The following is a 144,179-nucleotide window of genomic DNA, read 5'->3' as shown; positions in this document are numbered from 1 at the left end:
AACTACATTTCCCGTAATTCTCTGTGACAGCACAAGAAGAAAAAAAACATACATAAAAAGAAAACATACATAAAAAGAAATGGATTACAAACCAAAATGGGCCTCCTTCCATTTGAACGCACAGCAACTCTCAAGTATACTGTAAAAAGTGAACAGTTGGATTAACTTTAAAATATGTACTTCAATTAGTAACAGAAACGTTTTATTTAATTTTATTTTTAAATAAATTGTCCCTTTTAGAGCAACTTTTTAATAGGTCAAACCGACTGGTATGTTAGATCTGTAAATGTACATGGTAAATTTATTTATGTTGACTTTAAATTTGATCTGCAAAACAATAAATAGTATGATTTCACTAACAGTTAGCCACAAGCTGTTGAACATTATTTAAACACACGAGTTCAGTAGGCCTATTTGGAAGGCCTCAATATCCTTTTCTGTGCTGGTTGCACTTGCAATTGAGTATTCTTGGCACGTTGGCATATCAATTTTCCCCTGCTATAAAACGGGCATGCTAAAGAGAAACAACCCAGAACGCATCATTTTCCAGGTGTGTTTAGTACTGGCTAATTTACACCAAAAGCAGAGTGTGCCACAGCCTGCTCCAGTGGTTGCCTGCCGCTGCCTCCTGGTGGTTAAAATCATGCAACCTTAAAGTCGTATCAGTCATCAAGGTTCATTAAGCATCTACCTTTTGTTTTTTCTAATAAATGTATCAGGGTATAATAAATCAAATAGATTGATAAAAAAAAGCTTAACAAATAGCAGCAAGCCTGTAAAGACAAACAATGATTATGGTATTAAAAATGTATCCACTTATCCACATTTCTAATGAACTCTATATCAACATACAGAATAACTAACTTTTATACAGGAACAGAGCTCAACTTAGGCCTGTGCAGACATTCAGATACAGTCTTAAAAAAGACAGTAACAAATCTTTCAAAGAAGTGCACTACCCTGACCAAATCACTTTACTTCAAAAAATGTGATTCAGAATTTCGCTGTAATCACGTCCTCGTTACACCATATTGTGAAAGAAAGTGGAATAGATTGTGAAAAACAAAGTCAGTTTTGTATGGCAAGACACAATCAGGAGGAAAAGCCTCCAGAGAACGTTCACTCATCAATCAATGTATGCCATTAGTGATGTGTACTGTTCTGATTAAAGCCCACCACAGAGAGGTGTGACAGTGTGTGCTCCAGTCTACCTAAATCTCTGTCATCACGAGTCCTAATCTCAGCTGACTGAGGTTCAAGGGAAGCGCCAGCCCTCGCTCACTATAACCGGTAAGAGAGTGATTGCTTTGAGGAATTTCACAAACATTAATGCATTTACAAATAGGCAGAGTGTACAATAAAGATGTAAAGAACAACATGGAGTTCTAACATATAGATTACAATATAAAGTATAGTTTTTTTTTATTGGTAGTTGTCTACAAATATGTAAGAAGAATCTTAACCTTTTTTTTGTTCTTTTTTCATAATCATGCACTATTGACTAATGCATTAAGAACATAAGGCAAATAATGAGAGGTTCTAGACCAGTAAATGTTAAATTGATAAATAAATAAAAATATATATAATAAAATAACAATAATAATAATTCACATTTTATTCCGCATGTCACTGTCTTTTAAACATGAAAAATAAATATTATTATTATATCATCATTATTGATAATATTAATAACAATAACAACAGCAATAATAACAATAATACTGGTTATTATAATTATTATTAAATAATAATTGATTTTATGGTCACGTCGGTTCTGGAGAGACAAGGTCACTTATTTTAAAGGGGTACTTCAGCACTGGGAAGATGAATGTGTATTCAAACTGGGTCATTTATGTAGTAGAAATGTGAAATTATTTTTGAATTTGGTGCCTTCTAGACTGAGAAAAGACAGAAAATGTATTTTTGTCTCATGTGGATGAAAGACAACAACTCCCAGAATGCACTTGCTTCGCTGCCCTACGAGGCCACTCCCAAAGCCACGGCTATTGGTTATCACTTGCCCACCATTACACCGCGCCCACCGTTGTTAATTACAATAATTTCCTTCAGTTAGAGAATAGACACTACAATTAAAAACTGAACGTGTCTTTTCAATAACGTGTGAGTGAGCCGAACGAAAGTCACGTCTCAAACGCAGCAGGAGTCAGATTTCATTTATCACGAGAATAGCTGAGGTAAGCGCGACAGTCATTCACAGCGCGTGTTCAGTCTGGCGCGTTATCAGATCATGCCTATGGAAGCTTAACTTTCATAGGAATTCATTGAAGCGGCAGTGGCCGTGCGCATTTATATTCTGTGAGTGAGATCCCACCCCTATGGGCGGTTGATAACATGCGAACAGGTCCTTCTACTGGCTGTAGTCTTTAGCCTCTGGCCAAAAAATCTACAGATGACACAAAATGACGATATTTGCCTCATCGGAGGATTTTTTTCAGAAAAAAAATGCATAATTCTCTCGTCTCAGGGGGATATGAGGGGGGAAAGTACCATAATTCGAAAATACTTCCGGGTTTCTACTGATACAAATCTTAATGCTAAATCGCTAAAGTAACCCTTTAAGAAGCAAAATTTAAATTCAAGAGTTTAATTACACTAAGAATTAAACTATTTGCTGTCTGTGGGTAATTTTGAATGCTGCAGACTGTGGCATTGAAAACATTAGGTAACACTTTATTTTAGGGTTTAATTCTCGCTATTAAGTAGTTGCTTATTAACATGCATATTACTATGATATTGGCTGTTTATTAGTACTTATAAAGCATATATTAATTCCTTATTCTACATCCCCTACAATACCTAGACTTAAACGCTACAAAAACTACTAACTATTCATAAGCAGTAAATTAGGAGTTTATTGAGGCAAAAGTAGTAGTTAGGCCTAATAGTGAATGTGTTCCCCATACTAAAGTGTTACCAAACATTTTTGTTAGTGTACATTTTTGCAATTGACCTTGAATACAAAAATGTAATATTCACAGGCACAGCCAAATTAGAATGTAATCAGTGCCAAAACCTAAAATTTGAACTGATTTTCCATTTGAAAATCTGAAATCTGGCACCAGTTTTATGAAACTTGTCCTACTTTATACTTATGTTCTACCACTAAGAACAAAGAAATTAAAAAAAGTATATATACACGTCTACTGAAGAACCACATACTATCCTCTCATAAAATGATGATGCTATGCAAAGCTTAAAATAAAGCAATCCAAGCATCTCAGGAGAGCACAAACTCCAGAGGGAAAATCCAAGCACCAAAAGACTTTTCCACTAATGTCAGTTTGTAAGTCACTTTTTCAACTTTGAATTCATACATGTGTGAATGACATCTAATGTGTGTGCGCTCCGTGTACGAAGTGTCGCCACGGCGCGTGACGCACCCCAGGATTAGACAGTTCCAGCGTGGTGGGGCTTGATTGATGAGCCCATTCCAAATGTTTTCGCGTCCAAGTCAGTGGGAGTTTGAGTTGCCTTTGCGCATCTTAATACCAAACAAAACATTAGCGTCGGATTCCCAGGGCTGGCTGCCTCTCACTGGATTTCATTAGTCACCCCTCCACAGCACACAAATGCGCTGCATGGCTCCGGGACATGGAGAAGAGGGAGAGGCAGAAAGGGAGAGGAAGGGCAGGGGGCCATTAAGGGATCATCATCTCATCCGAGCTTCCCTACCGCTAAGGATCAGAGTGTTAGAGGAGGGGAAAAGACAGTAGTGTCCGATCAGCTCTGCTGTTCACTGCGAAACCTCATGAATCTGGACCAAAATGTGGATACACATGAAATTATTAATTTTAAATCAAAGGCTTCAGTTGCTATTTGTTTATTTAATTTCATGTTTTTGCAGTGCACAGACCCCCAGGATTCAGCTCACCCGTCTAAACTGCTATATTTAAACGATCCCTGCCACATATCCAACCAGCTCCATCAGGAGAAACACTGATCTCATTCCCCCACTAATGAGGGCACTCATCTGTGTGTTTGTCTCCCCTGCCTACTTTTCCTCCTGCCAAGCCTTGATGCAATTACACCCCCACATCTGCAGGGGGCTCCCTCCTCCCATCAGCACGGGGCTTTCAAGGGGCCCTGGTGCTCCTGATTCACGGTTAATCAATCATGGTGCCTGGGTAATGACGCCCCACTGCTCCCCTAATGTCTTCTGGCGGGAGCCTCTGCCGCTGGCATTGAGCTCACGCAGGCACACATATGGCCGCTCGGAGTGAGTGACAGGACCCCTTTTGCGTGTGTGGCACCCCGCACGACGGAAGCCATCAGCTACGCACATAGACACGCATGCTGACAACCACACACACACGCCTGAGGCAAGGAGGAGTGCGACTGGAGAGAGGGAGGAAATAGAGGAGAAGTGCCGCTTGGCCAATCTTCTCACGTCAAAGTGAACTGTCAAGAACAAAGCAAGTAGGGCAATGGGATATTTTCCAAAGCAACTTGGTTTGGGGAGCATTTGGAGGCCTGTGACAGAGGGTTTGTGACATTCAGAATTCAATTTAGAATATCTTTTAAAGTTACAATTCAATTCCTGAACCCGAGCAAACAGGATGCAGAATTGCAATTCAGATTTGAATATAAGGAGGTAGATGTAAAATGAACTGAAATTCACAGAAAATTATATAACTCGAATTTTTAGCTGGAAAAGCAAAATTTGTCAAGGCAAACTTTGAATATTGGCTTCACAACGCCTTGCTTGAAATTTTTAAAAAGTTTATATGCCTCATTGATAATAATAAGACATTTTTACTTCAGACCCAAAACAGCATATTAAAATGATTTCTGAAGGATCATGTGACACTGAAGACTGGAGTAATGGCTGCTGAAAATTCAGTTTTGCCATCTCAGGAATAAATAACATTTAAAAAAAATGTTTTAATAGTATTTACTGCATTTTCATTTTACTTTATTCATTAAATGAACACAGCCTTGAGTCTAGATGTACAGTCTCATTAGCGACAATTTGGCAAAATTTTGTGGGCAAAAAATGTCAATTGTCAATAATTTAGCGACGCATGTAGCCCCATTCACACAGATGTCACTTTTAAACCTGCTTTCCGGTGGTCAACGTGGAGAATTTGCGTGACCAACTTGAACATATGCAAAATCTGAGGGCAACTTTTTCGCCCTAACATGAAACTCCTGATCGGATGGATTCCTATTGAAATCACTGGATTACGTTCACGAAATTTCAGCAAGCATCAGTAAATGTGACTGCACCTTAAGACACTTACTGAGCCCTAACTTTTGAACTGTGGTGTACAGTATACGTACACTCACCTAAAGGATTATTAGGAACACCATACTAATACTGTGTTTGACCCCCTTTCGCCTTCAGAACTGCCTTAATTCTACGTAGCATTGATTCAACAAGGTGCTGAAAGCATTCTTTAGAAATGTTGGCCCATATTGATAGGATAGCATCTTGCAGTTGATGGAGATTTGTGGGATGCACATCCAGGGCACGAAGCTCCCGTTCCACCACATCCCAAAGATGCTCTATTGGGTTGAGATCTGGTGACTGTGGGGGGCATTTTAGTACAGTGAACTCATTGACATGTTCAAGAAACCAATTTGAAATGATTCAAGCTTTGTGACATGGTGCATTATCCTGCTGGAAGTAGCCATCAGAGGATGAGTACATGGTGGTCATAAAGGGAGGGACATGGTCAGAAACAATGCTCAGGTAGGCCGTGGCATTTAAACGATGCCCAATTGGCACTAAGGGGCCTAAAGTATGCCAAGAAAACATCCCCCACACCATTACACCACCACCACCAGCCTGCACAGTGGTAACAAGGCATGATGGATCCATGTTCTCGTTCTGTTTACGCCAAATTCTGACTCTACCATCTGAATGTCTCAAGAGAAATCGAGACTCAGACCAGGCAACATTTTTCCAGTCTTCAACTGTCCAATTTTGGTGAGCTTGTGCAAATTGTAGCCTCTTTTTCCTATTTGTAGTGGGAGATGAGTGGTACCCGGTGGGGTCTTCTGCTGTTGTAGCCCATCCGCCTCAAGGTTGTGCGTGTTGTGGCTTCACAAATGCTTTGCTGCATACCTCGGTTGTAACGAGTGGTTATTTCAGTCAAAGTTGCTCTTCTATCAGCTTGAATCAGTCGGCCCATTCTCCTCTGACCTCTAGCATCAACAAGGCATTTTCGCCCACAGGACTGCCGCATACTGGATGTTTTTCCCTTTTCACACCATTCTTTGTAAACCCTAGAAATGGTTGTGCGTGAAAATCCCAGTAACTGAGCAGATGTGAAATAGTCAGACCGGCCCGTCTGGCACCAACAACCATGCCACGCTCAAAATTGCTTAAATCACCTTTCTTTCCCATTCTGACATTCAGTTTGGAGTTCAGGAGATTGTCTTGACCAGGACCACACCCCTAAATGCATTGAACCAACTGCCATGTGATTGGTTGATTAGATAATTGCATTAATGAGAAATTGAACAGGTGTTCCTAATAATCCTTTAGGTGAGTGTATATAAACAAAATGTTGTTTAACAACACTTCATTGCTCAAAATGCATTACCTGCATGGAATTTCTTAGATTTTTCGGTTATTCCAAATCAAATTCTAATTCAGTTTCCTGTGGGGTGTGGTACAACATAATTCAGCTCATTAAAGGTGCAGTAAGCGATTTCTGGTAAACGCTGTTTATGTTTGAAATCCCCAAAACAAACACACCCCTACCCAAAATGATCACACCCCTATTTTGATGCATCTGCCCCTACATTCACATATGTAGGGGCAGATGCAATACAGGCAAGTTCGATTGCTCCCCCCTCCCCCTGCCCCCACCGGACTGTTCACATTATATTTTTTGGGTCTGAACCGCGGTGCATTTGCGTCATCAAAGCAGCAGCTGTATACTGTTTAAATTCAGAACCTCTAACCAATGTAATTTTCCCATGTCGTTACTTTGGTTTAAGACATGTGACTCCGCCCCCTCCAGACACATCAAGGGGGCTGAGTATCACCGGCGCTGGTCGGCCAAAACACCTTTTTGTTTTGTATGTGAATGTTGTTTTACATGAATATTATGAAATGAGTGAAGCACAAAGCTTTATTTACAAAACAAATAATAGGTTCGCAATTAAATGTTACATCGCAGCCATGGAAACATATGGATTAATGCCGAACGAGAGAAGTAGGCTTTGTGAGGCGAGCCAAATTTAAGCTTTGCCTGCATTTTACGATGTGGTCACACGATTTTCCACAAAATGTATAGGCACAATAGGCTTACTCCATTTTATTCTACTGGACATGGAATCTCTTATTTATTTTCCCAAATCTTAATTTACATCTCTCACAGGGGATTAAACATTTCTTCCTTTTGTTTGCTTTTAATTAGGACTATATTCGCATCATTTACTGTGGTAAAGTAGAAAACGGTGTAGGACAGATACATTTTACTTCAAATTCTATTTAACGCAGTTTGTGCTTGTTATTAGACTTAAGGAGCGTCAAGTTTATGCGTATAGCGCATTTCACACACACACACCGGAGATTTTTCGTTTTCGTTTTCTCTCGCAGCGCATAATCAAACAAAGCCTTAAGTTCTTGACCCTGGGGAAGATAAATGCGCTCTTCACACCTTATTACAAGTGTCAGTTTTGGAACATCAGGAGAAAACATGAAGATATTAGAAAAGCTATGCTCTCTTTCCTGCTCATGTCCCAATCCCTTTCAGCACAAAGTATGGGGAAATATAAAAGGAATATTTTTTTAACTAATATTTAACTTTCTTATATTATTTATATTACCATTATTAACTAATATTTATTTAAATGTTTTACAGGCTATAGTATGTTGTTTCACTGACGGAAGTACTAAAATAAACACGCATGCTTAAATGGCTGTTTGAGCCTCGTTTAAATTTTTTATTTTCAAAATGTAGGCTATTAAATTGAGGTGTATATATGTATGTATGTATGTGTGCGTGTGTGTGTGTACCCACCCCCCCAACCACCGCGTCACGACTGGTAGTTGGTCCATTACCACCGTGGTGGTAAAAAACTGCCACCGTCACAGCCCTAGTAGCAGTTATCTTTGTTTATAGAATCTGGATGCTCTTACTATGGTAATTGCATGTTTTACACAGTTTATTGTACAGTTAATCGGCGTTCTTGTGTGCTGCTCCACGTAAACATTCATCACTAAAGTAGCTTAGAAACTCAACAGTTATAGCACAGATTTTTCTACCTTTGAAGTAACTACAACCTACAGCTTCACAATAAGCCTAATAGAGAAACAGTGTAACTAATTCACACACACAATTGCTCTCTCATTAATTAACTCAAATAAATGTAATGGTACCGTGCTAATTTATCTGTATATGATGTTGCCTACAACAAACAGAAATCTGTAAGAAATGTTACGACCCATAGACAATCACTGCTGAAAGTGAGCCGTTTCCTTCAATTATTTTAAAATCACAAAGAAATGCACTTTCATTTATAAAAAATAAAAAAACATCCCACCTTTAATATTCGAGCATATTTACAGTACAAACCTTTAGGGCTGTGTATTGCCAAGAATCTGGCGATACAATACGTATCACGATACAGGGTTTACAATATATTACGATATCATATTTCTAATTTAAAAGAATAAAGAAAACAACCATATGCATTAAACCTGACAAGTAACTATTTTATTTAATTAATACGGTGTCATTTATATCACTAATCACTATTTTGTGCAATCTAATAGTAAAGTGACTGCAGGATTCTTTATGTGTATGTGTTTTAAAGGTTCACAGTGTCACAAATGTTGCAGCATGGATGAGGCAGAATCTGAACTTCCACAAGAGACAGCTTTATTTAACACAGGAAAAAAACAGCAACCAAACACCATAAGCAATATAACAAACATAACAACGGACAGGGAGTACAGGGAAGCGAGTCCAATATAAAGGGAGTGCAAACGACGAAGACCAGGTGCAGGGAATGCGGGGAGAGAGGGAGAGATGATGATGGAGTGAGTTCAGGTGTGGGACAGGGAGGAGTGAGTTCAGGTGTGGGACAGGGAGGATCATGAGAAATTGAGTCCAGGACAGGCGTGGATTGTAACATTACCAGGGGTGGGCGCCCTGGAGACCTACACGCAGGTGAGGGGGAGGTGCAGACAGGTACAGAGGTCTCCAGGGCGGGTCTAGGACTTCGGGCGACCATGGCGGGTCTGGAGCCTCGGGCGGCCATGGGGGGTCAGGGGTGGCAGGAATGGCTCGTGGAATGGGGAAAGTTTGTGGGCTGGAGCGGGCTCGTGGAGAACTGGAGCGGGCTCGTGGAGAACTGGAGCGGGCTCGTGGAGGACTGGAACGGGCTCGTGGAGGACTGGAGCGGGCTCGTGGAGGACTGGAGCGGGCTCGTGGAGGACTGGAGCGGGCTCGTGGAGGACTGGAGCGGGCTCGTGGAGGACTGGAGCGTTGCTCGTGGAGGACAGGAGCGGGCTCGTGGAGGACTGGAGCTACAGGTTCACTCCAAAAATCAATGAGCCAGTGGTCCTGTGGCTCTGGCGAGGTAGCGGCCATCTCCTTTGGCGGTATGGGCTTTGGGACAGGTAGGACAACTCGGGAAGACCCACTGGAGGGATATGTGGAGGAAACTGGCTGTGGGTGAACTGACCAGGCCGCGTGCTTTTCTGAGGGGACCGGACAAGGAAGACACGTTTTCTCTTGAACCTCTTCAATTTCGAAATCAGAACCATTTAAAAAAAGAAGAAACAGGCAGGTTCAATATAACGAATTGTGTCCTCGTCCAGGCCCATCAGAAAACACGCGTTAAGCGGGGCATCTGGCCAGTTCAATAAAGCTCAGAAAATTCCTCCACGTACCTCTCCAGCGGGCGACCGTCCTGCCTCAGCCCCTGCAGAACATCTCCCTTTTTTTCTGCTGAACACAAAAGAAGATATTTTGACGAATGGCGGTAACCAAACAGTTGATTGACTTCCATAGTATTCCATAAACTGTTTGGGTACCCATATTCTTCAAATTATCTTCTTTTGTGTTCAGCAGATGAAAGAAATTAAAGAATTTTCATTTTTGGGTGAACTATACCTTTAATAATATGCTTCTTATTGTCATTATAAGGCCTTGTCCACACTAATACATTTTTGTTTGAAAACGCATCGTTTCCGCATAAAAAAAAAGAAGAAGTGTGGACTGCGAACTGCAGAGCTGGAGAGCGGGAAACAATTACACATTTAGTCGTGACATTGAACCGATAAGTTTATATTGTGCCTGTTATGTGCTATTCACTTTCACACAGTTGCTTAAGATTTTTGTACACTCCAATATTGCAGTCCTGCAAAGATGACAGAAAATGTACTCGCATTTGCTGTCCTGCGGTAAAACATGAGAGCAGTTACAGTTTAAGACCAATGGTGACTGAGTGAATAAGATGATCCTGCCAGATGAATAACATGAGCACTTTATTATGTCTGTTATGTCTGTATCATCTCAGTGAGCTTTTATGAGGGTTAACGCATGCGCTGTAAGGTGGATTAGTGTGGAGAGCGTTTCAAAATGAAAACACTATTTTCAAATGTATCCGGATTAAAGTAGACGTAGCCTTAGATTTCATTCTTTATAATTACTTGTTGCCAGATCAGTTTTATTTGATATACTTAGCACATATGGATTTAATAGATTTGGTTGGATTTCCAGGCCCTTCAAAAATCAAAAAAGACAAGAAAGACTATCCAGGAAACGTAACTGAATTAGTGAGATTCAGAGCACATTTTCATTAAATCTTGTCGACTGTCTGTGTCATTGTGGCTTATACGGATGGCCCATTCAATCTGTTTGTATGAAGAGATGCTCCTCGGGCTCTAAGCATTTGTATGCAGTATATAGAATGGCAGAAGCCCATCTGTGCAGCCTAAAACCATCCTAATTTATGTTTCACACCTCTTGCTGCTGCTACACTTTGCATCTCATGGCACATTCTCTCTCTCTCTCTCTCTCTCTCTCTCTCTCTCTCTCTCTCTCTCTCTCTCTCTCTCTCTCTCTCTCTCTCTCTCATCTTTCTTTTCAGTGGCAGTGACAGTGAAGTTGCTTTGGCTGTTAAAGAGCAATCCATCATCTGTTTAGAGCGCTTCATCAACATTGTGTACATAGCAGTGCTAAAACAGAGAGGATTTATGTTGCTCAGACAGAAGCTTTTTCTAGTGCCATATGGATGAGGTATAAAATCACAAAAACCAATTAAAAGGAATAACATGCATGCATTAGGTTGTGAAAGCTGAGACAACAAAATATCACATTAGCAGCTCAAATGAGCGTGTGCTGCTCACAGTATCAGACTGAGGTATACAATACAAAAAAACCTTTCACAATCATTTTTATTCATTGTATGAAAGTCTTGCCCTTTTCTGTAGTCTTTTGATATGCATTATTTAATTTTATTGTATTGTGCTTGTTTTACTACTTTTGAGCAAGATATGAGTTACTGAGAGTCAGAATAAATTGACGAGGATTATGGACACTATGCAAGGCCTGTAGACGTATGAGGATCTACTATCAACCTACAGGAAGTTGATTTAGAGAAAGGCAGTGTCAATGGTCACTGGAAGCTTCTAAACACTGTAAGACACCATTACTCAGTAAATGAAGCCCTCCTCTGCGATCTTCAACTCACAACACAGCTAGTTGATTCAATTAATGTTCCTTCCCCCTCTGCTCTGGTGTCGACTGCAATTCCACTCGGAGCTTCCTTCCTTCAATGTTCCATGAAATTGGGCCAGATTGTTGTGTCACGTTAATTAATGTAATCCTCGTTGCATTGAGAGAGCTTCAAGTTAATAATTAGACCGTCTTGGTGACAAGATTGTATATGACATTTTAGCACAATAAATCACATCTAAGATTAATAAAGGTGTGGACGCGATTCAGCAGAGTTGTTATGCAAATGTTATGAAAAACTTTGTAGCGTTGAAGGCCATACCATATTGTCTATGCATATTCTAGTAGGCTAGCCTACATGTGTAGTTTTTTTGTGTAAATCTGTCTCACATAGCCTACCTTTTCACGTGTATGGAGAGAATACTTCGGCAGAAATGTGAACCAGTCACATCAACTGATTCAACTCTCCTCTTCTCCAACCAACACTCAATCTCATAAGCGAAAGCGACATTTTCAATAACTTTCTAGCGCCATCTGCTGGTGAGAACAGAAAATCGACACAATGTAAAAGACGTTGTATTTCACATTAACGTATTAATTGTGTTGAATGTGTATGATCAATTGAAACGTGAAACACCTTTTCTATGTAAAAAAAGAAAAGAAATTCGCATCAACAAGTTCTAATATTTGCAGTCTGAAGCTTTTTATATTATCTTTGTAGAAAATACTGGCAACGCCAAGCATGGATTAGATCGCCAGGAAATGCATCAGTAGTGTAATGCTCTGTAAGTCGCTTTGAATAAAAGCGTATGACAAATGCGTACATTTAATGCACATTCCGAAATTTGATTTAATCTAATTATTTCATATGTATTTAATGTAGCATATAGGCCTGTGATCTACAATGTTGAATAATGCTTTTTAAAGATTGTTTTTTAAACTAGTTTCTATGTTAAAGTATATTTTAAGGGTAACACTTTACAATAAGGTTTATTAGTTAACTGCATTAGTTAAAGCAATTGTTAATTTCAACATTTACTAATGCATTATTAAAATCTTGTTAACATTAGTTAATGCACTGTGAACTAACATGAACAAACCATGAACAGCTGTATTTAGATATTAACTAACGTTAACAAAGATTAACTAATGGGTAACAAAGGTGTTGTTCATGGTTAGTTAATGTTAACTAATGCATTAACTAATGTTAACTAATACAACCTTATTGTGAAGGGTTACCATTTTAAGATTTCTAAATAGTCAGACTAACTCACCTAGCTTGCTCACAGCAAAATGGCTGCCCACTAGAGTTTAGTCCACGGTTTGCCGCGTGTGTTCACTCTTCACTGCTCCTAATGTGTGCACTAACTTGGATGAGTTACATGTATTGGACCAATTCAGAGTATGTGCTACCATACTTGGCCTTCACATGCCACTTTCACTGTTGTCAATGCCCCATTTGATTAAATCGCCAATGTACTTATGGAGATACATTTTCTCACCTGAAGATAAAGCTTTAAAAACACTTTGAAATCTACCAGTCTTATTTTAAACGCTAGATGGCAGTCTTTTATCATTGAATGAGCTGCACACTAATATGGCTTTCATCTAGTTTGCACTACTGTCACTGCAAGTATTAAAATGTAATGTTTCTGTAATTAAAGAAACCACTAATCTTGCCATTTTATTATTTTTCTAAATTCTGTAGAGTTACACAAAGAATGAAGGACAACTAATATAACATTAGTAATGTAAAGTTGAATAGAGCATCGTCTACCAGTCACTAAAACATCCGGAAGAAAAAAGGCCAAAGACTGACAACACACCCCAAAGGACTGCTATCAAATTCAGAGTTTTATTAGACATTGCAGGAAGCTAGCTTCGATAGCTTTTTAGCTGCTTTGGAGGAAGAGATCAGAACAAAAAAAGACAAACCAACAAATAAGGAAACAGAACAACAGTGAACAAGAACTGGAGCGGTCGACTCTTCATGCAAGCTCCTCCTCTCCCTCTTCCTCGAACTCTCCCTCTTCTTCTGCAGTGGCGTCTTGGTACTGCTGGTACTCTGACACCAAGTCATTCATGTTGCTCTCGGCCTCCGTGAACTCCATCTCATCCATCCCCTCACCCGTGTACCAATGCAAGAAGGCCTTTCGCCTGAACATAGCGGTGAACTGTTCAGAGATACGCTTGAACAGCTCCTGGATGGCGGTGCTGTTGCCGATGAAAGTGGCTGCCATTTTGAGACCGCGAGGCGGGATGTCGCACACGGCGGTCTTGACATTGTTGGGGATCCACTCCACGAAATAGCTGCTGTTCTTGTTCTGGACATTCAGCATCTGCTCATCCACTTCCTTCATAGACATGCGGCCTCGGAAAACGGCGGCCACGGTGAGATAACGACCGTGGCGGGGGTCACAAGCAGCCATCATGTTCTTGGCGTCGAACATCTGCTGTGTGAGCTCAGGAACCGTAAGAGCTCTGTATTGCTGACTCCCTCTGCTGGTGAGGGGGGCGAAGCCCGGCATGAAGAAATGCAGACGGGGGAAAGGTACCATATTGACGGCCAGTTTGCGCAGGTCAGCATTGAGCTGGCCGGGGAAGCGCAGGCATGTGGTGACCCCACTCATTGTGGCAGACACGAGGTGGTTAAGATCGCCGTAGGTGGGCGTAGTGAGTTTGAGTGTACGGAAGCAAATGTCATATAAAGCCTCGTTGTCAATGCAATAAGTTTCATCCGTGTTCTCCACCAGTTGATGGACGGACAGCGTGGCATTGTAAGGCTCTACAACAGTGTCTGAGACTTTGGGTGAGGGCACCACGCTGAAAGTGTTCATGATGCGGTCTGGGTACTCCTCACGGATTTTGCTGATGAGGAGCGTGCCCATGCCGGACCCGGTGCCTCCTCCAAGGGAGTGGGTGAGCTGGAATCCTTGCAGGCAGTCGCAGCTTTCCGCTTCCTTACGGACCACATCAAGAACTGAGTCTACAAGCTCAGCACCTTCGGTGTAGTGACCCTTGGCCCAGTTGTTTCCAGCACCACTCTGACCTATGATTGAAAAAAAAATATGCTCATTTTGTTCAAAATTTAAACATCAAGAATTTAACGTTCAGTCAAATGGCATATAAAAACAGGCTTACCAAAGACAAAGTTATCAGGTCGGAAGACCTGCCCAAATGGTCCAGATCGCACCGAATCCATGGTTCCAGGCTCCAGGTCAACAAGAACAGCACGAGGAACATACTTTCCACCTGTCACAGTAAAGCACACATTTTCCCTCTTAATTTAAAATTTGACATGGCATTTGTTAAGTTATTATATTGCAAATGCAAACTGACCAGTGGCTTCATTGTAGTACACATTAATCCGCTCCAACTGCAGATCACTGTCTCCATGGTAAGTTCCTGTCGGGTCAATTCCGTGCTCATCACTAATCACCTCCCAAAACTGACCACAGAAGAAAAGGAGTCTAACTTATATTAACAATTTCGACACTTACGTTTTAAAGTGTTCAGGGTTGCCAAATTTCACGCGTTTGGCGTTACACTCACGCTTTCAGGCTCTGTCTCACGCTCTCACGCTGCCCAACTTAATCTCACGCCAAACTGCCAAACCTGCTTTTGATATTAAACAAAGTCTATGCTTTTAGATTTGTTTAAGTTTTAATGCGAAATTCAAACAATAAATAGCGTTTTGGCGCTAATATGGCATAACAGTTAAAGCCAGAGTGTTGAAAAACGGAGATGCGACATGCCCTCTCTCATCTCGCGGGTGCGCGCGCGGTCACGTGCTCCACGGAGCTCTCAATACTTCTAGCGCTGTGTCAATGCATTTGAATGGCTTGATACACAACATCTCCACTTCAGGTGTTTGCAGCAAGTGTTGGTAAACAGTACAGCATAGTGTGCATTGATTATTACGTCAACCATACAGGATCGTTTTATTATAGAGAGTGATGGAGATGCAACATTGTTAACATTAATGTTTTTCCTGTATTTAGCCCTCATACACTCATACACATTGATGGTCAAATGTGACCATAGGCTACACCTTAACTATTTTTCAATTGAATAAATGTTCTATATTTTAGTTCAAAAATATTAATTGAATATTTTGAGATATTTTGGTACTAAATACTATCGGTGCAATAATTATGGTCCTGACCACTTAAAATATTTCTTCTAATATTTTTCTTATTTATATTACAATTAGTATTAAGGTTGAATTAGATAATTCTTATTCAAAGAGGCAAATTAGAGTCATTTTGTGGCTTGAAAAATAATAATTTCCATTTGTAATGCCATTACCCACTGGTGCCTTTATGGCTCTTTAATCATGTATCTAATCTAGTTGCTCAAAAAAGTATTGCAGTTTTGCATTTTAATAAATATTTTGATATGATCAAACACTAGATTTCTTTAAATGGGAAATTTTAAAATGTTAATAACGTACATATCCTTATTTCCTTATATGTACAGCAGGCTATGAATTGATACTGAAATCGATATACGATATAATCTTATATGTACAGCAGGCTATGAATTGATACTGAAATCGATATAATCGTACGGTAATTGGTTAAGTAACTTACGGTAATAGTCAGGAAATTAGTTATACACACATACAGCATAAGTTAAACTAACGTCACGTCCCTCGCGACTAGCCTTCATTGGCCTAATATAGTAATCAATACACTCACTTTGGCACCGATTTGGTTCCCACATTGACCAGCTTGCAGGTGAACAATTTCCCTCATGTTGAATCGTTAAGGAAAAGGCACTTTTTACATAAAAAAAACCACACACACGTAGTTGAGTGGACCCTCTTCCACCGCGCGTCGTCCAAACTCTGCACAGCACAGCGAACGCTTTTCAGTTTTAAATAACGCCAACCTCCGCATTTAAACACAGGTGGATGAGCGAAACGTCAATCAGTCTCCGTCCGCTTTTGATTGGTCGAGGAACAAGCGCTCTCATGGAGTTTTTGCTTTTGATTGGATTAGAGATGTTGTAATCTGTTGCCAATGGTTACAACGCGGCTCACACAGAAACCGTTTTGTATTGGTAACCGAAGACGCACCTGCTTTTATCATTGAATAGAATAGTTTTTTTTTCTTCATTGAGAATCGTGTTACCAAGCACACCTACCTACACCAAACAGAGCATTGCCTGTTTGGACTTGTTAATTTGGTACATACATTACACTGAATGCGTTTGCTTAACTTAAAATGCATAGGAGTTTTCTAATTAATTATAATTTAACAACAACATAAAGCGAAAGCATTTCAACGTTGGTTATAATTACATGCACATTTACTTATGTGCTTACTTATGTGGCAAATATTCTCTTTTATTGTGGAACGGTTATGCTTTACACTATCCTGAAAAATAATTTGTTTCACATTTGGTAATTGTTAAGTCGAGGCATACACTCTAAAAAAAAAAAGGTTCTATATTGCACCAAAAATGGTTCTTGGCTCGTAATCATAGGGGAACCTTTTTTAGTGCTATATAGCACCAATTTTGGTGCTTCAGTGGTTCTTCAGCGGTTCTTCAGAGGTTCTTCAGCGGTTCTTCAGAGGTTCTTCACCGGTTCTTTGACTAAGGTGCTATATAGCACCTCTGAAGAACCGCTGAAGAACCACTGAAGCACCAAAATTGGTGCTATATAGCACTAAAAAAGGTTCCCCTATGATTACGAGCCTTTTTTTTTAGAGTGTACCAGCTCAAATTTTTCAATTAATGTTACTTATTATAAACATCTTTGGCCAATATTTAGAAGCCAAAAGGGTCCATTTTCCTATGATTTTGCATATTGTTGAACTTATGCAATTCATGGTAATATTAACCATTTTCATGTTTGATTTTATGGACTGTCAGTGGAGCGTAAACACATTGAATGAAAATATATACAAATGATTCACCAAAATGTAAAATAGTAACAAGTGGCCTATTTTGCTGTAGTGTAGCTAAGCAACACTGTCCACACCCTAACCTGCTCATTGTTTGAGATATGCATCTTTTCAAATAGAGATAACAAAAAAACGTAAAGCCTACTTCCTACAGTAAATCTTTGTATTTCCTGAATAAGATTACAATCCCTGCACCTCTATTAGTTGACCCATTCAGATAATGATCTATAGCTGTTGGTGAAAATAACTGAATGAGAGCATGAGAAAATATTTATAGTAGCCGTTGCTTTGAAATTTATATCTTTGATCCAGTTTCATCTTTCTTGAAATTGACACAAACTTGTCAATAAACACAGGCACAGACAGAAACACACACACAAATATATACATTTCAATTTCTAATACAACCAAGTCTTTGTGTAGATCAGTATTGTGCCATCCCTGAATGTCTCAGCACAAGTGGGATGTGCAGCATCATTTAATTATTTATGAGCATCAGAGGTGCAATACATCCTTATAGAGGGGATTTAGTTCATGCATCAGAAGCACACATACCGTAGGCTGAGCAAACACAAAACGGAACAGGGATAATGATGAAGGTAGAATGAATTTCCACAGCAGGACTTACGATCTTACGATTATGGTGGTTGTTGATGTATAACACAACCTTTGTATTATAATAATCAAGTCTATTCATCAGCATTTTATCAGACCACAAAAAACAGCAAAATCATGTTATTAGACCATTTTTACTTGATTAGGCACTAAACTGATTAGGCTAAATACTGTTTTAGTTGATAAAACTATAACTGTCTGAGCAACTTAACACAATACCATCAATACTACAGTTCAAAAGTTTCTTTTTTTAAAATAAATTAATACTTTCATTCAGCAAGGATGCATTAAATTGATCAATAGTGACGAGATTTCTATTTCAAATAAATGCTGTTCTTTTGAACTCTGCTTATCATGAAAAACAGGCTTTCACAAAAATATAAGCAGCAAAACGGTTACAGCTAATAAGAAGGAGAAATGTTTCTTGAGCACGAAATTAGCATAATGACTTCTGAAGGATCACATGTCACTGAATTTTGGAAAATGGCTGCTAAAAATTCAGCTTTGGCATCACAGGACTAAATGTATTAAAATAGAAAAAAGTTATTTTAAATTGTAGTGATATACTCAGCCTTGGTGAACATTCAAAAGTATTACGAATTCTTACCGGCCCCCAAAATTGAATAGTAATGTATAGGTTTCCAAGATATTAGTTATTATTTGATATTTAATAATGTGTGTCCTCTGCTCAATATGCAGAAAGACTCATCAAAATTAGGGCACTAATGTATGACTTAGGTATTCCCTCATGGATTGGGAAAGTCTGAATTTGAGAGGTTTTCTGTGTGTGTGTGTAAGGCAAAACTATGCACTGCATTATTGATTAACATTCAAAGTGTAACATCACTGGCAGCAGCTGCCTTGCATGCACACACACGCGCACGCACGCACGCACATTTTTTTAACAGAACAAAAAGCCTGGCAATAACTTTGAATAGGCAAAGTAGGGCATCAGGACGAATACTTCCCTGCAGCTTTTGACCTGAAAGTTCTTTAGTTTAGTTTAAGTTGACTAGACACATAAATATAGAATTCGTTTTTAGTCTTGTGTACCAGACAGGTTTACAGGTTATTTTGGCAAGGCTTGAGCCTGTTTTTATTTCTTTACTGTTGCTGGTGATCCCTAGGAGGAAAGATAACCTCTTCCAGCACAACAAAAACAGCTCTATAGAAACGGCAGCAGTACTGCTATAGAAACTCTCCCCACAATGAAGCCTCATTCAGTGATACAGGGGCAACTGTACTGTATATTCATGGTCAAGGAAACACAAAACAAAGATAATTTTTCTGTTTGTGGACTATTCAACAATCAACATGTATATAAAAAAAAACATTTGTTGCGTTGTCATATGTCTCTGAAAGTTAGGATAGACCCAAAAACACAATCAAGTAAAAAAATTTAACAAATGCATGGACCTGAGTAAGTCCTCAATGCCAGCCTTGCATATTGTTGGTCACTCGACACTATTTTGCATACTCCTGTTTTACAATGCAATGTTTCTTATGTTATTTTTAAAATCATACTTTTATCCCAAAGGCTAATTATATTATTGATAATGTAGTTTTATTATTTTTGTTTTGGCCAACGTTTGCTGTATTTAAACAAAACCTCAACAAGTAAGTATACCATAGTAGGTATATACATTTCAGTTTATCAGACAATTGTTTGACCTTCATGTAATTCATGAAGGAGGGCATCTATAAATGAAGATAAGAGCGTCTCATGTGTCTCCAGCAACACAATGTGATATGACACCTTGGCATTTCAGTTTTGCATTCCCGCCCAATCTCTCTGGGCCTGTGCAAGAAAAGTGATCACGTCAGATGCAAAATGTCAGTGATTTGTGTATGAAAATGCAATTTATGTGAATGTGTTTGGGGAAGAGGTAAAATACTTATTATATATATATATAAAATATATAATATTAAATTGTTGTTTTTAAAAATATTTTTTGTCATGATCATCATTCACACCATAGACTGCATTAAAGATAAATAACTACATGGACAGAACATTTGCATTCATTTAATGATGTCTTATTTAGTACAAAATATTAGGATTTTTTATTAGGATTTATCTTTCTATACATTATAAGTAATTTCCCATTTAACAAATCCTGGATCATTCAAGAGCACATACACACTATCTCTTATTACAGTGAACGAGTGGATACCATCTCAGAAAAGAATGGGAATATATACTGTATATATATATATGAACCATTAGAACAAGGTGCTTTAGAACTTTATGCTCCTTAATCTTTCTTATTCAGCAGATCACCTCCCAGCAGGTTTGACATTATCCTGGAAGTAGCCAGGGTTGGTGATGTTTCCAGAAGGTTTGTAAAAGGCCACAGTGATGAACTTGCCCTTTCCATCTGATGCCAGGCCCACCCCAACCTGGTCTGTAGACCTCCAGATCATCTGGGTGAAGTTACCTGTGCACATATAAAAGTTTTTTCAGGTATATTTTAATGATATTGTCTTTGATCCGTAATTTAACATTAACCCTTGTGTTATGTTGCGGGTCAATTTGACCCGTTTTGATTTTTAAGTTGTCAGAAATATCAGTTAACCTATGTTTTTTTTTTTTTACTTTTTCTCATTTAGGGTCATGAACGTGCATGCAAAGTTTCAACACGCTGATGTGTTTTGACATATACACACACATTTACTGTTACGTTCGTGATGTTCACGGGTCAATTTGACCCGCATATTTTAATGTTCTAAGGCAATTGTAGAGACCCAAAATAATAACATTTCTTGGTTATATTTTGTTATTTTAGTTTTTTACTAACCTATGAAGTTAAAAAAAATTGCTTTTCCCCATTTTTTCAATACAGAAATATTTTTTGTATGCCACAAATGGTAAAAATGAGCTATAATTTCTTTTTCAATCTATCTGAAATACTATCTAACCTACATTGTTTTTCTTGAAATTCTGTGACCTTTTCTCATTTAGGATCATTAACATGCATGAAAAGTTTCAACATGATAATGCGTTGTGAAATGTGCATATCAAAATTTTATACACTCTTGCTGTTTGTGGGTCAATTTGACCCATATAGGACAGCTGTTCAAAAGAAACTGTACAGACACAAAATACAAAACACTTTGTTGCATCTCAGAGCTCTTCAACTATTAACAACTTCATGAAGCAGTGTTTTGAAATCGGCCATCACTGTATAAGTCGTAAAAGTAAAGTTTAAAACAAGTTATAGAAGTTTATGAACATGAAAATATATAACATATATATATTTTTTTATTTAATATAAAATATACATTTTCAACTCTAAAACCTCAAGAAAATCAAAGCTAAATATCAGAACAAATTCTGTACCAAATTTTAGGTTGATATCTCAAAAAAAATAAAAAAGTTTTTGTGCGCAGTACCAACGTTTTCCACTAGATGACATGTAGACTCTTCGATTTCCATATATGGTTTGAGTGATCTGAACGTTACATTTTCATACTTTTCAAAATATCTATGAAGTAGACATCCTATTGAGAAGTAGTTTGGGCAGTAATGTTAATATTTGATTTGAATTCAATCTCTAAAATGCATATAAAAAAAAAACATATGGAAAGAGTCAAAACGTGCGTTATAGTTTGGTACCGCATCACACATGACGAATATATCGCTATTTATCTCCTGCTCTGTCATCACTTTTGAAAATCAGTCACCAAATATGAAAATTAGAGTCTGAAAGCTTTAAAATGCTATATAGTTGGTCAAGATTACTTTAGGTTTAGACTAAGATAGTATTGTTCTAAATGTATAAAGGCAAGTGTCCCAAGGGCCAATCTTAAAAATAAAAATAAAAATGGTTAAAAGTATTTTTATAAATTGTAAATTCAGTTATTTATTCTTTGTAATGTGTGAAAAGTATTTATATTAAAAGTTAATTGTTTGTACCTGATTGTATGTGTTTTTTCATCGTGTATTTTCATAGTGAATTGTATTGAATCCAATTAGGGTCAATTTGACCCGGATCATAAGGGGTGTAACCAGAAATCGAACAGTGCACGAGGGTTAAAGGGTTAGTTCACCCAAAAATGAAAATTCTGTCATTAATGACTTACCCTCATGTCGTTCGACACCCGTAAGACCTCCGTTCATCTTCGTAACAGAAATGAAGATATTTTAGTTGAAATCTGATGGCTCTGAAAGGCCTCCATTGGCACAATGCACTGTACACTCTCAAGACCCTTAAAAGGTACTAAAGACGTTGTTACAAAGTCCATCTCACTACAGTGGTTCTAAAATAACTTTATGAATCGGCGAGAATAGTTTTTGTGCGCAAAAAAACCCTAAATAACGACGTGATGACGATTTCAAAACACGGCATCATGAAGCTTCGAAGCGTTATGAATCAGTGAGCCGAATCAGCAGTTTGGATCGCCAAATTTCAGCAGTTTGGCGGTTTGACACGCGATCCGAATCATGATTCGACTCGCTGATTCATTACGCTTTGAAGGTTCATGATGCTGTGTTTTGAAATCGGTCATCACTATATAAGTCATTATTTAGGTTATTTTTGCACACAAAAACTATTCTCGTCGCTTTATAAAGTTATTGTAGAACCACTGTAGTGAGATGGACTTTGTAACGATGTCTTTAGTACCTTTTATGGGTCTTGAGAGTATACAGTGCATTTTGCCAATGGAGGCCTTTCTGAGCCATCAGATTTCAACTAAAATATCTTCATTTGTGTTCCGAAGATGAACGGAGGTCTTACGGGTGTCGAACGACATGAGGGTAAGTCATTAATGACAGAATTTTCATTTTTGGGTGAACTAACCCTTTAACATATACACTTGGAATCAATATTTGCCATTTTATTTTACAGCTATAACCATTGCATCTCTTCAGCTGATATGAGTGCAAAATTAATAGCCTACCAGTTCCACTCTGAAAGCCAGGGGTTGCAAAATTGTACTTCACATTTTCCTTGTACCATGATTCAGCAACCTCTTTTCCTATAGTTGAAAAAAATATGAGTTTTTCTATTAACTTCATCATTCTGGTGTGCTATAATTCTTATACAGACACATTTAACCAATTTACCTGTAGGAGACACCATGTTGGATGTCCATTTGTAAGACATAGTCTCTCCGTGACCTTTGCCGCTGTTCTTCAGGGCGTTAATGCAAATCAGATGTGCTGCCCAATCCTGAGCCTCTTTACTGAGGATGGGGCACAGCGAGAGAGGCCGTGCCCCATGTTGCCGCCGGTAATCATTTTGAGCTTCAAGCAGAGACTGACGAAACTGGGACAAGCTCTCACCTTCATCACAGGAAAAGAAAGAGCTGTTAACCCTGATGAGACTTTTGAGTTGAAACTAAGGTCTTTTTAACATCACTTTAAAAAAAAAAAACTTTTTTAGTTCGTGCACAAGCTTATCCATCAAATAGTGCTGCAAAATGAAAACAATGGACCTGACTGTGTGTCTTTTTATTTTGTTTTAATTGCAAGTGTTCCACAAAGCAGTCTTTGTAGGAGCTGATCTTCTCAAACTAATGACCAATTACTGGTAACTATACTCATTAAAACTAATAATAGTTTTTGAGTAAGGACAAGTTGGCATGAAAGGAAGCTTTTATTCAGCTACGGTCAAATAGATGCAAAACCATTAAAATGATTTAACGCCCCCAAAAAGCATGTCTTAAACCAGACGCTAATTAGCGAAATGATCTGGCTGCGTCTGTGTTCTTTCATTTGCATTTTGTCAGTAGATCACGCGTAACTTTCCACTCCCATCATCGCTTTTTTGGAATTTTGCTCTCATGAAAATTTGCCCCATTTAGTAAATCTGACCCTATATGTCATAACTGTGATGTATCAAAGCATGCTTTATTTTCGTATGTGGCAGACAATGGGCCTCCATAGTTTCTTGAGGCATTCATGTTGTCATTGCTTACCTTCTGCGCTGCTGCTCTGTGGAGACGGATTCTTAGATGGTGCTGGTCCAGAACTGTGAGATGATGAAGGTAATTGGTTTGACTTGATGCTGAGAGCACCAAGCGCTTGTCCAACTCTGTCAGCTGAACACAAAATAAATGTGTTTAAAACTTTCTGTGAATATTATACACTACGTTATATTACATATAATTTAAATATATTTAAACATACTTTATTTATATTTACACAATACAAATTGTTCATTATCACACTTTCAATATACATCTACTTTATACAATAATCATACAAAATATATTCAGTATTTTATCCCTGCACATGTAGGCATATCAGACTCACCAGTTGGGGTGGATTTGAAGTCTACTTTGGAACCTGCCGGTAGAACATTTTGTTCAAAATATCCAGCATTGCTGATGTTTCCTGCTGGGAGGTACTGACCCACCACAAAAGTTGTGTTCCCATCAGTGGCCAGTCCAACTCCCAACTCCTTCGTGTCTTTCCACACCACCTGTGTAAAGTGACCTGGAGAAACCACCAGATGTCAGAACAGAGACTAGAGCAAACTTTTAACCACTCCAGAGAGTGTTTGCAATGCAGATGGATTCACCTGTTTTGGAGGTGAATCCAGGCCTGCTGAAGTTGTAGTCCTTAATCTCACTGTACCAGCTTTCCACTGCCTCACGTCCTGTATAAAATACAAACATGCCATTTTGAAAACGTGCAAACAAGATCATGACACACAACTGGTAATGAAATGTTTGCTTCAAAATAAATGACCCAAGCTCCAATTTTATGTAAAGACTTCAAATCTAAGATTCCCGACTGAAAGGTGAGCGAGCAAAACATTAGCAAATGTTATAAACTGAGTAGCTACTAAACTCTGACCTGTGAGTTTTTTGTTAGCTGAGCTCCAAGCGTAATATACATTTTCTCCATGATCTCCATTGCTATGTTTGAGGGTCCTGATTGACAGCAGGTGTTTGGCCCACTCCTGTGCGGAGTGGCACAGGTTTTTGTTTATAGTGAGGGACGGGGCTCCATGATGTTTGCGATATGCATTGTGAGCCTGTAGGAACTCAGCTTCAAAGCTGCTGTCTGCTACAAACAAACATAAAGAGTTATTTGATGTGCAGATAGCACATCCCATGCTGACTGAAAGGATAAAGACAATTTTTCATTCTAACATCCTCAGTCATTTGTGGGTTTGGTTTTTTTCAAAAGTATTGCGGTGCACGTACATGCTCTGTTTCAGAAACCATAAAACAACAGTACAAAGAATGGACTCACATTTCATTTGCATTACGGCTAGACAGATAAATATGCCAAAAGGTACATTTTAACCACAATCCATTACTCTGTGTGTTTGCATTTGTGCAAGGAAGAGGACTGAGAAGAAAAATGCTGAGAAGAAAAGCTCCACAATTTAAAATACATTTAATGGCCATTTATTTATCATTATACTATATTTAGATGAAACAAGTTGTGTTGAATTTGAGGTACCTTACCTATATCAAACTAAACTTACCCTTTAAGCTGGTTGGCACATGAACATCCCTTCTCCCTCCTGATGGTGATATTTCAGTACTGCGAGGAACTGAGGGTGCTCTGTTTGAAGAAATGCCCGATACACCCTCCGTTGGTCCCACTTTGACAGCTGAATGTTGCCAGATATATCAAATCTTTACTATACTGTAATGAGCATAAACTATATCTAATATTTGAAGTTCTCTGTAACATTTCTCAGTAATAAAAAATATTACTATTATTTATAAAATGTAATATTAAGGATATAGAAAAAATATTCAACAAAAGTCTTCATAAATATCATGATTTGAATACGGTGAAATAACCATTCACTAGAAAGAGTACTCACTTGTACCAGTGGGCTTTAAGTCTACTTTGGAGCCTGTCGGTAGGACATTTTTTTCAAAATAACCCACATTTGTGATGTTTCCTGCTGGGAGGTACTGACCCACTACAAAAGTTGTGTTTCCATCAGTAGCCAGTCCAATCCCCACCTCTTTAGTGTCCTTCCACACCACCTGTGTGAAGTGACCTGGAGAAACCACTAGGAGTCAGTATTGTCAAAGAGACTAGTGCCAACTTAACCAATCAAATGTGTTTGCAGATGGATTCACCTGTTTTGGAGCAGAACCCAGGCCTGCCGAAGTTGTAGTCCTTAATTTCACTGTACCAGCTTTCCACTGCCTCACGTCCTGTACAAAACAAAAAGGTATGCAATTGTTTCTGCCTAAGGTCGAAACACCATAGTGTGCAATACTAATGCAATTTATTAAAAGACAACACAAATGCTTTATATATGTCCAGTTCAGTGTCTTGTAATGAAGTTAGAAAGTTTTGACAACTGCACAATGCCTGCATCTGATTATAGTGCACTCCACTTGGCAAAGAGCGGTCTGGACTGGATATGAGCGTTTATGGGACGTTTGTTTGCCCTCTTACATTTTTTTTTTGACTCATTTAGTGATTTTGAGAGCAGAAAGCTGACCTGTGAGTTTTTTGGTAGCTGAACTCCAAGCATAATACAGATTTTCGCCGTAGTCCTTGTTGCTGTGTTTGAGAGTCTTGATTGACAGCAGATGCTCCGCCCATGCCTGAGAGGAGCGGCACAGGTTTTTGTTTACGGTGAGGGACGGGGCTCCATGATGTCTGCGATACGCATTGTGAGCCTGTAGGAACTCAGCTTCAAAGCTACTGCCTGCTAGAGAAAAGCACAGTTTAATTAATAATTTGCTGAAATAAAAAAGTTTTATAAAATTAAGTGATATATTGTACAAAAGTTTATTTCAATTACTCTTAGACTCTTAGTGTAAACCATCATAGTCAGATGATTTTGGATAAACTATGTTAAAACTAAAAGGGGGAGAACGAGGAAAGCATTTTTTTTAACATTTCCTTGGGTCATCTTTTTATTTATTTTTACATTTCTCAGACACTGTATTGGAAAGCCAAAATTTGAATACAATATACCCACATCTCTCAGCTACCCACCCAAACTGTTGCAACAGTCCACAGGGACAGTTGCAACATTCATTACAATCTAATAAAATCATTCTTTAAAGCTACACTGTGTGATATTTTCCCCCATCTAGCGGTGAAAACGTATATGACCATCCAGTGAATATTAGTTTCTGTTCCTCTCAATTCCGATTTCATTTGAACTCCTACAGTGGCCGATTTAGTCCAAGATTAACATGGCTTCCAGTTATAGATATCCATAATAAAGGCTAGATGTCTCGTCCGCGCTGCTGGCCAATGGAGGTCGACGTCTGCACCTGGCGGCCATCTTGTCACAGGCAGCTCGCTCACTCGTAACATTGTTTTAATGGTGTTTGCACTTTTTAAATAACCATAACTTGCTCAATTTTCTACCGATTTTCAAACTGTTTGGTTTGTTATAAACGTCAGAGATGTAGTTATGACACTGCATACTTATGAAAAATTATTCATAATTTGTTCAAGCATCCATAATTATAGCCACGTGAATAACGTTTGTAAGAAACCAAATCATTTGTAAATCTTTCAAGATTTCAGTGAGATAAGAGTATTTGTGTTCATGCAGATCATCAGGTACCACAGAGCCCTGCATGTGACAAGATGGCCGCCGGTGATGACGTTAGAGACTCCGCCATAAGACATCTAGCCTTTATTATGGATATCTATGTCCAGTTCGACCTCGTCGACACGATGCCATCGAGTGTTAAAACGCGAAAGGCGAAGCTTGAATTTACGGGTATGTCCCTCTTTGGCTAATGTACTTTCAAGATGGAGGGGCAACATGGCGACCGGCATTCGAACCCCTCACCCGTATGTATTTTCAATGGCATATTATAAACTTACGAGAATACTTTATTACTTGAAAGAAGTAAATATATTAATGAGCAGATATATTTTTGAAAGAACTAAGTGTTTTTAGCAAAGAATAAACTAAAAAAGTTACACAGTGTAGCTTTAACATCATTTTCAGATATATTTATTTTACTTTTACTTTATTTCACAGACAGGGTCAAGTTGAATTGGCTGTGTAAAGACAAAGATTAGTAAATGAAAACATTTTGGTAAATTATTACAATACAAAATAATTTTGACTGAAATGTAATACTTCTGTGAAAGATTACTGAACTATGTGTGTTTAAGTGAATGTTGGGATATATTCTTATAAGGTAATGTGGCATCTGGCAAATGGCAAAGTGTTTTGCCTTAGATCTTTGTCCTGCTTTATGCTTCACTGTGTTTGCTGCTAACATCAGAACAGAGGGACACGCCTATCTGTTGTGCATTGCTCTCTTGTGGTTGTGGTTGTGGTAGTGTGACCAAACGTCCTGTTTTCCCAGGACATGTCATGTTTTCAAGTTCTGTCCTGGCCATGACATTACAATGTTCTATCCATACAGAGAAGGCATACTTTAAATTTATTGAAATTAATAAGGAATCTTTGATTAAACTTCGAGTATCATTTGAGTATCTCATTGCCGTGCCGAGTGTCCTGGTTTTCGGTAATCAAAATATGGTCAGCCTAGGTTGTGGCATACTGAAAACACAGAACAAATGTATGTCCAGTATAATTTTTTATTAAATAAAAAGAAAACTGTTTACTTAATAAAGGGGAGATTCCTTACTATTAACAGGGTTCTTTATTAATACATACAATTATAATTTTGTTATGTTATGACAAGCTTTTACATCAATGTTGTGTTTAGGGACACTTGCAACAGCATGTCTGCGACTGTCCCTAAATGGACAGCCATTATAAAACTTAATAAAACACAATATAGCTTTGACACATGCTAGCTATGTCTTTTAGAAGCTAAGAAAACACTGATTAAAAATGATGACTTTCAGTTCTTCACGCAAGTTTAGACAATATGACACAATTTGTTTGACTTTTTTGACTTTAAATTAATATTTTGCCGAACGAATGGTCACATGTGGCTAGCCGCTAACTGAGCATGTGTATTATGAATATCATCTCTCTAGCTCATTCCTGATTGGAGAAATAAGCCATGTAGCAACTGCCCCATTTTGCAACCCCCTGCTCTCCTACTTAAGGTAAAACTGGATATATGCTGCTAAAATGTTAAATAAATAAATTAACAAACTTAATTAATTAATAAGCTGGTACACCAAAAATAGAGAGAGCGAGTTCTAATTGGAAAATAGATTTGAGATTGAAAAAAGTTGTCTAGACTCACCTGCCATCCAAAAAGCTATGTGAGAGACTGCAAAACAAACACATCAACACAGCAGTTACACCACAGTGATAATTGTCACAGAGAAAATATCTGAACCACTCCCTTTGCATCTGTGCAGGAGAGATGTTGAATGGTGTTTCTAAATCAATATAATTACAAGAGAAAATGGAAGTGTACTCTGTTCACTTAACTAGTGTCGAGTTAGACTCCTCATAGATAGTTTTATTAAATAAAATGTGTATAAAAAAAAAACAAGAAACATCACATTCTCTCAATCTCACATTCTCAGCCATCCCAAGATATTAGTTTTATGTAATATGCATTTACATTTTGATTGATATACTTTGAAGGTTTTTTTTTAATTAAGATGTTTTCTTGAAAAGTAACCCATGTGCACTTGGAATAAGAAGTGCTTGCATTGACAACTGTGTCAGCAAATGATGACGACATACTGTACAACTAAAGTGCTCAGACTACAGCTAAATGCCAACAGATATACTTATGCATACATACTCACAGACACATTCGTATTTTTAACCTAATACACTTCTGTTTATGTTAAAATAATTAAACTAACCTAATATTTTGAGTTTGTTGTCAAAAGAACCAAGTCATTGTATGCTCTCTGTGACCCTAGGAGACTGGAATGTTGACCAGTTTGTTTTTCCACTTGACCGAATTTAACTATACCATACTTAGGGTTTGCACATAAAAAGGTTTCATTTCTGTTTTTCGTGAGTAGATGTCCGTGTGTGCTTGTGTACATGTGACAGGAAACTGCCATGGTGCTTCTCAGTCAGTCAGTGAAAGAGCAAAAAAATTTCGGTCGCAAGACTATGGTTATTCTTAAGACACATTTGAACATTAAACTTGTTGCTGGACAGCTACACTGAGCTGCAGAATAGGATATGGTTTGTGATTTGCATAGTCAGACTGCATTCAAATTAAGTGGAACTGAACTTGAAAAACCACAGAACATGCCTTAAAGAAACATTTTTGTATTTGTCTGTCTTACTAGATTGTTCTTAAGTGTGGTTTGTTTATTAGAGTGAAAACGGTTTGATGGGACATCATTATAATGAATTTGCATAGACTTAAGATTGGCAGAAACATCTCAGGTTACTCAATCTCAGGTTACTGATTGATTCACACTATTGAAAATGCAATAGCACTCGCCCGCTCGAGCAAGGGGTGGGTCCACCCACTATATAGCTCAGCACGAGCTCTATTGCCTCAGAATCTTTCTACGACGAGAGCACACCTGTAAAGACTGTGAGAAGGCTTTACACAGCAACTTGTGCATTTCCCTATTCTCGGAACCATGGTTACGTTAAATATTCCGAGACATTCCCTTTAAAGGTAGGTCTCTCGACATTGCGTCAGTAGCTGACGCTTTGAGGAACGTATAAAATCCCTGCTGTGTAAAAATCCCCAAATCTAAAATAAGAGTTGAAACGGGAATGAGCCTAAACGCATGCCATAGCAGGTAACAATAAGTAGGCAGGAGAGTGTCAAGCTCCCCCTATGTCGATCACTGGACCTAATGGAGACACTCAGCCAGTCAGCTGGCAATCGGCCAGGGCGGCGCTAGTGCCTTCAGCACCGCCCAACACAGGGCTATGGCCACGGCATTATACCAGTAAGTATGTATGAGATAACCTGGCCAACTTGCCAGAGGATCTGTTCCAGTGCGAGCAGTTTGAGGGAGCGAATTGATAAAAATGATAATGCTGCATATATCGTGTGAATGAGTAAGTGGGACAGACCACTCCTCTGAGGCAATGGCTTGCTTATGACGCATGAGTGAGAGGCCAAAAAATTCTCTGCACTCTATATGCGGCAGGCCGCTGCTCGAAAGCAGGGGGCGGCTTATATCATGTGAAGGGGTGAGGAGAATGTGGGAATTGAGCCCACAAAGCTCGATACACAAGTCCTTGTAGGCCTTCGTTGAGGGTCGTTAAACTCGTGTAGCACTGTATCTGCGTGGCCGCAGCCCAGGTAGAGAGGCAGTGGTTATCCATGCTGCTCACTGGAACTCTGCAGAGGAACGGCAGCCCAGGTACCGTCCCCTGAAGAGCGTATCTCAATGGCGGGCGATAGGTGGCCCTCGAAGACAGCATAGCCGAGTGAAGAAGAAAGATTCAGAGGCAATAGCTCTCAACACTGAGCTAAATAGCGAGTTGACCAGCCCCTTGCTGCAAGCAGCATTGACTATTTCAGTTGCAATTGTGTGATTTAATCAGGCTTTAACATTTTCAGAGAAAGGAGTTTCCCCAAAGCGTCAGCTAGTGACGCAATGTCGAGAGACCTACCTCGAAAGGAAACTGCATTACTGCGACAAACACAATTGGTGTCTAAGGCCAAAATGATTAAAGCATCAGGCAGTGCACTATTTGATTCATGCATTAGTGTCTTGTGTGTGTGATTTATTTATTTGAAAATGGATTAGGCCACTACATTGGTTGTTTTTACTGTCTAATGGTATTGGTAATCATATTGACAAATAGCTCAAAGATAGTCTTAAAAAATGCAAACATACCTGTCCTGAAGTCTCCCCAAGGCAGGAATGTCTTTCTTTAAACGCTGTCTATTTCCTCTCTTTCTCTCCTTCGCTGTATCTTGCTGACTAGCTGTGAAATCAACGTACTATATATCTGTCAAATGATGCAACGCCCCTAGACCAGGAAAGAGCACTACTGCACACACGGACCCACATTTTCAGGTTCCCTCTGAAATACACACACACACACACACACACACACACACACACACACACACACACACACACACACACACTTGTTTTTATATCATTAGACTCTCCTTAGGCATAATGGTTTTATACTAAGCTAATGATTTTTTTTTTATCCCCTAACTTTTACCCTACCCCTAAACAAACTTTCTGCATTTTTATTCAAACATTATTTCAGTGTGGTTTTAGTGCCTGACCAAATGCCCCCTTAACGTCAAACATTTGAGGTTTTATATCTTTCTGGGGACATCTGGTCCTCACAATGTAGGTTAAACAAATACACACGCACACGCACACATACACACTCATCATCACAAACTAATTTTAATTCCATTAAGAACAGGAGAACAAAGCTCTGACTTGTTCAATCTTGTGAAATTTCATATCTTCATGTCATGTTCACTCCTGCTATCTTCTCTCTTTCAGTGTTGTGCACTTGCATGTTGCGATAGCACTTCCTCTATTTGCGGCACTTCCACTGACGTTTTTGTTCCTTTTGTCACCCACAGTGAGTAGTTACAGTCAAAACATTTTTTGTCAGACAACAGATATAATTTGTTACTAGTGGATGCAGGACACTATAGTTGATGTAAGTGTGGATAGCAAAATAAAGTAAACTGTGACTTACCCAAAAGTTCTTCATACAGTGGACTACCAGTAAAATTTATAAATATTTTGGGACTAAAATTATTCAGACTTTGACATGACCATGTTTTGCTTAAGTGTTTTTTCTTTAATTGCTAATGCGACCTTTTACACCAGACTGAACAAAATGAAGCATTGCTTGGTAATTTGTTGACCTAAATTGGTATTATTACCTAAAATTAAGTATTAGTACTTAAATTTAACAGCTGATTGGTTGATTGTAATCCTTTACATACCTTTCTATCAAAGTTATCTGACATTATCAAGATGAATTTGTTCTGACACAGTTAAACTCTGAGTTCTTATCATATTTTATTACCATTTTCTAAACTATAGCGAATAAACTGTGATAATGTGAGAAAATGTTGAAGGTGTCTGAATAAATGTTGGTTTGACTGTATATCAGATACAGGTATTTTTTTAGCGCACACAAAAAACATTATAAAACAGCCCTTTGATGAACTGGCCTTCCATTCAAAATGTTCCCTCCCTTGTCTTCGGGACTGGGATCCAGCATCCCAGCAGCTCTACATACAGTAGTACAAGTAGTTTGAAGAATGGAGACCTATGATATATGGGTACTATATGAATACATTTCCACAAACCTTATGTGTCTGAACTGTGATGCAATGGGGTGTGAATGTGCTCATAACATACACTTTGCTAAAGTCTTGGGCACATTAGGTGCTTCACCAAAACATTTGTTTAAAGGTGGTTCTGTATAACCTTTATTTATTTATATCTCACAGCTAGGTCGTTCCAAGCATCTTTGAAGAGTTTCCACACCATTTGCCCAATAAGAATCTGACCTGGTTTGAGCTGATCTTGATCTGTTGTAAGTTGAAAAGCTCATTAAAGAAAAGCTAACATTTTCCCCTTAAAAAGAAAAAATTAAGACTGAAAGCAAAGAAAGTCTCTTGTAGACATACTATTAAAACATGTTTAAACATGTTTACATACTTTTGTAGTTGTCTGTTAAGCTTTAAAGGTCCTGTTCTTCGTGATCCCATTTTTCAAACTTTAGTTAGTGTGTAATGTTGCTGTTAGAGCATTTATAATACCTGTAAAATTATAAAGCTCAAAGTTCAATGCCAAGCGAGATATTTTATTTAACAGAAGTTCCCTTTCAAAGCCTACAGCGAACGGTTGGACTGGTTAGGACTACATCCTGGTACTTCCTGCTTTAATTACGTCAGTAGAGCAGTATGTCGACTAACCTCCGCCCACAAGAACACGCGAAAAAGGGGGCGTGGTCTTGTTGCTCCCGTGTGGATAAGAGGAAGTGTTGCGTTCGGTTGCGTTCGTATAGTTTGTTTGTTGCCATGTCGTCGAGACGCTGTTATTTTCATCCCGGAGTCAAGTCACCTTTGTTTGGCTTTCCCAGGGACGCTGTACTTAGAGATCATTGAGCGCATGCATCCCCGTTATGGTAAGAGGCGTGACCTTTCCGGTAACGTGCGCTCTGCGTGCGCTAAGCTGCTGTCGAATCACAACACGGGAACCGCTGGCACAATCAGAACTCGTTACGTTTTCTGAAGGAGGGACTTCATAGAACAGGGAAATCTTTCAAGCCGTTTTGAGGACAGTGAAAACAGCAGTATACAGATAAGTAAATTGTGTGAAAAATACTGTGTATTTTTACACGCGAAACATGAACACATGTTATATTGCACACTGTAAACACAATCAAAGCTTCAAAAAAACACGAAAAACGGGACCTTTAAGGTATGCATCCCTATGCGTTTCTATAGAAGTGAGGAGTAAGAAGTTCAATGGATGTAATGATAAAAACACTGTAGTATGAACATTTATACATAATATCGTTTTGTTTTTCGCTTAACACCTGTGGAAATGTATGTACACACTTCCCCTATAGGGGACATGCTAAAGGAAGTGAATAGGCTGAAGAATTTTCTTTGTGTCAAAATTAATCTTTGGTTTGCACTGTAATCCCTAATATTTACTAAACTTTTGAGTAAACTTGTTCCTTAAGATTAAGTATAATGATGTGTCGCAAAACTTAATAAAATATAAAATACACTTAATGTGGTATTCAAAATCAGAAAACTTTTTAAAAAAAAACATTTTTGAACCTTTATTGAATTTTGGACTCTCCTTAATTTACAATTACATGTTAACTGTCTTTACTGTATTAGTAGACTGTTAGGTTAGGGTTGGTAGAATAAGTTGACATGAAGTTGCAAAGTTACTTACAGTCAGTAGAATGTCTTTTGGGGAAGCATCAAAATAAAGTGCAGTCAGTCTACTTATACTTTAATGACTAAGTTGACATAGTTGCAGAGTGACTTATAGTTAATAATGTCTAAAGTGGACCATCTAAATAAAATGATATAAAAAACAAACAAAAATAATAAAATAAAATGTTAAAATATTTAATATTAAGAATATTAATAATGAATAAGAAATTATTAAAATATTTAATATTAAGAATATTAATAATGAATAAGAAATTATTAATGTAACATCTACAACATACTACTGTATATATGACAATGTGAACACTAGTGGGCAGCACAGACATATTGCTGTATGAAAGGTCTCAGCAGAAGACTTTTTTCATCTGACCAACCTCTTTTGTATGTTCTTATACACTCTAAAAAAAAAGGTTCTATATGGCACTAAAAGTGGTTCTTCGTCGTAATCATAGAGGAACCACTTTTGGTGCTATATAGCAGCATATCTTAACATGTTCTGTATATAGCACCTTAGTCAGTGGTGTTATATAGTACCTTAGTAAAAGAACCGTGAAGAACCACTGAAGCACCAAAATTGGTGCTATACAGCACTTAAAAAGGTTCCCCTGATTACGAGCCAAGACCCAATTTTAGTGCCATATAGAACCTTTTTTTTTTTTTTTTAGAGTGTATAGCTGACAAATATAGCTACCTGCTGACCCGTATAGCTACCTGTGGTTATTCTGCTAGGCCTAGGACACCTGTGTGAACTTGAGCATAACTGACACCTATCACAGAAAACTTTCTGCATTTTTACATTTTCAAAAAACATAATTTAGTATGATTTATAAGATGTTTTCTTCATGGGGATAAAAGTGTCCCCACAAGGATTTTGGATATTGCCATCTTTGTGGGTATTTTTTTGTCCCCATAATGTAATATATACCTCACACACACACACACACACACACACACACACACACACACACACACACACACACACACACACACACACACACACACACACACACACACACACACACACACACGACTGCCGAATGTCACTGTAAGGGTCATACATTGCTGATGTAAATGAACATTTTTAAAATGCAGAAAGTTTCATCCCCATATATATTGATTGACTTCTTGTCTCCTCTCCACCATTAGGCTGGTGTGTGGTTTGCATTCTGATGCAGTGTGGCTGCCGTCACATTATCCAGGTGGATGCTGCACATTGGTGGTGGTGGTGGTTGAGGAGATTCCCCCTTAAAGCTCTTTAAGTACAAGGAAAAGCACTATATAAATGTAACAAATTAATATTAATTATTATTATTGCTTATGAGTGTTTCTTGTGCTATAGTAATTTGATGAGATGCAGAAAAGAAAAAATCACAAATGACCAGGAACCAACAGGCCAAGTCTTTTAAATCAGTTCAATTAGCACTAAATGCTGGCACACTGAATTAACACTTGCAGTGCAATTAGTATACATGATTAGTATATTAGTATACATTAGTATACACTGAAGAGGTATTACATTTTGGTAATACACTGTAAAAATGAAAGGATCCTGGTGGAGCACAAAATAGTATACACACACACACACACACACCACACACACACCACACACACACACACACACACACACACACACACACACACACACACACACACACACACACACACACACACACACACACACACACACACACACACACACACACACACACACACACACACACACACACACACACACACACACACACACACACACACACACACACACACACACACACACACACACACAGGGGCATTACCTTTGGTTCACATTTTCTAGACTTATAGCTCATTATAAAGATAACCAAGAGAGATGGATGTAATTTAGTCTCTACCGCCATCTTCTACTGATCATTAGTTCAAGATGGTGTACAGCAAACTCTCACTCTTATTGGGAAGCACAGCTTCTGCAGAGGCAACCTATAGGTTGCTCAACCAATAATTTGGTCCATGTAGACCATAAAAGTAGCCTGGTTAAAACCAGACCATTCTTAGTAGTAACTGAGTTCCTTGCAGAGCAAATCTAAATTTGCTGGAAGTTGTCTAGGTTTTCCCAGGCTACCATAAAAGTTAGGCCCTGTCCACACGAACACGGGTATTTTCAAAACCGCAGCTTTTTCTACGCGGTTTGGCTGTTCGTCCACACGCAAACGCAGTATCCGGTTACTGAAACCTGACTTTTTTGAAAACTCCGGCCAGGGTGAAGTTTTTTAGAAACTCCGGTTACAGCGTTGTCGTGTAGACGGTGAAACCGGAGATTTCGGCTTGTTAAGTCGAAATGTGCGCCGTTCTCTCCTTTGTTTGACATCAGATTGTGCGCCGTTATCGCTTTTGTTTATACATGAGTGGAGTCTATGCAATGGCGGACGTAACTTTTAATAACTCTGCTAACAGCGCTTATTACATACAGATACATGCGCAGTTATCTCATTGTATTGCAGAACAGAGGCGCCAGAATACAAAAATACAACATAGTAAGGCAAGTGTGTGAAGCTTCAGTCCACTTGAGCCCTGCCCCTACAGTTACCTGTCAGTGTCACTGATTCCAAAGTAAACTTGTAGAAGGGTTTCACTGAGCCCATGGCATCCCTCAGTGCATCGGTGCCGTGGATGGGACCCATGTGGAAATCAAGCAGCCAATCATAGCGCAGTTTTGCGTTTTCATGTGGACGGAGATTTTTTTAAAACTGTGCTTGTGTGGACGCGATTGTTTTTTAAAACGGAGGAGGAAAAACTCTGGTTATAAAAATACCCGTGTACGTGTGGACTAGGCCTTAATATGCATGAAAATCCCTGGTTAAAAGCTTCAAACGACTATATAAAGCTATATTAATTTCACAGTTACATTAACCATAGCTACCAGCATTGAAATAGAAATATTTTTAGTTTGTGATAAATACAGTATTTAAACATAGATTTTTCTACTTGATATGCTTTTTAGCTGCTTGGTCAAGTCAAGTCAAGTCACCTTGAAAGTTAACCTGTATGTTAAAGTGTATTTTATGCTGTTTTCATCATTATGATGCAGCAACCAGTAGTATTTTCATCATATTATTGTGCACCTTTGAAGACAGAAGACTGACTGCATTTCTTAACTCCAATACTGCGTCAGTGCGGTAAACTCAACACTATTTTAGGGCAGTATGATGTTAATTTGAACGTGTTTATTCACTACTGCTAACATTACCTAAAGATATCAGCGAGAATGAACACACACACTGTTTTGTAAAAATGGTAGGCGGTAGGGAATAATTATGTTAACTCCACTATGAACAATTATAAATCAAAGAAGAATAGTATTTTCACTCTTATCAAGTGCGGACAAGGATCATCAATCGGAATGAATTCATTCAGTGCAGTTCTCATGCTATATATATATATATATATAGCATGAGAACTGCACTGAATGAATTCATTCCGATTGATGATCCTTGTATGTATGTATGTGTATATATATATATATATATATATATAATTTTTTTTTTTTTTTTTTTTTTTTTAATTAATTAATATTAATATATTCATATTTATATTTATATTCTCATATATATCCCGATAGCTGATGAGGGATTGTCTAGTTGACACGCTCTCTGCTGACATTCAGGGCTGTGTTTTGGTGGTGTCTAGGTGCAGGTCCACCATCTGATCTGGATATGGACTGGATTCGGCTGACAATGGTAATAAGGATGAAACAGACAGACTAACATTAGCGTATATACCATTCTTCTTAAGTTGTAACAAGTACATTGGGTGTTATATGAAGTGTTCCCAGTTCCGGTTGACCTAATTTATGCAGCCTAACAGAGTGTTCAGAGTGTTCAGAATCATATTTGCACAGTGCCTTTGTTATTGAGTATGGACTTGCAATTGGTAGATAATTTTAATATTGTTTGTTTGCTATAGGGCTCTTTTCCACAGTGTTATATTCTGCTATCATGCAAACCTCAAAATAAATTGACATGACCTGATAAATGTATTTCCTGTCTTCATATTTTTCCTTTATTTAGGACGCAGATACCAATAACCCCTAAAAATATTGAACACATTTCAGTGATAGTAATTTTTATATGTTGAGAAAGTAAACAACATCAGAAAATTAATCTTCCTAGTGACTTTGAAGTACTCTTCTAATCAGTACACATTTGATACATTAAACACACACATCACTATAACAAGCCTGTGGGCGTTTGGACACACTTAGACTCTAATTGACTGGCAATATGTGGTGTGCAAGACTGCTTCATTAAACATCACCATTGCAGTATAAACTGCTCTTGAGGCAATGGCTTTCTCAGAACATGTGCCAGAAAAACTTACTCTCTCAGCTGTGGATTTGATACACTACTTGTCAACAGCTTTTCTGATCCCCATGTGCTTCGCATTACTGTGTGTGAAGTCAGACCCCCCCCCCCCCCCCTCAATATATAACTGTGCATTTTGAAAATCTGAAATGAAGTTAGAAAAATTGTCCATTGTACATGGTGTTAAATTTTAATGTTTATTTCATCCTCCTTCCTTCTGATGGATATGGTAAACCGCTAAACACGTTTTGAGCTTGCTTGCATAATGGTTCACCCCTGGACTACTTAAAGGTGGAGCTGGGGTGGTAGGTAGATGCTGGAAATGTCAGAGATCGGTTTGTGCGATCACATCTGGCGATTGCGTAAACCACGCCAGATCGTGTACAGACCCCACACACCGGAAGTGATTACGCGCTCAAGGCTGTTGGACATAAGGGTGTATTAGAGGTAAAGATGATATAAATACTGTTTGGTTTCTCGTACAAACCGATTGTTTTGTGTCTTAAGACATCAATGTGTCGTCACGAGCCGCAGGGTTTAATTTTAATTTGTCTGTACATGTTTTCATAGATTTTGTTACCATTCACATGCATTATACGACTGACAGACTGCAACGTTTGGAGTTAAAAATCTTCATTTTTGTTCTACTGAAGAAACAAAGCCAACTATATCTTGGATGCCCTGGGGGTAAATAAGCAGATAAACATAGCATTTTCATTTTTGGGTGAACTATCCCTTTAATTGCCTTCATTAAGCCACTGGTACAGAAATGCACTGTGTCTAATAGTGCTTTTCCATTGCGTGGTACGGCTCGGCTCGACTCAGCACGACACGCTTTTCCACTGCGTGGTACGACTCGGCTCTGCTTGCTTTTCCACTGACTGCAGTAGTACCGCTTCAAGTGGGTGGGATTACGTTGTAGTTGTGCCGCCTCTACTGGCGCGACATCATCGTAAACGCGGCACAAAAAGAAACGCGCGAAACAGGAGCAATGGAGCCTATCGAAGGAATGGTGTTCTTGATTCTCGGCATGTGGATGTTTTTCACCCCACAACGAAAAAGTTTGTTTCAAAACAAAATACTGCAAAAAAACCCCAAGAGAGTATGGGAACTCCTACAACAAAGCGCAGACAACGACAGGCTTGCTCGATGGCGCACGAGGGTAAGCTAATCTTGCATTTAGTAATGATGGGTAGACCGAGGCTTTGTGAAGCACTGAAACAGTTGAAGCAAATGTGCCATATTGTTTTGAAGCTTCGAATCAATCTGACACCCATCTCTACAGCGACACCTAGTGGTCACTTGCATGTGTTGATCTGAAATAACCTTGACAATGATCCATGGAGAAAGAAAAATAGTTTTTAACATCTGTCTGTTTTGTAACCTGTAGCCTCCTCATTGTGAATGACTATAGGTTTTTTTTGGTCATGAAAAATGAAGATTAATAAAATAAATAAAGCCACAATGTGTCACATTTGTTACATAACAGTTTTATTCAAAAATATAATTTGCTCTGCTGTTGAAGGACTTAGCCGACTACATATAATTTCTCCAGCCTTTGAAAAAATCCTCTCACAAGGGACACTTGTTGCTGGCATGCACAAATATTTTTTAGCAAGTACATACAAATGAGGGACAATTACTGCTATCACAAAATCTCTCTCCTCTCACAAAAACCCACGAGGTGAAGATGGATTAACTTCACTTTTAAACTGTGGGGATTTAGGTTCATGTGTGACTGTGTGGTTTGTTCCCGCCCCTTTCAATCAAACGCAGTATCGTCAGGCGCCACCTGATGAAACACTTGGCTGGAGAACTTCAGAATGTCAGAAGAAAGTAAAAGTGTAAAAAGGAAACAGGAAATGTAAACTAAATATATACATAAATACATAAATAAAAAAAAAGAGATTAAGTTAGTGTAAACAGAAAAATGTAAACAATGTGCAAATTGTATGTAGTGCAAAAAAATACAATAAAAAATGTAAAAGTGAAAATGTCAGCGAACTTTAAACAATGTGCAAACATGCATGTAGTACAAAAGTTTCTAAAGTGAAAAAGTGCAGAAAACGGCAATTTTTTTTTATGGTTGCAGAGGTGGAAACGTATAAACCTGCTAATTTGAAGTGTCCAAAGTTCTAAACACTTTCAGACTTTAGACAAAGTGGTGTGCTGTGAATGAGAATTTGTTTTATTATTATCTACAATAATATAAAGTACTTTATGTATGCCTATCTGGTACAGCTGTGTCTATCCCTGACTGCAACCATGGTCTTTTTGGGAAGCACAGCTTTGGACAAAACGTGCTTTAAACATTTTGAAGAAAGAATGTAATCAACTGAACCATTTTTATGATTGTCAGGTTTTGTCAGTTTAAATTTCTTTAAGGCACTTTTAGTTCCTGAGCTTCTTTAAGCCAAGGACCCATTTTCTTTCTGAAGATGTAAGTGACAGATACTCATTTCTTTTCTATTTTTCTTTTCTTTTAAGAGCATATGTTCTGTCTTGTCTTTTGAAAACTTAACTGTGCACATATGCTGGTCATGGGGCAAAAAAGCTAATTAAAATTAAACTTGTGGCACACCGCACTGTGCACATACTACATGTACTTTCCTGTAAAACAAAGACAAAAGGCAATTATTATAAAATGGCTTGTTGAAATGAGGAGCTAAGGATTATAAAAATATTTTCACTTGACACAATTGTGTGGTTTTAAATATGTACCAGGAGTCCAATTATCCAAGTTTCCAATCTTTTAAAAAGGCACGTATTTGTATTTTTCCATATTTATCTTATTCTTTATTTTTTATCATGCAGTTCATTTACATAGTTTAAGTAATTTTACATTGTCAAGCCAATGTAGAGAAAAACATTATTTAATGAAATAATTTAAATAAAGCCATGCACATTTGTTTCAACTGCCAAAACACTCACCCCAGATACAAAGCAACAATAGCTTAAACAAAATTCACAAGACTAGCAAACAAAATGTATTTATATCCTTACTTGTGTATTTTTTTAACAGAGATCCCCAACTTGCTTAGCAACACCAGTTTTTTATAGTTATAAAATCCCTGAATGTGGACATGCACAGTGTATATGTAATGTAGTTTCCAGTCATCTCTACATGCTTTATGAAAATTGAACCCCCCATTGAGACTCTCAACAGTCAGCCTTCAAATAGCCCGTTTTTGATTCACCCAGTGAAGACTTACTGTCTTCCATTACCTGCTGCACAAAATGCACAGGCCATATTTTGCTGTCAGCCAACCACACACGTTTTAGTTATTACTGCCACCTCCTGCCTTATAGAAGCAGATTCAGGTTTAAAAAATCCTGCTGAAACTGTCACTAGGCAGGCAATCTTTGAAGTGGAATATGGCTAGACTAGTCAAGAGTCAGTCAATTTTTTTTCTCAAACTTATGCTGAAAGATATAGAGAACAACTGATTTCACACAATGATGCCTAGATAAAAATATCTTGTGAAGGTTAGATTTTCAGCTAAGTGGCAGCACTTTTATACTGGCTAAAGGCAAGCATATTACACCGGCCATTATGTACATTCATTTTATAATTACTTTAAAATTTTTATCCGATAAATGCAATTTTCTATAATGATTTCACAGAATGGAGGCTGTAGTGAAGCGTACGACTCAGGAAAATACTCAAACTGCCTTTAATCTAATAACACAAAAAGAAAAACCACCACGTATACATCGATGACAATGGACAAATTAACTGAAAGGAACAGGGAGAATAAATACACAGGGAAACATAATGATTTACAGCTAAACTTAATCTGTAACCATGGAGACTGTTAATACAGGTGAGCAGACAGGCAAAACCCAAACTATAACAAAACAGGACTAAACAGAACATAAACGTGATAAATGGTGACCTACCCCTGATAGACCGTTTCTTTGTTTTCTTTTTTAATGGATGTTTTTAATTGTCTTGTGACAATGGAAGTATTTCCCATTTCCATCACAACTGCAGGGATGTGCAAATGTTCCCTCCTCGCACATACACACGCGTCAGAAAATAATGGACAAATATTTGGAAAACTGCAGTTGTGGGTAAAGTTGATAAAGTTCACTGGTTCTGGCCAAAGAAACTGTCTCTTAGATGGAGCCCTGTGCACTGCTTTGCATTACTATTTGTTTTTTATTATGTTTTTTTTTCCTTGTTTTTTTTTCTCGGGGTGGCATAAGGGGCAGCATCTTCTCAGTAATGATTTTGAGATTGTGGACCCCCAGGGGTCACAAGGGAGTACTAGGGAACCAAACAGACAGAGGAGAAAAAAAGTATTTCCAGGGCTGACAACAATAAAGTGTAAACAATGTTTGGACAAATTACATTGTTCTTACAACAGCCCAGTTTTAATTGAATTAATATCTAACATTGCTCTTGTGGGTGGAAAATAGATGTGATCTCAGCTTAATGGAAAATAAAAATTTCTAGATAATATTTTAATAATTTGTTTTGTCTTTAGTAATGACGATATAAAGGCCAATTAATTCTGAAAACATGTTAATATAACAAGCTATCACACAAAAAAAATACTGTATAGGGCTTCCTCTCAAGGAGAAGCTGATATTTGTGAGTCCTTTGAATCAAAAGATTTGAAAACCCCTTCTGGTAAGCAGTAAGTGGTTTTTTGTTTTTATTGGACAAATCCCATTGATTCCATTAATTCTTTCAGTCATGTCATGTTTAGTTTCATAGCTGAATTTACATGTACCCTTATAATCCGATCGTAACCGGAGTAGCACAATCGGAACCAGGGCCGGCCCAAACCCTTATGGGGCACTAAGCAGAATTTTATTTGGGGGCCCCTCGGTGCCACCAATACGATTGACTATTGCCAATTCTTGATAATTTGCACACCCAGTATCAATTTTAGTAGTTGTAGCTGTGTTGCTTTCATCATGTCTGGCAGTAATGGTCTTACCCTTATACGTTTTTTAATTGTAACAGTAGCAAACCCACAGGTGTGGTCAGGTGTTAATATTCAAAGCCTTACTGTACTACAGTTCAGACTGGGATATGAAAAAAAATAAATAAGTAGTCTCTTATGCTGAATATGCTCACTTTTCACCAGGATTCTTTGATGAATAGGAGGTTCAAAAGAACAGCATTTCTCTGAAATAGAAAGCTTTAAAAAAAATCCTAAAAATATTGTACACAACTGTTTTCATCATTGATAATAATCATAAATGTTTCTTGAGCATCAAATCCTCATATCAGAATTAATTCTGAAGGATCGTGTGACACTGAAGACCGGAGTAATGATGATAAATTCAGCTCTGATCACAGGAATAAATCACACTTTACAATATTCACATATAAAACAGATGTTTTACATTAGGCTATAATAATATTTCACAATATTACCGTTTTTACTGTATTTTTGATCAAATAAATGCATCCTTGGTGAGCAGAAGAGACTTCTTTTAAAAACAAGAAATGTTGATTTCTTTCAAACATTAAACAGAGCTTTTATTTTGGCGGAAATAAAATTAAATTTTTTGCATTCCATTTGACTGTGTCGAAAGAACCTTTTTATTTTCGAAATATAGCAGTTTGCAGAAAAACATTTATTGAGAAACTGGAAGCTATGCTGTATTCCGTACAAAATATGCAGCACGTCAGACAAGATATTTGCACTAAACCATATCACATTCTCAAATCCATCCATTCATAAAAAGGTTGCCGGGCAACTGACGAGTAACGTTATGTTGGGGGCCCCCTGGTGGCAAAGGGGGCCCTAAGCAGCCGCTTAGTTCGCTTATGCCTTGGGCCGGCTCTGATCGGAACAAAAAAGTCACATGTAACCACGTCAATCAGAATGAATTGACCAGATCTGATTCAAATTTAATTCGAATTGAAAGGGGTGGTTTATTCCTTTTGTAATCCGATTGAGAGGACATATAAACTTGATCTGATTGAAAACCGAAACGGGAAAGTATGTGCAATGACGTAGGAATACCGTAATGACATATGACGCTCGGAACGAGCTGTTCTTCCTGTTGAATAAAGTGTCATAAATTATTGTCCTGTCATTCTAAAATTCTGTTTCCACTCATCATCTGTGAAGTAGAGCAGGACAACATCCCACCAGTCCTTGTTTCGGGCTCTTATCTTGCTCAGACGCCTTGTTTTGGGCGTGGAATGGGCTTTTTTACTGTTTGATAAATATAATAAAAATGTAGGCCTATATAATATAAATATGTTATAAAATTCCCTATTCGCCTGTAGTGTCTCGCCTTAAATGCTAAAAAGGTTTGCCATACACAACATCAGATTCGTACAATTCAGATTCAGTTACAGATATCAAAATATAATTTAGACTAGTCGAAATTAAATAGAGATATCTCTAATTACATTTGCAAATGTGTGAAGTGTCAGTTGAATATATCTATGTGTCAATATATCTTGATGTTTCAGATGTATCGATTTGAATTTCTTGCTTACAATTGCAGATATCTCTAATTATCATTCAAACTAGTAAAATTATAATTATGACTAGTCGAAGTACAATTGTAACTATCTAAAATATATTTATGGATCAAACCATTGTTGCTAATTCTGCCTACCATACTGTTTATATCCAGTCCACAATCTCTTAACCATCCTGTTATTAGACGTCGGATTGTCTCAGGGGACTCTGCACAATCTGCCACTTCCAGTCACTGGTACAATTTGCCAATGTCAGCCACCTCTGCAGTCTGGTATAGTTTATGCCATCAATGGAGTTATCCTGTGTTCTTCTTCCTCTTCATCGACACGTTGCCTTCTGAAATATTGATCAACGTGTTCAACGTGTTGCAACTGACTATGGTTGGCATTGGAATGTTAAAGAGCTTTTAAAAAGATTTCCTCATTTGGCCAGCAGAAGGGTACATGAGCGGTGAAGATAACATTGTCTTGAAAGATGTCTGAGCACATGGTCCCTCTGGAGGCAATGAATTGTGGGTGGCATTGGGTTACAAGCTTTCTTGGAATCAAACCAGGCTGTGCTCAAGTTGATTTTGCCTTAAAAAAAACAAGTAAAGTGAAATGGGAATACATTTACACAATAGTTGAAGTAACTAAAAAAGTACTTGATAATTTACTTTAGATTTACTCTCTTGACTAAGTATAGCTACCATTGTGGTTACCATTGTTGTGTTTTGCATGCTGAATGTTGAAATCGGTGAGTGTGACTCAAGCATGGTCAACTGCTATTGTTACAATATAGGGGGATTATATCAACCCAATTCAAAGTTTCACCAGGTGTTTATGTCGTAACTGTTTGCAATAAAATTGAAAATGATATTCGACATAAAGGGAAGTATAGGTTGCTTTTAAAAGGTGACCTAATTTCTGACTAAATCATTTAACTATAGTTAATTATTCAGTCAGAAATTAGGTAAACTTTTAAAAGCAACCTATTTATCTTCCTTGAAACCAAATAACTATGATTTCTTGCTGCATCGCTCCATCAATATAGGAAGAGAGAGGGAGAACAAACTGGTTCTATTTTCATTGTTCGGTTTTGAATATTGAAACACATCCCAGATATAGAACAGGGAGGGAAAGGGGCCATGTTTAAAGACAACATGCCAGGCACATGCTTGCATTACAGGATTCCAGACTGCTGAACTGTGTTGCAGAGAATTAGCATATGTTTTATGTTGGTATAGTGAATTTTGCATGTTTGTGTGTGGTAGGTATTTATTGAGTAAAACGGGAAATAAAAATGAAGGTGTGCATTTGAGACATTGTGTGCTGCACAATAACAGGCTCTGTGTCTCATTAAGAATATTTGTCCTTGGATGGCAACTTGTCAGCCCAAATTCAAATTTCTTTAAAAATGACAAAGGAGGTACTTGATGGCCTGTCAGTATGGATAAACAACATTTTTATTCCAAAGCTCATAGCACATCAAACATTATACATTGACACTCTCAGAAAATAACAGCCTTCAGCTGCTCCTGGTACATGATGCTAGAGTATTCATAATGCAAGTGCAAGTGTAGTAAGAATGGGTTATTACAATTATTAGACCAATACACAATGATGTGCTTAAAATTAATCAAAACACCTAAAGGCACCTTATGGCAAAAATAAACAATGAATCATGCAGACAATCCATGTAACCTCATCCCACAGTTAGCTCTTCGAAGCTGGTTGGCTATGCCAGAAAAAAATAGTGAATTTGTTTATCATTATGAAACGGATAAAATTATTTTTTACTCAAAAACCACTCCATTAATAATGGAAATAATTGGTTGAAATGTGTTGGTCCGTTCATGAAGAAAGCTTTGGAGATCTATTAAAATTGTCATGGTGATAAATAATTGAAATCAAATCAGTTTCCATTAAAATGGGTTGCATGAGAGAGCAGCTCAGCAAGAACATCACATCACTATTGTACAGGCATGTGTTGTCACAGTAGCCTATGCCATATTTTTTTCTATTTAGAGTAAATTCTGATTCATGTAAAAGGCTAATGTGGCATCGTTACTTCCTTCAGGGAGATCGCAACCCGTGTGTAGTTTGTTTCTCCTCCTCTCTTCCACTCAGCAGCGGCAGCGGGGCGGGAATCTCGTCTCCATCAGGTCTGTATGAGCACAGCGCGTGCAGTAGCAGCAGTTTATAAACCAGCGCAGCAGGTAACAACACAACTTTACTCAGAAAAAAAAGAGATCGCGTTGATTTAATTTCCCCTCAAAGAAAGCAGAGTTTCTTCTGAATCAAGAGTGGGAACGTTTATCTCACAAAAGGTAAGACGTGTTTGTATTGTTTGTGGCTAGAAAAATGTTGTTTTTGAAGATCACGTGATTAGTTTGAAACGCGCTCTTTCAGATTAATTTGCATTTATTCATTTACTTTAGGCTATGTGTATTTTATGTATATGAAATCGTATTGACTGAATTAGGCTACAAAAAGATTAATTATTTTTTTAAAGTAGCCATCAAGTTTTTTTTCATCCCTTTTTTATATGCTTTTCTCATTTAGCTTTGCTAAACACTTAGTACTATTAAAACGATGAATTATCAATTACTACAGTTTTATGCAAGTTGTTTTTCGTTTTTATTTATGCACGTTTGCCTACTCAGCTGCTCCTGGTGCTTGATCTTGCCGTGCGTCTAGTTACGCCAGAAGTGTGCTCTTGATGAAATTGGTCAGGTAAACCCAACATACATTTTAAGTTCGTATACCTTTATCTGACCTGCAACTGATGTTGTAGGCTACCATCGCGTTCACTTCAATTAACATTTAGCATGTGGTCATTGTTCCTCGTGCCAGCAGAGGACAGTAAATCTCAGTGTGTCAGAGGTTGGTAAATAGGCACGTAAATTGGCTAGCCTACAATAGCAGGCCTACGGATTATAGATCAAAACAGTTATTTTTTATTTTATTTTTTTGTAATTGTGGAGGCATCTTGTTTCAAGAGATGTTTAAAATGTAAAAATTGGAACGAAGATTTCAAACTTCAGTTATTTTGAATCAATGAGTGGCATCTTTTGGATTTAGGCTAATTTATACTCATTCAAATTTTTTTTTTACACCATCCTATTGCACTGAATGATACTTATTCAAAGGCTTGCTTGTCAGTGCTGTTTGGAGTGCTTAATACAGTTATTTTCACACAGTTATGAAAGAGATTGACAACCGTTTTCTAGAATAGTGATAGATAGTGACTGCTTTCAATTTCCACAACATAAATTCTGATAGCATGTTGATGATATTTTGTATGACTGAAACAGCAGCCAATTGGCTACCTATTTGTTTGTCATCCCATTGAACATATGAAATAAGCACATGTCAACCCTTATCCTTTTTATAATATGGCAGAAAATAAGCGTATTCTAATTTGAGAGGAAATGTTTGGAAAAATAGGGGGGGAAATGAGAACCTTTACAAATGAATCCTTAAAAGTCTTCATATTTATTCTGTAATAGCCTATATACTTAAGGCTATCAGCTGTTAGAGAGGGGAATTGACTTTGGTTACCAAATATACAGACAATGACAAACCTGTTTATTAAAGATAGTAAGATAAAATGTGAAATTAAAATTCTGTGTGTTTTTCACATCACATTACTGGCAAAGATAAGTAGGGGTTCAAACAACATGATCAAACAGTGCAAGGGCAGTTCAAATATTTGGAGTGAAATCGCTTCTGTTTTAGATGGGGAGCTAGTTGGATTTTCGAAGTTCACACTCCAGAGGAGGCACAGTGTGTACAGCTGGATACGTCATTATTTAAACAACACAGTTCACAGAGTCCACAAGACGGTTTGACCTGCAAAGTATAGCGCCACGAATGTACAAATAATACTTTGTTTAGCTAGCTGTTGTGGCGGATGTGGCAGATTGAATTATGTTCAGTCTCTGAACATTGTTTCTGTTATAGTTGCAGATTAAAAGTGGGAGATAAAGGATATAAAATTGGAAGGTGGCTGATTGAAAATAACTACCCAACACGTAATCAATCTATACTGTATAAAGATGAAAGTATATTTTGTTCACAAGTTAAAGGGGAACACACACACCCAAATACAAAAAAATTTGTTTATTCTTTGAAAGCTTTTTCACAGATGATACATTTTAATGAGTTTCAACTGCTACTGGTTATGGAAAAAGTAGGTAGTAGGATAATAACAGCTTAGCATTTCCTATTGTCATTTACACTGACGAAGGCAAAGAGATGAAATATTTGTACTTCTTTATCTCCTATTAATAAAGTATTATCCTCATTTACAGCATGGGTGGAAAAATCCTTGTTTTTTTATAGTATTGTGATAGCATAAGATATATACAAGAAGTGACATAGTAAAGTTCAGCTATTCTGTCTTCAGATTGAAGAGTTATTGAATGCAGAAGAATGTCTTCCAGCAGATGGCTTTCTACATTGGCAGCAACAGTCTTCTTGTCCACAATTCATCATAAATGCTAGGCTGTCTCCATTGACATTGACCTCAAACTCAGCACAGAGCCATTGCGGTACTAATGCTCAAAATACCAAGCTATAGTTGTGTGTAGCTGCCTTGCAAATTGACAAAAGAATGATTATCTTGTCAGATCTCGCCTCTTGTCCGTATCTGCGGTCTGTCTTCTTGCTTAATGGATGGGCTATTAATGGATGTGAACACTTGACTGGAAGCCGAAAGCTTGAGGGACTCCACTGCAGCACACATAAACTATGCCGGCACACCTTCAGTATGCTTCATAATCTTGAGAGAGCAGGTTTAATATATATTTTGTAGTATATCAATGCAAATCATGGTCTTTGTTCCTGGCTCTGTTTTTCAAAAACAGAACTCAAAAAACTGAATCTATTGGAAGGAAAAATAGTGTAAGGGGATTAAATACTAAGCCAGATAAAAAGCAGTGGAACACAAACCAGGCGGGTTAGATGTCAATAATACTACTTTATTTAGATGCTTTATGCTGCCATTAAATTGCATTAGCGCCTCTGTGCTTTCTGTTTCATCTACATTCTGTGCCATTATAGCCGACTTTCTAATTATTTATATGCTTTTTTCAATAGAGAGAAAATATCTTGTCACATTCACAGTAATTTAAAGGAACTGTGATTGTCAGAAATTCACAATATAAAATATGGTGACAATGTCTCAGGTATTACGGGATATCATATTGGTGCCTGTATATTTTATAATTGTATATTCCTGTTATAAAAAATAATTATGGTATAATCAAAGCAATCTACTACAACTACAAAAATCTACGTTGTACCTTCCCACATGGAAATAATCTATATGACCATATATGTTTTAATATAGGTTTTTAATATATGTGACATATAAAATTGGCCGTTTTCCTATATTATATGTACATATATGCACATTATGTGTACATATATACACGTGCATACACCTATATAGGTACATAATATGCACATATATGCACCTATATGTTCATCTATGTACTTTTTTTGTTGTTGCTACATTTAGACTGTAATGACCTTTCAACAATATTCATCTAGAAACTGCATTAAGACCATACAGAAAACATTGCATTTTGTATTGCATTTGGTGGATGTAATGGTGAATGTGTGGATGTGTATGAGCTGTAATGTGAATCTGGAAGTGACTTGAAATTGGAAAAAAGGCTTGATTGACAAAATTTAAAAAAACGACAAACCATTTTGTTATACATTTCCTTCTTTTCCACTATCTTCATACAAGAAAGAATCGACCTCGTAAATGTTTCAGGAAAACGTGTAGACAGCTTTCCATCTCCTCTCACCTAATTGCCATAGTTAAATTCCATAACATGCCAATTATGTGAGATAGGCCTACCAATTTCACGTGTTCGCACATAAGTTCTTGCATAATTTTTTTTAGTTAGTTCTTAGTTATTGCATTGATAATAGATAATATGAGCTAGGCATCATGTATAACAGTTGTATAACATATCTTGTATAGGGCTTATATGTGGATATAAAGAAGCAATACAGGAGACCTATATGACCTGTATAGGCACACATATGCACCTCAATTTTGCCTATATGTGGCATATATACGCATATATGCAGCATATATATTATCATATATGTGCATATATGCAGCATATATGTGCATATAAACTGCATATAGGTTTCATATGCGCATATATCCTCATATAGGTTCTTTCCATGTGGGTTGAAATATAGGCTACTACTACTAGACTAATAATAATAATAATAATACAAGAGGTAAAGTAAATTGATGATGCCTGGGAAGCTCATATCCTTCAGAGTTCACAGCAATATAGATCACATACATTTTATAAGACAGCAGTGATCTGAAAATGAAAATGGCTTTCAATGCAGATGTCAAAAGCTCTTTCAAAACTAAAATAAATAGCTGATGCATGGTAATGTATATGTACATATGAAATGTTGAACAAAAGTTATAAAGGACAGACTTCAAGGCTATTGCAGCTTATTGTTTGCTTCTTAGCTTTTTAATGAGCATTTTAAGTCAGTCCTGCACTTATTCTACTTAATTCATATGAAAACGTCTGAAAATCCCTTTTTTTAAATTAAATAGAGCAATTCTTTTTTTATGCTTAAAGTGTTTGTCATATTCTCTTTTGTTTTTGAAGTAGCTGATGCAAGCTGCTTTCAAATGAATTTTCTCATTCATCCTGGCTGAAGTTGTTGGTTTGTGCCACCAATATGGTTGGATGTCTTTTATAGAGAAGCTATTTTTCTCACATCTCAAAGAATAGTCAAGGTGAGGCTGAAAATGACAGTACATTTATGTGGATTGAACCTTGAATTAAACATGCCATCTGCCATTTAGAAACACCATCAGATTGTTGTTATATGATTAGAGGTTTCTGTCAGAGTAACATGATTCAATGCAACATTTAATTTCTGACATTATAACTACAATAGAACAATTTTAAAAAGCATCTGTAATATGCTGTCATATGCTAACCCTACATAAACTTCAGCTTTTACACTTCATTTCTCCCATGTCTTTTACTACATTAAGGTCTGTCAACAAGAGCACATTTACATTGGAAGTATTTTCATCTCCATTTTCATCTCTAGAAGCACAATGCTGCCATTGAACTGTTTTTAAACAATACATTAAGAGTACTGTATTAAAGAGGCTCAATGATCCATACGTCTTATTATCTTCATACATTTTATGTCATATCTTATGTCACACTTGTTTATCCTGCATATGTGACCTCGCCTTAAGCTTTCGTGTCCGAGGAAAGGAGCTTGCCTGCCAGAAACATTTAAGATTGTAACCAAGCACAGACTGGAAAAATTCATAATGGAATTTTTCTTACAAGATGTGACTACAGTTTAAATCATTCATAACCTCCCCATTTAGCCATACAAAACACAGGTTAGAGAATGGAATACGATTTATAATATTTAAAGCACATTGCATGTTAATGCAGGGTAATGTGCATAAAACTGAGTGTATTTGTGCTCACCTTTTAGCTAATTAAAATACTGAATATACCTTGTGGGAATATGACACATTGCAGTGGTGGAAATATTCTTCTCATGATGTGAAAGATATGAGGGTTCCAGTATCATATACTGAATAGTTACTTGAATGTCTTGAAAAGGTATAGCAGGGATGAGATCATCTTTTTTAGAATAATCTTTTGTCTCATATATATATTTTGGTCTGAATAGTCTCACACTCCTTCTTTGAAATTTTGGAAAGGTCAATAATTCTTTCATTTTTCTTTCTCTCTCTCAGAAAGATGGCGATGAAACTATTGGACCCCAACTCCACTATATTGTCTCCATTTTTCTCTCCTGTGGAGGACAGCCACAACGTCTCAGTGAACCTTACCTCCTCTCATTCATATCATTATCCAAACATCACCTACGTGGACTTCTATCTGCACGAGCCCTTGGTGTCTGCTATCTTCATTGTATCCTACCTCCTCATCTTTATTGTGTGCATGGTGGGAAATGGAGTGGTGTGCTTTATCGTGCTAAGGAGCAAGAACATGCGTACGGTCACCAATCTTTTCATTCTCAACCTGGCCATCAGTGACCTGTTGGTTGGCATCTTCTGCATGCCCACAACATTGGTGGACAACATCATCACAGGTAGGCCTTCTTGCTATTGTGATCCAATGTTTTCTGTGTTTATTTGAATCAAAAGGTTAAACATACAAAAAAAAGTGTTTTTATATAATTATAATTTATAGTTACAGTAAATATCATTTTGCACAGTTCATCATCTAGGCCTCCAAATATTAGTCACTCTGTTGCTGCGATGACCACCATGGTACTGTAGATAGTTTCCATCCCTATACAATTGCTTTTAAATAATAGACTACTGTAGCTATTGTTTAAATGTTTATTATATATTGTTATACAAGACATTAAACAAGCATAAACGTCACAACGGTACACCATTAAATTCACTACACAAGAATGTGCGACCAAAACAGCACATTCCCATGATGCTTTGCACAATAAACAAACCAATTAGATCTATTCACAGATAACGATTGTCACTTTTTGAAACAATGAAGCTTTGAAACATTTATTTTCAATCTACAGGTGACAGGTGAAATGAATTACACTGATTATCTCTTCATCACGGCACATATTTGTGGGTGGGATATATTAGGCAGCAAGTGAACATTGTCATCAAATTTAATGTGTTAGAAGTAGGACAAATGGGCAAGCGTAAAGATTTGAACGAGTTTGACAAGGGTCAAATTGTGATGGTTAGACGACTGGGTCAGAGCATCTCCAAAACTGCAGCTCTTGTGGGGTGTTCCTGGTCTGCATTGGTCAGTCTCTATCAAAAGTATTCCAAGTTAGGAACAGTGGTGAACCAACAACAGGGTCATGGGCGGCCAAGGCTCATTTATGCATGTTGGGAGCGAATGTTCGGCCCGTGTGGTCCGATCAAACAGACACGCTACTGTAGATCAAATTGCTCAATAAGTTAATGATAGAAAAGTTGACAGAATACACAGTGCATCTCAGTTTGTTACGTATGGGGCTGCCATAGCTGCAGACCAGTCAGGGTGCTCATGCTGACCCCTGTCCACCGGCGAAAGCGCCAACAGTGGGCACGTGAGCATTAGAATCACGTTTTCTTTTACATAACGTGGATGGCCGGGTGCGTGTGCGTCACTTACCTCGGGAACACATGGCACCAGAGGTGTCAAGTAACGAAGTACAAATACTTCGTTACCTTACTTAAGTAGAAATTTGGAGTATCTATACTTTACTGGAGTAATTATTTTTCAGCCTACTTTTTACTTCTACTCCTTACATTTTCAAGCAATTATCTGTACTTTCTACTCCTTACATTTTAATAATAGCCTCGTTACTCCTATTCCATTTCGGCATGTTTTCATTCCGGCTTGTCATTAAAAAAAAACAACTATCCAGATAAATTGTGGCCGGACAGTGAATTTGATTGTGGTTGGATGAGAAAATAAACACAAACCATTCCGACACCCTATTGGGTTGTAGGCGATCAATCACGCCTGCACCTGCACAAATCACACACCATGCTGCCAGATAGGGCGGGTTCTTGTCGACAAGCACGCACTTTCAGCCAATCAGCGATCAGCAGGCAGACGAGCTCATTCATGACTTTAGCCGGGTTTTTAGCGCGATAACTCGTAGCTGTATATTCCAGTGATCGCTATGACAGTGGCATAAATATACAGTAAGTTGTATCTACAGTAAAGAGTGGGAGAGTGACTCAACTCTCAAACGTGAATAACACATATGACTCGAAGACTCTTTATAAATATAACCGTGTCTCCGGTCCATCGTCATATACACACTTAGGACATCTGCAAACCCGACAGCTGCTGAAAGAGGTTTAAATCAACGATTAATCCATTTTGACTGTGCTAGGTGCATGCACTTCACGAAAGATATACTGTAGTTTTGTCAAAGCAAAGTGCAACACAAAGGTAAGCGCATTGTTCAATCTCTATATTGGGCACTTTTTGCACGTAAATTGGCTTCTTACTGTTGACATTGTGTTTTTCTGAGGGATTGCCGTTTTGACAGTTTCTACCTGGACATATAGTCATATTTGATCCGTTTTACTGGGAAATTGATTTTTTTAATCGTCAATGTTATGTTTTAAGGAGATAAAATGGTAACTTACTTATCAACCTTGATTGGTATGGCAATAAAATAATATCACATTATTTTGCAGTTAAAGTTCTGGGCTTTTTTCTTGGAGTGACTAGTATTGTAAAGCTGCAAAAAGTCAACATTGTTATCAATAACCAGGCATGTTATCAATAACCATTTTTTGAATATAAATGTACATTTGGTGAGGTTTTTGGGCTGGAAATCATCGACCCAATCTGGCCACACTGATCACACATTCAAAAAATGGTTATTGATAACATGCCTCTGAATTTTGACTTTTTGCACCTTTACAATATTTATAGGCAACTAGTCATCAAATCTTCCGCTCCATGAAACACGTTAATGCTCAGTAGTACACATATGGTTCTTTAATGTATTTGCATTGTCCTAAAATGCGTTCATTTTCAATGGGAATATATGCGGCTGAAACGCGTAGCCAAGTGCATCTAAAAATTTTCAACATTAACTTTTTAATACAACATTATAGTCATTATGGCCTTTTGAAAAATGTTTTTTTTTGAGGAGGTGGGGTATGCACTGTGGCGCGGCCTAATCTTTTGTCTTTAAAGGGATACTTCCCAAAAATGAAAATTCTGTCATCATTTACTCACCCTCAAGTTGTTCCAAAGCTGTATGAGTTTCTTTGTTCTGAAGATATTTTGAAAAATGTTTGTAACCAAGAAGATAGAGCAACCATTGACTGCCATAGTAGGGGAAAATACTATGGCAGTCAATGGTTGCATATAATCTGCTTGGTTACAAACATTCTTCAAAATATCTTCAGAACAAAGAAACTCATACAGCTTTGGAACAACTTGAGGGTGAGTAAATGATGACAGAATTTTCATTTTTGGGTGAAGTATCCCTTTAATGGCATTTTTCCCATTTTTAAGTAGTTTTAAAACCAGTACTTTTAAACTTTTACTTGAGTAAAAAGCTTGAGTTGATACTTCAACTTCTACAAAAGTCTTTTTAAACCCCAGTATCTATACTTCTACCTGAGTAATGAATGCGAATACTTTTGACGCCTCGGCATGGCACCAGGATGCACTATGGGACGAAGGCAGTGTGATGCTTTGGGCAATGTTCTGCTGGGAAACCTTGGGTCCTGCCATCCATGTGGATCTTACTTTTTCGACACGTACCACTTACCTAGGCATTGTTGCAGACCATGTCCCCCCTTTCATGGAAACTCTATTTCCTGGTGGCTGTGGCCTCTTTCAGTAGGATAATGCGCCCTGCCCCTGCCACAAAGCAAAAATGGTTCAGGAATGGTTTGAGGAGCACAACAACGAGTTTGAGGTGTTGACTTGCCCTCCAAATTTCCCAGATCTCAATCCAATCGAGCATCTGTAGGATGTGCTGAACAAACAAGTCCGATCCTTGGAGGCCCCACCTCGCAACTTACAGGACTTAAAGGATCTGCTGCCAACATCTTGGTGCCAGATACCACAGCACACCTTCAAGGGTCTAGTGCAGGGTTCCTGAAATCTTACCCTGGAGGTCCAATGCGCTGCAGAGTTTAGCTCCAACCCTAATCAAACACACCTGAACATGCTAATCAATGTCTTCAGGTTCATTAGAAAACTACAGGTAGGTGAGTTTGATTAGGGTTGGAGCTAAACTCTGCAGCGCATTGGACCTCCAGGGTAAGATTTGAGGAACCGTGGTCTAGTGGATCCATGCCTTAACGGGTCAGGCCTGTTTTGGCAGCAAAAGGGGGACCAACACAATATTAGGATTTAATAATGTCATAATGTTATGCCTAATTGGTGTATGTGTTACATTTACATTTAATTCCTTCTAATTTATTTAGTTTGCCAAGACCTACCTAGTAATACACAAAAAGCACTACAATTCACAAGCTCTTATTCCAAGATAGCCTATACACAGAACAAAACTTTACACACTTCACAAAAACACTACACTTCTACAAGAGGGTAACGTTAAGACCAAAATACACATTCCCATGATGTTTGGTAAAGCAACAGCCAATTGTAACTATTTCCTGAAGCCACTTAAGTCAAAATAAATGGTAACTTTCTACAAAAAGCCTGTCTGTACAGTCCATGATTCTAAAGCTTAGGGGTGAAATTATGCCAAACACCCTCTACACTAGTATAGTTTCCAGACAGCATCAAAATATCTGTTGATATGTTCAGTGCTGACATAAAAAGTGCCTTTATTTATATAGCGCTTTATACAATACAGATTGTTTCAAAGCAGCTTTACAGTGACAACAGGAAGATGATGCATTTCGGCTGTTGTTTAGCTGAAGTCAGTTCAGTGTTGATTCAGTTCTGTTGTAAAGATCATCAATTATTAAATTAGTTCATTTAATCTATAAAGCACTTCTGCAAAAAATTATGTCATCGTCCAGCTCAGTTCAGTTCTCATACAACAGCATCAGTACAGTCAGATCAATAATATTGATGAATATTAAGTGTCCCCTATACTAAGCTCGCCAGGAAGCTTCGCAAAGAACCCAAGCTCAATCAGGTGACAGAATGGAGAAAAAAAAACATTGGGAGAAACCAGGCAATGTGTTTAAATAGTGTAAACTTTCCATTGAAGGGGGACAACCATGATAACACCAGGCAATCCAAAGCAGCCATATTTGAGGCATTATTTATATGGGTAGGATATAATGGCCTTTTCTTGTTTAGTACATGTGCTGCTTACACAGGTACTTAATGCACATTTAATTTATCAACATTTCAAGAGGAAGAATTCTCCGGCATTATAGTCAAGTCACCTTTATTTATATAGGGCTTTTCACAATGCTGATTGTTTCAAAGCATCTTCACAGCGGTAACAGGAAAGTAATGCAACAGAATTTGATTCGGCTGTACAGCCGCTCTGGACCATCTGATCTGGATACGACCCAGATCCGGCTGGGATAAACAGAGAGACTAACATTAGCATAGATGCCATTATTTTTATGATGTAACGAGTACATCAGGTGTTATGGGAAGTGGGCCCGGTTCCGGCAGACCTAGTTAATGCAGCATAAAACAATAATTTAACTGATTTGAATAATAGAAATTGATAATGCTCTATGTGTATGCCATAGTAAAGAGATGTGTTTTTAGTCTAGATTTAAACTGACAGCATGTGTCTGCTTCCCGAACAGTGCTAGGAAGACTGTTCCACAGTTTAGGTGCTAAATAGGAAAAGGATCGACCGCCTGCAGTTGATTTTGATATTCGAGCTATTAGCAACTGGCCAGAATTTTGAAACGGCAATAGACGTGATGGAGTATAATACGTTAAGAGCTTCGCTCAAGTACTGGGAGCTAAACCATTATAGTGCTTTGTAAGTAATAAGCAAGATTTTAAAATGTATACAATGTTTAATAGGGAGCCAATGCAGTGTTGACAGAACCGGGCTAATATGATCATACTTCCTGGTTCTAGTAAGAACTCCAGCTGCTGCGTTTTATAGAACTAATCATGGAAGAAAGTGTAGGCAAACAAGTGAATCTGACTGAACAAGCTCTTCCTGAACACTCTGAAATTGGCCTGTTCGTCTACATCACAATGAAGGCTGCTAAACCGAGCAACATTTTCTGAAAGGACTACCTTTTGCTCTGTGGATTCTTGAAAGAGAAATGACATTTTTCATTGGCTGCATCCTCATTTCTTTCATCCGGTTACCATGCAATCATTATAAACTTTGAAGCCTACTGAGTGCGCTTATCCATCGGGGAATCTACAATCATGAGATGTGCTCCCCTGGAGCTTAACAATCAGTAAATGGAAAGAACCGTCTATTGTGATAAGTAGCTGAATGCAGAAATTAACTGAAGAAATTAAATTGCAATACTGCAAAGACAGTAGCAGGAAAGATTTTGCAAAGCAGTTTGATATTGTTACTTTTAAAAAATGTTTAGCCTTTGATATTTTTTTGTACAATAGAAAAATGTAGATGGCAGGAGAACTAAAACAACTTGTAAAGTTCTGAAAATAATCAGTGTTTATGCTGCAAAGTATACAGTATACTGTTCATAAAATATGTAAGAAGTGTTCATGTGCTGTAGAGCAACTGAATGCCGCAGATGTTACTTTTGCTATCCTCTATCGCTTATTTAGATCTTATATTTAACACTCATTGTTAAATGTTTGGTTTTTTTGTTGCATACATTCATTCTGGCACTATTCAGCATTCTATCAGACCTCAACAATTATGTGACTGCATTGAAATATCAATGCTGACTCAAAGCATTTCTCCTGCAAATGGCAGAAGAGAAGGTACATGACAGTTACATTTACTGCATTTAACAGATGCTCTTTTTACAGAGCGACTGAGAAAAGTGCTTTAGCATCACATATGACATTGTTGTGATCAGCAGATGGCAAAGCATGCAATCTGGAACACGCCCTGCTTGGTTACTACAAAGATTAGTAATACAGCTCAGTGTAAAATAAGCCAATTATTATTGGAGCTAGGTTAGTGACAGGTTAGTGTTCAGTGTGACAACAGTTTTCTTGGCGTTTTGTGTGGATAAGATGGTTCAAAATTGAAATGACAAAGTCTTGGAAAGGGTGGTTCTTGGCTGAAATGAACAGCCAAAAACCAGCTTAAAATGATGACTGTTGTTGTGCCTGCCAAGTATGCAGTGATTCAGTGAGGATACCTGGTTGTCAGAGAGTGGAAAACTGAGAATCGTCAATCGTCACAGCATTATCAGTGTAAGAATGATAGTAGAAAGCCATGAGAACAGACAATTACGAACACTGACGAGCCAGCACATATGCAGATTTCAAAACTTAAATGTTGTGCAATGTGAAGTGCATATACCCAAAAATGCACTTCAATTCACTAATGGCGCTTTTCCATAACCAGTACCAGCTCTACTCGACTCGCCTTGTCTCGGCTCGGCTCGCTTTTCGCTCCGTTTTCCATTGTATATAGTACCTTCGCAATAGTACCTGGTCATCATAGCGACTCAGCAGGAAACTTTTTCGTTCCTCGTTGCCCCATCAAGCTCTCGCTGGATCCTCTCTTCGGCAACCAAACAAAGGAAACCTCCTCGTTTGACCACGGCGTATTCTTCCGAGTTGGCATAATAGTAATGGGTATATCACGCGATCTCTGGCCAAACTATTTAAAAATGGCGTGGTTATTCCATAGACCGTAAAAAAATATTCAGGATACTCCGTCTGGTGCGTGTAATGATAACGCAGTGAATAGTGACGATTCTCTCTGACCAATCAGCAGTCTGCCGTGTTTTCACGTCACATTTTAGTATCGCCTCAGCTCGCTCAGAACCTCGCCGGAGGTGATACGAAAAAAAGTACCTGGAAGCAGGTACAGGTACAACTTTTACACAGTGGAAAACCAAACAAAGGCGAGGCGAGCTGAGCTGGTACTGTGTAGTGGAAAAGCGCCATAATATACATCACAAAGCTTCAAATGCGTGCAAAGAACTATGAGTTCAAAGCACAAATTATTCAGAGTTGAATGTCCTCCAGACGTTTTAGACATCTGAGAGAACATGATTTGTCTCTACAAAATCCCCTAGCACATGGTAGACCCTTTGCAATTTCAAAATTGCAATCATATGGCATATCGCTTTTCTGTTTTGTTACGTGGACTCTTGGCTTGTATTTTTGCTTTGTTTCCTGTTTCCCCTTTTTATCCCTGAATAGCTATGCCTTCTTTAGCTATTTATTGTAGTTCTCTTTAGATACGTTTGAAATCTTTTTCTCTAAATTTTGGCTTTCCGTCCGCAGACTTTTGTCCTGCATTCGAAAATGCTGTTTTTGTGTTGTAGTGTGAATTGTGAAAATGGAGGTATTCGAAAACAATGACAAACGATGTGTAGTTATGTGACTCATATTTTTCTTCCATGTGCCTGCTATTTGCTTTCATGGTGTTGTTAAAAATAAATATTACTTTGTACAATCTTCCTGCAACTTTCCTGCAACAATGATGGAAATTTAATCACAAAAATAAGTTTTACACATGATTTACGGGTTTTCAGACATTTCAGTGTGGATGAGCAACTTTTGGAAAATGCTAGTGTGGACAGAGTGTTTTGAAATGTATCCTAATGTAGATGTAGCCTGGGTTTCTTGTACTTAAATATGATTATGTGCATGTTTATGTTGTTAAAATCTTGAATACCTAAAATACTGCAAACAGACCCTGAAATCAACAACAAAAGCACACTAATATAATAGTCATTGATTTGGGAGCTGCTGTACGAAGCAGCCACCAGAACTGTGGCAAACTAGCAATGCTCTCTTACGGTTCCAAGCACACACTTCCTATCCTGGGTGCATTTAGCTGTCACATAGCAACACGATCCGTGGAACTTTGTGTGATACCTTGTGAAGTCTGCTCTTTGAGTAGCTACCAAACAGCCAGAGAGGTGAATCTCATTAAAACTCCCTCAGTTCTGTCTCCACCAACAGGACTACAGCAGGTGGGCTGCTAAAGAACCACTTTTAGGTATTCCAGGGTATCTCGACAACACATAAATCTTCATGTACAACCAACATGTCACCCTCACCAGAGGTGCTTTTACGGCCCCACATTTAACACCTCAATGTAATTTACGCCACACCTCAAACCTCCAGGCTACGTAAGAATAAGTGTTGACATATGGCAGGAAGATTTCCCTATTTTGTGTGAACAAGCCCTACACCAACAACAGATGACATACATTAAATTGGGCTCTGTGTTCTCAGCTTCATATTAAAGGCCCCGATATACTCATGGCAAAGTTCTTTTTAATTCTTCACTTAGGGGAAAAAGATTGAAATACCTTTGTGTTGGTATACTGTTAGCGAACATCCCAGCGCCACCCATGTTTGTGCAACTTCAATTTATACTATAACCTGCTCTTTTGTGAATTTGTATTTTACTAAACATGACGGACTGATCAAAACCTACCTATTATGTAATTGCCACGGTCAAGTGGTAGTTCAGCCGCAGTGAATTTTTCCGGAAAGTTTGCATTGGTGAGCTGAACTCCCGAAACAACCTCCAAACAAAATTTGTTTTGCCCTGATTTCGTTCAAAATGAAATCACGCCAGTTCGTTCTTCGATTTTGTTTGAAGTTTATCGGGGCCCTAACAAAGCAACAGCATCCCAACAGCACATAAAAACATGTGCACATACGTGTTTTCAGACATTTCAGTGTGGATGATGAGCAACTTTTGGAAAATGCTAGTGTGGACAGAGTGTTACATTTTCAAATGTATCCTAATGTAGATGTAGCCTGGGTTTCTTGTACTTAAATATGATAATGTGCATGTTTATGTTGTTAAAATCTTGAATACCTAAGATACTGCAAACAGACACTGAAATCAACAACAAAAGCACACTAATAGTCATTGATTTGGGAGCTGCTGTACAAATCAGCCACCAGAACTGCGGCAAACTAGCAATGCTCTCTTAACGGTTCCACCTGTTCTCTTACGGTTCCACCAACATCATCACAGGTAGAGGAGACAAGTGCCTCAACTTTGGTATTTTATCTGCTGCTCAGGTGTTAGAAAATGCAATCCACCAAACACTCAAGGCAATTCTGGAGCCAAGAACCTCAGTGACAATGCCATTGTGTGCAGTTCAACATGAGCAGACCCTTACGGCAGCCTAACGGCAGTCAAGAGACTTGAAAAGAAGGCATCACACTTAATCGCTGTAAATGTAAGTTTAAGTCCAGGTTTGAGGGATTTCAATTTGTGTCCTCAGCAAATGGCATCTATTGAGCTCAAAAAGGTGACTGCAGTGCAACAGATAAGTTCAGTGATGTAACCATTGCCAGTGAAATGCTAGTTTTATGGACATTACCAACATTGTCCTGAATGCAAAATAACAATGCATTAAATAAAATAACAAATAATAACAAATGGACATATAAATTATATGAAATATTAATTTGTCAATCCAAGATCACAGAGGGGTTTTAGCATTTAATTATGAATCCATGTCAATTTCAGTCGTACTGTATGTAATTGTTTAGGCCGACCGCATGCTTGAGTACAGTAGGTGTGAACAGCCTCTGATTCACAATTCACAATGTGCCTCCAAATGCAGAAATAAGCTGCAATCTAGTCCATGCTGTGTACAAAGCTGATGTTTTAAATGTATTCAGCATTGTATATAAGACAATTAGTGATATAATAGTGAGACTAGATTAATTGATCTTGTCGGTTCATATTGCAAAGTAGGGCATACATAAAGTTGGCCGTGTAAAATAATGCTTGTTTTTTTCCCCAGTTGTTTTTTACTATAAATTTTGCTTTCTGTTTATTCATTCCACTGTATATTGGTGGTCTATAACAGTGCATAAAGGATTACATAACCATATGATGTAGTAAATACATTGAATAACTCCACATTAATGTATTATAATTCAGTGATCTGAATATGAATTTCATAACTATTAATTTCGATGTATTGTTTATCTTTTATGATTTATTATATTAATACAATAACTTAATACATTTTTCTGGTCATTTCATCTTTGTCTCCTCCCTCGAGTTTGCTGTGTTTCATTCCAGACATTGAAACTGTGACTTAAAGCTTTGAGAAAGCTCACACAAAAAGACACTGATTTGGTTGCTGATCAAGAGTCAGCACTGCAACTTCAAGGCAGTCTAACTAAGCGGTAATAATTTACTTTGACCCTAGGACAGACAGAGCTCATGATCCTATAGTGTGCAATTCTATAACAGTCAATGCCACTATAGAGCTCTTATTGATTATGAAATATGATACTCGCAGACAGTGTGAAGTGTTTAAATGTGTGGAGATGAGAACACTTTCATCTCTACATCTATGGCAATCCATTCACATGTAATATGCGTATTAGTAAGGCCCCCCCGTGGAAAACCGCAGCATACACTGTATCTTTTTTCCATGATATAAGTATGTAATTGGATTTTTTTTTTTTCTTGCCAAATGACCTTCACCCTCAGTTCAGCACTACTAAGTAAATGGAAAGAAAAAAACACAGACAAAGATGTCTTCAAATGAGTTCTTTTGAACAGAATGGCAACTCAATTGCAAAAAGAATAGCTGTGGACTGTTAGTCAGCAAGCCTGTGTGTATGTTCAATGATATGGAAATAAAACAAACTAATAATAAACAAATTATTTTGGCCTATCAAGTAATTAAAAATGTTAATTATAAATAACTTTTTTTGACTGTTGTACGGCTCACTTTTGGGTTTTTTTTCCACTGTGTACAGTATTTAGTACATGGTACTTTTTTTAGTACCACCTCGGTTGAGGTTCCAAGCAAGCTGTACCGATACTAAAATGTTACGTGTAAACACAGCAGATCACTGATTGGTCAGAGAGAATCGTCACTACCAGAGTAATTGGATTTGCGACACGAGACGCCAAACCCGCTAAATTTAAAAATTCAGTAACAGCCACTGTAGTATCATTTGTTCACACAACTTTTTTTAAACTACTTTCTTTAAACAACCGTTGCACACAACTTGAAAAAAGAAATGGCTGTATCGTGGTCGGTAGACAAGGTGGTGTACCGCAACTATACCGATCAGTCTATGATCCCACCCACTTTGAAGCGGTACTAAACTGCAGTGGAAAAGCAATCCAAGCCGAAGTAAAGTGAGCCAAGCTGTGCCGAGTTGTACCACACAGTGGAAAAGTGGCTAAAGAGGCTCGCCGACACCTTGCTGGCATCAGACAAATATCTAGTATGATAAATATCTAGAGCTATCAGCCAACTTTTACCAAAGTCCCTTTAAGACAAGTAATTTCACTAGGTGGCCATCTTTGAAAAGCCTCTCATGCAGCTCCTTTGAATAGGGAAACATCAAATTCTCAAAAACTGTTCACCAAGCTTACGATTAAATTTGATATTTGAAATCCCCAATGAAATCTGTCATAAATTTTGTTTCTAAAGTCTAGAATCATGATTTTAAAACAGCTACTGCCTGTTTCTATAGCAACCGGAGCTTCTAACAGCAGCTGCAGTGATGCGATGACTTTACCAATTAAAGATTGGTTCTTTCATTTAGAAGGTGGGGCTTATTCGCCATATTGGGCATTGGACTTTCTCCCATTCATAAGTAATAAGAGTGCACTGTCTTCCTATATATAAAGTCTTTGCTTTTACGTAGTATCACATAGTGTGGACAACACCACAATGACTCAAGACTCCAGATTACAGACAGCAAGTCATGTAGTCTGAACAGCACAGCAATCTACCAACATTTAAAGTCGTGTAGTCTGAACTAGGCATAAGGGAACACTGTGCAGCATCACAGAGATAGATATCTAATATTGCAAGGAAAGTTACAAAACAAACATCCCAACCTTCACCACAATAAAAGTCTGATGTATCTGATATAGACCTTCAACAGAGACAACACTGCCAAAGTGAGAATGCAACTGTAGGCTGAATTCCACTAAAATGCTTCATCTTAGACTGCTAAAAGTTGGCTACAAAGTATTTTACAGACAGACGAAGTGACACAAGTTTACCAATGACTCGTCATTCCCCCCTCATCAAGACCCTTAGCCACATGAACTTTGTAACCATCCTACAGTACATCTGTTGCAGTGCAACCAAGTCTATAGTCTACCAGCGGTTTTCAATCCTGTTCCTAGAGCCAAACAGTGCACATTTTGTATGTCTACTAATCGAACAAACCTGATTCAGGTCATCAGCTTGTTTGGAAGAGACTCCAGGAACAGGTTAGCGTTGGCCTACCACCAAACCTTGTTGGATGTTTAATATAAATGTTAACAGGTTGATTATCTCATTTAGACTTTTATTTAGACTTGACAGATTACATAGATTGCACAAATACCGGCTTTATATAATGTTGTGGAGCAGGTCTGTACAGTAAAAAAAAAGACCTAAAATGCATTCTGTGTACACGTTATTTATTATAATTGAACAGCGAGTATCATAAGTTTATTTTTGCTCTGCAAATGGAATCAGTTCCAAACCAAGTCACAGCAGAAAGCATTGCCTCTTTCAAAATAAAATAAAAAAGAGCGCTGTACTGTATGAGGTGGATAATTAGGCTACAATCCATTGTAGGAAATAAAACTCACAAAAAGTTTAACTGTTTATCAGTGATTAAGCAGCATGTGCAGCTTGCGAAGGACTCACTGCTGGTAAAGACAATTTATGCCTATATATTCATAATAAGAGTATAAAAATATGGTGTATTGTAAGGCTAGAAACACCCCTGGGGTGTTCCGAATTAATGTATTTTGTGAAGTGAACTTTACAGATATCCTATGCTCAGAGAGTAGACGTCACTTCATCCAAAATCGCATGCTGTATGATTAGGTACAACATGAATTTGAATTTTACTTTTACTTTGTGACCGTTAAAAAGTATGTTCTAAATATGTATATGGGTAGTGAATGAAATTTGGACATACTACATCTGCATGTTTTGCATGTTTTTACTGTCACAATGACCTACCAGCGTCAGTTGTTTTGCTTCTAGGGATGCAACAATACAGTTAGTCCACGGTTCAATACATACCTCTGTTTTTTAACCAAGGTTTTTGGTCCGGTTCGGTTCTGATGATGGCTTGTCACATTAGTTTTTTGCTATTCAATTCTTAGCCGACAGGAACAGCATAAGGTTAAGGAGAAAAAATACTATTTTTGTTATTGCAATACTCTTTCTTTATTTTACTTAAAAGACTTAAAACTTTAAACTTAAAACTTTACTTTAAAATACACATTCCTATTGTATTGTATAATATAAAATAAATATATATAAAGATTTACACTGGCAGCTCAGAGCTGTAAGGCAGAATTTAAGTATAAATTGAATGAATAAATGTAAAAATAAAACACTACATAGACTTCACTATAAAATATACATTGATTCTTATTAAAGTTACTGTATTAAAGTTTTTCAGTCAAGAGCAGTGAGTGATTTTCTCTTTGTCTTTTGTTGTTTTATTAACATTAAAGGGATAGTCCATTAAAAAATGAAAATTCTGTCATCGATTACTCACGCTCAAGTTGTTTGCAGTTGCTGGTCCCCATTGTAGAAAATAATCATGTGGAAGTCAATGGCTACCATCAGCTGTCTGGTATTCAACTGTCTGTGTTCAACAGAAGAAATTAATACAGGTTTGGAACAATATTAGAGTGAGGGAAATAATTACATCATTTTAGAGTGAACTGTCCCTTTAAGGACAAGCGGCAGCGTGTTCACTAGGCTGCGCTGCTGTCAATTTAAGACCTGCTGCACCTGCACACTTCTAATATACAGACACACTCCGATTTTACTTTCACTTTAGACATAACCGACTGTGTTTATGTAAACCTTGTGTGTATTTGACAGTATTAGCGCAGTAAGACTTAGTCCCGTAATCACGTGTTTGACAGGCTTTTTGTGTGCGCGCTCAGAAAAGCGCATGTTAAAACAGTGCATAAGCACGCAAATTAAATGTTTAACCGGCAAGGCTTTAAAATGCATGCAAAAATGAACTTTCGTAATTTCTCACTTCACCGCTCTGTACAGCATTGCTAGCGTGGCTAAACACCCCCTAACTTTAGTGAATCGTGATTTGGATATTTGCTCATATAGGCGCGTAGACTCACAGGCACACTCAAACAGAGCCAATTCGGAGAGAAATAAAAACAATTCATTAAATGCAAAACCGGAAAAAAAATCACAATTCACAAACACGTATTGAACCGTGAATGCCGTACCGAACGGTTCAATATTATATTGAGAATTGTGGCATCCCTAGTTGCTTCACTGCCATTCATAAATCTTCTCAAGGGATTAGAAAATAATTCACTGTTGAACTTTCACGTGTTTCTTTATTTTTCAACTGAACAGGAAGTAGGAAGAAACAGAACTGCAGTAACACACTAGATGGCATAGTATAACAGTGACAGCTATTGGAAAATTACTATATCACAACACTCCCACTTAATTTTACAATAGCATTAAGCCAACAACAAAATAATAGTTTTTTTTTTTTTTTTTTTTTTAAATAATGTCAAGAAACAATAAACCATACTAACACAAACTAGTAAAGTCTTTTTCTTTGTCCTTTTGCTATGTCAACAGTTTTGCATCATAACATATTTAACACTAAACACAGTCTAGTCTATTTAATGTTAGACTAAACAGATTTAAATGAAACAAAGTCCAATCTCACTTCTAAGATACTCAAACTTCTGTCTTACCAATGGCTTGGTCAAGATATCTGCCTTCATGTCATCTGTAGGGCAGTATTGCAGTTGTATTTGTCCATTCTTCACACATTCACGAATGTAATGATAGCGAATGTCTATGTGCTTAGTTCTTGAATGATCAACTGGATTCTTTGCTATTGCAGTGGCTCCTTGGTTGTCCTCCAGGATCACCACAGGCATATCATCCATTCCAAGATCACTCAGTAGTCGTCTAAGCCAGACACATTCCTGAGAAGCTTGACTAAGTGCAACATACTCAGCCTCAGCTGTCGAAAGAGCAACAGTTGACTGTTTCTTGCTGAGCCAGCTCACGGCTCCTCTACCCAGTAGGGACACATTACCGGTTGTTGAGCGACGATTGTCCTGGACTCCAGCCCAGTCAGCATCTGAGAATCCGATCAAAGTTCCAGACTGCTCATACTTGAGAGCGAGTTCTAATGTACGCTTCAAGTACCGCAGAATTCTCTTCACAGCCGTCAGATGCGCAGCACTAGTGTTGTTTTTGGCGGCCTGTTTTAATTTTAGTTTTAGTCTAGTCTTTGTGTCAAGCTGTCATTTTAGTTTTTATTAGTTTTAGTCATTTTCATACTCTTTTTAGTCTAGTCAAGTTTTAGTCGACTAAAAGTCTGTGCATTTTAGTCTTATTTTAGTCAGAATTATCTATGGCTATTTTTGTCTAGTTTTAGTCGACGAAAACTGATGACATTTTAGTCAAGTTTTAGTCAATGAAAATTGTATTTTAGTCTCTTTTTAGTAATGCAATTCTATTTAACCCAGTCAATATAGTATAAGTACGTATTATAGACAAAACTAAAATCTTCTTTTAGCCAAACCCATTTCAAACAAAGTTATCTTATTATATTATTGTTACCTTACAGACTCAAGAATACATCCATTCCAGACACGGAAGACGCTCTGATTTAAAGTTACAACATATTTATTTTACCAACTAAACATGTTAGAAGTACACACACATACATTTAAATAAAATAAATAAAAACATTGAGATTCTCCATTCCACATGGAAATGAGTGGAAATAAGTGAATATATATATATATATATATATATATATATATATATATATATATATATATATATATATATATATATATATATATATATATATATATATATATATATATATATATATATATATATATATATATATATATATATATATATATATATATATATATATATATATATATATATATATATATATATATAAGCCTCTTATTCGCTTATGAGGTATTCGCTATATGGGGCGGCAGTGGCTCAGTGGTTCATGTAGGTTGTCTACAAACTGGAAGGTTGGTGGTTCGATCCCCGGTTCCACCTGACCAAGTGCCGAGGTGTCCATGAGCAAGACACCTAACCCCAGCTGCTCCCGACGAGGCAAAATGTAAAGCGCTTTGGATGGCCGTAGGTCTGTTAAAAGCACTATATAAATGCAGTCCATTTACCATTTCATAATGCTGCAGTTATTTTAACATATATAATTGCTGCCGTTATAACGGCCCATTTCAAATGTTTACGTGCTTTTCTTTCTTTTTTTGAGCAGTGATGAAATATCTTGCTCTTGTAAATACTTGCCAATATTTCAGTAATACAAGTCTAGATCTTTAAAATGCATCCAAATAACAGCGAAGCACAACCGCACGGTGCTCTGCAGTGGCCAAAAAGGATATAAACAGTGAATTCTGAAGTGATATATTAAAAACTCAGAGATGTGGATTCAGACGGCACCACACGACCTTGGTGTTTGTCAAACAGTAATTCAGTTAGGTAATTCGGCCGGAGATTTTTACACGGGTGGTGGGAGAAAAACACTGATATTCTGCATTAAGACGACAATAAAATCACTGACTAGCCCCTGTAAATGATGAAGACACCTTACGACCGCAGGACAAACAATTACCGTCCGAGTAGGGCTTACGAACCCCGACTGGCCGGCCATCGGACCCGTTCACTCACCGGAGACGCCGCGCGAGTGGGGTTTGAAGTCACCTGCGTCTGCGCAGTGAGACCTGATGCAGCCCCTGAATGAGACGCACAGAAATACTGCAAAATAAAAACACGACTTTTCGTCTCGTCTCATTTTCGTCAACGAAAATGCAGAGACATTTTAGCATAGTTTTTATTTTGTGAACCACATTTAGTCTCGTTTTTATTCGTCATCGTCACATGACCAGCATTTACGTTGCGTCTCGTCTCGTTTTCGTCACGTTATAAAGGTTCATTGACGAAGATATTTAGTCATACCTTTCGTTGACGAAAACAACACTACGCAGCACTTGGATTTGCGTTGAACTTTGATACAACACTCACTTCTTGTGCTATGTCAGGTCGTGTGGCCATCGCAGCATACAGTAGGCTACCTACCATAGACTGGTAGGTACTTGAGTTCACAGACTTGCTGACACCGTCGTTCCTTTTCAGCTTCAGATTTGCATCAGCTGGGGTTGCAACGGGATTGGCATCATGCATGCCATACTTTCGAAGAATGGCTTCAATGTAATGCTTCTGATGAAGAAACACACATTTCTTTTCCTTGTCTTGGATGTCTTGGATGATACCCAAGATATAGGACAGCTCTCCCATGTCCTTCATCTTGTAGCGCTTCATGAGAGCAAGTTTCAGCAAGTTTCAGCTCTTTCATGCTTTCCATCGACTCTGTGATCAGGATCAGATCATCAACATACACAGCTAATATTTCCAGCTCCTGTCGAGATCTCACAAACACACTCGGGTCGGATGTACTCTGTTTGAAGCCAATGATCTTCATGAACTCTATGAAGGTTTTGCTCCAGCAGCGAGGGGATTGCTTCAGCCCGTATATTGACTTAGTTTGCACACCAGACGTTCCTCCCCTGGTCTGATGTATCCCTCTGGTTGTTCCATGTAGATTTTCTCGTCCAGGTGTCCATTTAGAAATGCAGTTACCACATCCATCTGATGCACATGTAGGTTATTCTGGATGGCCAATGACAGCAACGTACGAATTGAGCTAAATCTTACCACGGGCGAAAAAGTTTCATCGTAGTCAGCACCATACTTCTGTGAGTATCCCTTAGCGACGAGTCTGCACTTGTATCTCTCCACTCGTCCATCACTCTGATGCTTGACTTTGAACACCCATCTTGATCCTATGGCCTTCCGATCCTTTTGGTAGTTCCACTAAATCCCACGTCTCATTTTCCAGCAGCGATTCATATTCCAAGTCAGCCGCATCCTGCCATTCCTTTGCGTTAGGACTCATCATTGCCTCTTTCAGTGTGCTTGGTTCTGCAACAAAACAAACACCAGCATAATGATCAACAGTCACCAGGTCGGCAAACTCATCATATCCATATCTCTTGGGTGGTTTTCTGATTCTGCTGCAGTCTCATCGACAGTGGCATCGACTGATGTTATCTCGTCAGTTTTCATGTTAACTTCATTCTCCGAAAAAGAAATGTCCACTTCTTGTTTCCAGTCAAAGTCTGACTCGTTGAAGATCACATCCCGACGAATTAGAATTCCTTTTTTTTCTTCGTCAAACAATCGGTAGCCCTTCGCATTGTTGGCATATCCCACGAAACGAAGCTTCACAGCCTTCTTGTCCAGTTTTCTTCATTCTGCGTCTGGGACATGTGCATAAGCTACACAACCAAACACTTTCATGTGACTTACATTTGGCTGCTTATCGTACCATCTCTGGTAGGGTGTCTCTTGCTTCAGAACAGAGGTGGGCAGCCTGTTCTGTATGTAAATTGCAGTCGCTACAGGCTCTGCCCAGTACGTCTTTGGCAATTTAGCATGAGAGAGCATGTTTCTTGCTGCTTCAATTAATGTCCAATTTTTTCTTTCTGCAACACCATTTTGAGGTGTGTGAGGCACAGTTGTTTCATGATGGATACCTTGAGACTCCTTGGGCCTTGGGCCCATAACCTGTTGAACTTTCACGTGTTTCTTTATTTATCAACTGAACAGGAAGTAGGAAGAAACAGAACTGCAGCGACACACTAGATGGCATAGTATAACAGTGACACCTATTGGCCAATTACTATATTACAACATTCACTGCCATTTAATAAATCCTCTCTTGGGATAGTAAAATGTCCATCAAATGTGCACTGCAGAATTTCGGTGGAAGTAGGTCATCCGGGTACTTTTCGCCTACTGTTTTTCAAATACTACTGTATGTATTCGGACATACTTCTCTTTTGACGTACTGTTTTTCACATACTATATACTGTAGGAAAGTGTTACATTTCGGACACAGCTTGGTTTGATGTTGAATAAATCAGTTGAATAAATTGTCTCACTCACAAATAGAATAGATTAATTGTCTCACTCATAAAGTCAGTTACTTATTGCCACCTACTGGCATAACAATATAACCTGCAAAAAGTGTCGGATAAATTGACTCTCCTCGCCGCAGTTGCTTGATGACTGTAGTAGTTTTTGGTTCTTGTGGGTGTGGGAAGGAAGAAGACCAGGGTCGGCTTTCTGGGACTCGTAAGTGCTCTTTTTATTTTCTCCTTCGGTCACTCAATAAACTGTATGCACATCGCACAAAAACATAAAACAATAATCAAACTCTCTTTTCACTTCGTCGGTTTTATCAGCAGTTCCTCTCTGCGTGGCTGTGTGCATACGAGTCCCAGTGAGTCTCTCTCTCTCTCATCTCTCTCTCTGCTGCAGCTTATAAGCAGTCTCTCCAGCCAATTACTGCAATCAGAGACAGGTGTTACTCATTTGCACTTGACCCACTTACCAACCGCTCGGCCCTGCTCTCTCTCTCCCGCTACAGACCTCGCAAAACCACGCCCCCTCCTCCACATACCCCCACCGCCCGACTCAGGCCGGGGAGCCATCCGAACAGGCCGAAAGGAAGGGTGACGAATTGGTGTAATCCAAACGGCGTGGTGAAAGCGGTCTTTTCTTTGGTCATTGGAGACAAGGGGATCTGCCAATAACCCTTAGTCAAGTCCAGCGTCGAATAAAAACGAGCAGTCCCTAGCCGATCAAGCAATTCGTCAATCCTTGGCATTGGATAAGCATCAAATTTCGACACCGCGTTCACCTTACGATAATCCACACCGAAACGGACCGAGCCGTCAGGTTTAGGCACTAAAACAATCGGGCTCGCCCAGTCACTGTTGGATTCTTCTATCACACCCATGTCAAGCATAGCCTCTAATTCTTCCAGAACCACTTTTTTCTTATGTTCAGGCAAGCGGTACGGCCGGCTGCGAACCACAACTCCCGGCTCAGTCTCAACGTGGTGCTGGATGAGATCGGTGCGACCAGGTAGGGGCGAGAACACGTCAGCGAACTCCGCTTGTAAATGTTTTACGTCAGTGAGCTGCGAGGGCGAGAGGTGGTCTCCCCCCGGGGCCAGAGTGAGAGATTGAGGTTTTTGAACCGCCTCCGGCCCGAGATCCTCCTCTCCGCTCACCACCGTCGCGAGCATCACTGACTCTGCCTCAGACCATTTCTTTAGCAGGTTGAGGTGGTAAATTTGACGTCCCTATCTGATCGAATCACCTCATAGTTGAGATCGCTAACTCGCCGTGTGACCTCAAAGGGTCCTTGCCACTTTGCGAGTAATTTCGAGCTCGACGTAGGGAGTAATACAAGTACCTTATCTCCCGGAGTGAATTGACGAAGCCTAGCGCCTCTGTTGTATAGCTGTCTCTGTTTGTCCTGAGCCTGTAACAAATTCTCCATTGACAGCCGCCCCAAAGTGTGGAGTTTTGTTCTCAGGTCCAGGACATACTGAATTTCATTTTTACTCGCTGAAGGTCCTTCCTCCCAAGCCTCCCTAAGGACATCCAGCCATCTGTTTGTGGGTGATAGATGCTTGTGCGAACCGATTTAACGCCCAACAACTCGTAAAGTTCGCGAATAGTTCGTGACATGAACGCCGTGCCTTGATCAGTGAGAATCTCTTTCGGGATTCCCACCCGGGAGATGAATGAAAACAGTGCGCTCGCAACACTTTTCGCCGGAATAGTGCGGAGCGGGACTGCTTCCGGGTATCGCGTTGCATAGTCTACCATAACTAATGCAAAGCGATGCCCGCGTGCTGACCGCTCTAATGGCCCGATGATGTCCATACCAATTCTCTCGAAGGGGACCTGCACTAGCGGGAGTGGGCACAATGGTGCTTTTGGGGTGGCCGGTGGATTCACCAACTGACATTCACGACAAGACGCTCACCATCTGCGTACATTCTCGTGAATGCCCGGCCAGAAGAAACGGGCCATTAGACGGTTGAGTGTAGCCGTTTGTCCTAAATGCCCGGCCATAGGATTAGAATGAGCCGCCTGGAAAAGCATTTCCCGGTGGCTTTTAGGTACTAACAACTGGGTTGTATCTTGCTTTGACTGGGTGTCTTGGGTCACCCGATACAACCTATCCTTTAAAATACAAAAATAGGGATAAGAGAGCGGCTGGTCAGGCTGGAGGAGGTGGCCGTCGATGGAACGGACCTGATTAAACGCGTTTTTCAGCGACTCATCCCGGGACTGTTCCAGGGGAAAGTCATCGCGGTCTGTGAGAATGGGCATCTCCAGACCGCTCTGTTCCCCCGGACCGGCCCCCGGAGGTCCCGAATCCACCTCTCCCGACTGAGCAACCGTCTCTTTCCCCTTTACATGTTTTCCCCAAGAAGCATCCGCACACAAATGCCCCAACAATTTATTAAATGATGGCCAATTGGTCCCCAAAATTAGCGGATGCCGGAGGTGCGGGTTAACTGCTACCTCCACACTATGCTTTTGTCCCCGAAATTGAATATCCACGGGCAACACCGGATAATTCACCACTTCCCCGTGCACACACCTCAACTTAACCATGCGGCGGTTATCCAACACCTTAGACTGAATCAGGCTTTGATGGATGGAGGTCTGGTTACAACCCGAATCCACCAAAGCCTGATAAGTACCCCCCTCAATACTCACAGGTATCTGGTACAGGCCAGCTTGATCGGGGGCGGCTTGTGGCGCGTCGGGGACCCGGATCAGTGTCCCCACCTCCATCACTGGACACCGATTGATGAAATAGCCGGGGTCCCCACAGCGCCAGCAAGCCGGCCCAGGCTTCCCCGTCGCCCTAGTGGCTGGAAGTGGGTCGGGGAATTGGCATGGAGAGAGTGCTGGAGAAGATGAGGAGGGGAACGGGTCGGTTGTCGCTCCCCCTCCCGGGGCGCCGGTCTGGGAGCCGCCGTGGCCTTGGGCGGAACCCCCGACCTCCACCTCGGCGCCGGTCTGGGTATCGTCCTGCGCCGCGACCTGGGAAGGGGGACAGGTTTGGGGAGAGAGGGGGAAGAAACAACAGGGGGGAGAGAGAGAGGGAGAGAAGCGGATGGAAGGGGTTCGCCGACCCCGGAGCACGCCACCATTTGGTCCTCCGCCAGCTGGATGGCCTGGTCTAGCGACGTCGGGCGGTGGCACTGGACCCACTGGGCAGTTGTCTTCGGTAGCCGGGCGACGAACTGTTCCAGTACCACACGATCGATCATTCCCTCAACGTCACACCCATCGGCCATCAGCCATTTGCGGCAGGAGTCCCGGAGCTGTTGGGCGAAGACGAAGGGCCGGCCGGACTCTTCAAGGCCCAGGGTCCGGAACCTCTGACGGTGTTGTTCTGGGGTCCGGCCGACCCGCTGAAGGATGGCCCGCTTCAGGTCCTGATAGACCAGGAGGTTCTGGACTGGCAGTTGGTGGGCGGCTACTTGTGCCTCTCCGGACAGCAAGGGAAGTAGCCGCATTGGCCAGTCCGCGGTGGGCCACCCCCAGACCTCGGCGGACTTCTCAAATAAGTCCAGGAACACCTCGGGGTCGTCCTGGGGACCCATCTTGGCGAGGCTCAGAGAAGCCGCTGAGTCAGATGGTGCGTGGGGGGCGGCCTTAGCCTCCCGGTCTATCCAGCTCCGGAACAGCTGGCGGTCTTCATACTGGCCCTGGAGGAGCACCTCGAACCTCTTGTCCTGCTCCTCCCTCATGGCCAGTAGCTGCTGGTGTTGCTCTTGGTGAAGACCAGCCAGCGAGTTGATAATCTGCGCAAATGGCGTTCCTGGCGGGGATTGCATGGCGGCGGCGTTCTTCTCCCTTCCCGGGTTTCGGCACCAGTGTAGTAGTTTTTGGTTCTTGTGGGTGTGGGAAGGAAGAAGACCAGGGTCGGCTTTCTGGGACTCGTAAGTGCTCTTTTTATTTTCTCCTTCGGTCACTCAATAAACTGTATGCACATCGCACAAAAACATAAAACAATAATCAAACTCTCTTTTCACTTCGTCGGTTTTATCAGCAGTTCCTCTCTGCGTGGCTGTGTGCATACGAGTCCCAGTGAGTCTCTCTCTCTCTCATCTCTAGGGTTGGGCATCGTTTTGATTTGAACGATTCTGATTCCGATTCCGATTCTTAGTTTCGATTACGGTTCTTTTCGATTCTCGATTCCGATTCTTTGAGGGGTGGAGTCACAACATGTCACAGGCTCATTTCACAGAGGAAAATTGTATTTTGATTCAATAATGAGTTTTAGTTTTGGGACTTTCTCCGCTGGCATTTTCACTTGCTTTGCTGAAAAGGTGAATGGAGTTTCACACCGAGTCCCGGTTTAACAATAGCATTAACAGCAGTCATATTAGGACTGCTACTAGCGTGGGCAATTTGCGTATAGCTACATTTATCTGCGAGGGGGAAAAATAATTTCAGTAACGTTGTTGTTCACCACAATTCTTAATTTGGTCAAGGGCTTTGTTATTACACTACAATCACTTACCTGATTATGACTAGGTGGGATAATGTTAGTTCACCCTGAAATGAAAATAAAGCCATCTTATACTCACCCAGCTGTTGTTCAAATGCGCGTGTTCCTGTATGTGCGCACTCCAAGCCGCAGTAGCCTCGTGCAATATTGTCATGACAACCGGTACACAATATTCACTTAAGGAGGTTATATTATTAGTATTATTTCTTATCATATACGTTATAGAAAACGTATATATTATATTTTTTTCTATTGAGCTTGATTTCTCAAAATGGTTGTGTGTGTGTGTGTGTGTGTGTGTGTGTGTGTGTGTGTGTGTGTGCTTATCGTGGGTGCAATGACAACAGTGCAAGTTATTATAGTAGGCATGAGCGCCGGCGGCTGCTGACGGCTCATAGTGTACACAGAGGAGCGCGCTCAGAATAACGGCCGAGCTCAGTGTTTTGACTGAATAATACGGTTTCTTTCTGGCAAAACCTTATAGTGTGCCCCCTGAACACTTTCCATATGGCGCGCGTGCGTCTCCCTGTATCGTTGCGTGATACATTTGTTTATTTTGTGTAATGTTTTAGCTGATCGCCATTCACTGCCATAGGAGCGCGTGCAGGAACATTATTTTAAATGTCATAGGACATAGGGCACTGGGACAACATCAGGGTAAGTAAAAGAAGGCTTTATTTTCATTTCAGGGTGAACTATCCCTTTAATAACGTTGGTTAGCGCAGGGTTGCCCGAGGAGGACAGACCTGCGCAGCATTTCAAACACGCTACACTCGTTAATTTATACACCACATATTTGTAGTGCATCCTCCCGTGCAAGAAATAAGTTTGTCATATGTGTTGAGGCTTTTTTTCCCAGGCTTTTTTTTAAAAAGTGAAATAAAACCACACTTTTGAGCGCCGCTTACCGTGCTCCATGGCTGCAACAGAACAAACGGGCGCGGCAAGCACTTCCGAAAACTTGTGCGTTTGGAACCGATGATCGGAATCGAAAACAAAATTTCTAAACGATTCCAATGGCATCGTTATTTTTTAAACGGTTCCAAGTTGGAACCGGTTCTCGATGCCCAACCCTACTCATCTCTCTCTCTCTCTGCTGCAGCTTATAAGCAGTCTCTCCAGCCAATTACTGCAATCAGAGACAGGTGTTACTCATTTGCAGTTGACCCACTTACCAACCGCTCGGCCCTGCTCTCTCTCTCCCGCTACAGACCTCGCAAAACCACGCCCCCTCCTCCACAATGACGTACTGGATTAAATACACTATGTAGTGGGTGGATGCTTTTTATTTACCAAACCAGTTTAGCGCAAACTTCACCCCCACAGCTGATTCTAAAGATTGTATTACTATGTGAATCGCAGTGCTGCTGATTACTACACAATGCTACAACAGACACTAAAACCTAAACCCTAACCGTAACCTGGTTTGGGGGGAAAAAATGAGACCACTACATATTGAATGTAATTTTATACGTCATCACACTACAGGCTGCAGCAAGGATAAATATCCACTATATATGCACAGACTGACAGTTTTGACAGGTACATTCAAACACAGACAATCTGACTGAATCTGATACAAATAGCCAATCAAATTTGGGGATCAGAACTGCTCCATAATGTCATATATATAAAAGTAAAGCAATAGATGGAACATGGGAGTTCTTGTATATAAACTATATACTTAGTTTTTTGTATGACATAATATTTGCTGTGGGATATTTCCTTCACTGACTTCACACAAGACGTTGTGAAGGATCCTTAAAAAATGAGAAGTGACACGTTCCCGTTTCTTTTACGATTAAGATGAAGAGCTTCTTCCTTTTGAGCTGTTGTTCATATTCCGAGAACACCACATTGTTCATTCTCTACATTTAAAAAAAAAAAAATATGTAAGAATTAGCAAAACAGTCATCTTTATTTGCAGTTGAATACATTTAAATCTGGTCTGTTTTCAGTTCTTTGAATGAGGTAAATTTCCCTTTAATCTTAAATGACCCCCCATTCTCTGTCTATGTATTTGTCTCCTGTTTCGCTAATTAACTATTTAGTTTATTATTCTGTTTTGCCACACTCATTCGATATCTTCCTTTCCTACTGTCTCATAATCTCTACCCAATTTTTCTCTCTAATTTCCTCTGTTCTTCAGACTAATTTTTTTCCTACTCCATCTGTCTTTTAAAACCCTCCTTTTCAATCACATCATTTTTAACACCCTCATGTCGACCAGCTGCTGCACAATATCTCCAAATTTAATCAGCCTCTTAAAGGGATCTTCTGGGTTTACTGCTGCAAGAGGCGAACAAACCTAATACCAAATATGTCCCTGAGTGATTGAGCTCTGTTCTTTTAGTCTTCTCTATAATCCCCTCAGCTAACACCACTCACCAGACAAAAAAGTGCCAGCTTAAAGTGGTGTCAATATGTGAAAAAGAAAGTAAATGAGAGAAAACTGATTGGGAGAGAGAAAAAGAGAGGTCAGAAAGTTCAGATTGTGAAATCTGTCTGTCAAGTTGCATTAATTGGAAACTGAGGAAGAAAACAAGAAGGAAACAGAAGTACACCACAGTAGGCTATGTACGCAGTGACGGTCTTAGATTGACAACATAATGTACAATTAAATGTAATAAATGTAAATACAACCCCATATCAGAAAAATATGGGACAGTATGGAAAACGCAAAAAAAAGAAAAGAAGTGATTTCTAAATTTACTTTGACTTGTATTTCATTGCAGACAATATGAACAAAAAATATTTCCTCTGGGAGAAGGAAAAAAAAAAAAAAAAAAAAAAAAGGATGGATAACAAAAGACAAAAACAATAGAAAGAGAATAGAAATAGAGTTGTAGTAGAAGTAGTAATCATAATAGTAACAATAATTATAACAACAATAATAATAGTAGCAGTAGTGGTAGTAACAACAATAATATTGATGATAATATGGTATTAGTAATAATAATAGTAGTAATAGTATTAGAAGTAGTAATAATAATATTCATGATAATAATAAGAGTGACTGTGGTAGAAATATTTGTGATGTATAATAATAATAATAGTAGTGGTGGTAGTTACAACAATAATGTTCATAGTAATAATAGTAGTAGTGGTGGTAGCATTAGTAATTTATAATAATAGTAACAATAATAATAACAATAATAATAATTCTACATTTAGACTAGTCAAAAAGGTTGCTGTGGATACTGTTCTCTAGGTCTGAGCGCCTCTCCACGACCGTCAGTGAGCACAACCAACAGAAACCGCCGACATGGACACCACCCTTCGTCCCTCCGTTCCGTGCCCCCTCCTCTCCGACCGCCAGTGACGCTCAACCCCAAAAGTTAACCCTCTGTGCTTTTGAGTCATAACAGGCACCTCCAGACCAAGCTCGCTTAGTTTGGTTGTGACCCGTAAAAATAGAAGGGTTATTTTATTTATTTATTTATTTATTTATTTATTTATTTATTTATTTATTTATTTATTTATTTATTTATTTATTTATTTATTTATTTTTTATTTTTTATTTTTTATCTGTGGCTTGGACCATGGTGTGCACCAGTTAGCTCCCCAGCCAGAGACACCATATCCAACTCAGATATTAGTCAAACAGTATAGTATTACATGTGAGGAGGGGTTGGGACAAAGGCGGTGAGAGGGAGGGGCCAGTCAACCCAACCACCGGCTCTGTGATGACCATGTCTACAGGACAAGCCAGTCGCGCCCACCGACACCACCTAGAACGGCGCATGACCCAGATTATTTTATAAAGTAAAATATATAAAAATTATGTTTATTAATCAATATTTATATATAATGTTATCTGAAATATTATTTATTTAGAATAAGCAAACGAAAAGGGGAGAAAAATAAATAGAAGAATAAAATGAGTTCTATTTTAATGTCAATACCAATACCACCACCCCTACTACCACCATCATCAACAAATAAATAGCAATTGCAATATTATGCATATTTCACATATTGGTAATACATTAAAGAAGTATAGAAATATATATTAACATATACCAAATACACATACATTTACATAAAAAAGACATATAGCAGTAAACAATTGTGGAATGATGTATTCAATAATGCTCAGAGGTTATTTATTATAAGTTTGTGAACCTGTGGTTGGGAGAGTGCGGGGGGTCTGGGTCCACGTAATTTATATGAAGATGAATTAGGAATGGTTTCCAAATATCAAGAAATGTAGGTATATTATTCTTGTCAATGTATGTTATTTTTTCTAATGTGATGTATTCTGTAAGAAGATTGGTCCAGTGATTGATATGTATACAATTTTTGGATTTCCAATTTAGTAAAATTACTTTCTTGGCGATAGTTAGTGATATGAGTAGTGGGTTTTTATATTTGGCTGGGAGATTATCAACTTTTATGCTGTTATTGAGTAAACAGAGTGAAGGGGATGGAGGGATTCTACAGCCCATGATATTGGTGCATTGATTTTGTTCCAGTTCCATCCATAAATTATTGTGATTGTTTTTGTGAGTCCATTTATATAAATATTGTAGCTGGTTTGCTAAAAAGTAATAGTGAAAATTTGGAGCTTCTAGGCCGCCTTGTGACTTAGCTTTTTGCAATTTTTCCAGAGATATTTTTGGTGTTTTATTCTTCCAATAGAAGTGAGAGGTTAATGAATTGGGTGATTTGAACCATTTTTTCGGTGGGTGTTGTTGGGAGCATTGAGAACAGATAGTTGACTTGTGGTAGAGTTTTCATTTTAACTTTAGCAATGCGGCCGATAAGTGATAGTGGTAGGTTAGTCCAGCGTTTTAAATCATCTTCAATCTTTCTTAAAAGTGGGGTATAGTTGAGATTAAACAACTCTGACAGTCTGGGGGAAATGTTGATATGATTTTGTCCCATTCTTCCTGCAAACAAGTCTTAAGGTGGGCAACAGTACGGGGTCTTCGTTGTCGCATTTTGCGCTTCAAAATGCACCACACATTCTCTATTGGAGACAGGTCGGGACTGCAGGCAGGCCAGTCAAGTACCTGTACCCAGCCAGGACTTTGTAATGTGTGCAGAATGTGGTTTTGCATTGTCTTGTTGAAATAAGCATGGACGTCCCTGGAAAAGATGTCTTCTTGAAGGCAGCATATTATGCTCCAAAATCTCTATGTACTTTTCAGCATTAATGGTGCCTTCACAGAAGTGCAAGTTACCTTTGCCAAGGGCACTGACACAACCCCATACCATGACAGACCCTGGCTTTTGTACTTGTTGCTGGTAACAGTCTGGATGATCCTTTTCTTCTTTGGTCCGGAGCACACAGCGTCCATTCCTCCCAAAAAATACTGATTCATCTGACCACAGTACACGTTTCCACTGTGTGATGGTCCATCCCAGATGCCTCCGAGCCCAGAGAAGTCGACGGCGCTTCTGGACACTGTTAACATGGGGCTTCCTCTTGGCACAGTACAGTTTTAACTGGCATTTGTGGATGTAACTACGTATTGTGGTACTTGACAAAGGTTTGCCAAAGTAGTCCTGAGCCCATGTGGTGATATCGCTTATAGATGAATGACAATTCTTGATGCAGTGCCGCCTGAGGGATCGGAGATCACGGTTGTTTACATTTACATTTACATTTATGCATTTGGCAGACGCTTTTATCCAAAGCGACTTACAGTGCCCTTATTACAGGGACAATCCCCCTGGAGCAACATGGAGTAAAGTGCCTTGCTCAAGGGCACATTGGTGGTGACCGCTGGGATCGAACCAGCAACCTTCTGCATATCAGTTCAGTGGTTTAACCCACTGGACCACCATCTCGGTTGTTCAGCTTAGGCTTGCGCCCTTGTCCTTTACGCACTGAAATTCCTCAAAATTCCTTGAATCTTTTAATTATGTTATGCACTTTTGAATGAGAAATATCCAAATCTCTTCCTATCTTTTTTTGAGGAACATTGTTTTTGAACATTTCAATAATTTTCTCATGTATTTGTTGGCAAACTGGCGATCCTCTGCCCATCTTTGCTCCTAAAGGATTAGACCTTTCTTGGATGCTGCTTTTGTACCAAATCATAATTACAATCACCTGTTGACATCACCTGTTTCAAATCACATCATTATTTAACCATTTTACCTCATTACTAGCCCTAAATTTCTCCTGTCCCAACTTTTTTTTAAATGTGTTGCAGGTCTGAATGACAGGAAAGGATGCATATTTACAAATGACATGAAGTTGACCAGACAAAACATGAAATATTTTGTGTTCATATTGTCTGCAATGAAATACAAGTCAAAGTAAATTTAGAAATCACTTCTTTTTTTTCTTTTTTTTTGCGTTTTCCATACTGTCCCAACTTTTTCTGATTTGGGTTGTAATACATTCTGGAAGAACTAACTGTTGTCTTGTAGCCGACAAGATTTGTACTTTCTAGAAAATCTAGAAAGATGAACATTTAATGTCGCAATTTGGGAGAGGAGCCTGAAAAAATATAATGAAACCTCCATTTTATATGAAAAATTTGTGATTTCTTGAAGGGATAGTTCACTAGTTCACTCATTTTCAAAAATGAAAATTGCACCATGATTTACTCACCCTCAAGCCATCCTAGGTGTACATTCTTCTTTCAGACGAATGCAATCAGAATTATATTAAAAAAATGTCCTGGCTAATCCAAGCTTTATAATAGTAGTGAATGCATGGGAGCCCAAAATTTGAAGCACAAAAAAGTGCATACATCCGTTATAAAAGTAATCAATACGGCTTTAAGATGTATTTAAGCTATGTAAATCAAAGTCATTTCTGCCCTGTTGTTCATATTTCACTTTTCTCCTGCAGGCTGGCCTTTTGGCAGTTTGGTGTGTAAGTTGAGTGGGATGGTGCAGGGAATATCGGTATCTGCCTCTGTCTTCACTTTAGTGGCCATCGCTGTGGACAGGTAGGCAAAAAAGTAGTGTTGTCAAAATATTTTATTTTTCCAATTCATGATTTTTTCGCCAGGATAAGTATTAAAAACTACCATTCAAAAGTTTGGGGACTGTTTAAAATGTTTTTGAAAGATGACGCTGCATTTATTTGATCAAAAATAGTGTAAAAACAGTAATACTGTGGGATATTAATATTTTTAAAATATATTTTGTTTCTGTGACCCCAAGCATCTGAATGATGGTTTTAAAATGGTAACATTTTAAAATTGAACATAAATTGTGTATTCTTAAAACACTTATTTTCTGTTTCTGTCTCGATCACCTCTGCTCTGTTTTCGTCATCCATCTCTTTTCTTTTCTCCTTTTAATATGTCCTTCCTCTTCCTTGTTTTATATTAATGTGTCAGATTCCGCTGCATTGTCTATCCCTTCAAACAGAAGCTCACTATCTCCACCTCCACCCTCATCATTGTCATCATCTGGGTTCTGGCTATCTCCATCATGTGTCCGTCTGGTGTAATGCTACAGGTTACCAAAGAGCACAGGGTCTCCATCTTGCTAAGTGATGGCAACACCACGCAACCCTTCTACTGGTGCCGTGAGAACTGGCCAAAGCAGGAGATGCGCAAGATTTACACCACAGTTCTCTTCGCTAACATTTATTTGGCACCTCTGACCCTCATTGTCATTATGTACGCTCAGATTGGTATTACACTCTTCAAAACATCAATGCCTGCAACTGTGAGCCAAGTTGGCACCTCAGCCTCTGGTTCTGGCTATGGACAACATAGCAGATATGAAAGTCGTCAACTGGTGTCCCGGAAAAAGAAGCGGGTCATTAAAATGTTGCTAGTGGTGGCCCTGCTCTTCATCCTGTCATGGTTGCCATTGTGGGCTCTCATGATGCTGAGCGACTACGCAAGCTTGAGTGAGCATCAGCATCGCGTCATTAATATCTACATTTATCCTCTGGCTCATTGGCTGGCGTTCTGTAACAGCAGCGTCAATCCCATAGTCTATGGGTTTTTCAATGAGAACTTTCGTAAAGGTTTCAAGGCGGCCTTTAAGCTTCAGCTCTGCTCAGCCCTTTCGGGGAAGAGGAGTAGCTACTCTCACCGACTGCAGGGGAATGCTGTATTACCTTCCAGTTTACCCATGACCAAGGAGTCTGCACTGGAGGCTGGGGGTCCCAGACCAGGACATGGGCTCATCCAAGGGCTGGTGTCTGTGGGCAATGGTGACAGAAGCCAGTCTTCAGGCAAGGAGAACATGAAAGAACAGGATCTGATCATGGAAGATCTGGAGAAGGTGTGTGTGTGCTTTGGATCCCCTAAACTCCAGATATGTTTAAATTAGATAAAATTATATGTATGCTGTTATCTGTTTGTACCTATTTTTATTGTGTGTCTGTTTGTTTGAAGTTTTTTATTCATAAAAGAATCCTGAAAAGAAATCACGAAAATATTAAGCAGCACAACTGTTTTCAACATTGATAGAACTAAGGAATTTTTCTTGAGCAGCAAATCATATTACAATGATTTTTGAAGGATTATGTGACTGCTGAAAATTCAGCTTTGGATCACAGCAATGTATTACATTTTAAAGTATAATAAAATATAAAACAGTTATTTTAAAGCTGCAGTCCGTAACTTTTTTTTTGTTTAACATTATCCAAAATACATTAAATTTATCATTCCGATGGTGGATTGTAATCCAGAAAGGCCCAAATTGACCTATCGGTAAGCCCCTCCCCTCAAACGCAGATGAGCCAATAGCAGTTGAGTATCAGTTGCGCTGGGACCGGAACTCGGACATCTTTAGGTGTCAGCGTCATAGAGAAACATTGGAAAATCCGAAGCTCTCATCGGGCTGATGGTGTTTATGCTACAAAAATGCTGAGGTACTGTAACACTGATTCCAGGAATCCTGAGAGGATTTTCTGTTTGTCATACTCTCGTTAAGTTACAATTAAAGTCCCTGCTAACATACAAACCGAAAAAGCTAACTGTTCTCACGTCATGTAACACTGTAGGTCAAAAACACGAAGGTCTACATTTCAGTGCCTCTCCATATTAAACTGGTTATATGTAAATTAATTTAGTTTTAGATATGTTTAAAGGTCCCATGGCATGGCATTTTCCTATTATTTTATAATGTTTCCTGAGGTGTACTTATATTGTTAGTATGATTTTTACATCATAAAATGTCATAATTTAGAAATAAAAGGCATTTTTTCTATAGTGCTGTTTGCCCTGTGGCTGAATGCCCTGTTTCAAGAGGTGTGTCTGCTGTGAGACTTCAGTAAAAATGCCCACTGTTGTGATTGGCTGACATCTTTGCATTTGAAATGAGCGGAGGGGGCGTGGTTTAACGAGGTCTACGAGGCACGAGCTGCTGCCAGAGAGACGGATGGACCTGAGTTCACTTCACATCAGTTCTCAGCACGTCTCAGTTCAGTGAACTGTTCTAGTTACTAGAATATACTTCAGGTTATTAGTTTATTTCTAGTCGGAGGGGCTGTCACTCATGTCAGAAAGTTAGTAACTTTAGTAAATTATGGATCAGCGCTGACTCGAGACGCGAACCGTTTAGAACGATTCAGTCCGATTTGGTGAACTGATTCGGTTCACTAAAAAGAACCGGTTCAAAAGAATGATTAGTTCGCGAACCGGACATCACTAACGTACCAGAGACTGAGCTCAGCGATTGCTAACAAAGTTATTTATAGTAATTACTGAGTTGTGAGAGCTGTGCTGTCAGCGTGAGTTTATTGTGTTTGTATCTGAGAGTTCTGAATAAACACGAGTCTCAGTCACACCGAGTTCGTCTTCATCATTATTCTACCAACTTTGTAACACATGCAATGTACCATTACAGCGAGATGAACGAGTTAGTAAGTGTTGATTATAGCAGCATTATTTTTAGATATGTTCCTATCATATGAAAACCGTCAGTGACGCGCATTGAGTACACAGCGCAAACAAAGACACAACAGCAGTAATAGAATGTAATCCAGTTTATTGTGGGGATAGCTGGCTAGCCCAGCCCGGATACCCTCACGCTTACCCCCCTTCTGCTTAATCTCGCGCCGCGTTTGGTGCCTCCGCTGTGGGCCAGATGCAGTACTGGGGGTCGGGGATGTTGAAGGCCGACCGGCCAGTGCAGCCCGAGCCTCCGCGTGTGTGAGGTTTATCTCTAAAGATGTGGCTCTGCCGATGTTGAGCAGAAACTCACGACTGTATGTAGAACAGATAGACGCGACGAGGACGTACAAAAACACTTACGTACAAAAACACTGACTCACAAGATAGAAAACACGAAAACACCGTTCTGTCGGGAGAGAGATAAGCCGCAGTGTGTGCACGAATAATAAATAATTAGCTACACATAAGAAATCACTGATCACAGATCAGAAGGAACTGAAAAAAGACTTCTGTTTTCATTTGTACATCCAAACACTGAGAAACTGCCAGCATTCACTCGTTCACAAGCAATGATCTCTCGAGCGTTTGCATGGGCGTGCCAGATTCTCTGGGTGGAGGAAAGGGAGGTAACCGTTCCTGTGTGGACGTCATAACAGGAGACTTCAGGATTGGCTAGTCTGGCCTGTCATTTTCTCAAAGGCAGAGAAAGACAGCCAGAACTCGGTTTTACACCGATCAACATTTCTATCCACTTGGGGACAATATTCAGGCTAGGAGATCTCATATTAATGTTGAAATACCTCATAAAATGAAAAGTTCATGCCATGGGACCTTTAAGGTCTAAATTATCTCTCCTACTAAGGAGGACTCCTATTTTAATGGGTATTATAGTCTACGGATAGTGAAAGGGAGAGCTTGCACGCAGTTTATCGGAGTTGTTTTGCAGATACAAAGTTTACCAGTTATTAACTGCACCCCCGAAAAGTCACAAGCTCTGTGTATACTGTTAGTTGTATGAGTGTTTTTGTGTAATTTGCTGTGTATGTTAATGGTAATGCAACGGAGAGAGAATGAGACGTTAATGCGCACTTCTTATGCTTTGTTTGTTCAGCTCTTACGATGAATTTTTGGAGTGAAAAAGGACATAATAAACTTGATAAACCATCAGTAAAGTTTGGCCAGCATTCGGACGGGATATACGCCACATTCTGAGTCCAAAAACATCTTGGGATAAGTTTTTCACACTGACAGCTGTCATTGTAAGAAATAGCATCTCCGTTTGTTTGTCCGAGTTAGCAACAGTAACTAAGGGGGGCGGGGCTTACCGATAGGTCAATTACATCATCAGTGACAACTGGCGATTCACCCGTAGTCAAAAGCAAAAGATTAACGTTAGACTGTGCAGAAATTGAAATCTACAGGTAACGCTAATACACACTAAATGCACGCAGTCACGCAATGCTAATGCTGTTAACATTAACAATTTGAGAACAAAGTATAACAATAATAATCATTTGCACGGTTTGATGTATGAGCGATCGTTAATCACCGTTGGTAGCGCAATTTATTGTACTGTTTTGTTCCCAAAAGTGGCAAACATGTTACTTACTTGTTCAGATTACATTTTCCGGTGAAAATTCTTATTTAGGTTATATGTGATTCCGATTCTAAAGTACAGTATCCACACCGGTGTGGTGACTGACAGCAAACCTACATATGCCTCAAAACATAAGATTCATCCGCGCTGAGGAGCTCGCGCCGCAAATAACTGCAATTGCAGGTTTCAAACAGAGATGGTTACACTGAGGCAAAACTTACGGCCCGCAAATGTCAAAATATTACTGTTCTTACTGTTTTATAATCAACTAAATGCAGCCTTGATGTAAGAATGTAAAAATTGGTGTAAAAATCTTAACAGCCACAGACTTTTGAATAGTAGCATATAAAATACAGAATTACATATTATATATAAAATATTTCAAAAATGTTAAAGTGAAAGGCTTCTCTTTAGATCTGAGAAAATAATAAATAGATAGTTAAGTAATTAAAATAACTAGAAATACTGATCTCATAATATTACATAATTAAACAGAATTTGTGCATGGCAAATTCCCTTAGAATTGCTCAGTTTATTATTAAATACTGAATTTCCACACTATTAAACTGGAATATCCTTGAGCAGGTCACCATTACAACACACTCTAAAAAAAACTAATATTGTACCTTTAGGGGTACAACAGCTGTACAATGTCACTGTGGCAGTACCCATAAAGGGATGACTTTGTACCATATTTACCCTCAAAAGCTCATAATAGTATACCTTAAATATTACCACTCTAAGGTACTAAAATGCACCTTTAATGGTGTAAGACCGCACAAATTCGCTCCAAGGATCGGTAGCGAACCGCGGTGAAGGCCGCACGCGTTCAGTGTCTCAGCTGGAAGAATGGATTTGATTATAATATTCTTTATCTGACTCCATTTATCATAGTTGTCGCATTTAGAAGAGAATGCCAACCGGTTGTTTGGTCATCTATATTTGATAGTTAATCATACATTTAATCGTTCCGTTTTAACCCTTTGTTGCAATTATACCGTTCCACATTGGAGATAGTTAATAATTACAGATTAATTCAGAAAGGATCAAAATGTAACAATTTATTAACAATCAAGTAAATGTAAAATGTCAATTACATCATAGACAGAAATCTCTTCTAAAAGGAAACACAAATTCGAATTATGGTTACACTTAAAATAGTTTCAAATAAATGTAAAACATAAACCCTTAATTATGCTCAGTAGGCCTCTGCCTAGAATGTTACCTGTGAGATAGAGAGAGAAAGAGAGAGAAAGAGAGAGAGAGAGAGAGAGAGAGAGAGAGCAAGCTCTCTCCAGAGAAAGCCAGAGAATCCAAAAAAGAGCGAGCTACAGTTGAAATCCTTTTTTATCCTTTTCCCTGATGTCACCAAATTCAAATCTGACTCTTTTAAAACTGACCAATCAGACCAAACCGTAATACATTTGAAAATAACCAATCAGACAAAACTTCCCCCATTGTATCAAAGGTGCGAAAACCTTTTGGCCAGTCGGCCAGTCATTCTTTTGTCTTTCTAACTCAAACTGGCCCTTCTGATGGCGTTAAGGGGGAGGGGGTTGAGTCAATTTCAATATCTTGATCACGACGATGGTAGTTAACAGTAAAGCAGATGATTTTGTTCTATTTCAAATATCTTTGATTATTTTCTACCTTACAGTTCCCCGTTTGGCACCATTGGCCACAACCATTGAGTCCAAAGGTGGCATTGTCCACAAAGATATGCTTTCTGCTGTGTGTAGATGTTATTCTTCAGACTTCTCGTCCAGACCAGTTTTCAGTCTTTGTTGTCCTTGTAGCCCTGCATGAGAACTTCATCATTGATATGCAAAACGTCCATTGAATACTTCACACCTCAAGAACAGTCCCTCTTTTTGAGGCAGGACACAGGAGCGAACTTTTGCTGCAGGTATTCTGTGGTTAAAAGATCATTTAGCACAACAAAGAACAAAAGCATACATGGCATTTTTCATTGGTCAGAAGTCTGATGTGGTCATATCAAAATAGTCTCTGGCAATAAGCCCTTAAATCAATATACTTAATAAAGTGGTCAAGGTTTGAGAATAAAAGAAGATTCCACAAGCTCGTACATTGTTTCTGGGAACATTGAAATAAAATGCATTATAAAAAAACTAAATCATTGTTGATTTTAAGTCCCCCTTTTCATGAGGAGTATTTGCTAAATATTCAGTGTAACCAAGACTCGGAAATCAAAACTCAAAGTTCATCTAACTTTCCACTATTTTGGTGGTAGTGGAATTTGAGCATTTTGGTCTGAATTTCTCGAAAGAAATGTAGCAAAAGTCAGTGCAAATGATACATTAAAAAAGATGGTACGCATCAATAAACCATAAAAGAAAAACAACAAATCAATCACATTTATGAAAGCATACATATATATATAATAACCACTGTGTTTGTTCAGGAATCTTCCAATGTAATTAATGTAGATCTAAATATGTGTAGTCATACAATAATGGGTTTTCCTGGTAACAGAGTGTGAGTGTGAGTGTGAGTGTGAGTGTGAGTGTGAGTGTGAGTGTGAGTGTGAGTGTGAGTGTGAGTGTGTGTGTGTGTGTGTGTGTGTGTGTGTGTGTGTGTGTGTGTGGTGCGTGCGTGCGTGCGCGTGTGTGTGTGTGTGTGTGTGATTGTGTGTGTGTGTGTGTGTGTAGCTATCTGGATCTGTTAGTGTGAAAAGATGAGCAATAGATCTTTATGTCATCCTCTATGTCATCCTGAGATAGAACAAATTACAAATTTAAAGAGAAACAAATTTAGAGAGAAACACAGTTCATTTCTGCTGTTGTTTCTGTGTATTAACACTTAAGGCTGTTCTGGCAGTCGAGCCTTCACAATCTGAGACTTCATTACAGTCATTTTGAGTGGAGGATGAATTGGTTTTCTATTATCTGTGCCACATTTAACAGCACAACTCCCCTCCTTTTTGGCACTGGGAATTGAACCAATGAAAAGTATTAGAACTTGCTCAAATTAGAAAATAGCAAAGGTCAGAGTTATTGAGTCCTGTTGTGATGAAGGCATTTTCATGGTTAATGCAATTGTAATTCACACTGTAGCCAATGTGCAATTCTATGTTCCTTTTTATGGTTTACTGCAGCTATATGGGAAATAGCAGAGCTTCCACTATAGGAGACAAACAAATTCAACATTGACACATGCAACTTGAAATTGCTGTACAATTCCAGTATTAAAGTTATTCCAATTTACACAAGATACATGGCCTAGAATGCGCAGCATCTACAGCCTTTATCCTAAGTGTTTCATCACTTACAGTAAAGCAATCATGTGTTTTAAAGAATAAACTTGACTAGTCTATGTGTATCTTGTAGCACAAACAACTATTATGTGTAATCAATGCGCACAATGTGTTATACAATTACAAATTTGAAAATACAAACAGGATTCTTGCAATCTGGATGTTTTACTATTAAACTCCTTGCTAAGAGGCTGCTAGCCCGCTCGCAAGTGAAGTTAATAGCTGAAGCCCTTGCATGAACACTGCAGTTAGCTCACTGAGAGTTTTACCTGCAAATGAGCGCTGATATTTGCCCTTAGAAAGTAACTTCCTATTTTTCTGAAAATACGGCGGAGGTCGCCCGTTACCCAGTGACCAGCATTTTCCCTCGGCATGACCGATTTTCTGACAGTATCTGCAAAACCTGTTCTCTTTGCCATTGGGTTGTCTGCTACGTTCTCCTGGAGTTTTAGTATATTCATGACTCTCGGATGCTTGCAAATCATCCTGCATCCCCTTAAGAGCTAAAATAGACACACTTTCTTGTGCATTTTCTGAACTAAATGCTTCAGATTCATTAGAGCAAGTCACCACATCTACGAAGTGAACATGCTTTTTAATCCCATTGCTGTTAAGCATTATGGGAGTCATGCACTTTTCAGCATTTAGCTTAGATTTCCATCTATTTTCTATTCTTGAGCCCCAGTCTACTATTGATTGGAACGTGTTTTTGACTGGATCGACGCCATTTGACAAAGCCCGTTGGATTGGGATGCCAGCATTTTTTTTCACAAGTTGTAATAACGCGTTATGGTCTCGATCTGCATTTTCTAATCCTGAGTGTTCTCTGTAAGTTACCCATAACCGTTCAGCGTAAGTCTCAAATGTTTCATCACTCGCCTGTTTGATTTCTAGTATTTTGCCCCAATCTGCGTGTGTCGGTCCCCTCATTTCTAATAATGCCTGTTTTAGTCGTTCATATATGGCTTTGTCCGTTTCGTCACGGATTCGATCTATTATGCTGCCAGATTTCATGCCTTCGGTTAGTTTTGGCCTGAGCTCTTCAGGGAGAGTGAGAAGTGCTATTTGCCACACGTCCCTAACTTCTAGTTTATACACTGTGGCCTGTAACATCAATGTTTCCCAGTAGGGTTGAAACGGCCCTTTTCTTGGCATTACTCCAACGACTTGTTTGTGTCTAGAACATTCTTCACAGGTTAACAGACGGCTGATCGTTGTGATGTCGTCGTTCGCATTAGTCATAGTTTTAAGCACGGCGACCGTTACTGATTTCTTCGCTGTGTCGTTAGCTTTTGTGCGAGTCTTTATCAGGCTTCGTTGTTTTGGTTGTTCAGGCATTAACACAAGGGCTCAGTTACGAGTTTCTCTCTGTGGCCTGTATCCTAACGCAGCATCATCGTCATCACTATCATTTGGCTTCGCTAGCTCAAAAGTTTCATTCAGTGCTGCTTGTTTTACTGCGGCCACTGGAAATCCTGCATTATCACAACAATCTTCGAGAGCAGATATGTAATTATTGCCGGTTTGAAGTTTTCCTTGTAACTGATAAATTTTTGTTGCCATTTCTTCACGCTGCCTAGCCCTATCAAGCTGCTCGTATGAGACTGATTCGACTTTTGATCTTAACTTTTGTAATTCGTCAGATCGCAATCTTTCAATTTCTTTGATATTTGCTATCGTTCGTTCGTTCTCGACCATTGTCTTGAGATCGTTACGACGAAGCAAATAAACAATTGCAGCGGGATTTTCTTGTATTTTGATTCAGATTTTAGTTGTGCGCCTTTAGCAGAATACCAAGATATAATTTTGTTGTTACTCCATTTCAGGCCCAATCCTTTATCGCTTAATCGAATGAGGAGATCTTGTAATTGTACTCCTAAGATTGCCATAATTTCCTCATCTACACTGCTGCTGTTCTTTCCCTGAAAAGTCATGTTTTACGTCTAATTCTTACACAATATCGGATTTCTACGGTTCCAATCTATAGTGGGCATACCGACCCGTTCTAGAAATGTGTCTATATGTGTGAGTTGCAAATAAAACTTTCCCTCAACAATTCTAAAAGGCAAAGAAGGTTTACTTACTCATTCTCTGGTCGGAGGGTCAGCTTTAATCCATTCACAAGATCAACAGAACAGCTGAAAAAGAGAAGCTCAAATCTCTTGTTGATTTTAAATCCAATACTTCGCTGAAAACACGTTGCTCGTCTGAGTCGCAACATCACGTGTTCGGGGTCACCAACTGTAAAACCGCATGAATTCGCTCCAAGGATCGGTAGCGAACCGCGGTGAAGGCCGCACGCGTTCAGTGTCTCAGCTAGAAGAATGAATTTGATTATAATATTCTTTATCTGACTCAATTTATCATAGTTGTCGCATTTAGAAGAGAATGCCAACCGGTTGTTTGGTCATCTATATTTGATAGTTAATCATACATTTAATCGTTCCGTTTTAACCCTTTGTTGCAATTATACCGTTCCACATTGGAGATAGTTAATAATTACAGATTAATTCAGAAAGGATCAAAATGTAACAATTTATTAACAATCAAGTAAATGTAAAATGTCAATTACATCATAGACAGAAATCGAAACACAAATTCGAATTATGGTTACACTTAAAATAGTTTCAAATAAATGTAAAACATAAACCCTTAATTATGCTCAGTAGGCCTCTGCCTAGAATGTTACCTGTGAGATAGAGAGAGAAAGAGAGAGAGAGAGAGAGAGAGAGAGAGAGAGAGAGAGAGAGAGCAAGCTCTCTCCAGAGAAAGCCAGAGAATCCAAAAAAGAGCGAGCTACAGTTGAAATCCTTTTTTATCCTTTTCCCTGATGTCACCAAATTCAAATCTGACTCTTTTAAAACTGACCAATCAGACCAAACCGTAATACATTTGAAAATAACCAATCAGACAAAACTTCCCCCATTGTATCAAAGGTGCGAAAACCTTTTGGCCAGTCGGCCAGTCATTCTTTTGTCTTTCTAACTCAAACTGGCCCTTCTGATGGCGTTAAGGGGGAGGGGGTTGAGTCAATTTCAATATCTTGATCACAACGATGGTAGTTAACAGCAAAGCAGATGATTTTGTTCTATTTCAAATATCTTTGATTATTTTCCACCTTACAATGGATAGAGTTAAAGAGATAATGTACAAAATTGTCATTTTGAGGGCACTGCCCAGTGACTAGCTGTTGTAACCCTAAAGGGTTTTCTATCTTTTTTTTTTTTTTTTTTGGTCAACCAAGGCAATTTTACAGATGTTCTTCTCTAAATTGTTTAAAAGTTTTATTATAGAAGGTTTCAGTGAGAAAATTCAGGGTGTTAAATGGTATACATGTAACCATGATTTGTCTGTTTTTCTTCACAGGTAATGTATGATTTATAGGTGCTTAATGATCTTCATGGAACCTGTTCAAAGGTACTGTGCACTCAGATGATTTTTCCCTTCTCTTTGACTGTTTTACTGCTGGGAGGACACCATGAGTTCGTCTTTCATCTTATTTCATCTCTTTCATCTTCTAGGCAAGGATGCTCTGCCTTTTCTCTCATGAAATTTTAAGAAAATCATCATGCCAGAAAGGCAGTCTGATCTGAAGTGTTTAAAATTCAGACGTTGTGTGTGACAAACACAAAGAAGGCCATTTTTTGGACCAAGCTTTGACTTGATAAGATGAGAAATTAAATGACATCTTACTGGATGCCAAATGTGGATGCTTGTGCTTTCACCCAGTTTAACCTGAGGAATACACCCTGAGGTTCAAAATTACACTAAATGCCAAGACCACAACGAATACGGATATTCCCATGGAAAAGGTCTTGATTCTAAGCCACATCTCAAACTGATTGAAGTACCTAAACAGTGGATAATTGAGAGGGATTTCAATTGCATCTCGATATCTAGATGGTAAAATTACTGCATTTTGTTAAAATTGCCTCTTCAATTTCTCTTTTTTGAGTTGTAAAATGACTACTTTTTTAAATTGCCTTCTCAACATGTTCACTCACTAATCAACATTGAATGGATGTCAGCAGCAAAACTTGCAGGTTTCTTGCTGGCATGTTCACAGGGTGAATGTAGCAGATTTTGGTCTATGACTAAATGAGGAGCATCATGAATCTGTATTAGCATAAAATAGTTCAATGTAACAGAAAGGCCATTTTGCCATTTATTTTCACAAACACTCACCAGTTTGAGAGCTGACATGGGGGACAGTGCCTGAGGATCTTTTCAGACTCAAAAACTCAATGTAAATGAGCTGTTGAATAAGAGCTGTGCCTTAAAAAGATGGCATTAGTGGTCAGAAACCATGAGAACCTGAACGGCACTTATATGTGGAACGAGTCAAGAAACACATCCACGAGGGAATGGCAAGTGTCCAAACTGTCACTGGTTATTGCATGTCACTGGTGGTTACTGACATAGTTATGCATTTTTCACAGTTTCTCTTTTGGCAAACGAGAATCTACGCTGGTAATTTTGTATGTGTAGGAAAAAAAGAAAAAATGTTGTTGTCTGTGTTTCTAATGTAAACCTGGCTGTTGATTACAAAGTGATATACTTGCCACACAATGTATTAATGCTACAAAGTCTCCTGTGAACGTCTTTTTTCATGGTGTGAAACTTTTCAGTTTGGTAATATATCCTCTTGGCTGCAATTCTGCATCTTATTGTGATTTGCAATGATGTGTAAACAATGAACAATCAAGCGAACAATCTGTTCAGAAAATAGTCATTAATTGAGGTTGGGTTGCATTTTTTTGTTTATTTGACTAAAATGCTGTGTAGTTTGTCTTTGGGGTGTTCTCTCAGAGCGAAGCATACACATAATGAATGTTACTGTATCTAATGCTCAAATTACAAAAGGAATAATTGTCATTATATCGCCTGCTTGTTGCATAAAGTGCATGAGACAGAGAACAAAAGTTGGAGAGAGAAGCAGGTCCGTGTTGAAATGTGTTACTGGTTGATGGTCATTATGAGCAACTTTAAATTTTTGTAAAAGTGAAAAGCAGTGTGGGGTGGCAGCCTACTTGTCATGTCAGTGTGTCGTAACAGCATAATCATGTCTATACAAATATTTTTGGGGACATATCTGACAGTATATTTGTTGGATGTTGGCACTAATGTTACCATTGGAACAAATTAATCTCAACAAAGAAAGATGCTATAGGGTGATGTAGCCTAAACAATATTATTTTGAAATACTGCACAGAACACAGTGGACAGGACATTTTTACAGGGAGAAAAACATCTCCTTTTGTCTCTGTCTATTTCAAAGTTGTTAAATGTCTCCAGCACTGGCATTCACACAACAACATTGACATTCAGTTTATTCTTCTTTAGAATCTGGAAACATTCCCAACATCAAAGGAGTGAGTTGATAAGTATGCAGTGAATTTATACATGATTCCCACGTATATCATCCACAGTAGCATCAAGAACCTTCAGTTCTATCATCCTATTTCTGAACACAGAAGTCTCGTCTGACCAGCCCAATTTCTACATTTCTGCTTGAATTAGCGCATTTTCCTGGAAAATTATTTAACACTGATTAAAATGGTTGAAAAAACCATATGGTTCCATAGTGCTGACACTTTAATGTCTTTTGGCAGTGCCTCAACTGTTTAATGAGTGGGTAGATGACATGAAGTGGCACGAAGCTATGTTGATACGTATCCTCCATACAGCTCTGAATCGTGGTGAAGTTCAGAGGGCTTTTTGTCCACATTATAGGAGCACTCATATATAACTTACATAGGAGTTGCTCATTTTCTCTCATCAGTCATTGACATGCAATGCATATGGTGACAGAAATGGATATTATTTTTAGGTTTGTTGGTGCACAAAGCAATTCATTTCAGGAATTATTTTAGTTTGTTGTTGTTGTGGCAGATTGTTGATGTGACAGATGGAGAACACAAATGGAGATTTTTAACTTCAACCGTTGCTGTGTGTCACTCATATAATGCATGTCAATGGGGTCTAATTCTATTAGAGTAAAAAAAACATGCACAGACAACTTCAAATTAATCCATGCGGCTCGTGACGACACATTAATGTCTTAAGACACGAAACGATCGGTTTGTGCGATAAACCTCACACAGGAAGTGATGTCTCTACACTAGATCGTGTACATTGACCTTCTTTCCCGGAAGTGCTGCGCTTTCGGGGCTGTTGGACATGGTGTTGTATTTGAGGTAAAAATTATATAAATACTGTTCGGTTTATCGCACAAACCGATCGTTTCGTGTCTTAAGACATTAATGTGTCGTCACGAGCCGCATGGATTAATTTGAAGTTGTCTGTGCATGTTTTTTTTACTCTAATAGAATTAGACCCCATTGACATGCATTATATGAGTGACACACAGCAACGGTTGAAGTTAAAAATCTCCATTTGTGTTCTCCATCTGTGAAACAAAGACACCTACACCTTGGATGGCCTGGGGGTAAGCAGATAAATGTCAAATTTTCATTTTTGGGTGAAATATCCCTTTAAGAGCACAAATCTGCACAAGTATTTTGATAGTGTGCAGCAGGCTAGAAGCCCATGGCACCTGATCTGAAACCAGTTCTGTTTCTTCTGTATTGAATGTTAAATGTTCCTGTTTCATTTATCAAGTGGCAATGATAGACTTGTGTTTAAAGTTGACATGAAACAATCCTCTTTTCTTTTCTATTGTGACGTATATCCAAGTGAAACTGCTTCTCGAAGGAAAAATGTAGGGCAGGATTTGATTTTGTCCATCATGAATTCATTGGCTCACTGTCGTTTACTAATTTGCTGTGATCTCATGTGAGTGACAGGTTGCTGGAGGGAAGGGATTATTGTCTTATCCTCGCGCCAGTGCACACGTTAGTGTCAGAGAAGAGATGTTTTTGCGAGGGGAAGTTATATTGTTTAAAGAATATGAGGACACAATAACTTAAAACAGTGATGTGCTGTGCATGGATACATCATTCATTAAAAAACACTGCAATATTCCTCAAAATTAATTTTCAATGCCTCATTATCACTTCAAGGATTTCACTGGTAATACAAAGTTTAAAGTAAAAGTGTGCGCTGGAGAGTTATTAAAATCTTGATATACCAACACCAGGTTATCTGTCCATGCAACAGCTGCATTGCTAATTTGAACAAGTCTATATCTCAAGTAAATGGGAGAAATAATGGATATTACAGAGATATTTGTGACAATTAACATCCATGTACCCTTACGTTATTATAAAACTGCTGTGTGTATTGTTTTGATATGTTTGTAGATTATTTAAGAAAAAGGTCTCCAAATACATCACCTTTTATTTTAACATATTCCAAGACTCAGCTATTGATAATTGGTTTTCGGGCCCCCAGGAGAAGTACTTTGCTGTAGGAATTTTCCTTCGAAACATTCTGACAAGGTCAATGGTATAGATACATTTGCTCAACATGTTTCAGTGAATGTGAACATTTAATCTGGCAAAACCCAGATAATGAAAGCAGTCTGGTGAAGAGTTATGTGGTGGTATTAAACTGTAAATGTTGTGCTATATAATCCCTGTGTTTGAATTTTTGTACATGGAATGTCAAATCTATGAAACCGCATGATGTCATATTTGAATATTTTCTGGCCATAGGAATTTTTGTAATTGTTTAACTTGTGTGTAAAAACCTGGTATCAGAGTCAATTTACTGAACAGCACTTATTTGCATTTTTACACTGAAAACAGCAAAAATGTTGTATGGCATGATGGAGTTGTTCTTTTTTTCTAACAGCTTTCAAAATTTGTATAGCTTTGTGCATCATTACACGATAAGATTACATTTGGAAGCAACTGCTCATCTTTTAAAAGTAGACTATATGTGACTAAATATTTACTATATATTAAATAAAAATAACTAATGAATACAATTTTGTCTATTGAATGTGTTGATTGTGTCTGAGAAATAAAACTACTTGTGTGGCCTGATTTTAGAATGTTGACACCTGCGATTTGCTGGCTTTTGCAGTACAAAGGTATGTTCACATTCTTCCCTAATATTCACAAGCATCCTTTATTAATTTCTGTAGGGTTTGGGATACAAATGAGTGCAGTACCAACCTTTAACATGAAATTGATTGCCATTGTTTTTGTCTAAACTTTCGGATTTAATTATAGACATATACCCTATAAAATGCCTTTAAAACAACAATTTCTTCATTGAATGGACACAGAACATTGTTGTATTTTTTTCCCGATTCCCTCTACTTGGAGAAACACAACAACTCTGAGAAAGCAATAGGCCCCCGATGGCTATCTTTAATTGTGAGACAGATTCAGTCATTTCAAAATCACATTCTTCATTTGTACTCTCTGTGCTGACGTCACATCACATCCACCTTTCGTCCTCTTGCATTGGGTGTCCTACTTTGTATTCTCCCTATATATGTTAGAATAAGGCCATTTGTTCATGCATAAAGAGTTCATGACTGAGGTTTTTGAGAGAAGAAGAGGTAAATGGTAAGCCTTCCCATGACAACGCCGTGCAGCAAGCAAAAATGAGAGATGGCACTTCGGCACTTATGACAAGGGCTTCCTGAGGGATGACTTTAAAAGAGCTACAAATCTTCCATTATTAGATAATCTCTAAAACTCTTGAGATAAGGGAGAGAGATGTCAGTTCTCCATTAGAGGATTACTGTAAGTGCTATTAATTAGAAAGAGAGATAGGCTTAACCTTCTGTTGATTCTGAAGGGAGAATCTTCTGCTACTTTTCATGTTTTTGCTTCTCATTGCTACTCAGAATTAATGAAAGGATTAGTTTATATGATCATGTTATATGCTGACTTGGGTGCTTTAACTTCATCAGTGACAAGGGATGTGTTTTGACAAATGACATGAATGTTCTAATGCAATCTCACAGTCAAATGGAAAGCATATTAAGTAAAACAACTTGTAATTGAATTCCTACTGTAGATTGGATACTGGTAAAAAGCATATTCAGCCTTTGATTAACTTAACTAATCTTGATTGAATAAAGTGTTTACATGTACAAAAAAATGCTGATTACTATTAAAAAATCTCATAAAATCCTTGCAACACAAGAACATATATTAAGTATTATTATTTTTATCCCTATAAGATAGTACTATACAACTGCACTGTAAAATAAAAGTAATGGAAAAATCTAGTGAATGCTGTAATCATCTGTACACAAAAAAAAAAAAATTAGAAATGATGCGGATGTGAAAATAACGTTGCATTCCCAAATGCACATAAATTGACAACACATGCAGAGATTGAGGTTGAGAGAAAGATGTGTTGGACAGAGATTGAGGAGACTGAAGTCCATAACCTGAAACACTAGCATTCAAGCACGTCTGCATGAGGTGCTGTAAAAAGCCTTTCAGGAAAATGAATGTCACATATTCCGGGTACATCTTCTGATGTTTCTGCTTCAAGGAACTCACTCTTGGGTGCTTAAGTAAGTTGAGACTGTAAAGAGGGTAAGAGAGAGAGAAAGAAAGAGAGTATTAGATTGGGGGGGGAAAATGCAGTGTTTCCCTGGCGCTTATTTTATTCAAATAATATAATACATTTATTATTTTAAGTGCTGGAGGAGAAAGTTTGAAGGCATGCAAACACAATAATGAAAGCGTTCTAAAAATGGCAGAAAGTGATATTAAAGGGTACTGTTATGCAGTTTTAGACTTTTCCTTACACACACTTCTTTAGACGTCCTCATGGATTTACTCAGAGTGGCCACAGCTGTCTCTGCTCTGCCAGCTGTGCCAAGCTCCAGTCATGTGATTGTTATATATTTTGTAAAAGGTTTTGTAGTGTTGTATACACACACACAAACCCAAACTATAGCCTTTGTAATGTTTCAGTAAAGTGAACAGATTCACTTGAAATCTAGGCTACCTTGTATTTCAAACACGAATCATTATTCATGAATCATTATTAAAACCTTCTATTATTAAAACCAATCTATTTTTGTAGATTATCCACAATATAAGTGTGGATAAGCCTGCCTTGCAATGCACATTAAATTGCAGACATTGCAATAATATTTTTTTGTTTGTAAGGTACATTGTTTATGTTGAAGGGCATGAATATTCCTTAATAATTTGAGCAGTAGTCCAACTTCACTATTCTCGACTGTTTATGGGAGAATCCTGTCTGACCCGTGCACAGAAAAAGGACTGTTGTTTTTAAGAACCTATAGTGGTTTTACTTAGAAAGTAGTATATCTAGGTATTGACTCCTTTGTCTTGTCTTTTACCTATATTAACAGCATCTTAGAGCAATGAATATACAGCCTATACATAAAAGTAGCACAACCAAAGAAAACACAAAGTAATACACAAACATTAATGAGGAAAGTCTATATGGAAGTGCTATAGCCACTTCAAAATCAGCCTTTTAGGGCAACAACAAAAACATATTTTTTTATGATCTTGAGATGTACTCAGTTACATTTTCTCTGAGTGCGTTTTTCCAACTGTGACATTGTGGCTGCCACTGTGATCAAAGCAATCATGCACCGGAAATCTGTCGGTCAATACATTTAACAAATGTAGGAAAGAAAGCAGGAAAGTGTACAATAAACGAGAAACAGAAATATCTAAGTATATTTGGGCTGCCCTTGTACTCAATCTTTTGATCAAGATATACTTAAAAGTATAATTAAGCTTGATGCTTGGCTTGAAGTTGTTTCCTCTTTTGATTGAGTAGCCTATTAATTTTAATAAACTCTTATAAACTTACAGAGTTTGAAAAAAATTACTTTGTTTGAAAATATTGATTTATAAAGAAAACAGATATTTTCCTAATTCTGAGTATCACTGGGGTTCAGTGGTAGTGTACATAGGAATTTACTTCAAATCTAGCCTATTTAACTCTTTTTTCCCCACCTTTAACTGAATTTTTTAGTCTCACGTAGCCAGACCTTTAGATTGACGACAGAAGGTCGGGACTCCATTGTAGCTTTACTAGTAGAGGACGTTTGACTGACATGTAACGCAACCAATCACAGTTCTTTTTATTCCACGTCACGTTTAGTGTGTGACAATGTAAAGTCGATGTCCCTACAATAACAGACCAGCGTGCATCAAATATATTATTAATTCAAGAACGTTGTACAAGTTTACTGCAACAATGGAGTCGTGAACTTCACATACTTTTGAAAATCCAGCGTTTAGTTGATCCTGTTAAGCGCTCATTGTCACAGTTGTAAACACGACGGCTTTCTTCTTCCACAAGGGAGTTGGCGTCACGACGGCTTTGTTTCCAGGTGGACCGCTAAAGAACACAACACACACGTCTCCCGGACATCCTGTAGAGTTTAACCAATCAGATGATGACGTGATGTGAAGTGTTTGTAATTAATACCAGTCTATGGTTAATATGCATGTTCAGCAGTCCATAGGCATGATGTCTATCGTGTACATGAATGTGGCTGACTCCCTGACTACTGAACTAGGGAGCTGATTGAGACGCACCCTAGAATTTTCAGGTTATCTTTCACTGTTATACAAAGGGGGCGCTATTACGCATCTTCTGAAAGAGTACGGAATCTCTGGATCAAAACACAGGTGAAGAAGAAGCAGAAAAACGTGATAGAATAAACGCAAATGTAAAATAACGCGATCATCAAACATGAAAGGTGCCCTAGAATGAGTTGAAACAATATTTTAAATTGTTCTCTGATATCTACATAGAGGGTATGTGACTTATTTAAGGGCGAAAATTGTCCAGATATGGTTTTACAGGTCCATTTACAACCCTAGAAATTGTCCCTAGAATGAAATGGTCTGTTTTTGTCTTATTTGGAAGGGTCATGAATATTAATGTAGAGTTCTGCTCTGATTGGCTGTTTTACTGCGGCTCATTTTAGTAGCAGCAAACACATCTCTACTGCCCGGCATGACAATGGAGAGATTATGCATCCAACCTTATATGTTTGATCCTTTTTCTGATGAAGATGCAGATTTTGAGGAACAACCAATTGTTTTGAGATTGGAAATGGACGCTTCTGAGTGGTAAGTTTAGTCTTTATTTTCAGTAAGAACCTGCAAAACGTAACGTCAATACTAGAACTATATAGCCTAAACGTTAACTAGCATATAACATTAACTTTACACGTTAACTCATAACGTCAGCAGTCACAACTTTGTTTTTAGCATTGTAAAAACATTTTAATTATTGTAATGCGTCACCGTCTGATTTTACAATGATAGCTTCTTCACTTTGAATCACGAACTCTAAACAGCGAACTGGGTAGCGCGTAAATATGTTGTTTGTACAGTACAGTTTTTTTAAACAAATTGACTAGATGCCTTGTCAAATGACTATCGTTTAAACTTAAGTGGTGGAGAAGGTGATGGCTAGAAAGATTGAGTGAGCTATCTGTAAGCAACTAAACTAACGTAGTTAGCTCCTGAATTATGTGTAGATTAAATATAGGCAAAATTATAATTCTATCCCACAAAAGGGTTTGCCATATGTATCTATGGTTGTATTTTGTAGATTCATATTACAACACTGGCAAGAAATAATATTAACCTTTGTCATTTGACATTTGTCATACTGTATGCTACTTGGAGTTTCCTATTGTTACTGTACTAGCATCTTGCGTTGGATCTAGACAACACAGGGGATATTATCGTTAATGTTGTCTCACTAAGAAACTTTCAATTTAATCAGAAATGTTCCCCTTCAAGGGAACTCGAGCTGCGTCACCGCTTTGGGAACGCCTCTGCGTGATTGCGTCGTGAAGCACGTATGTCATCAGTCCAATAGAGAGACGGAACGTCATAGGCGGGTGACGTCATAGACCCGGAAGCAATAAAGCACACCGGCAAACACACGCCGTTAGCTTCTGTTGCCTTCAACAAGCGCTCTGTGTTTCTGTCCATGTGATTTGTGTTGTGTCTGAGTTCAGACTGTTTTTGTTGTTTGCACTCACTCCGCACATTATATAAGAGAGAAAATGACGAGCGAACAGCGTTACAGACAGTGTGTTCCTCCCTGCTCTCGCTACATCACGAGCGGGGATACACACTTGATGTGCGTTGTTTGTTTGGGTGAGCAGCACGCGCAGTCGGCACTCGAGGGTGCCGGCTGCGAGCATTGTGAGGCGCTGCCTCTTCGCGTGCTGCGATCCCGCCGGGCGCTCTTTGAGGAGGGCGTCCCGGCTAGCGCTCCCCACGGCACGGGTCCCGCTGCTGCTGAGGCTCAGCGGCGACTCATGTCGTGGGGTTCGCAAAAGGATCTGACGGAGGGGATGGAGACGGGCCCCGCCCTATCTCTTCCTTCACCCGCTAGATCCAGCGCTGCTTCTCTGGGTTCGGGAGCCCGCTCTGCGGCTTCTCCCACCCGGGGAGCGGCCGCGATGCTGCAGCTATCTTCCTCCGAGGAGGTTGATGTCTGTAGCATCGATGCAGGGGGTGGAGACTCGTCACTTCAGTCCCCTGCAAGTGATGAGCTCATGGAGGTGCTGAGCAGAGCGGTGGCCAGTTTACACATTGACTGGCCACATGAACATCATGAGCGAGCTGCCGTAAAAAGCAGACTCGACGAGCGCTTTCTCCCCGCGCGCTCTGTTCAGCCTCCTCGAAGGAGTCTGCCGTTTTTTCCCGGACCTCCACACCGAGGTGTCGAGGTCTTGGAAGCGGCCCGTGTCTGCACGCATTTTCACCCCGCAAACGTCTGTTTATAGCAATATCGCGGGGTATAAGAGACACGGTTATGGTCAGCTGCCTCGGGTTGAACAGACGCTTGCGAGCCATCTGTCACCTGAGTCTGCATCGACCGTAAAGGCTCCGACTTTGCCCACAAAACCTCTTAAAGTGACATCATCTTTTGTGGGCAAAGCATACTCGGCAGCAGGTCAAGCCGCCGCGTGTCTGCACACGATGTCTATTGTGCAGGCATATCAGGCTGATCTGCTAAGGGACCTGGGGGAAAGCCACGAGATCGGAGTCGATACTATTAATGAACTTCGATCGACTGCCGATCTCGCTCTCCGTGCCACCAAGGAGACGGCCCGATGCGTCTGCCGTTCTATGGCAGCCCTGGTGGCCACGGAGAGGCATTTATGGCTGAATCTTACGAACATCAACGAAAGGGACAAGAGCTTTTTGCTTGATGTGCCGCTGTCTCCGGAGGGCCTGTTCGGTGACGCTGTCACCACGGTTACCGACAGGTTCCTGGAGGCGAAAAAACAGGCAGCGGCGCTCAAGCAGTTCCTTCCCCGTAAGCCCCAGGTCTCGTCTGCTGCTGGGCGGGAGCAGCAGATGCCGAGTACGAGCTCCTCACACAGGGCGCAGCAGAGAGTGAGTGTCGCCACTCGTACACCCCCGCAGAAAGGGTCGTCGGGTGCGCGGCGCTCACAGGCGCAGCCTTCTAACCCCAGGGCTGATCTGAGGACAGTCATTGTGGCGATCTGAGGTCATTGTGGCTGATCTGAGGACAGTCATCTGATGTACTCGCGGTGCAGAGTACATCAGAGACCAGCCTCGAGAGGCTGGTCTCTGATGTAGATTTTGTGTCAGAGTGGGAAAGTCTGCCTCACATATCTCGTTGGGTCCTGCGATGCGTAAAGTTGGGGTACGCGATTCAGTTCAGATCCCGTCCCCCCAGGTTCAACGGGGTCCTCTCCACTGTGGTGGACCCGGTGCAGGCTCTGGTGATGACTCAAGAAGTACAGACTCTGCTGCAAAAGGGGGCTATAGACCTCTGGGCTCAGGGAAAATTGCTGTCAGTCAGGGCTATGTACATTCCTGGGCGGTTGAACGTGGAAGCAGACATCCTGTCGAGGCAGGGGCCAAGGCCCGGGGCTCCACTCTGGCCCGGCCGGGTATGGTTCTCGGATCTGGTGTCTCTCCTCGACGGCTCTCCCCTGGAGATTCCGTTCAGGAGGGACCTTCTCTCTCAGGCGGGCGGAGTTTTTGTTCACCCCCGCCCGGAGTTGTGAAAACTGTGGGCTTGGCCTCTGAGGGGGCCCAGCTCATAAGTTCCGGTCTCTCGACTGAGGTTGTTGAGACCATTCTACACTCCAGAGCTCCTTCTACGAGGAAACTTTACTACCTAAAGGGGAGACTCTTCACCCTATGGTGTCGAGATCGCCTGCGGGATCCAGTTAACTGCCCTGCGAGCGTGGTGCTGGAGTTCCTTCAGGAGAGATTCTCTGCTGGGTTAGCCCCCTCCACACTAAAGGTGTACGTGGCGGCCATAGCAGCTTACCACACTCCTTTGAGTGGAGTTTCATTAGGGCGACACCCGCTAGTAACCCGTTTCCTCCGTGGAACCTTGAGACTGAGACCTGTGACACGCACCAGGGTGCCGGCCTGGGACTTATCTATCGTCCTTCAAGGCCTTTCCGAGGCTCCCTTCGAGCCGCTTGAGGAAGTTTCTGAGAAGTTTCTCACTTTCAAAACTATTTTTCTTCTTGCTATTTCTTCTCTTAAAAGAATTGGGGACTTGCAAGCCCTCTCTGTTGCACCCTCGTGCTTGGAGTTTTCCCCGGGTATGGCTAAGGCCTTTCTCTCTCCGAGGCCCGGGTATATTCCTAAGGTCCTCACTAATCCTGTGAGACCTATTGTGCTCCAGGCCTTCTGTCCTCCCCCCTTTACGACGTCAGACCAGGAAAAGTTAAATCTGCTTTGTCCCGTTCGTGCTTTAGACGCCTATGTCCACAGAGCTGCCCTGTGGAGGAAAACTGATCAGTTATTTGTTTGCTACGGACCTCCATCCCGTGGGGGTCCGGTGTCAAAGCAGAGGATGAGCAAGTGGGTAGTCAAAGCTATCTCACTGGCTTATGTGGCGGCCGGACAGCCCTCTCCTTTGGCTGTTCGGTCCCACTCCACTAGGAGTATGGCTGCTTCTCAAGCTCTCTTGGCAGGGGCCTCCCTGCAGGAGGTGTGTGATGCGGCGGGGTGGTCCTCGCCGCATACTTTTGTCAGGTTCTATGAACTAGATATTTCTGCTACTCCGGGGTCTCGGGTGCTCGCCTCGTAGCTGTTACAGGCGGGCATCCAGACTCGCATGGGGACGTGGGTATTCTCGTTCCCAAAGCGGTGACGCAGCTCGAGTTCCCTTGAAGGGGAACGTCTCGGTTACGACTGTAACCTTAGTTCCCTGATAGGGAACGAGACGCTGCGTCACCCGGCCATACTCCTCGCATGCCCGCAAGCGCCTTGTTTCAGGCCTTCTTCAGAAGCTAACGGCGTGTGTTTGCCGGTGTGCTTTATAGCTTCCAGGTCTATGACGTCACCCGCCTATGACGTTCCGTCTCTCTATTGGACTGATGACATACGTGCTTCACGACGCAATCACGCAGAGGCGTTCCCAAAGCGGTGACGCAGCATCTCGTTCCCTATCAGGGAACTAAGGTTACAGTTGTAACCGAGACGGTTTCGACAGTCAATAAGTGGATAAAATCGCTACTTACTGCTTGTGGGAATATATTTGGAATTGCCCCTTCTTCAGTATCAGACGTTGAGCGAAGCCTGCTTGATATTGTCCCAGGTTAGAAAAACTGTCTGTGGTGAAATGGGCCGAGCAAACGAACAATTTTTAATTAAATTGTTGCGGTATCCGGGTATAGATAATCATCAACCATGCCTGTTGACAGTTTTGTTCTGTGGGAAGGGTATGAAAAGTCCTCACATCCCCTGCACAGCCTAGAACATAACATTTATTTCCATGATCTGCCATTTTCGCTATCCTATTGACGCTTGTTTATTCACAATACCTGTAGAACTTCCGATGATTCGGCTGTGCAGTTCCGCCTGGCCTTGAACATGTGCTGGCATATGCAAATGTTGGGGGTGTACATATTAATGATCCCGACTGTTGCGTAACTGTCGGTGTTATGTTGAGATTCGCCTATTTTTATGTGGTGTTTTTCACGCACAAGATTTACATATGAAGGAGGAAGCAATGGTGTTTGAGACTCACGGTATGCGATTTCCATTTACTGAACTCTTGTTATTCAACTATGCCAAGGTTAATTACATTTTTCAATCTAGGCACAGCATATAAGTTCAACTGCCTAACGTTACCAAATTAAATGTTGACCCAGGAAGGGTTAACAACTGTGAAGCTTTTGGGGTTTTAATGGACGTTTTGATCATCGTTCTGAATTTGATGCCCGGACGTCGTCTTTGAAAAATTTTTTTTTGAAAAAATTGAAAAACAAATTGTGTTTCTTCTTCTTCTTCTTCTTCTTCTTCTTCTTCTTCTTCTTCTTCTTCTTCTTCTTATTATTATTATTATTATTATTATTAATATTATTAAACTTACTCACATTCAAGTGCTGATAAAAAGGATGCATAAAATGTTTTTAAAATGGAAAGAGTTAAAGTACAGCTAAATGTACATTTCAAGTATATTTTAAAAAATAATAATAATTAAAGCTGCTAGCAGCGATGAAAGGGCCCTCGCACATGCACCGCCACCCGGCGGCCTCAGGAATACAGTGAATAGTGGGCGACATGCATTTAAGCGGGTCAATATAGGAGAAATATGGCAAACTCACTTCAATGTGCCACACTTCCTTCTGCCTGCAGGTCGCGCTTCGACTATAACTGAATATTGCCATGTAGAGTCTTCAGGTCAGGACTATTATCAAACGTGAAGTTTGAGGCAGATCGGACATTGTATACCTGAGTTACAACAACTTCCTGTTTAATGGCATAAATCACATACAGTAGCACGTATCCATGTGTTGCAAGATTTATTGTGTTTCTAGCATGTTTGGGATTTCATGGCATATTTAAAAGTGTTTCTGGGAGTGAATTATAGTATAAAGCATGCCATTTCCTGTTGCCAGCAGGTGGCGCTATAACTAACTGAATATTGTCATGTAGATGGGTTTAGGTCAGGACTCTTATCAAACATGTGAAGTTTGGGGCAGTTCGGACATTGTATGCCTGACTTACAACAGCTTCCTGTGTCATGGCGAAACATCAGATTTTGTCAGGTCACCACGGACACGCCCTTCAGGGAAAACTCAAGATCTTCACAATATAACATCACCAAGGCCTTTAGATTAGACTGACCAAATAGGATGTTGATTTGGTTACATTTCAATGAGGAGTTAATCACAGTGTTAAACATGCCATTTCCTGTTGCCCACAGATGGCGCTATGACTGTCACTGAATATTGGCATGTTGATATCTTCAGGCAAGGACTCTAATAAAACATGTGAAGTTTGGGGCAGATCAGACATTGTATGTCCGAGTTACAACAATGTCCTGTTTCATGGCGAAACAACGAGATTTCTGAGGCCGCCACGGACACGCCCTTCAGTGAAAACTCAAGATCTTCGCAATTTAACGTTGCAAAGGCCTTTAGATTAGACTGACCAAATATGATGTTGATCTGATAAAATCTCTATGCGGAGTTGATTAAAGTACAACATCTGGAAATGGGAAAATTTGCAACAATTTAGTAAAGAAAAATCTAAATATCTCACTTCCTGTTGGCTTTCAGATTTCGTACCAGGAGACTTTTTTGTAGGTATTGGGCTGTTACATGTGTGTACCGAATTTCATACCTGTACGTGAAACGTAGCGGGAGGGGCACTTAGTTGAAATGTTGTGGGTGGCGCTATGGAGCCATTTTGCCACGCCTAATTCTGAAACTTATATATAGATGTCTTCAGGCCAGGACTCTTATCAAACATATGAAGTTTGTGGCAGGTTGGACATTGTATGCCTGACTTACAACAACTTCCTGTTTCATGGCAAAACATCAGATTTTGTGAGGCCGCCACGGACACGCCCTTCAGTGAAAACTCAAGAGCTTCGCAATTTAACGTCGCAAAGGCCTTAAGATTAGACTGACCAAATATGATGTTGATCTGATTAAATCTCTATGCAGAGTTGATTAAAGTACAACATCTGGAAATGGGAAAATTTGCAACAATTTAGTAAAGAAAAATCAAAATATCTCACTTCCTGCTGGTTTTCAGATTTCATACCAAGAGACTTTTTTGTAGGTATTGGGCTGTTACATGTGTGTACCGAATTTCATACCTGTACGTGAAACGTAGCGGGAGGGGCACTTAGTTGAAATGTTGTAGGTGGCGCTATGGAGCCATTTTGCCAAGCCTAATTATGAAACTCATATGTAGATGTCTTAAGGCCAGGACTCTTATCAAACATATGAAGTTTTTGGCAGGTTGGACATTGTATGCCTGACTTACAACAGCTTCCTGTGTCATGGCGAAACATCAGACTTTGTCAGGCCGCCACGGACACGCCCTTCAGGGAAAACTCAAGATCTTCACAATATAACATCACCAAGGCCTTTAGATTAGACTGACCAAATATGATGTTGATCTGGTTACATCTCAATGAGGAGTTAATCACAGCGTAAAACATGCCATTTCCTGTTGCCCACAGGTGGCGCTATGACTGTCACTGAATATTGGCATATTGATGACTTCAGGCAAGGACTCTAATAAAACATGTGAAGTTTGGGGCAGATCAGACATTGTATGTCTGAGTTACAACAACTTCCTGTTTCATGGCGAAACATCAGATTTTGCAAGGCCGCCACGGACACACCCTTCAGGGAAAACTCAAGATCTTCGCAAGTTAACATCGCAAAGGCCTTTAGATTAGACTGACCAAATATGATGTTGATCTGATTAAATCTCTAGGAGGAGTTCGTTAAAGTACAACGTGTGGAAATGGCACATTTTGCAACAAAAAATAAAAAATATCTGACTTCCTGTTGGTTTTCAGATTTTGCACGTAGAGACTTTTTTGTAGGTATTGGGCTGTTACATGTGTATACCGAATTTCATAGCTGTACGTGAAACGTAGCGGGAGGGGCACTACGTTAGGTGGCACTGTCGAGCCATTTTGCCACGCCTAATTCTGAATACCATAACAGACGTAAATTTTCGCCAATTTGGACGCGTGTGGAAAGTTTTGTGAGTTTTCGAGCGTGTTTAGGCCCCCAAAAAAGCGATTCATTGGGGAGAAGAAGAATAATTAAAGCTGCGAGCAGCGATGACGGGCCCAAGCCGGTGGCACCGCCACGCCGGTGGCATCAGCATAACTGTGCACGGCAGGCAATATGCATTTAAACAGGATAATTTTTTTAAATCGCTCGAATATGTCACATTTACCGCAGCAGCTGGTGCCACTATCACCACAAGCCACACCCATGATGTCATTTAAATGTAGATGATTTTTAATGTCATGGGATGAAATAGATCTCTTTCAAATATGTGAAAAGTTATCTTTTCCTGCTCAAAATGTTATAAGTCCAGAAGGCCAGTATTTAATTCAAGGTATTTGTATAGTTCTTTTTTTACTTATTCACAAGTGATAGTTATTTGTGATAGTCTATGATATGAAAGGGGTAAATTATCATCATCAAGAGAGAAAGGCACACACACAAACTCACAGGGTGAGAGAGAGACCCCACACACACACACACCCAGGGTGAGCCTGAGAGTGAGGGGGGAGGGGAAGGACTGAGAGAGAGGCAATCTGCACATTGAACAAGATTCACAAGATTTTAACAACAAAAAGAAATAAAATCTAAAATCTAAATGGTGGGAGAAAGTTTTTTTTACTTCAATCTCTGAAAACATTATTTTGAATATATTTGAAATCACAGATGTTGGGTGATGAGAATTGTAACTCAAATATAATTTAGAAAACTAGTCCTGTCTGAATAGTGATTTGTCAGTGAGATCAGCTCGGGCGCGCACACCGTCTATGGGTGATGTCACGTATTTTGCGAAATGCGCAGTTAGGTGATGTGTCGCCCTCCACACGTTGCGAAACAGACTCCGAAATGGGGAAATGTAAATTTGCGGACTCCTGGTTGGAGTAGGATGAGTTTAAACAATGACCGCAGGGTTTTTCTATGGTTTTTCCTGCATAGCGGCCACCTCCGTCACATTTCGTGCCACCTCCGTCTGTCGACAAAACTCAAGACAGGCAGTCACTTGCTCAGATTAGGCATGTCGTGGTAATTAAATAATCATCAGAAATATATATTGTCACATGATCTTTCAGCAATCTTTATTAGTATTTTATGATTTGCTAGTACAAAGTCATCTAAAGCCATTCCATAGCTGAATGTCTTTCCTCCGCTGTAGCATGTCTGCTCCCTGGTTCAGTCTGCCTGGCACATGCACTGCTTTTAGTGAATGTAATTTGCCTTTTGCCCAAAGGAGGAGATGTCTGACCTGTTGGTTGAGCCATCTCGACCTGAGCCCGCCTTGGCGGTTTATGTAGGAGATCACAGTCGTGTTGTCCGTGCGGACTAGAACATGGTGACCTGAGAGACGTGGTAAAAAAGTCTTGAGGGCTAGCACTACTGCCAGCATTTCTAGGCAGTTTATGTGCAACCGTGACTCCGTGCTCGACCATGAGCCGAAGGCCGGTTCGCCCTCATACAGAGCGCCCCAAACTGAGTTGGAGGTGTCCGTGGTGACCACCATCCGTCTGGAAACTGTTTCCAAGTGACCACGGGGCCAGGGCTTTGACACAGCCGCGGCCCACTTTGATCCAAAGCTGGCCTGAATGCCACGCTTGGGAAGGAACCCGTGATTTCAGCCAGTACTGCAGGGGGCGCATGTGCTTCATACCCAGCGGAAGTACTGGAGAAGCTTTTGCCATTAGGCCTAGCATTCTCTGAAATTTTTTAGGGGTGTGTTGGTTCCCATTTTGAATGAACATGCAAGCTGCTGTGTAGTCAGAGCGCGTTCGTCCAATAGCCACGCCCTCATTTGGGCTGAGTCTAAAATCGTTCCCAGGAAGGAGGTTCTCTGCCTGGGAAGCAATAAGCTCTTGGCTGTATTTATTCTGAGACCCAGGCATTCTAGATGGCTGAGTAGCATAGATTTGTGAGATTTTATTTCTTCCTCTGACTGGGCCAGTATGAGCCAGTCGTCGAGGTAGTTCAGAATGCGCATTCCCGCTTGTCTTAAGGGGGAGAGAGCTGCATCCATGCACTTCGTGAAAGGACAGGCCAAATGGCAGGACTGTGTACTGATAAGCCTTCCCGTCGAACGCGAATCTCAAAAACGGTCTGTGACGTGGGATAATTTGGATATGAGAGTAAGCATCTTTCTGATCCAATGAGAAAAACCAGTCCATCGGGCAGATTTGCGCGATGATCTGTTTTAATGTCGGCATTCTGAAAGGCCTTTTGATAGAGCCTTGTTCAGGTGTCTGAGATCTAAGATGGGCCTGAGGCCGCCATCTTTTTTGGGAACAAGGAAGTAGCGGTTGTAAAAAAACCCTGACTCGCTCTGAACTCGCCTTTATGGCGGTAGAATGCAGGGGAGCACGCATTAAAGCGGACTCGTAGTTTACATTCATTGCATGAAAAACATTCAGAACAGTATTTTTCTCCCTGACCGGAAACAAAAACGGGCCGTGGGGAGAGATGTGACACTGTGTGGACAGCACTTATGTGTAGCGGCACACACCTGAAGTGGGCACGTGCTCTACATATAGAGCGCTCTCGGCGTGAGCAGTAATCTGTGAGAACAGTGCTTATGTGCAAGGTGCATGTATTTTAGTAAGGTCGTTGTTAAAACACAGCGTTGATGTGCAGGCGAGCGTGTTTGACAACAGGCTAGTTGACTGCAATATTTACATCTCCAGTCGCCTGAACCGAGGGGATTGAGAGAATGTAAAGTAAGTCTGTAGTGGTAATCCGGCCACAGCAGGACTTTTGAGTGGTTCTATAGCGCTGAATTAACAGTGCTTATATGAAGGGGTACACCCTATGTAGGGGACACACTGCCTGCAGTCATAACAGAGGAAAGAACTCTTAATTGTTTATTAGGATCACCGTTAATACAGCATTCTGTGTACAGGCGTGCATGTTTTATAACAGGCTCGTTTACTGAGAGAAGTGGTGGAAGGCTTGGCTGCCATTCACTAAATTGAGACTCACTGAGAAACCTGTGAGAGCGGGGCTCGAACCGGCAACCCTGTGTGCGAAGTACACCGTAACAGCAGAGGGCACGGCTATGACGTAAGTCGCACTCTTGACGGTGTTTTCAGTGTGTGTGGCGTGCGTGTTTCATAACAGGCTCGTTTACTACACTGTTGAACCTCTCCAGTCGCCTGAATAGGGGACTGAGAGAAGTGGTGGAGGGCTTGGCCGCCATTCACTAAATTGAGACTCACTGAGAAACCTGTGAGAGCGGGGCTCGAACCGGCAACCCTGTGTGCGAAGTACACCGTAACAGCAGAGGGCGTGGCTATGACGTAAGTCGCGCTCTTGACGGTGTTTTCAGTGTGTGTGGCGTGCGTGTTTCATAACAGGCTCGTTTACTACACTGTTGAACCTCTCCGGTCGCCTGAATAGGGGACTGAGAGAAGTGATAGAGTGAAAAGACGCAGGGCTTGGCCGCCATTCACGACGCCATTATGCGCTAGACAGAGAGGCAGCAATGACGTAAGTCGCACTCTCTATAGTGAGCGCGCTGGGAGAGAGAGGGGCGCACGCGCTGCCGCTGTAGGAAGCGCGAGCTGCAGTGACAACAGCCTGTAACGTAAGGCGCGCTCTCAATATCTCCAGCAGTCTGAGAGAAAGTAATGCAGGAAGCTCCGGCATTAGTTTGCTCGTCCACTCTGGCATTCTCTGTCCGCGGTGCTTCTTAGCGCGGCCCGAGTGAGAGAAGAGGAAGAGCGAGACGTTGGTAATCGTGCGGATTCGTCTTCCTCATTGCCGCCGAATGAGACCAAGCCCTCGGCGTCGAGCGGAGGGAGCAGGTCCGATCGAGGGAAAGTCACAGGGGAAACGTCTCTCTGAGGTGAAGACGAGTCACGCGGGCACTGGGCCGACGTGAACTCGCTAGCCTCGGTATACTCAGCCCTCTGGCTCCGCCGTTCTTTCCCGCCGAGGCTCGGGCGGAAAGGGGAACGGGAGAGCGCGAGGGCCGGGGTCGCGCTCTGAAAAGAGCGCTATCCGCGAACGGAGGGAGGAAATGGGCATACCCTCGCAGTGAGAGCAGCCGGACCCGGCGAGAGCAGCGTCCGCGTGGGCCTTGCCCAGACAGATCACGCACCCGTCGTGGTTATCCTCCTAGTGCAGGTAAGTACTGCACACAAGTGATATGTTTTTCTCAGTATTGTACAGAAAGGATACACCGTAGTGTTTCACCAAAGAGCGCAGGGGAAAGGCGTGACAGCTCGCGGGATCGCTGGCGATTTGAGCGCGCTGAAAATACAGCAGGCCGCTGACTCTCGCAGGACGTCCGGGCTGGTTAGTTCGCTATTCCGCTGCAGGCTCGTCAATTCACGGTGAAGGTGATGTAGTTCGAGTTTATCAGCGAGGACCGTAGATCGTCGCTGAAGGAGATTAATCTGACGTTTTTGACAGTTACAGCGTATTTTATATGCCCCTTTCGCGGGCTCTTGCGCTCAGCTTCGCGGGCTTTGTGCCCATTGGTTCGCTCAGATTACGCTGTTCTGCCATTGGTTCATGCAGTACCCACTGGCCAGCCAATAGCGTGCGAGATGTCTCGACACTGTTTTGACTGGGCAGTAGCACTGCGTGATTTTACAATTACTTCAGTATATTCGAGAGTAGGAGAACCTACCCATACAGCGTCTTAAGACGCAGTACGAACTGACCGTTCGAAAGGGAACTTCCTGTCACATGAGACTGCCAACTTCCTACTCCTTATTCCAGGGAGCACAACGAAGGCAAACCCTCCCAAAGAAAGGATATTTTCATGTTCCTAATAAGTATTTTTAGTTGACATATATATATCAACGTAATCATGAAGGTCTCTAGAATCATCCAAATAAAACAAATCTTACAACAGATCTATAGTTTTTAGTATACTTAGTCAAACATAATAAATTTGATTATGAATACAGATTGATCTGTTGAAAGCAGTTATTTTGAGTTAGATGCTAAATGTTCTCCTCTTATACATATTTGACATTGAAGGAGTGCATACAACATATTTGCCCACCGGCAACTATAGTTGCCACAGATTCAAATACGATTTTCAAGAAAAAATACAAAAACCTGGGGAAAATAAACGCAGAACATGCCATTCAGAAAAAAATTGGGCACAAATGGGTTAAGTATTTATAAAAACTATATAAACAAAAATGCTCCTATAGTTACTCCAAGACTTAAAAAGCTAATTATGACTTAAATGATTCACAAATTATGACCCATAAACTGGATTAACTATACCCTCCACAAACAAAAGTGCTATTATGGATACACTGTACTTACCACTACAAAAATTAAAATATATAAGTTCTTGTAGCTCTATCCCTTTCTTAAATAATAAAAGATGAACAGTTGTTTCTGGCATTTCTATTCACCTTCAAAATTGACGCAGCATTAAAATTTGGCTCGTCTGGATTTCCTTATTGTCAGTGAAATGCGTAGTAATATGTAGATAACTAGCTAGCTAGTGATAGCTTAGTGACAGCAATAAAACGTCCAATGCCGTCCAATATTAGTTGATAATATCGATAATACGAAGTAAATTTATTTAGTTTGACAGCTTTATGGCTGAGATGAGAAGACTTACCTCTATACTGGGCTTTCTTTTGATTGTGTGCCTTTCTCTTTTTCCGTCCCTGTGCACTCGAGGGTTTAGACCACATTTTTGAAGAACGCGCCAGTGATGAGCACTTGCCTGACCTAACGCCTGAACGCCTGTGCTTGACAATACTCACTATCAATTCAATCTAATAATCAGGTTAAGTAATTAAACGTGCGGCTGAGGGGGCGCCCAAGGATGATCATGTTTAATAAACAGTATGTTTTATTTCGCTTGTTTTAATTCGATGCTTAATGGGAAGTAAGTTAAAGGGCGCCACTAGAGGGCGCCTGCGCGCGCCCCCAACACATTTGTCGCCCTAGGCACTCCCGGCGCTATGGGCGGGCCTTAGGGGGCCGGGCCCGCCCACAGAGCTCCTGTGCCCCCCCTCCATCAAATTTACATTTAAAAATTATTTAAAAAATAATAATAATTTACGTGTAGTATTTATATATTTATTGATGTGTGTATTTAAGTGTAATATTTGACTCATAATCTTATTTAAAAAAACACCCGCGAAGTTTGACTGATTGTTTTCAAAAAAGGGGTTTCCCGCTGACCCGCTCTAACGGCAGCATCTCGTTTTGCCTAAGCTAGCTAGCTAGGTTAAATTTAAATTAATCGTGAAAGTGAAAATATTAAAATATGGATATACGAAGCTTTTTCAAATCATCAGCTTCTGGAGGGAAGAAACTGACACCTGGTGCCTGAAACACCTGCTACAACGACAGAAGCAGCACCAGTCATGATCCAAGCTGGTGACCTGCAGATTCCACTCCCAAAAACGTCGACTTCAGCTGTATTAAGAACGTGAGTAGGGCAGTTGGTTTTATTACTCTTCTTAAGTTGCACCAGCTGTGGTGTAAATTATGCATTTGACTCTAGCCGTGTTTACATTACCCTTCAAATTGCGCAAATTGAAATTGCGAATTGAAAATATTTCGAAATAGTTTTTTATCGATATTTAGATAATAGCGCAAAACAGCTGCGCAAATCTGTAATGGAAACGCAGCTACTGATATGCTATATGTGTGTGAGTGTGTCGTAGTTGATTTTGCATGGTTGATTTAATACTTAACTTGAGATTTGTGACTATTAGGTTATTAGGAAGTTGGCTTATAGCATGCTGTGTTCACGGAACAATGCAGACCAAGGCTATAACTGTAACATGATATCTTCAGTAACCGAAATGAGTGGGCAATAGGCTAATTGTAGTTAGGATACTGAAATCGCCGTGAAACTGTTGTAGCAATAGTTGGTTGTTGTCCTATAGAAAAATGTATTGGATGTCATAATTAGGCCCCCCCAAGAATATTAAATGCCCGTCCATTGATTTGTTTCTGCAGCCGGCTCTGGCCCTAGGCAACCGCCTAGCTCGCCTATAGCAAACGCCGGCCCTGCCACAGTGCCTACCTACATACTGTTAGAGTTTTGTCCACCACCCTTCTTCCGTCATCATTATATTTTACGGGGAAGCCAAAATGCTCCCATACATGTGATTTGAATGATGCGGGAGGCTTTTCAAGTTCTTCTACTTCTCCGCTAGCCACTGTTGACTGATGAACATGCCCTATTCACGTGAACACATGTGTTTCTCTGAAACTCAGCATCGAGTTTAAAGGAACGAAATCACTTAAAAGCAATATTGGCAGAAAAACTGTCTTTTAGTCTGCGATCGCTAAACAAATCAGATTAATCCACAAGTTTAAAAAAATGCACAATAAATCCGCGGGTCACGTGCATGCCGAACCGTGGGTCGTGATCCGTACGGATCACGGATCAACTGCGATCCGTTACACCCCTATTCCCTACCAACAGAGGGCATCATTGACGTACAGCCAAAACATTGACCTAAAATCACACGATTTGCAGCGTCTCAGTCTCACAGGATCAGCTTTACGATATATGTATGTAAATTAATAGTTACTTCAGATGTTATGTGTAATGTGTATGGTCTTTTCGGAGAGGATGAGTCATATAATGAAATCGTTAATGTGGGTGTGTCTACTGCCGACACAGGTAACGCAACTGAACTAACACAAACATATTTCTTTATGGATGCAATGATGGAGGACATATTCATTATTAATGTATATCTGTGTTTAGCTGCAGAAATGGAATAGCTTATACAATATTAATACAAGCCTCTATATTGCACTATATTGTATTACAATTTAAAGTTTGCCATGCATCATCTCGGAAATAAAGTAGTCAGCGTTATGATGTGTGTATTTTATTTCCTGATTGAGCTACGTCTATTTCAGACTCTTAAAGACAAAGCAAATTTGTGCCGTTACAGTTTCCATATGAGTTGCCATATATTCCAAGTGTTATATGAGTATAAGTATTTCATATAAGTGTTTTGTATGCCATGTTGTTGAATTACATGATTTATTTAATCACCATTTAAATAATTAACTGCTTCAAAATGCATGCTGTTAACGAAATCATTGTTGAAACATTTGCAGTTAGCCTACTGTATGAATAAAAACAATACTACAGCACAACATAAATACATAAATGCATAAACGCAACAGTACAAGGCGATTTCAGGTTACAAGGCATACATCTTTATTCCGATTTCAAAATGCACGCTTTGACAGTTGTAATACATACGCTGAAGTGCCTCGTCCGCCCGCCGAGCTGATGTTCACTACTGTAATGAATATGAACGTAACTTTTTAATCAGCTGGGGAAATTTATATATAGTCATTTATATAGATCAGTGGACTCACTGCAGAACGGTGATTGGTTGACAGATAATCGTTACTTGCGCTGCGCGTGCTACAACAAGGGGAATGACTAAGAAGTCGCCATTTTTTAATATACAGTTGAAACACAATACCGTTGCAACACATTGTTTGTTTGTTTTTGTCTTGTGACAAACAGCCACATGCCGAGAATCAAGAACAAGATCTGAGGCCCATTGCACAAAAGTAGAATTAAGACATCCAGGATAAATGACTGAGCTGAGCTCAATGAAGCCAAAACAAGTGCATCCAGGCTTAATTGGTTGCACAAAGACCAAGCCAGGATGAGCAGACACGGATTCATCAAGCCAGGTTAAACCAATCTTGGATAGGTGCGCGCTCACGGCTCACTCAAATAGACCCGCCGCCGATCACAGATTCACTGATTCACCATGGCAACTAGAGCGGCGTACTTTTCCCCGTTGGAGGCACAAATCCTCATGGAGGCATACGAGGAGGTAAAATACATAATTAAGAAGAAAGGCAACACCGACACAGTGATAAAGCAAAGAGAAAAAGCATGGCAAAGTATTGCAGACCTCCAGAATGCGAAAGTAGTGCACAATTACACACTCACCGCTCCGCTGAAACATCACAATTAGCTACAATCCAAATAGTTAATTCACATCTCCAAAAATGCAGTTGTACACTGATTATGAAACAGTTTAACTTTTAATTGAAATGGACAACAGATATGAGTGAAATTGTGTAAAGTAACCCCATCACACTGTATAAGGCTTTGATAAATTATTATCAAAGGCTTACATAATTACTACGCTTAGTAGTAGGCTACAGTTTAATCTTAGCCGTTGTACTCTGCTTCTTATGCTATCCACTGATTTTTGTTTTGTTTTTGGCCTCTTATGATGTTTGTGCTGTATACTGTGTGTAATACAAGCTTGCAGGGAGGCTACTGCATCCATTCATTTGTCTGTTCAGTTGATGTGTATGGATTTGTCCTGCATTTATTTCAGTGTGCAGACAAGCGGGGTGTGTTATATAATCTCTATATATTATATAATCTCTATCTTTGAATGTGTATTTATCCTTTTGTTGTATAATCCTTTTGTTGTATTGTTGAGTCACTGTGTGACTTCAGTTTCGAAAGGAGCTAATGGTTTACCTGCTTTGTTTTATCCTTATTCAATAAAGGAACCTAATGTTACACTTTGTGTTTTTATATTTATATGGAATGTGTATTTTATACGACCGAGTATTAGGGCCACACTGAGGAAGAAGGAAAAAGTCATACATTTATGAGGCTGGTTCTTTCTGCGGAAAAGATGCATATTCTTTTTACAGTCCTGATACTTATGACAATGTGACGCTGATGTGCCAAAAGATTAAGTATGTCCTTGTTTGTGAAACCATACTGAAGAACAATTCCACGAAATGCCCCACAGCTGTCATTTTAACAACCGTCCTCCTCTAAAACAACGGGTTACAATTTATGACTTAATTTATCGAAGTCTGTGACTTTTCTTTTTTTTCCTCTGTGGCCCTAATATTCTATCATGTTTATATATAGCCTTATAGTCTATAGGAAACCGTAAATTATCCAATGATAGCAACATCATCTAAAAATCATAATTTATCCAAAATGATTTTGAAATTATGATCACAAACGTTTAAATAATGACAGTGGGTCTAGTTATATGTGATAACAATGTATAGTGGGCAGTAGAATAACTATTGGTTTCCGTTTGTGGTGACTGCTGACTGACATAAGGGATGAGATTAAATAGATCCTGGAATTTAGCCTGGTCTGGAGCAGGCTAGCTCCACAGAATAAATCTCCATGGTAATTTATACCATAACATCCAACTGCCACCCTATCCAGCTTTAGTGCAACCGGATCACGGATAAATTGAGCCAGGATCACCAAGATATCCCGGCTTAATCCCTTATCCTAGTTTTGTGCAATAGGCCTCTGCTGTATGTCCTCTATTGTTGTTTACTGTGTCGCTTTCTTCTTCACGCAAAAATGACATTGAACGCTAATTTCCGGCATACACCACCCCATCAAGTAAGGGTACTGTTGCCGGTTTACCATCCCAAAGAGTACTGTACTGTACCACTCAGTGGAAACGAGCCATTAAAATATACTAAAAAGTATACTTTTTTAACACTAAACGTGGACCAATTTAGTCCAAAAAGCAGTATTGAAACAGCACACAAGTATACTTCTTTGATATTAGTACTTCCTACATAAAGTATACTTAAAGCTACTTGAACTTTAATTAATTACTTATTGTAAGGCTGGTCCAGGCTGAATTACGGTGGTTAGAGGTGGATAAGCATAGCAAAACAGAGCTGGTTTGCGGTCCACCAACTCTCCTGCTTCCCATACTGGTCCCAGCATGCAAAACATGCCTCATGCTGGATTTTTTAGGAAGGAGGGCAAACATGACCTTGCTGTTTGAGAAGTAAGGACCATTTCAATTTTCCACATCAGCTTTTGTTTAACCCTTGAGGGAGGTGTTTGAACTTTAGTTATTTATGGGTTCTTAATGTGTCACTGCTCCTGGCCCTGGCACTCATGTTAACTGTCTCTGGATGTTTGTCAGTGTTGAATGGAGTTGTTTTTAGGTTTTTTTTTTTTCAGTTCAGTTTTTACTCTACCCATCTGAAACCTAATCATGCAGAAATACTATTTTATTGAGTTAATTCTCCCATAACTAGTTTCTATATATAAAGATTTCATAAGAATTGTGTGTCCAGTGAAAGCTCTTTGTAATGTTACTCTAATGAATGATGTATCACTTCAGAGGTGTTGCGGTTTTTCCTCTCTCTGTGTTTACACTTACCTTGTACAAAAAGTTTCTTGTGTTGCCGTCTTTATTATAATGGAGACCATGAATTATGTATAAATGTGAATGCATGCGTGTGGAAACTTGTGATGTTAATCCAAATGGAGGAGATTGGGGCTAGTTGTAATATAGGGCATTGTTGTCATTTTCTCAGGACTTTTCCTCAATCTGGTGTGATATGTTTAAACAATATGCTTATGTGTTAGACAGAAAACAATATCCACAACTGGAATGGCCAAGTTGTGTTTTACCCATAAACACAATTGCAAACTTGTATGGTTGTAGCAATAGAGACATTCAATTTGAACCTCCCCAACCATTAAGTAATGAATCACTGGCTATTAAACGATGGTCTGACTCACCAAAATACATATAATTAGCTACACAGCCTCTCAAGAAAACTGTGTTGCTAGGCAACCAAGTTATTGACAGAGACTTGAGGGTGTCACGTGTTGGTTGCAGCAATAAACGAAAAGTTGACAGGATCTAGAGGCAAAGCTACTTTTATTAGAAACAATCTCAAAGACTCAGAACTTAAAAAAAAAAAAGGACTGAACAGAACAACAACCCTCATGACAAGGACAGATAATGGAAAAAAACAGTCTTAAATACAAGGTAATATAATATAGATAGAATAAAGAGTAAAAACAGGAGGGTAGGAGGGGTTTAGGTGGGAGATGCAGAGCAGGGACACAGGTCAGGCAGGGTGGAACCCCCAGCAGAAGGGTCAGGACGAAAGCCCACGGCAGATTTGAGGGAGGGAGGAGCCATGAGGGTAAGCCTTTGCAGACAAGACCAGGGGAACACCAGGATGAGACAAACCTGGCTGGAGTGGAGACCCAGGTGGAACCGAAGGACGACGTTGGTCCTGGAGGGCAGGGCGGAGCCACAGCAATGAGCCACTGAGGTAGAGCTACGGTGCTGGAGGATTGAGACAAAGGCAGAGTGACTGAGAACCAAGGCAGAGCTGGAGGGAAGGAGGAGTCCGCCGGAGCCAAAGGCTCATTCCCTTAAGCTCCACCAAAATTCATTAATTCCCTCAGGGACCGATGTTGTGGCAGGCTCACGCACCTGGTCATATGTTTCTTCGGGCTCAGGTTCCATGTTGATCCTTGGCTCAGTCTTTTTTCCTCACTGGCGCTGATATCATGGCAGACTCTGTCTCCATGTCTGTGGTGGGCTCAGGCTCGTCCATGTCTGGGGTGGTGGCTGCAGCTGGTATGCTGTTTTCCTCACTTTTGCAGGTGGTGAATTGTTAACCGTTATGGAGGAGTACACACTCCACTTACTCCTTAAAAGTCTCTAAAGTCTCAACTCCAGGCAAGCGGCCCAATGGCGTGACGTGCAATTTTGATGTCCAAATCCCTTTATGAAGTCAAAATAAGGAAATGTTTAATAAAAAGCACATTTATTGAATCCTTTGATCTCTGTTTATCAAATGATATAAACATATATTGAGGGTATTACAAAGTGTAAGAAGTATTAGACATTATAGTCACATAATGTCATACCGGATAACTGTCCGGACCTTAGAGTGACATACAAAAAAGCCAAACAAACTGTAAAAAATCTAATAAACCCTAACATCTCTGCCACAGGCATTATTGTATGAATCTTGACAACAATATATTTAAATATTACAAAGAATATGACATCCAGTTGATTGTTATGCTTTGGAGCATTCTGTCCCAAAACTGGTTGTCAGCCAATGTCATTCGAGATAACAAGCAAACTGGAGCAATTTTATTGTGAATTTTATTTTGACACAATGTGAGACAGCATGTTACACAATCAGAAAGACCCTGAAGGACCCCCAAATAATGGTGAAATTTAAGTATGTCTTTCATAAAATGTGTTTAACTTACCCTTTTTCCTCACTAGCACACTATTTAGTAAAATCCTGTGTCATATGGGATAACGCTAAAATAACATATATAATGTGGATTTTATGTAAATATGTTTATTTAGCATGAATTTACATATTTGGAAGTTGAAGGTAAAGGTTGCAGATTTCTATAGGTAGACAAAAATACTGCCTGATTAAGATTTAAACTGAGTTTTGTCATACTGGATAACAATTTTGTCATATAGGATAACAGTTATTTTCTGTTAGCCCATAATGTAATTCGTTATTTTGGATGACGTGTTTGGCAATATATTCTTATACAGTTTTCAGCTTTAATTTGTATAATTTCCATTCAAATTGTGATATTAACAAATCATTAACATTGTTGAATATTAGCAAATTATATAATTCATAATAATATTCAATTACAATTACATTTAATTATTGTCCAACCTGTCATATTGGGCAATCTGCCCCTTAAAGAACCATTAATAAGATTGTTCTTTATAAATATGTTGTCCAATTACATGCTTTTGTAAATTTGTTGTTCAAATAAATGCTGTTCAGTGAAATGAGTGAAGGTCGCCTACTTTAACCCTTTACATTATTTATGAATATTGATGTAGATGAATACTATGATCATCAATAAAATGGTTCAAGGTACTTTTCAGTACTAAATTAAACCTAATGTTGAAAAGTTGTGCTGTTTTGATATTCATAAACATGACACAAGCACGTATCAATGGCTGTTCAAGAGAGTGCTTACTTGGCTCCGGTCGTGCTACCCCCGTAGAGACAGAGAGTAGGGTGAGGTTCACATCGTGAATGGTTAGGGCTAGGGATTGCTGAAGCGCTGGTATAGCGAAGAACCAACGGAAAGGACGTTGCTGCTACACCACCCTGGCGGCTTTCACTGTCCGCCGTCTCTGGCTCTCCCACGCTCACTCTCCGCGGTGGGGCCACTCGTTTTCCTAGTTTCAACGTCACAAGGCTCACAGATGATAAACTTCCAATGAAGTTGTTACTGTATACGTTTCTCAGGGTACTCACACATTGATCAACCCGTGTGCTTCATAAAACATAACATCTGTTTTGAGTCATTTCCTAAGAGAACCTGAAGAGAAAAGTTATTTATACCAAAAGATCTTAAAGTTTGAATTTGTTTAAATCTGTCTCCTTCATATGCATCACACTCTATAAGTACGTGCTCTACTGATTCTGCTTTACCACATTTATCACAGTTTCCATTTTCATGTTTCCCCATTTTATACAGACCCTGATTTAATGCACAATGTCCAAGATGCATTCTTGACATTAAAACATCTTCTTTCCTGCAAGCACGGATGGCACACTGTGTGTGCAGTGTGACATTCATGCTCATGTTCATGTCTCTTGTACTTCAAGAAATCTGTTAAATTATGTTATAACTTTATTCAGGAATTTGCCAATAAACATTATTAAAGCAAGATGCATTTTTTTTTTTGAATGTAGAAAAATATTTCTAATTACAGTCAGTAACAATACAAATCAAAACGCAAATAACAAGCATGCAAAATAAAGGAACAGAGAAGTAATAAGGTAGATGAGGTAAATTGTACAAGAGATGTCATGTATGTCAGGTGGTTCAACACACAAGACTGTATAGGACGCACCTGTGTTTTCTCTCTAATGAAGGAGCATCAGTTAGGCTACTGAGGAGTATACATGCTAAACCAAAATGGGCGTTTACCAATCAGTGGCCAATTTCAAACTGCAATAGATGTTTTTCAACCATTTTTCAACAGACTTGCTAAACTCATGAAGGCCCACCCCTAAACCAAGCCCCCAGTGGATTAGAGCAAATCAGGTAATGTTAGGGCTGTAATGATTTGACCAAAAATAAAAACCTCGATTAATTGAACATTTTACCTCGGTTACGATTAATGAACAATTATTTTGCTCTTTTTTTTTGTGGCTTTCCATTTTTTGCCCTCATAAGGTTGTTGAGTAAGTTCCTGTTAAGGTTTTTACTGTAAATACTTTCAACTATTAAAGGTGGATTTTTTTTTCTAATGAAAAAGAGCATTTCTTTGTGATTTTAAAATACTTGAAGGAAACGGTTAACTTTCAGCAGTTATTGACTATGGGGCAGATTTCTGCTTGTTGTACACCAGATAGCCTACAGATAAATTAACACAGTAGGCCTACGTTACATTTATTTGAATGCATTAATGAGAGGTGATTAGTGTGTGTGAATTACTCATACCGTCTCTATTCATTATGAAGCTGTGGTTTGTACTTACTTCAAAGATATTAAAATATATGCCTATAAGGGTTGAGTTTCTAAGCTACTTTAGTGATTTTACTTTAGTCACAGGACAGCGTTAACACTGCGTTTCTGCGCTCCTCTGCATGCGATCTTCACGTGATGTGCGAGCTTCTGTCTGAGTGTTCGTTTGTCACAATATATCAGGCATTAGTTCAACATAATACACATCTGATGGTCTAAAATCGCTTTAATGTTAAAACTGGCTTTAAAACGCATACAAATGACAAAGCTTTGTGAGGACGCAGGTGAAAGAGGTCTGCCTTCAGGGCGCGCACGCGTTGTCAGAGATGCAACACTGCTCAGTTCTCTGTGTCACAGAAAAAAGCTGAGCTCTGAACGGAGAAGTTTTCCTTATTGTTGTTTTTCAATATTGCACAATCGCTTTAAATGTTCAAGCCTTTAAACGCATTTACTTGACAAACTTTAAGAGGATGAAAGTGAAAGTGATCTGGCTTCGGGGCTTGCACGCGCCGTTTGTGTGTGTGTTTGTGGCAGCGCCTAGGCTATAAGAACGGCAATTAACTTACCTGTATAAACTGTGTAAAACATGCAGTTACTATAGTGATTCTGGGCATCTATAAACACAGATAACTGCTCCTGCATCTCTCTGTGTGCCTGCAAACTGCACTTGATGTGACTGACGGGGCGGAGTCAGTGGACTAAACCCGAAATAACTGACATGGGATAAATACGTCGGTTAAAGGTTCTGAATGTCGGTTTAGATTATTTTTCGATTAATCGTAGGCTACAGCCCTAGGTAATGTGGTTGAAAATGCCCATTATGGGTTGAAAACTCCCCACTGATTGGGAAACACCCACTAGTGTTCTGTAGAGATACACACCTGCATGATCTTGTGCTCATCAACTACAAATCACTGTTAGTTCAATGTCACTGTCTCCACCCATGTGTGCTGTTGACTTTCATCACAATTTCAATGCTGATACAACACTCTTTAAACATTGAAATGTCAATCTCAACCAAAATGATGGTTTGGATCAAAACTCAACATTGTATCAATGTTACCATGCTGTCTGGGAATGGCGTGTGGTGGCTGGGATATGCATAAACCTAACAACATACATAGCATAATTTTGGGAATTATTTATCACAAGAGGAAAAAAATTGTTTTAGTGGCATAACATCAGTTAATGGAAACGCTGTCATTTCGCAATATTTTTTTATCGACTTTTATAAAATATTGAAAAAGTTTTGCGCAAATCTGTAATGGGAACGCGGCTACTGACATGTCACTGATAAATGTTGTAGAGTCTTAGTATAGATTTTATGTATAAAACAAATGAAATGCTCATTCTATTATGCTTTTATATTAGATTAGATTAGATTTATCAAATAGATGATAAATAAGGAATAAAGGGGGTGTAATGAATCCGGCCTCTGAGGTTCCCCCTGATCGTCACCAGAGGTCGCCATCACCAGAATACTGACTCTCACTGACACACTTCATTTCCCAGAAGCCCTGTACCTGGCTCTGATCACGAGTCCAGCTGCACCTCATTACCTGAACTATTTAAGAGGCCATTTCACACACACTCTTTGCGAAGTCTTGTTTTGCCCTGGCTGACATTTCTGAGCGGTCTAATTTCTGCTTTTGACCTTGGACTGTTTCCTCTCATGTGAATGATTGCTGCCTATATCTGACCCTTTGCATTGTTTAATGGACCGTTGTCTACTGCCTGTATATACATTGATTCTTATTAAAGCTACTGTATTAAAGTTTTTCAGTCAAGAGCAGCGAGTGATTTTCTCTTTGTCTTTTGTTGTTTTATTACTAGTTCACTCAAAAATGTAAATGTTGTCATCGATTACTCACGCTCAAGTTGTTTTCAACCTGAATAAATGTATTTCTTCTGTTGGACATAAAATATATTTTGAAAAATGCTGGAAACCAAACAGTTGCTGGTCCCCATTGTAGGAAATATTATGGATGTCAATGGCTACCATCAACTGCCTGTGTTCAACAGAAGAAATGAATACAGGTTTGGAAAAACATTAGAGTGAGTAAATAATTACATCATTTTAGAGGTGAACTGTCCTTTTAAGGACAAGCTGCAGCGTGTTCACTAGGCTGCGCTGCTGTCAATTTAAGACCTGCATGCATCTAATATACAGACACACAGCGATTTTACTTTCTCTTTAGACATAATCGACTGTGTTTATGTAAACCTTGTGTGTATTTAACAGTATTAGCGCAGTAAGACTACTTAGTCCCGTAATCACGTGTTTGACAGGCTTTTAGTGCTCGCGCTTGGAAAAGCACATGTTAAAACAGTGCATAAGCACCCAAATTAAATGTTTAACCGGCAAGGCTTTAAAACGCATGCAAATAAATGAACTTTTGTGATTGTGAATAACTATAGTGTTCCGTGAGTATAACTCTACCACTAACGTGTGATGTGAATGTATGTCGCGTTGTTCAGTATTGGGATGGAGGCAAATGATAGAATGTGTAGAAAAATTATAATTTAAATGCAAAACCAGCGTATTGAACCGTGAATGCCGTACCGAACAGTTCAATATTGTATTGAGAATAGTGGCATCCCTAATAGGTACACTTCAACTATGAGAGACATAATGAGAAAAAAAAATCCAGAAAATCACAGTCTGATTTTTAAAGACTTTATTTGCAAATTGTGATGGAAAATAAGAATTTGGTCAATAACAAAAGTTCATCTCAATACTTTGTTATATACCCTTTGTTGGCGATGACAGAGGTCAAACATTTTCTGTAAGTCTCCACAAGGTTTTTACACACTGTTGCTGGTAGTTTGGCCCATTCCTCATTGCAGATCTCCTCTAGAGCAGTGATGTTTGAGGCTATCGCTGGGTAACACGGATTTTCAACTCCCTCCAAAGATTTTCTATGGGGTTGAGATCTGGAGACTGGCTAGGCCACTCCAGGACCTTGAAATGCTTCTTACAAAGCCACTCCTTCGTTGCCCGGGTGGTGTGTTTGGGATCATTATCATGCTGAAAGACCCAGCCACGTTTCATCTTCAATGCCCTTGCTGATGGAAGGAGGTTTTTACTCAAAATCTCACGATACATGGCCCCATTCATTCTTTCCTTTACATGGATCAGTCGTCCTGGTCCCTTTGCAGAAAAACAGCCCCAAAGCATGATGTTTCCACCCCCATGCTGCACAGTAGGTATGGTGTTCTTTGGTATGCAACTCAGCATTCTTTCTCCTCCAAACACGACAAGTTGAGTTTTTACCAAAAAGTTCTATTTTGGTTTCATCTGACCATATGACATTCTCCCAATCCTCTTTTGGATCATCAAAATGCTCTCTAGCAAACTTCAGACGGGCCTGGCATGTACTGGCTTAAGCAGGGGGACACCTCTGGCACTGCAGGATTTGAGTCCCTGGCGGCGTAGTGTGTTACTGATGGTAGCCTTTGTTACTTTGGTCCCAGCTCTCTGCAGGTCATTCACTAGTACCCCTTTTCCACCAGAAGTAACCGGGTGCTAGTTCAGAGCCAGTGCTAGTCCCAGTTCATAGTTGGTTCGACTAAGGAGACTTCTAAGAACCGTTTGCTTTTCCACATGCTGAGAGCCACAACAGAGCCAGGTCTTACGTCACTGTATACGTCTCATCTTTCTCAGCAACGCTAGCAAGGCAGCGGAAAACACAAACACACCAGGCTTGTTCGAGATGCATCGAAGCTGCGCAGACCGATGCACGTATGATATTAAAAAAACGCATGAGTGAATCAAAAGCATAAGGAGTCATATGCTCTCGCTGGACTTGTTGTCATACGGCGATCGGTCTGAACAGCACCGCTGCGAACAAGCCTTCCATCAACAATGCAAACGTTGCGTTACTATTGATTCACATGGCTTTACGATCCTACATTGGCATCAAAACACAGGGAAAACACAGCGAATCCAACGCATTCATGCAGTTCGCCGTAATTTGTATAGACGGAGATTACAAATGAGCAGCAACTATTAGCTCCATTAGCTGCTATTTCAAAAATGGCGGATCTCAAGTTTGTGTTCGTCTTGTTGACGCCGCCCCCAGCGTCTGACGTAATCGGTTCTTACTTCTAGCCCAGCAATGTTTTGGTGCTACTTAAGAACCAATTTTCCTGGCTCGGAGCTGGTGCTTTGGGTGTGGAAACACAAAGAACCGATTTGAAACTCGGCTCTGGCTCCAAATTAGCACTGCTAACAGCACTGCCTTGGTGGAAAAGGGGTATAGGTCCCCCCGTGTGGTTCTGGGATTTTTGCTCACCGTTCTTGTGATCATTTTGACCCCACGGGGTGAGATCTTGCTCGGAGCCCCAGATCGGGGGAGATTATCAGTGGTCTTGTATGTCTTCCATTTTCTAATAATTGCTCCCACAGTTGATTTCTTCACAACAAGCTGCTTACCTATTGCAGATTCAGTCTTCCCAGCCTGGTGCAGGTCTACAATTTTGTTTCTGGTGTCCTTTGACAGCTCTTTGGTCTTGGCCATAGTGGAGTTTGGAGTCTGACTGTTTGAGGTTGTGGACAGGTGTCTTTTATACTGATAACGAGTTCAAACAGGTGCCATTAATACAGGTAACGAGTGGAGGACAGAGGAGCCTCTTAAAGAAGAAATTACAAGTTACAGGTCTGTGAGAGCCAGAAATCTTGCTTTTTTGTAGGTGACCAAATACTTATTTTCCACCATAATTTGCAAATAAATTCTTTAAAAATCAGACAATGTGATTTTCTGGACTTTTTTTCTCATTCTGTCTCTCAAAGTTGAAGTGTACCTATGATGAAAATGTTAGGCCTCTCTCATCTTTTTAAGTGGGAGAACTTGCACAATTGGTGGCTGACAAAATACTTTTTTGCCCCACTGTACAGGGAGGAACACGTGGCCAGGAGGAAGATACAGACTACGAGCAACCATCTACAGGCACACATCAACCCCAGCCGGCCAGCAGGTCTGTAGACTCCACAACAGTACCAAGCCCTGATCAACCACTCTCAACCAGCAGTTTATGGACAGATACACAGCAGAGAACCACCACCTCTGAAATCATAAGTCCTGTCACTGAGATTCCATCAGCAGGTGACAATGTAGAGACCTGTGTGCCCCCTCCAACTGATCCTGCTCTTTGGCCGTCACAGGTTTTAGATGCGGATCGTGTTGAACCAGTACGAAGAGATCCATTTAAAGTCCCATCAGATTTTAATTTTCCAAGGGAACTAGATGGCAGGGTGTTTCATAGTAGCCTACAATTCAAAACGCTCTCAAATGGAGAGAAAATCATCAGGCTTGTTTACTCACAACAGAACAATGCTGTGTTCTGTTTTGCGTGTAAGCTTTTCAGTTTGAAAGCTATAAAGTGAGGGCCACAGTGACTGGTCCAACATAAACAGTAGTTTGAGAAGTCATGAATGTAGCTCAGAATGGAGAGAACTGAACATGCGTTTACATTTACATTTACATTTATGCATTTATCAGACGCTTTTATCCAAAGCGACTTACAACTTGGGGGTACAATAAGCGATTGGTCGTGAAGAGTCGAGTGAGCGCAGCAAGTGCCTGAAATACTTGGTCCGTGTACATTTCTCAGTGTAGCACAGGCTAGAGTAGGGCGGGAAAGAGGAGGAAAAGAGGAAAGGAAAGGTTTTTTTTGTTTTTTTTTTAGGAGGTTAAGTGCTCACGGAAGAGATGAGTTTTTAGTTGACTTTTGAATGTTGTCAATGAATCCGCATTTCGGATGGCGGTGGGCAGATCATTCCACCAGCTGGGAACGTTGAATGAAAATGTTCTGGAGAGGGATTTTTTGCCTCTCTGTGATGGTACCACAAGCCTTCGCTCCTTAGCTGAACGAAGGCTTCTGGTGGGGGTGTGACGACGTAGAATCGAGTCAAAGTATGCAGGAGCTGAGTGCGTGCAGGCTCTGTAGGCAAGCGTCAGCGACTTAAACTTGATGCGAGCAGCGAGTGGTAGCCAGTGCAGAGAGATGAAGAGTGGTGTGACGTGGGTCCTTTTGGGCTCGTTGAAGACCAGACGTGCCGCTGCATTCTGGATCATTCGAAGTGTTTGGATCGCACAAGAGGGGAGTCCAGCCAGAAGCGCATTGCAGTAGTCAAGTCTAGAAATAACCAGGGCCTGGACAAGAAGCTGTGTTGCGTGTTCTGTTAGGAACGGTCTGATCTTCCTGATGTTGTAGAGCGCAAACCTGCAAGAGCGAGCTGTCTTAGCAATGTGATCTCTGAAGGACAACTGGTCATCAAATGTAACTCCAAGATTTCTGACTGATTTTGAAGGGGAGATCAGGGATGCACCTAGCTGGATGGTGAAGTCATGTTGCATAGTGGGACTGGCGGGAAAGATGAGGAACTCAGTCTTTGCCAGGTTGAGCTGTAGGTGATTTTTACTCATCCATGCAGAGATGTCAGCCAGACAGCTGGAGATTCGTGCAGCTACTGTGGGGTCGTCTGGTTGGAATGAAAGGTAGAGCTGAGTGTCATCAGCATAGCAGTGATATGAGAAGCCATGTGCCTGTATGATGGGACCTAATGAAGTAGTGTAAATGGAGAAAAGGAGAGGTCCAAGCACTGAGCCCTGAGGAACCCCCGTGGTCAGTTGATGCGCCTGGGATTCCTCTCCTCTCCAGGCAACCTTGAAGGACCTACCTGTGAGATAAGATTCAAACCAATGGAGCGGAGTCCCTGTGATGCCCAGTGATGAGAGGGTGGACAGAAGAATTTGATGATTTACCGTGTCAAAGGCAGCAGATAGATCAAGGAGGACAAGGACTGATGATTTGGACTCAGCTTTAGCTATCCGCAGGGCTTCAGTGACCGACAGTAATGCAGTCTCTGTGGAGTGGCCCCTTTTGAAACCGGATTGGTTCGAGTCCAGCTGGTTATTCTGTGAGAGGAAGGATGAAACCTGGTTGAAAACAACTCGTTCAAGAGTTTTTGCTATGAATGGCAGTAGAGAGACAGGTCTGTAGTTATCTATGAGTGATGCGTTTAAAGTGGGTTTCTTAAGCAGTGGAGTTACCCGAGCCTGCTTGAAAGTGGTAGGGAAAGTGCCAGTGCAGAGCGATGTGTTGATGATGTGTGTGAGTGCAGGAAGGAGAGTAGGAGAGATGGCTTGAAGGAGGTGTGAGGGAATGGGATCGAGAGGACAGGTGGTAGGATGGCTGGAGAGGAGAAGTTTAGATACTTCGGCCTCAGTGAGTGTGGAAAATGAGGAGAGAGTATGTTCGGTCGTGGAAGTGGCTGATCTAAAATCCACAGTGTGTGGGGGTGAGAACTGATTGCTGATAGTTGTTGTTAGTCAGTGGACCTGGGGGGCGGTAAATGACTACAATATGTATTTTAGTGGGAGTTGTAAGCGTTATAGCATGATATTCAAATGTGTTGTTTTTGCAAAGAGCTGTGTGAGATGAGTATTTCATCTCGTTTACAGTTTACGTTTACAGACAAATATGACAATAGACTACCAGGAACTGACATTGCTGGAGGCAGAAAAAAGAAGGTGGCGAGATGTTCTCAAATGCTTACTTAAAATAACCCCAGCTGTTAGAATCTAACTTTTAGGTAGACTATCAATATATCAATATTCTCAATCATCAGTCGATGTCCACCCCTGTGATGTGTGGCAGCAGCTGCAGCGCAAGATCTTGGGAGAATGCTCAAGGAACCACAGACACAGTGCAGTACTATAACATTCTCAAATTTATTAAGGAAGAAAGGTCATATATAAAGGTGTAAGTGAAACATGTATGTGCGCAGAATGTGTGTATGTGTATCTTAATGTTTTGTCTGGGATGTCTGGGTGTGTGCGAATGTGTCCAAGGACTACTGAATGTATTGTCTGAATGTGCACACGTCCCATGGCAGAAAAGTCAGTGTTATACAAGGAAAGTTAGAAAGTGAAGCCCAAGAAATAAGAAAATATTAACAATGGCCACTTTAAATCATTTATGATTTAGTGCTTCACTTTTAGGAAAATAGCTAAGGCTGTTTTTTAAAGGATAGTACCTTTCAAATAAGAGCAAGCAAATGCATATTGGTTATCTGGGAGCCGGGCTGAATGAATAATCACTGTTATTGCACTCCCGACACTAAGTATCGGACCCTCAGTCACTCTCCGGATACCAAATACAAAAGAATATGATTATTAATATGTTTATGATTATTTTCAGTCTAACATTGCGATCTATAGACCATACTCGTCGTGATGTTGTATCCTGTCCAGCCTCCTCGTTGATGTGTTGTTGTTGGTACAGATTAACTAATCAGATCGCATTTGGACGTAACGCTGCGTTCGTCAGCTCCTTTCCGCCCATATGTTTACTCTCCTAGTTAATCTGGACGTCCCCCTTGGCACGGGGCCGCCTTCAGTCTACTTGCATGTATCCACTGCGGCTGCAGGTCAGTCAGCACTTCATGTCCTCGTCACTGCAATCACTGTAGCCGGCCCAAGGTATTTTGGCTCTCCGACCTTGACTGGCTTCAGGCTCCTTATCAGCACCTGTTGGTTGGAAACAAACTGATGTGTTGGGTTTTCTGAGGGGAGAGGAAATGTTAGTGAGACATCACCATTAATAGAATTCAATTTCTCAACCAGCGCCGTGACATAGTCCTCCATGATCACCTCCATCTCACCTAAGGAAGAAACGCCAGCGCGGCCTTTGACCCATGGGGTCGGGAAAGGCCTACCCATTAGGATTTCAAAAGGAGACATTTTAGTAGTGGAGGATGGTGTCATTCGTATTTCAGCTAAAACAGCTGGTAGTACAGTCATCCAATTTCTTCCCCTGTCTAAACACGCTTTTGTTAATCGGTCTTTGATCGTTCGGTGGGATCTTTCGACCACGCCCGACGATTGTGGATGGTACGGGATATTGAAATGCCAATCAATAGCTAATGTTTTAGCCAATAATTGTGTTACCTTTAATGCAAAAGGTGTTCCATTGTCGCTTTCGATTACAGTCGGTATCCCAAATCTGGGTATGATTTCTTTGGACAAAATCTTGACCACTGTTTTTGCATTCTCCCTCGCACATGGGAAAGCTTCTGGCCACTTTGTGAATCTGTCAACAATCACTAACAAATATTTGCAATTCTGAACAGGTGGCATATGCGTAAAATCTATTTGCAAATGTTGAAATGGAGCCTCTGGAAATGGTAAGGCTGAATGACTTACAGGTCGATGAATATTAGTTTTTGCACAAATTAGACATGAGTCTAAGAGTAATTTAGTTGTCTTGTGTACATCTGCTATACAATACAAAGCATTGATTGCTTGTGCCGTTTTTGCAGAACTGGTGTGTGAGAGACCATGATAATGACGTATGAGCAACACAAGTGTTAATTTTGGCAAGGCCACTTTCCCCTCACAGTCTCTGATAATTCCCTGTTCGTCTGGCCTACAGCCTTTTGAGGCCCAGTATTTTAAGTCAGCCTCAGTTGGCTGACTCTGCAGTATTTTGATATCAATATCAGGTAAATTAGTTACATGTGCCATCATAGCAACTTCCCCCAATTCTATTACCTTTTTGCATGTTTTTTTAGAAGCCTCCTTTGCAGCTGCGTCAGCCAACTGATTACCTCTTACTTTCTCTGAATCTCCTGCTGCGTGCCCCCTCACCTTGACTACGGCCACTTTGCTCGGCAACTGCACCGCATTGATTAAATCTCCTATCAAATCATAATGTGCTATTGGTTTTCCATCCGCTGTCCTAAAAAAAAATGTTTTTACAAAATCATGTACAGCACCATGTGCATATTTAGAATCAGTATAAATTGTGACAATTTTACCTTTTGAAAGTTCACAAGCTCTCGTCAGTGGCACTAGTTCCGCTGACTGTGCTGATGTGTACGGCAATGGCTCTGCTTCCACCACTTCATCAGGGAGTCTAACGACTGCATAACCACATAAATATACACCATCTGATGGTTTAGAGCATGAACCGTCAACATATAGTTTACCCCCCTCTTCTAGGGCCGTATCTAACAGATCGGGCCTACAAGCAGTTTCAGCTTCAATTGTTTTCAGACAATCATGCACCTCATCAGTGCTGTCAGAGTTTTGGTCTGCTGCATCCAGCAATTCTCTCAAAGCAATGACAGCAATGTGTTGAGCAGATGATGGCTTAATGGTTAAATTTGTTGTCGCTAACATAGTGGCTTCGTAACCTGAACGACGTTGTGCTGTCATGTGTTGTGTATTAAGATTGTGTAAAATTGCGTTTACCTGGTGTGAGGTGTGCAATGTCAATGGATATGACAGAACTGTTTTTTTCAGCACCCCTTACGATCAACGCAGCAGCAGCTACTGCTCGGAGGCATGTAGGCAGACCTTGTGCAACATTGTCTAAAGTTTTGGATAAATAAGAAACTGGACGATAACTTGTACCATGTTCCTGGGCCAGTATCCCCGCCGCAATGCCCCCGCTCTCATGCACATACAGATGAAAATTATTTTTGTAGTTCGGAAGGCCCAAAGCCGGTGCTGACATGATAGCTTGTTTTAATACCTTAAAGGCCACATCCATTTCATCAGTCCACTTGATTGTTTGTTTTGGTGAAGCTTTGGTGTCAATTGCTTGTCTCAGAGTCTTGTCATACAAAGAACAGTCTGGTATCCAAGCCCTGCAATAATTTATCAGTCCCAGAAAGCTCTGCATTTGTTTGATTGTGTCTGGTTTAGTAAATCTCTTTACCAGCTCCACTCTCTCTGGAGAGATTCTCTTTTGTCCTTCAGAGATAACGTGTCCCAGATAGGAGACTTGTGGTTTCACCCATTGTAGCTTCTTTCTCGAGACTTTAAACCCCGCCTCTGCCAACACATTGCAGACAATAATGGAGGCCTGCTCACAGGCCTCTGCCGTCGTGGCAGAGATGAGAAGGTCGTCAGCGTACTGTAGTAAGCACGTAGTCAGTGGTGGGAGATTAATGGTGCTGAGGGTTTTGTGCACGATCGCAGAGAACACTGCGGGCGAGTCAACGTAGCCCTGAGGAAGACGTGTCCATGTTAGTTGTTTTTGTTTGTATGTAAACGAAAACAGTGGCTGCACCTCTCTGGATAGCGGTATGCTGAAAAATGCAGAACATAAATCAATTACGCTATAGAACTTGTGTGTATAGGTGGTATTGAGTTTATTATAGTTACCACGTCCGGTACCACTGGAGAAAGTGGTATGATCAAATCATTGATCTTTCTCAAATCTTGTGTCAGTCGCCAGCTTTGACCATCTGCTTTTAGGACCGGATTAATAGGTGTGTTATATGGCGAATGTATATCTATGATAATGCCTTGTTTCAATAGATTATCTATTACAGGTTCAATGCCCTTCTCTTTCTCTGGAGAGAGAGGGTATTGTTTTACATAGACTGGTGTTTTTGTTTTTAGCAACGCAGTGTACGGTTTAACATTGATAAAACCTGCTTCGTCCTTGTGCTTAGCCCATAGTTTTCGATTCACCCGTCTTAGTGGCGCTATCTCTCCCTCCCCCTCGACTTCACTCGCCATGTAATCAACATGAAGAGGGTGAGGCTCAGTGGACACCATCAGCACAGAAGGGAAGAAAAGAGACACATTAGTTTCAGTAAACACAATTTCCATCCCCAATTTGTCCATTATATCCCTTCCCAGCAAGTTCAGAGGTGACTCTGGAATAATAGTAAAATTGTGCATTAAATGTTGACCATCACTTGTGACCACAGGCAAAGGATTTGTCACTGGGCAGGAGATCGGAACCCCATCTATACCCACGGAGCGTGTAATTCTTGCTGAAACTGGGCCCTCGTATATTAAACCAGAAATAGAGGAACAACTAGCACCAGTATCAATAAGAAAACAATATTTCTTCCCATCTACACTCAATTCCAAATTTGGCAAATAAATTTTGTTGTTATCATATTTTACAGTGAGCATAGATGTATTTGGGTTTCTATCACTCCGTAGGCCTCCCTATTGGGGAGTCCATTCTGTTTGATATTGGTTGTCAGTCGACTTCTCCTTTTTTTCTGTCCCTCCCCTTCTCTTTCTCTCCTCATCATATCTCCGTTTTCTACAATCTCTTAACCAGTGGCCCATTTTTCCACAATAGTGACACTTCCCCGGCCTGCGCCCACCCCCTTCTCTTTGTACTGCCGTTGTCTGCATGAATGCAGGTTCAGTTTTAACCGTCACCCCGCTGCTATCTGAAAATCCTCCAGCAGCATCTAATTCCCTCACTCGTGCACAAGCCCCTACTGGCAACTCTTAACCACTTGAGAGACCTCTCGAGCTGTCTTAAATAACTGGGAGAGTAAGAGTGATTCTAACCTTTAAGAAATTGGATAACTTGCTTTTATACTTAAGTTTGAAAGTAGGAGTAAATTTCATGAATTCTCAGCACTTAAGACTAAAATGGCACTTTGAGAAGCTTCTGACAATTACTCACAAGAACACTGCTAAGAATTGACTTAAGAGTAAAAAAAATCTTGGCTCAAAGCTGTGCTTAAAAGTTAGTTATCAAGCATCTCAATCAGTGTAGGACTAAATCTTAAGTGTCAGTCTTAGAGTTGATTTACGACACTTTGTTGTGCCACAAACGGGATTTTGGATGATGTCATAGGCATGAACCAATCACTGAATAGATGTCCTTATTTAAGAATATTCTCAGATAAATTCACATTGAATGGTGAAATTCCTAACAGGAGTTTACATTCAACACACATTTGACAATAAATAATTTTCAAGAGAATACATTATAATATACACATTTGAAATGAAAGATAAACATGTTTTCCACCATGTCTGAATTAAATTTTTTAAACTGGTGTGCTGTTAACTGACCTGCTTATATATGGCCTAGATTTTTGGATATAATCAGTCATTATTGATTCTAAAAGAAAATTGAACTGGCAGGAGGAAGAAGCGCTACTGCTTGCTGAATTAGTTGAACAGTGGAAACATGTTATAAAAGGCAAGTTCAGCCCAACATTATCCAGCGCTGACAAAGATGATGCCCGCTCTGTCCAAACGATACCGTTTGATTAACTGCTCATTGTCAAACATTTCAAAAACATTCTTCCTCTTCTAAAAAGATTTGCTCACGTCTCTGTCTCCTCAGTGCCATCACAAGCCCCTACTGGCAACTCCTAACCACTTGAGAGACCTCTTGAGCTGTCTTAAATAACGGGGAGAGTAAGAGTGATTCTTAGCTTTAAGAAATTTGATAACTTGCTTTTATACTTAAGTTTGAAAGTAGGAGTACATTTCATGAATTCTCAGCACTTGAGACTAAAATGGCACTTTGAGAAGCTTGATAAATACGGGCCCAGAACAATGTTGACTTTCATTGTATTAAAATGTGTGTTACACAGAAGAAGAAAAAAATCATGCTGGTTTGATTGACTGACACATGGTTATAAGACATCAGAAATAAACTCATTATTCTCCTGACTTTCTCACACTGAGTTATAGCAGAAAAAAAGTCAAAGAGGAACGATTAGAGCTCATAATGTTCCTCTTAATTGCCACGGTTTGCAAGTTTGTCTGTTCATTCTGACTGTCTTGTGTTTTGTCATTGGTCTGATTACTTGTCAGTGTTGCCTAGCTACTTACTGCACTGACGAGCTAATCAGACCTGCCGCACCTGCGGCTCGTCATCGTTCCCTATATGTACAGTAGTCTTGTGTTTGCTGTGTTCATTGTCAGATCGTTGTGGTGTTCATGTCTTGCTGTCTTGCCTCATCAGTATCTCTCTAACCTTAAATTCCTGTGTGTTTGATTCCTGCTTCAGTGTGGATTATTGACCGCCTGGCTTTTTTCTGGATTATCATCACTTCGTTGATTGGCAGACATCCCAGCCCATTGCAGTCTCCTCGCTGCCAAGGCCTGCAACCATTCCTGCACTATTTATTCTTAATAAACTGTGGATTGCATTCGTAACTGGATCTTGTGTTTCTTACCCTGACATTAATGGAGTTATTGAAACCATGCCAAACTGGATCAAATCTGTTTTTTGGATTATGTTCATTACCTGTCTTGCGACGTATGTTAATGCTGAAATATAATTAAAAAATGGTTTGTATTTTTAAAAACGTGTCGTTATGTGTAGTGAGTTGGCTCACATGATTTAGGTTCCCTTTCGAGAGTACTCTCGTATTGCGTTGCTAGCTACGCTATGGGAAATTCCTATTTCTCAAGAATATGAAGCCAAAAATTATCCTTATAATTTTATATAATGTAAAACGCAGTGCAGCTGCACAGCAGACCTAGGCAGAGCGTACTAGCGTGCTGATTGGCTGTGCTGCGGCAACTGCACGAAAATATGGCGAGGCGTGCAAAAGAACGTCTAGACACTTAAATTTAGCATATTTAATCTATAAAAGCCCATGTAACGCCATAGGATTCAGATTTAATCTCCTTCAGTGGACTCACCCTTCGCTGATCTCCGAATCTGTGAAGTCACCGCCGTTGACAAGCCTCCAGCGGAACCAGCTCTGCTCTACAGCTCTGAGGACACCGGATTCCTTCTCTGGACTCTGCCTTCAGCCCCTTGCTGTTCCAGCTGCGCCATTCGGCGTATCTATATCCTTTATATAATTATCCTTGTGTGTGTGTTTTGTGTGTGTGTGTGTTTTTGCTGCTGCAACACACACACTCACAAAAAGAGCAGACGGGCGTTGTTACAAATGTCTCGTCATCCTGCGCCTTGTGCAGAGGCCCTCTTCTCGGCGGGGATTGCCACATCATCTGCATTGCGTGTCCTGGCCGTAACCACGCTGATGTTACAATCTCTAAGGGCGGCTGCCCGGATTGCGACGAGATGCCGCTCTCGACCCTGCAGGCTCGGCTCGCCAGCCTCAACACAGAGCCCGCCCCCCTCGCTCCCCCTCTTGGGCCGCGCAAAAAGAAGCGCTGTGAACAGAGGAGGCCGGAGCAGTCGTGCGAACCCACACCGGAGAATTCCCGTTTTCACGGCGACCTCAATAAATCACAAAAAGAGCTTTTTGTCTGTTCTGTCTGTAGGCAGTGTGCCCCCCTCACAGTATGCACCCCTGCACCCAAGCACTGTCCCCACAGCGCCACACAATCTCACAGGTTACCCCCTGCTGACTCTAAATGTAAAGCGCGCGCCCACTACACAGTGCGCGCCGCCACACATGAGTGCTGTTCCCACAATGTCACAAGCACAAACCAGCCGGGCAACCGGGTCCCTATTACACAGCAGCCCGTCCCCAAACCTAATTCAACCCCTTGCTTTATATCCTCGTGCAAATTCGCCCGGGAGACTTGTTTTTTAATAGTGGATTTGAAAGATGCTTACTTTCACATTCAGATAGCACCCCATCACAGGCCATTCTTGAGATTCGCCTTCGAGGGGCAGGCTTATCAATACAAAGTCCTACCATTCGGTCTATCCCTGGCACCCCACACATTTACGGAGTGCATGGATGCAGCCATCGCCTCCGTGAGACCGCGGGGAGTGTGAATACTCAACTACCTCGACGATTGGCTTGTTATAGCCCAATCAGAGACGCAGTTGATAACCATCTAGAATGTCTGGGTCTCAGGATCAACACTGCCAAGAGCACACTCAAAGAGCGTCTCCCTCCCAAAACATTGCTTTTCTGGGAACAGTTATAGACTCAATACGGATGAGAGTGCGGGTTACGTCACAGCATACGCTCACCATCCAGCGCCTAGTGGCGTCATTCAAAGCTGGCACTTACACTCCTCTCAAATGTTTTCAGAGGATGTTAGGTCTCATGGCCTCAGCATCTGCAGTGCTCAAACTGGGTGTTGTGAACTTCTGTTGTTTCTTGAAGTAGAGACCAGGAGAACTTGGATGGGTTTTCAGCAGGATTCTTTTTTGAGAAAAAAACGTGCTGTCTTTCCGCTGAGGTTCCAAATCTGACTAAAGCCAGTTGAACATTGTATTTTATATACATTTCAAGGGGAGGGATTATACAGCAGGGGAGGAGACACTCTAAGCAATACAATGCAAATGTTGTATAGGTAAAAAGGACACACCCTACATTCCTGTCTCATCAGCCGTAATTCAATCAGCATAACAGTGTCATTCAAATGCATAGATGCTAATCCAATCACTCAAGCAGTATTGCTCTAAGCTTGTCATTGTAAATAGTCAGGAAGTGCATAAAGACAAAAGACTTAATGTCTCAACCACTTACACAGCCGTAAAGTTACACAGACGTAATCTCCTTAGAATTTCCTCAAGTTTACTTCAAAATGTAAAACACAAATATAGATAATGTTTTCAGTTATATTCTATTACATTGGAACCTAGATATAACAATGTATAAATTTGTAATCCTACAATCCCCCCTTTTGGGAGTTCTAATAACTCACATAATACAAATTTAAACCTTCATCAGTCCATTCTATAGCTTATGTTTTTTAGCATAAGCCCCATTGTCTAGTCATGTAACTTGGAAAA

General features: G+C 39.9%; 3 protein-coding genes across 5 annotated transcripts; 1 reads left to right on the top strand and 2 right to left on the bottom strand.

Moving 5' to 3' along the window:
* Positions 1 to 13,500: 13,500 nt before the first annotated feature.
* On the bottom strand, positions 13,501 to 16,516 carry LOC307125919 (tubulin beta-4B chain). The gene is made up of 4 exons (XM_079816161.1): positions 16,364 to 16,516; positions 15,003 to 15,111; positions 14,805 to 14,915; positions 13,501 to 14,712 (listed from the first exon to the last, which is right to left on the bottom strand). The coding sequence occupies exons 1-4, from the start codon at positions 16,418 to 16,420 to the stop codon at positions 13,652 to 13,654; spliced, it is 1,338 nt and encodes a 445-aa protein (XP_079672287.1). The 5' UTR covers positions 16,421 to 16,516; the 3' UTR covers positions 13,501 to 13,651.
* A 3,673-nt stretch (positions 16,517 to 20,189) lies between these two features.
* On the bottom strand, positions 20,190 to 32,506 carry glipr2 (GLI pathogenesis-related 2). 3 transcript variants are annotated; one of them, XM_079813687.1, is made up of 13 exons: positions 31,863 to 32,506; positions 29,324 to 29,350; positions 26,620 to 26,832; positions 26,249 to 26,326; positions 25,984 to 26,166; positions 25,636 to 25,764; positions 24,996 to 25,205; positions 24,718 to 24,795; positions 24,450 to 24,632; positions 24,113 to 24,235; positions 23,259 to 23,477; positions 23,093 to 23,170; positions 20,190 to 20,628 (listed from the first exon to the last, which is right to left on the bottom strand). In XM_079813687.1, exons 2-13 carry the CDS (start codon positions 29,328 to 29,330, stop codon positions 20,468 to 20,470), a joined length of 1,662 nt encoding a protein of 553 aa, XP_079669813.1. In that variant the 5' UTR covers positions 29,331 to 29,350; positions 31,863 to 32,506; the 3' UTR covers positions 20,190 to 20,467. The 3 variants fall into 3 exon arrangements, with proteins under 3 accessions (XP_079669813.1, XP_079669812.1, XP_079669814.1); XM_079813686.1 differs by having other exon boundaries at positions 20,192 to 20,628; positions 24,996 to 25,208; XM_079813688.1 differs by having other exon boundaries at positions 20,192 to 20,628; positions 24,996 to 25,208; positions 26,620 to 26,829; positions 31,863 to 32,119.
* A 20,993-nt stretch (positions 32,507 to 53,499) lies between these two features.
* On the top strand, positions 53,500 to 95,898 carry LOC307124709 (neuropeptide FF receptor 2; the record flags this gene model as incomplete). The annotated part of the gene is made up of 4 exons (XM_079814131.1): positions 53,500 to 53,854; positions 84,631 to 84,730; positions 85,127 to 86,027; positions 95,881 to 95,898. The coding sequence occupies 4 exons, from the start codon at positions 53,500 to 53,502 to the stop codon at positions 95,896 to 95,898; spliced, it is 1,374 nt and encodes a 457-aa protein (XP_079670257.1).
* Positions 95,899 to 144,179: the final 48,281 nt, after the last annotated feature.

Source organism: Gobio gobio (genome assembly GCF_949357685.1).
Source record: "Gobio gobio genome assembly, chromosome: 4".
Classification (NCBI taxonomy): Eukaryota; Metazoa; Chordata; class Actinopteri; order Cypriniformes; family Gobionidae; genus Gobio; species Gobio gobio.
This window is presented reverse-complemented; position numbering and strand designations above follow the sequence as displayed.

Excerpts from the sequence above, each read along its gene's own strand:
- LOC307125919 (XM_079816161.1), bottom strand. The coding sequence starts at position 16,420 with ATGAGGGAAATTGTTCACCTGCAAGCTGGTCAATGTGGGAACCAAATC. Across the intron at positions 15,112-16,363 it reads GGAACCAAATCGGTGCCAAA|TTTTGGGAGGTGATTAGTGA; the intron begins GTGAGTGTATTG and ends TTCTGTGGTCAG. Across the intron at positions 14,713-14,804 it reads ACCTGATAACTTTGTCTTTG|GTCAGAGTGGTGCTGGAAAC; the intron begins GTAAGCCTGTTT and ends TTTCAATCATAG.
- glipr2 (XM_079813686.1), bottom strand. Across the intron at positions 26,327-26,619 it reads AGCTACCAAAAAACTCACAG|GACGTGAGGCAGTGGAAAGC; the intron begins GTCAGCTTTCTG and ends TGTTTTGTACAG. Across the intron at positions 25,209-25,635 it reads TGTGCCAACCAGCTTAAAGG|CAGACAGCAGCTTTGAAGCT; the intron begins GTAAGTTTAGTT and ends GTTTGTTTGTAG.